The sequence below is a fragment of the Ambystoma mexicanum genome, chromosome 5p (genome assembly GCF_040938575.1).
Source record: "Ambystoma mexicanum isolate Mex_15411 chromosome 5p, UKY_AmexF1_1, whole genome shotgun sequence".
Classification (NCBI taxonomy): Eukaryota; Metazoa; Chordata; class Amphibia; order Caudata; family Ambystomatidae; genus Ambystoma; species Ambystoma mexicanum.
This window is the reverse complement of record NC_090930.1, coordinates 73,077,646-73,221,824: the sequence shown is the minus strand read 5'-3', so window position 1 is coordinate 73,221,824 and position 144,179 is coordinate 73,077,646.

Below are 144,179 nucleotides of genomic sequence, written 5' to 3'. Positions count from 1 at the left end.
CATTTCTCACAGTAACGGAGCATGGTATGTTTGGTGAGGGTTTGGATGCAAAATGTTGGAGCCACAATGCTGGGTTGTTAAGGTAGGGGTTGGTGTCGTGAGCGATGGAGGACATAGTTATGGTGTTGAGAGGGTTGGGGTGCCGGAAGGAGGCAGTGGTGTGGTTGAGAGCGGTCCCACTGGTGTGCTGTGTGAGGTAGAGTAACGTGGGCAGTATTCTTGCAAATAGAGTAGTGAGGGTGGAGGGCATGTTGGCTAATACAGTCTTGAGGACAAGTGCCTACCAGATCTATAGAAGGGTGGTTAAGGTAGAGGTACTGTCGTAGGCACTTACACCCAATGGCATGTACACAATGTTAACATCAATGACAATGACCACGGTAGATGCAGTGGCATGCACGGAAGGTAGGGCAACAATAACCACAGTAGTAGTGTATTAGGGTACAGAGACCTAGATACCTAGATTTGATTTTAGCAGAAGGAGCCAAAAAGGCACAAATTCAAATGTAATGGGGCACAAATTCAAATGCAAAAAGGCACACATTCAAATGCAAAGAGGCAAAATTCAAATGCAATGGGGCACTAATTCAAATGCAAAGAGGCACAAATTCAAATGCAAAAAGGCACAAATTCAAATGCAATGGGGCACAAATTCAAATGCAAAAAAGGCACAAATTCAAATGCAAAGGGGCACAAATTCAAATGGATATTTTAGGGATACCTAGATTCGATTTTAGTAGAATGAGCCAAAAGGGCACTAAATTCAAGTGTTATAACAAAGAACCTGCAGGCTTCCGATAGGCTCAGAAGGGTAGTCCACGGCCCAATCAACACCAGGCATCTCTCTGGTGGGGAGGCTGAGTATGGAGGGCCAGATGAATAACACGGGCGGCCATCTTTGAAATGAACACACCTCGTGTGTTGCAATGGAGACTTGGTGCTGTTTGTAAATTCGCTGGGGAAGCGCAGCTTATGTGCCTCAAGAGCACATAGCAATAAAAGCACATGATGTTGTGCAATATTTCAGGGCTACCGCGCTTAGTGCGCTAAGAATAGCCAAGGAACTAATAATGCTGTACTAAAACGAAGGTTAGCAGCATACCTTTGTGTGGGGCTGCCTTGCCTCCGGATGGTGCTGTGAGCCACAGCTCCTGCAGTAGTGCTGGGATACCGGCAAACTTATCATGAGGGTGAGTGTCTGAAAAGGGTGGTCTGGGTGAGAGGAGTATGAATTGAGAAGCTCAGAGTAGTAGAATTGCTTGGCATAAAGAAGAGCGGCATCAAAAGAGGAGTAAAGAGATGACAGAAGAGAAGAGTCGGATTCAGCGCGATGAAGGGGGCGTTGCAGAGAGCGGAGCTGTGGCATGAGCCATGATTGAGGTGGTTTGGGAGTAGGAGAGAAGGGTGAAGCAGGATAAAGCAAGTCAAGGGTAGAAGATACATTGAGGGAAAGAGAGGAGGAGGCTTCATCAGCATGGAGTGACGCAAAGACAGAAAGAGAGTGAAGAAGTTGGGTACAGTAAGAGATAAAGGAAGAAGTATCAAAGGAAATAGTATCTGGACGAAAGTGTGTACGATGAGCGACGGTAGGAGAATAAACAGGCAGAGGATAAGGAGAGGGAATGATCAAAAAATAGAGGAGAAGATGGTCTGAGGAATACATTGGAAAGGCAGAAACAGAAGAGGTAGATGAGGTCAAGATGAGGGGCAGGAATAGGGGAAACGAGATAGGATTCAAGCGTAGGGAGCAAAGGAACAGAGGCGAAAGTAGAAGAAAGATGAAGATTAAATTCACCCAGGAGGATTATGGGGAAAGAAGAAAGAAGGGCATCAAGGTGAACAAAAAAGGAGCTGATGGGATCAGTGGGACGATAGATCACGAGAAAGGCCACAGAATAGGGCCTCAGAAAGGTGGAACAGTGGTACTGGAATGATGGAAATAGAGGAATAGAAGGAGTAGCATGGGTGGTGGTAAAAGAAGAGTGAAAGAGAACACCAACCCCCTCAAAATCACTGCTCAAATCATAACTCTTGTTCCTTGTTTACACTTTCTCTCTGGAGTATCTTGCCTGGGAGGTACTTAGTGAGACAGCTCAGGAACTAGGCAGTACAGCAAGCCCCCAGATCGTTAATCTCTCCCATTTGCCACAACGGACACTCTTGGAACACTCACCATAAACAGCCAACAACTCACACACCAACATTCCACATCCAATTTGCAGGCCGATGATAGTGCGATGCTGCTCTCGCCCCCTAAAGACACCTATACATATATGCACGGTACTAATTCACTGCATGGTCTTCATCAAGTATTCATCGCATGCTCTTTGGTAGGCCTTTGGGGCCACTCCCTCTAAAGGTAACTTCAAGTGTTATCATCCTGGTATATTCCTCCCAAACAACACTTCATATGGACCCATCCCTGGCATTCTCAGCTGTTGTGATACAAATGATGAATTTGGCACCTGAGTATCTCCTTGAGCTTTTTAGAGGTTTCTTCATTCTCTTCTTTTTCAGCACCTAATCGTTCTCCCTTTTCTGTAGTCAATAGGGGATGCAGAACTTCTGATCAATACCTAACATTTGGCACTCTGTGGTGTTAATGTTGCTCAAGAGCTGTGATTCATAATCAGATGTCATCAATCTGGCAATACCGAATCAGGCAAATTGCCCCCGTAATAATATTTTGAATGCAGCGTGGGCAGGGTTATTTCTTCTGGGAAATGCTACAGGGAGTCTATTGTGCCTACTACCGCAAGCACATATTGGTGACGGCTTCTATTTCATGGCAAGGGGTCCACATAGTTCTTCAAAATCATATCTCATGGCCCCATGGTCCTTCCCCTGAACCTGAGCATCCACCAGCAACTCTTGTTTACAGCCAGGCGCCAACCCCAATCTTAACAGATGACCCTCTGCGAGTATCCATTTTGGCTTTTTCTATGGCCTCTGTGCCAGCATCATTGCCTCAAAGTTTGCAGGTTCACCATGGCAATGACTTTTAATCTCTCACTCTCCCTACCTGAAGGGCAATGCTTCTGCGTCAGGTGGTTCCTTCACGCTGAACCATAAAATGCCTTCTTATTTGAAACACTGTACTGCTCTGGTTGCTGTCTCAATTCTGCGGTGCTTAATTGCAGTAAAGTTGGCAATTGCTCATCCTCCTGTAACCGCAACTCCTGAACTTTATTGTTAAGGGCTTGTTCATATGTTTCCTACGAACAAAAGAACATATATTCTTTGCTTTATCCTTTGCAAGTACACATTCTGCACCTTCCCTCGCTCCTATCACAGTTAAATCGTATGCTGTAATGTTGCCCTTCACTAAAGGGGCAGTTGGATTAGGGAATGGGCCAGTATCGAGCAGTTCGAGGAATGGAGTCGGAGACATGAGCGGTTACAGTTGCTGGATGCGGCATCTTCGAGTCTTTTGCCATCCACTTAGCATGGCACATATTCTTCCCACAATCAAATTCAAGACCCTTGAATCCCTTATTTCTAATCTTTCAACTCATTGACTATCTCTTTCACTCTGAAACATTCATCATTCATCCTCGCAACTGTGTTACTTAACTGTCTCATATTAATCCCTATTTGTGTCACTTTCTCATTCCTTGCCCCTCCTGTAAATCTTGTATCATGAAGATGTCACGATTCGCTCCCTTTGCTGTCATTCCTATAGCTTGGGGATCTGATTTGGGGTTTACTCCCTATTGGACTTTCCTTCCGAGCCTTACGTGACAGTGCTGTGGTGAATTGGGAGCTCTAAATCCTGATTTTTCATTCATTTCACTTCCCTTCTGCATCCATTCCAGATTTCTGGCAGCCAGTTTACTCCTTTGATCAAAAGACTAGCCTTCCCAGAATGCTTGGCCCACTGCTTCATCTCCACCCTTGCAGGACAAGGTTTGGTGGAGGATGAGAAAAACCTGTGACTGGCAGGTGCTAGCAAACAGCACACCTGAGGTGTGTGAACGCTAGTCAGCTTTAAAAGCCTCAGTTTGCTTTAGTCCAGTGCTGGTCATGGTTGAAGTGTTCCTGTTTGTGACTGGTCCCTTGTTACTGGTTTTTATGCTTAATTTATAGCTTCTAGTTCTGTATTTCTTGTTCCTGGATCCCGAGATTTTGAATTTAATGTGCTTATTAGTATCTTCAGCTTCTACAGCCCCTTTATGTCTTCCTCCGTTTTGCAAACAGCACTTTCCAGTGCTTTCATTTCCCTGTGCAGCCTAGTTTGTTTGTGTTCTATATTTCTTTGACCTTGCCTTGTTCTGCAGTGTAACCATGATCCTGTAGACACCATGTCATTGAGAGAGTTCATATTCTTGTACCCTTTTCCTTTCAGTCACTGTGTAGGAGAGGATTTGGGCTTATAATTCTGTTTTCCCTGCTCCTGCTACTTGATTTTTTCTTAGCGTCTTTTCCTGGTTTTCCCTTGGAATTCTCTCTTTGTTCCCTATGGTGCAGTGTGCTGTTGTATCCAGCTCCTGAGTGAATGCCTCTATTTTCCTTACTATTCTGTAAGAACTATTTCCACTTTTCGCTTGTCAGGAGTCTTATGTATTAAGTTATCCTCCCTTTGCTGTTATAGCCTTTCTGGTCCCAGTTTGATCAGCAGGGTTTGCGGGCTTTGCCAACATTCCAGGATGCGTTTCTCCTCCTTGTGAGTATTGTCTTAAAGGTACCTTATATAATGCCATCAATGGTGTTAGCTCATAGACCCTGTCATTGCTGGTCCTGTATGTGGGTTTAGCATTGACAGTGAGTGTAAGAGCAGTTGTGGGTGAGGGGCTTGCAGACTTTGTTTGTAATTATAAGGAGCTTCTAAGTGCTTACCCCAGATCACTTTTTATATATTTGAAGAGCATTTTACATGCACATCCTGGGGCCATCATGCATGTTTCTTGGTTCCTGCGTGCTTGTTGTTTGATACGTATTATGACTGTGAGCTTGTGCACATTTCTTTGGTTATAGCCACTGTCCTATGTCTCCGCATGACAGAGGGTCACTTGATAACTTTTGGGGCTACTTTCTGTCTTGTGTATATACATTTCACACTACTACCTTTCCTTAGGTTCTGGGGAAAATATTAACTTCACACCACCGTACGCTGCCACTCTTCTTCCCACGTTAGTCCAAATATGTGCACCCTCCATTCATACTTCCCAGTGACAGACGTAGCAGTGGTGAAAGCCATCGTGCTAACAACATGTCAATCGCTCAACGTGCCCTCACTTCCTCAAGGTCTAATTCTGATACCCATGCCAAGCAGGACTCTTCACACACCTCTCACACTCCTTGCAACTATTTAAAGCCCCTCTCAGAGACCCAAATCACCTTGGGGATGATCAAAACCTCTTATCGAACAAGCTGCTCCTCAACACGAGGCCTGTATCCACTCCGGGACATACACAAGCAGTACAGTGTTCACTGTCAAACCAGCAGAAATTCACCAAGAGGCCTGTTTCCCCTCTGAAGTGTACATAGACAAACAGTAGTTGATGTTGAATATGTGGACCTTCACCATGAGTCCCCAGTCTCCTCCTGGTCAATCATAAGCAATACCATAATCACTGTCGAACACATTGACCATTACCAAGAAACCTGTGTCCTCTCTGGGTTGTGAACAAACAATACAATAATTACTGTCAAATAAGTGGACGTTCTGCACAATGTCCAAGTCGTCTTTGGGGTGTACAAAGGCAATACAATATTCACTGTCAAAATATTGAGGTCCCTGCAGGACTTTCTAAGCAACATTTGGACCTCATTACGAGTTTGGAGGTAGCCATGCTGCTAAAAACGGCATGGCTACCTCCAAACTCGGGTCCGGGTCCCGCAAAAGGGGACTTACCAGGCCATTCCGACCTTGGAGGGCCCAGTAATTCCCTTTCGCGGGACCCGGTACGTCCCCATTCCCATTTGAGCCCCCATAGGGCTCAATGGGAATGGGGAGGATGCTAACAACGGGCCCGTTAATGACGGGCCTGTTGTTAGCATCCTGTACTGCTAGCGGGTCCCGCTCTGCACGTCTGGTCTGGCAAGGCGTCCAGAGCGGGACCCTCTGCAGAACTCGTAATGTGGCAGCCCAGAATGAACGGTGCCGGTCCCTTACCGGCACCGTTCATTCCGTGGCCGCCATAGTTGTAATGAGGCCCATGTCTCTTAAGGAGCCACCCGTAGCTCTCCCATGAGGCCTGTGCCCCCTATGAACATATTATATGACAATTAATCTAACAGGACTCTTCCCCAGGAAATTTTCAATAATGAAAAGGTAAGCACTTAGGTTTCACTTTCAGGCACTGACCATCTCCTCCTGACTCTTGACATGATAGCAGACCTCGTCTGCAAGCACATCCCACCGCTGCCACCAGAAGAGACTGCAAGGTGCCCTGTGAACTAGTCACTTCCATTTAGAAGGGGTTGTTGGGATCTGCAGGATGCCCAGACCCAGGCTTGTTGGCCCTTGTTCCACCTTCCGCTGTGGAAAACTCTACCCTGCCCCTAATGCATTTTCATTATATCCGTAATGAAGATCACCAGGAGGTGCTTCTTCATGCCGCCCTCTGATGTGGCTCGTCCCAATCCAAAGATGAGATTAATTCTCTTGTAATCAGTCCCTTTACTCGCCACACAGTCATCATTTATCATTATCTGTGCCTCCTCTGCCCCTTTGGCTTAGTAGCATAAGGCCAGGTGACCTGTACTACTCTCCCACTTTTTTGCCGTTTTTCCTCTCTTTTTATTCCCCTCCCGCCTTGAAGCTTTGTGCTGTTCCTCTCCTTTCCCTCTATTCTCGCTATTCTTTCCTCTTTTTGCCCTTTCCTGTTCCAGTCGTCTGCTGTTCTTTCGCACTCTCTTCCTGCTTTTTTGGCTGTTTTTTCTCCACCCACCGCCACACACGCTTTCAGACTTCGTGCTGTTCCTCCCCACTCCTTTCCTGCTCTCAAAACCTGCTGATTAGCGAGTCTCTTGCCATACTCATCTGAAGCAAAAAGGGCTGATGTAGACAAGGGGTTCAACCAGTACAATACATGTTTGGCCCTGTGAGGTTCAAGAGTCATAACCTCGGCACAACACACCCCAAATAATAGTACCACCATGGGTTTCACTCCTTATACACCTATATCCATCCCCACCCTAACACACTTGAACACCAAGCACCACTGCAGATCTAATACTTGTAACCTTATCAACTTCCCACTTGCAACCACCCACCCAAACACACTTGCAACTTTATGCAGATCAAAGCGTGCTCTGATGTACTGGACGTGGCAGACCATGCTGTTACCATCACCATGCACAACCTTGACATACTCTTCCTAAAAGAAATAAGGCTTAACCCACCTCCTCTCACATTCTGGAATTCTTTGTTCGGGTCGTCTACAGCATCCAGCATGTCAGCCGAACAGAGAAATCCAGCAGGAGTCTCACAGTCATCCACACAATCTCGCTCCATAACTCCTCAACCCTGAAATCCATGGAGCCTCTAAAAATGTTAAGCTCTCCCACACTGCAACTACTACTTTCCTTAGGATCTACCACAAACAACAAAGTAACAAAGCCTTCCTGGATGAAATCACTAACATCTTCAATGTATTAACTGTAACCCTTCCATCAATCTCTTACTAGGAGACCTCAATCTGACGGAACTGTAAGCAACCAAGAAAATCATAGAAGCCCCGTTCAATCTCCTGAACACACTCACATCACACAATTCATCACTAATCTCAGCCACACAAAAGGCAGCACTTTCAACCTCATATTCACCGCATCCCCAAACATCAACTGCCTCCCATGTATACAACTCGAGTGGAATGACCACGTAGCCACACCTATCAAGTCCCATCACTGGGAACCCTTCTATCGAGGGCCACTGAAAGACAACTCTTGGCTCATTCATAAACATCCTCCTGGACACCTTAAAAGAAAACCTCACCAACCTGGCTTCCACAATCACTCCTTCATCTGACGTTAACATCCTTTCCAACTAGCTCAAGCACACACTAACTGCCACCGCAAACTAACTGACTCCTTCAACACCCATACAAGACTGAAACTAGCACGACCCAATAAAACCATTCCAGCTGCACCCTGATATGCACAAGACCTCAACGACAGTAAGTGTGCCATCAGCAAACAAGAAAAGATCTGGAGAAAACCACAACTACAAGAAGAGATTCCCACCTTGACAAGCTGCTGATCACCCTACAACTCAGCTGAAAAACATTATTGCACAGCCTCCAACAAGAGCAGAACCCTCTTCAAGGCCATCAAACACTGCATAAGTCCCTGATTAGCCCCCACAGTACCAGATTTCACATAGAAATGCAATGCAATCAACATGTTTACAGAGAGAATTGACAGGAGCCGAAGCTTCACCCTACCCACCATTTACAACCCTGCCATACCATCATGCCTCGTCCCAAGAAGGTCAGAATTTAAGTTCCTAACATTGAAAGAACTTGCAAATATCCTTGCATTACTCAAGGCTACTTCCTTCTAAGACGACGCCATGCCAGCCTCCATCCAAAAGAGCACCACATGAAGGTTCTCACTCCTCTCCTCCACACTATTACCGCCTCACACATGCAAGGCATCTACAATGAGGCACTGAAAACTGGACAAATCCTTCCCCTACTAAAAAGGCAAAGATTCAATTCGTATGACCTAGTAAGCTACTGCCCCATCATCCATCTATCCTTCATTGGTCAGATCCTTGAGAAGACCCCAAACGCTTCAGCTACACAAAAATATTGTCCAGTACAACCTACTTCAAGAACAGTACCTAGGCCTCTGACAACGATGCATCACTGAGACCGCAACCATCCAGGTCATGGATGATGAACTCCTCATTATGGACAAAGGCAAACCAGGCCTTCTGATTCTGACTATCTCTGTGCCACATTCAAAATAGTCGGCCTCAAAGTGCTACTTAACACCCTGTCCTCCTGCAAGGGATCTGATGCCGCAGTTCTTCAACGGATTAACTCCTACCTCACCAACATACACCCCTGCCTCGATATACGCTCCTGCAGATACCTACAATGCCCAGTTACCTGTCGAGTCATACATTCCTCCATCCGCTCCCCTTTCATCTTCACATGGAGCCACTGCAGACAGTCATAGCCAAATTCAACATCAACATCCACCAGTATGATGATAACAAACAGACATAGCTGAAGGTCATCTGCCTCAAAGACATTCACCAACTAAATGCTTGTCCATAATTCAAGCCTTTCTGTCAAGGGCCTACCTGTCACTCATTCACACCAAAACAGAGACCATTTTCTTGGAGTTGCCACCAAATGCACTCAAGTTCCAAACTGGCTGACACAAAAGGATCTTGATAGTTCCTCCCTCACCTTCTCCCCTCTCTTCTGGGTGTTTCCACTGGCCCATCTCCTGCTGTAAGCAGATGCCCCGCTGCCCTTGTGGCTTCTAGTTCTTTAGGTATTCTGTACGACCTTCTGCCCGAGCTTGGCCTTTAAGAGTACCACACTTTCCCACACTCCTGTTAGCAGCATCACCAAGTCGCCATCCTTTCTGATTAGCTAAGACAGCCCTCACTAGTTACAAAAAGACCATCTTCTCTGCAAAATCCATCTGTCCTCATAATCATATTCACAACGTTATAAATAAACCCAGAGAACACTTTGACATCATAAATAAATTCTGCTGCCCCCATTGTGCATCTGCAAGCATGTTGCCATCTTTAAAGCTGGCACATAAGTTTAATACTTATTTTCTGAATAAAATGACTATGCTCCAAGGAAACATCACTAATTTATCTGTGACCCACACACCTTCCATACTTAATGCCGCTCCTAAGGTAATATATTAGTTTTGAGTTCTCAACAGTTCTCCCAGAAGAAATACATCCACTTTTACTGGTGCTGAGGTCTACCAATTACAACTATGGAGCTCATTACAAGTTTGCCGGTATCCTGCCAGTAATTCCGGCAGGATACCTGCAAAAGGCCCCTACCGTTAACTGCACCTGATACTCCGGTATTACCAGGTGGGAAATCCCCATGGAGGGGATTGCCGCAATTGCCAGCAATACTGGTGCCGGTAATTATGGCATTGTTTCGCCGGTTGGGGCCTTATTTACCGGTAGGTGAGGTCTCCCCAGTATGGTAAAAATGCTGGTGCCAGAAGACCCGGCAATTTTACTGTCCTTTTTACCATACAGATCACAGCCCAGCACCGCAAGGCACACCGCCTCTTGGGCCACCTGACAAAAAGTGCTAGGACAGGCTACCATGCCAAGAGGCATCAAAAGTGACTTTCACTGTGCACATTTTGTTTACAGTGACAAGGGAGGTGGGTTGGGATGGTGTGTTGGGGATGGTGGTTTGGAAGGAGGACGAGGGTGGGGAGGGTGTTTTCAAGATTAAATCCTCGTTCACTTGAAGCAATGCTAGGACATTTCTTATTTTGTGCATGTGTTTAACCCATGATCTGACTATATAGAGATGTGCGTAGCATGTGGATATCAATGTGCTCAAAAATAATTGTCCATAAACTCTTGCCGAACCAGGCGTCCATCCCTACCCTCTTGTACCCACTACGTGGCAGCACAGCACCCTTGGGTAGTGAGTCCTCCTCTTCTGGGTGTGGCATGTCCTCATCAGGGGCCAGGGGGGCATTCTGTCTGAGGCACATGTTGTGCTGCATGCCACAGGCAACTACCATTTGTCCTACCTTCCCTGGCCTGCACAGTAAGGCCCCTACGTTCCAGTGTAGGCACCGGAAAACGAGCCTTCAACAGGCCAATGGTCTACTCGATGCATAGCCTGGTCTGGACATGTGCCTTGTTTTAGGCCACCTCCTAGCCTTTGTGGAATCTACACAGGTGTCATCAGCCATGGTAGCCGGGGGTATCCAGAGTCACCTGCAAGGGCAAGGGTCATAGGTGTCAATCACAGAGCATTGTAGATGTTTGCGTTTTACAACGGCATGTTGATAGACACTGCGCATGCATTTTACAGGTTTAGTCTTGCAACATGATTTACCATCACTGTATTGCATGTGGAGTCTTTCACTATTGGGGAGCATTTGTATTGTTGTGTAATACCGTGCACACAGCTCATGGCCAGCACTAGTCGTTTTCAGGATCTGTGATTGGCATGGCAGAATGCCATAGTGCCTTTGTTGGGCCTGTGCGTTGCTCTCATGCATGTGCCCTGATGGATGATTAGTTGGACTTATGTCTGTGTGTATTCCATAATGGCTTCACATACATGCCCATCTCCCAGCTTACTCTTCACTCTGAATCTGTTGGTTGTCTCCATGACCATCAGTCTGGTTTCTGAGCTGCCAGAATCACGGAAACTGCTCTCCAGAACATCTGTGAAGAACTCCTCTCCAACCTCGATTCCAACCCCCCCTGTGTCCTCATCTTACTTGATCTCTCTTCTGCCTTTGACACGGTCAACCATGCCATCCTGCTCAACCGTCTCTGTGATAACATGGGTATCACCGATCAGGCCCTGGCTTGGCTGACTTCTTTCCTCTTCGATTGACCCTCCCAGGTCCAACTTGGGTCCTTCTTCTCCTCTATCTCTATCTCTACCTGTGGTGTTCCCCAGGGGTATAACCTCTCTCCCTGGCTGTTCAACCAATACCTGGAACTTCTTGCCCGCCGCATTGCTGCTCTCTGCCCCAACTTTCAGTGCTATGCAGATGACACTCAGCTCATTTTCAGGCTCCCGTCAGCCACCTCTTCTCCTTCTCTCATCTCTGACTATCTGTCCGCCATCCAAGAGTGGTGTGCCACCACTGATCTCTGCCTTAATGCCAGTAAGACCGAGATTCTCCTCAGCACACCTGCTCCCTCCTTTCCTGTCACTCTGTGACTGGCCTCTCTTGGCCCTCTTCCTGCTCCCACCTGTGAGGCTAGAAACCTTTGTGTCATCTTCGACTCCACACTTTCCTACTCTCCTCACATCTCTGACGTTTCTAAGAAGTCACATACCAGCTGCATCTACTCAGAGGTATTCTTCCTTTCCTCTCCTTCCCCCAGAAGCTCACTGTCTCCAGAGCTCTGGTTCTCTCTAGGCTGGACTACTGCAACAGCCTTTTTCTAAATCTGCCTGCCTCTACTCGCCGCCCTCTGCAACTCATCCAAAACAGGACTGCGAGACTTGTCCTTGGCCTCAAGGCCAGGGATCGTATCTCTCCAGGACTGAAATCTCTGCACTGGCTCCCAGTGGCGGCGAGGACTAAGTTCAAAATCCTCTGCATTGTCCACAAGACCTTCTGGGGCCTGGTACCTCAATACTTTTAACTCTCCTTCCTAAATATCTTCCTTCTCGAGCTCTTCGCTCATCTGCCTCCAACTCTCTCAGGGTTAGTCGCTTCTCCAAGCAGCGAGTTGGTGGTAGATCTCTTTCTTCTGCTGGGGCCTCTCTCTGGAACAGCCTCCCTGCAACTTGAGAACCATCTCCGATTCCGGAAGCACCTCAAAACCTTCCTCTTTGCTTCTGCTTTCTCTCCTTCTCTCCCCTGATGAACTCCTGGCTGAAACTGAAACTGTACTGGTCACCTGGCTACCCTCTGATCTCGGGCCCAGGTCCCCTCCCCTGTCAGTTTGCATGCCTGCACTGCCTCCCCGGGAACCCCCGCACTTGGGGGCTGCTTTCTGTATCCCTACAGCCCCCCACCAGCACTTGAAACCTGATGTCTGCACTTACCCTTGCACTTGCCACCAGCTGGCTGCACCATTTACCTGTTGCTTTTATTTATTCTATTTATTTTTTCTGTTATCCAATGTACTGCACTCCCTCCTCCCCCTTTCCCCTGCACTTTTCCCCTTCCCCTGCACTTTGCGCAATCTCAATGTCACCTGGCCTAGTAAGATTGTTGTCGCTGTCTTCCCTCTGATCCCCCTCCCTTGCCTCGTCGCACCTTGAAACAGTTGTGTATAGGCGCGTTATAAATGCCCTATCATATCATATCTGCGGTGTTCATTGCGTCAAGGATGCATGAGTTGCCCTTATCCATGATTTCAAGAGCATCATCCACTACCTGGATGGTGGCTGTGTTGATCCTACACTTAGGGCGGAACCCTGACTGAAAGTAATTTAGGAGGTGGAGTTGTTCGATTCTGGTAAGTAGTTAGCAACTACTTTTTCCAATATTTTGCCAATAAATGGGAGTTTCATAATGGGCTGTAGTTGGCCAGGTCATCTGGATCTAGGGTTATTTTTTTCAAAAGAGGTCGATTGAGACCAGTCTTGAGGGTGTCCGGGAATTACCCTTCTGTGAGGGAGACATTGATGATGCCAAGGAGTGCATTGAGCGCCGGGCCCGTCAATTGTTTAATGATGGAGGCCATAATTATATTGTCGGAGTAAAAAGTAGGTTGGAGGGAGGCAATCATTTTTAGGAGATTGGGAGGGAAGAGAGGAAAGAATTCGGCCCAGAGGGGCAGTGTGCCTGCCGGCGTACAAGGGACGCTAATGTTGTGAGAGGTTGATTCGATGGTCACTTGGATTTTGTCTATTTTTGCTGGTACCTCGGGTCCAGATGAGGGTTTGGTACAATGCTTTATTACTTTAAAGAGAGATTTTCTCCTGTTAGAGACTGTCACAATGGTGATGGAGTAGTAAGCAGCTTTGGCCTCAGAAATCAAAATCCTACGGTTTGCGTGCAGAGATTTGAGGTTGGTGAGGTCTCCTGAGTTATGGTTTTTGTGCCACTGTTTCTCTAGGGCTCTAATTGAGCGTTTGTTGGACGCTAGCTTGGCGCTGTATTATGGCGTGGTCTTAACCCAGCTAGATTTTATGTGGCATGAGTGTCCACCAGTTTCATAGCCGAGTTGCTGAATAATTTCAGAAGGCCCGAGGCATTCACTGTGGTGGGGAAGTCAGCAAAGTTTGCTTCCAGCTCATTGACAGGGAAGGATCTGAATGAGCAGCATTGAGTAAGGGGGGCATTTAGCCTGACGTTTGTGAGCTGTAGTCGAGTGGGTGACTGATAATGGGATGGTGGCGTGGTCAGCCCAGTCAACTGGGAAAGGGTCTGCACAGGTGATGCAGGGGGATGATGGGAAGAGTAAGGGCCTCATCACGAGTTGGGCGGTATTCCGGCAGTAAATTTGAGGGAAAACCACCCAGTGCAATTACTGTTACCGCCATTTGGTCCAGCAGTATTACATAAGACTCAATGGGGCATTTTCTGTGCAATTACTGCTGCGGTAATTGCACTGCAGTAATTGTGCCAAAAATGGGCGGAAAATCGGCAGATTTACCTCCAGCTCATATCTGGAGGTGAATCTTCTGACTTTCCCCGAAACACGTAGATCGGCGGTGTGGTAATGCAGCGGTAATGCTATTACACTGCATTTTTACTGCACCGCCCAACTTGTGATGAGCCCTTTAGTCTTAGTCTAGAGTGTCGCCTTTGTTGTACGTGGGGAAGAGCACAATTTGCTTAAGGCCCATGGAAACGGTCAGTGCGAAAAGCGTGCTTCGAGTGTAGTTGTCAGCCTGTGACACAGGGATGTTAAAATCACAGAGAAAGACAATATTTGAATGTGCTGATTTGGCAGAGGAGAGTACGTTGGAGATGTCTGCAATGAAAGAGTCACTCCTGTGAGGTGGTCTGTAAGTGAGGTGGAAGGTGATGGATTCTTTGTGTGATAGAGAACAGTCAGGCAAGGGATTAAAATGAGCTTGTTCTGGGAGAGGGGTAGATGGAGCATGGCAATCGCTCCTGTGGGTGATTGCCACTCCGCCTTCTGGCCGGTAGACATATTGGATTCAGCATTGGGGTTGGAGGATGTTGAAAACATGTAAATGTGTAAATACGTCCATATCATGTGACTGTCTCTGATGATTATGCATGTATCTCAAATTATGCGCCCGGATGCCCTTGGGCCAGGTGCGCATTATAAATAAAAGAAATACAAATGTGGGGAGAGGGGTAAGCCATTTTTCAGGGATGAACAGGGCATCAAGGTTGTTGTACGAGATGAGGTCAGCAATCTCTTCAGCGTGAGCGACTACTGAGCGAGCATTGATCAGCATGAGAGGGTGTGTGCATAGGGTCTGTGGGTGTTGGATGGGGGAAAGGGAAATATTGATGAGGTTTGCTAGGGTAGCTTGCCGGGGCTGTCCAGGGCACTTGGCTCTTCAAACCCTAATGAGAGTGGGGATGGGCTGTGGAGGGAGGAGACACATGGTGATGTTGTTTGGTGAGTAGCAGTAGTGGCGATTAGTTTGTAGGTGAAATGATGTTCAGCCGGTATGTGGTAATTAACTGGTGGTCAGTGAAGGTCCAGGGTGAGGGCTTGACCCGGGGGAAGGCCGCTCGCCTTGCATGGCGTCTCCTCCTCCTCCTCTCTGCGCCCCGTGCTGCTCTTCCAGCCTCTGCAGTTCAATGCGGAGCAGGAGCAGCTGCATGTCCAAATTCGCAACAGCTAGTGGCAGCATGGTCTTGGAAAGTGTGTTTGAGGAAGGTGTGTGCCTTATGTACCCTTCATGAATGGATTGGATGCACCTGTGTCTTAATTTCCATCACCTGTATGCATTTACTAGGTGGAGGTAACTGCACTGTGTTTTTTGGTGAATTACTGCCCATTTTCTGCAATATTTCATTGGTATTTCAACTTAAAATACAGCAGAAATACGGTTTTGTATCTCAGCGGTAATTATGCCGGTGGAATTAGCGTCAGGACTAATTCCGTCCTATGTTGGTGGTAATTCCACTGGCAGTAATTCCCCTGGGGCTTATGATTCAGCACTATGGTAAAAGTGGCGGTAATTCTGTTACCGCCACTTTGACCATATACGGCCAGACTCATGATGAGTTCCTATATCAGGTAGTTCTTAATTGCACCCCTCACTCCCTCTCAAGATTTAAGCTGAGGTGGGAATGAAATGTGTTTGCCTCATTGCCGCTGAAGACTGGCAAGAGCTATTTCGTCCCAGTTACGCTCTCGGCTCAGTTTGTGATTGCTCAAGCTGAAGGTCCTTCGTAGGGTTTACTACACCTATGAACTATTATTCAAATGCGACCGTGCCACCCACTCTGACTGCTTGCATTGCCATTGTTACCGTTGTTAATGAGGGCCTTTGGGCCTCATTACGGGGTTGGCGGTAAAACCTACCGGTATGCGGTGGGCTTCCGCCAACCCCTGTATCACCGTTTCAGCCGCCTGACATCCCAGTGGCACGGGAAATCATAGGCGGCGGAACGGTTATTTCCCATTCCCATGGAGTCCCAGTGGACTCCATGGCAATGGGAAACCTGAAGCACCAGCACCATTAGTAACAGTGGTAGTGCTTCAGTGAAATGCCTGCCGGTAGGGGCCTGAACTCTTGGCAGGTCAGGCCTGCCGGGAGTTCCGTGCACCTACCGGCAGACTCTTAGTTTAGTGGTCCCAAAAGAATGCATGTGCGCTGCTACCGGCACCCTTATTTCTGGACCACCAAACTTGTAATGAAGCCGAAACTCACTTCCCACAGATTGGAGTATGATTGATTCCTACCTGCTGTTTCGGAAAAATATTAACACCCATCTTTTTCAATATTTATGGTCTTTTCCCGTTTTTCTCTCTTTCTTTTCTCAGCACACCCTTGTACTGGACAATAGTAACATCAGCGCCCAGATGCAGTTTAGTCTGCTTTGTTCCTCTGTTCTAGCGGTCTGCATCCAACAAATCAATCAAATCAAATGTACGTATGTAAAATCAGCATGTCAGATGGCACAAAACCATCTCAAAGTCCTCCTGAATTCAGCACCTCATCAGGCCAGAGGCAAATCCGGGATGGGGGAGTACAGCACTGAAAAAACTGGGACAACAACTGGAAACACCTCTTCATATTTACTCTACTGGACACCTGCAGCATATCTGGGTGAGGCCGACTATAAAATGAACAAAAAGTCCACATTGACTGCAACACAGCTTCCTGCGGGGGAAGATCAACCGCCTGATTGCCCGGATAGCAGCTGCCATGTTGGGATGAGCAGCAGGCAGCTAGCAGCCACCCCAGCAGCCATCCCATGAGCCTGGGCAGCAACCACCTCAACAGCCTTGCCAGCAGGCAACACAGCAGCATTGGCAGAGGTTGAGCGGGCAGAGGTGAGGGTAGCAGTCAGTGCCAATGTTTACCTTGCACTGCAGCAGGGCCCCCAGCTTGCATTTTTTCTAGGCATGGGACTAAACTCTCTGTTGGATGCATTGGAGATGTAGGGCCTCATTACAAGTTTGTTGGTAATTTGCCAGTAAATCTGTCAAATTACCGCCAAACTTATTCATCGTTACCAACACTTGGTCCTGTGGGTTTACCAAGGTAATAAAGTGGTGGTAGGGTGGTGCTAATTCCCATTTTCAGAGTCCATATGATGCCATGAGGATTTTGACATGATGCTCGAGGAAAATCCTCTGCTTTGAAGATCAAACTTGTAGTTTTGTGGTGCGGTAAAAACTGTGGTAATTCCATTACTGCCAACAAAAGAATTAGCATCAGTTTATCTGCACTGCCAAATCTGTAATGAGGCCCTTTGTGTTACTGTTTCCTCCTCTACGCTTTCCCACCTTTCACGCTGAACCACAGGGCCATTCAGAGATTCTGATTTACTCTTGCTTACAGAATGACCCTTGTCATCTCTTGGTGACTGGCCAGGTTCTGGTTTTTGGACCAGAAGAATTTTGCTTTACCCTCCTCCAACCCGCATTCCTCCAAAGCTGCATATCCTGTTGCAGATGGATGAAGGTAGGGAAGGATTCTGCACACCTCCCTCCATCTCTGAACTAATCTGCTTGGTTCCACTTGGTTTCTGAGGGCCTCACTCCGAGGATAACTTGGAGGACATTGTAACCCTTAGTTATGCAAACAGGATCCAATACGAGAGCAAATGGACCAGATTTCTCCATTGGTGTCCTCAGCACGAGCGGAATCCCTCTGCTTTGGTCTGCATGAAATCTTGTCCTTCATCTCTGGGTTGGCAATTTCAGGACTCACTACATTTGCATGTAGGACATACCTGTCTGCATTGGGAGCCCATAGGAGCTCTGACAGTGTCATGTTCTTGCTTTCAGACGCTTTAACGTTCTGCAGGATCCCTTCCACAGTCAGAGCCCCTCATCCTTCTTGGGAACTTAATTGGGCTCTTTCTGCCCTGGCTTGAACCTTGTTTGCCCATGGCCACGGTGGACATTAATCTATTTGCCTCTAAAACTGCATTCCTGGTTGTGATCACCTCGAACTGCTTTGTTAGCGAGCTGCAGGCATTGAAACCTATTGCGATAAAAATTTCAAGTTGCAAGTTATTAGCTATGCATAAAAAGTCACTTGCTCTTTCAATTCTCAATCCTCCACATGCACACAGAACATCTCTTACTTGCCAAGAGTGCGAAGCGCCCTTATTTTAGTAGGACAGGACCACAGACTGCATCTGGCATTTGTTTTTTGACTCTGAGGGTTGGGGGGAGCCAGGCATCCAAAGAGACTAAGGCCTGTTGTATAGTGTCTCGCATTTCAGAGAATAACATCAGTTAGAATCTTTCTCCAGCATGGGGTCTGGCATGGATTCACATGCTCATGAATATTCCCTGTCGTCAGGCCGGGAATCCTCATTAAAAAAAGAAAGCAGTATTGCTTTAAAATTTTGAATACTGCCTTTCTCCCATTATCCAATCACTGAAAACCGTGTCATACTGCACCCATCCAATGACGGTCATCTCCTTGAGTCCCGCTCCCAGCAGCCATCTTCAGATTTTTACTGCACGTTTCAGTGCAGGGAGTCCTCAAATTTTGCTCTCAGAGCATTTTTTATGACAATTCAGTTGTTTTTGCTAAATCTCAACAACTGCTGACGTCTCGTCAGCTCCGGTAACTGGGCTCCATTGCCGGCTAACCTAAGATCTACACAACGTGTGCAAGTGGAAAGGCCTACCGAGGCCTACTTCGCCCAGCACCATATTGGAAGAAGGAAGGAGAAGTCTCTTCAGGGTCTGCTCCGGGTGTGGTTTGCGAAACATCTATGTGGAGGACAAGCACACTAGATTTCTCTACTGTGTGCATCCTGACCATGAGGAGGAACGATGTGACATCTGTCAATGTTTTCAGCCAAACCGAAGAGGCACAGTTACTGACGGATGGTGGCATGGTTGAAAGAGGACAGGTGCCCTGGCGTGGCCTCTGAGCACGCTCAGGCAAAGCCCAGATCGAGCCACTTTCCAGAGCGCTCTCTGCCTGGTAAGAGATCAAGATCGGCCAAGGACGGTGCCGCGCAGGGTTCCAGTAAATCCAAATGCCAGACTGTTGGTCCGGCTAGAGACGCTGCTGCTGCAGGTCCTAGTTCAGGGCACAAGCGCTCCCCATCTCCTTACCCATCTGCGGTAAGCTTGCTGGTGGATGGCACAAAGTCCTCTAAGCACAGTGGTTCATCACGGGAGAAGAAGCACTCCCGAAATGAACACTCTTCAAAGGAGCCCTCAAAGGCCTTGGCGACGGATGCTACTACGAGCAACTACAATCCCGTCTATGGCCCAGCTACGTTGACCAGACTTTCATCAATGGTTGCTTCATCATCAGCGACAGGGGGGCTCGAACGTCAACGGCAACCTCGTCGGCGGCTGCTTCATCAACGGTCACTTCATCTGCGACTGCTCCAGTGACGGCCACCTCGTTGGCGGCTGATTTGTCATAATCGGCTGCTTCATTGACGGCTGCTTTGTCGACGAGTAAGGGGAAGCATCTGACAAAACCTGCAGTGAGGTTTTCGCTACCACCAAGACCCACGACTACTGATTTGTTGACCGCCACTACCCAGTCAATAACAGCACCGGACATCTCAATACCCCTAAGGGAAGTGGCTATACCAGGAGAACAGTACATAGAGAACGCAGTCGGCCCTGTGCCCATTTACTCTAGCTCCGGTTGACGATGGGGCACGGTACAAGAGCTTGGAGGCAGGGGACTACAGCCCTGTAGGTGTGGACTTGCCAAGGCATACAAGCCTGTTGAGACACGACAGCGTTCCAGCAAGAGCCCGTCCGCAGGCTCCGAGAGATGTGTCCCTAGACACCTTCATATTGATTAGTTCTCTGGTCTCAGAGATAGAGTAATGGCAACCACCCGTAGTGTGCCCTTCAGGGAGCGACCCTAGGTACAGCCCTCCAATGCCTCCCCACAAGCACTCGGCTACCCCGAGGTGACCACCATCACTACCGCCTGTTCCAACGCCATCAGGCGAGACACTGCACACTGATACAGCAACTAACAGAGACACAGATGAATTTGATGACTTTATCGCAGTGGATGGAGTGGCAGCAGGTGCGGATGATACCCCCAGAGCTTCACATCCAGATGAAGTCGGATCATTCCATTCCATGATGGCGAGGACTTCTGCCCTGTTTTATCTGGTACCAGAGGAGAAGAGGAAGGAAGGTTTCCTCTACCAGAGATGTACCTCACTCAGGAAGACAATGTTGTCTGTCCCGCTTCTGGACGAAGTGGGGGAAGAGGGCCTGGCCTTAATGAAGTCCCCGAGCTCCGCGCTGGAAAAGTGGGACCGGCTAGAGAAAAAATATAGAGTGCTAGACTCAGCCCCTAAATGTCTCAGCTCACAGCCATCCCCGGATTGAGTGGTTTTGGCCGCAGCGAGCAAACGGTCAGCTAACCCATCCTCAAAGTCTATGGTTCCCCCAGACCACTAGGGGAAGAAGCTGGATGCGTTAGGGAAGCGCCTTATATATACTGCAGCATCGACCATCACGGCTGCTAGCGCTCTGGCCATTCTGGCCCGCTATGGCAGGGAGCTGTGATTCAAACTAGGCCCACTCCTGGAATTCTTACTGGATGACAAGAGAACAGAGGCATTGGCACTGTTTCAAAAAGGAGAGGTGGCCTCCAATTATGCCATCACTGTGGCTATGGAGGTCACAGATTCTGGCTTCTGCCAAAATGGGTAATGGCGTGGCACTTAGGGGTCGAGGTTGGCTGAAGGCTACCAATTTTAGGCCAGAGGTGCAGGTCAAAGTGGTAGATATGCCCTTTGACAGCAATAATCTCTTCAGGAAGGCAGTGGATGAAACGCTGCAAGCCATCAAGTCTGACACAGAGACAGCTAGGTCGCTGGGAATCCTGCAACAGCGCTGATCTTTTTCCTTTTGGTCCTCCATGATTAAGTTTGGAAGATACCTAAAGGGGTACACCTCTTCTTCCTACCGTCAGCCTTCCAGCTCCACAACGCAGGAATCATAGGCGAATAGGTGAGATCCAGGCTCTTTCCTGCAAAACCCCTTGCTTATCTTTACAGCCCACTAGGGTGGTGCGCCACACTCACCCCTCCTTCATGTCTAAAGTCCTGTCTGATTTCTACCTCAACAAAGTTTTGGTGCTTCCAGTTTTCTTCACTCTTCCGGTTTCGGCGGCTGAACGGTCACTGCATACACTGGACGTTGCTTGTGCCTTAAAGTTCTATGTGGCCCGTTCGAAAGATTTCCGGAAGACTTCTCAGCTCTTTGTGAACTTTGGTCCTGTGAATCAGCGGAAAGCCCTATCTAAGACTTCCCTATCCAGGTGGCTATCCGGCTGCATCATGCACTGTCATTGTCTGGCCGACAGACCCCTCCCAGGCCGGCCGTGAGCCCATTCCATCAGAGCCATCGCTGCTACAACGGCGTTTCTCTCTGGGGTTCCCCTGTTGGATATTTGCAGGGCTGCTATGTGGATATCGACGCACACCTTCACTGGATTCTACTGTGTCGACAGGGATTCCAGGGAGGAGTCCAGAGTCGGCCAAGCAGTGCAACGCAACCTGTTTGCTTAAGGTGAGTCGTTCCAGGGGTAAGTCTTGTACTTCTGTTGAGCCTTGCCTCCTCCTGTGGTTGTGTATTGTTACTGCTGTATAATCATATTCATGACCATGTGTATCCATGCCAGACCCCATGCTGGAGAAGGAACAAGTTACATACCTGTAACTGTTGTTCTCTTGCATGAGCCTGGCATGTATTAACATGCGAACTGACCCTCCGTCCCCGCTTTGGCTCTTCTGGGTTCAGACTGGCACCTCACCTACTTTAATCTGAGGATGGCCGCCAGGGGCGGGACTCAGGAAGACGACCATCATTGGATGGGTGCAATATGACCCAGTCTTCAGTGATCGGATAATGGGCAGTATTCAATTTTTTAAAACAATATTGCTTTCTTTTTTTTTTACTGAGGATTGCAATTCTGACGACGGGAATATTCACGAGCATGTGAATCCATGCCAGACCCATGCTGGAGAACAATAGTTACAGGTAAGTAACTTGTTCCTTCCCCCTCCAAGTGCGTTCAGGCTCACTTTGAGGGAGCCAAGGGGCCCTTCCAGAAGGGATGGCCCATGGGATCACATAGCCAGAGCCACCATGTGGGTCTCTCTTGCTTTTTACAAGCCCTACCGCATGGATTTCTGATTTGGCCAAGCAGTGTTGCCGGATGTGTTTGTCTAGATCAGGAGGGGTCCACCTCTCTGTAGGGTCATCTTGCCTGTGAGGCTGAGTGAGTGCCTTCTAATATGTTTAGTCCAGCAGGTACCTCATTACTGAGTGGTGCGCAGTTCATTCTGAAACATGAGCCCTTTCTGGGGGGCCTCTAAACTGAGTGAAACATTGGGCCATTTACGAGTTTGGTGGTATTGTCTCTAGTAATACCTCCAAACTCATTCACCATTCGCGCGCAGGTAATTACCAGCTGGTGCGGTAAGTCTAATTACAAGACATGAAGACTTTTCTGCTATTTCCCATTTAGGAGTCCTATAGGACTCCAGGTGGTACGGTAATTACTGCATGCGGTAATTACTGCACCACGTAATTACTGCATGCGGTAATTACCGCATCATGCAATTACTTCATGCGGTAATGTTTTTGTGTGGAGGCACTTACCTCAACACTAAATCAGGCAGAAAAAAAGAGTTTTGGTAATGAAACTCGGATTTAGACGAGTGGCAACACACCCAGCAATGATAGTTGCTGGTGTTTTACCGCTACCACCACACTCGTAATCAGGCAGTACTTTGTGACAGGTATCCTTAATAGGTATCTGAACTTGGTGATGCAAAGTGCATTATGGGGTATGTAGTCCTCTGGAGGCATCTGTACAGGGTGAGGGAGAGGGCATGTCAAAACATGTAGTCACACAAGCGGTTCCATACAGGGTGGAGCAATGTGCATTTATTGACATGTGGGGGTGGGTGTGGGTGTGTGTGTGTGTGGAGGACAGTCAGGCAGCATCTGAACTGAGTGAAGCAGGCAGAGTGCATGTAGTTCTGTTGAAGCATCTGTCTTGAGGGAGGCTGCCTGGTTTATTGGGCACATAGCCTCATAGAGGCAGTTTTACTAACTGAGCCGCATTGTATTTTGTAATAAGTAGTCCAATGTGGTTAACTATTGGAGACAGAGTGAATTCTGGGACCTGTAGTATCATGGGTGCAGCTGTACTGCGGCAGAGTGCGTTTTGAAACAGATAATCTATTATGTGGCCTTTTATATTGAGTGAGAGAATGCATTCTGGGATATGTAGCCCATTGGTGAAATGTACACAGTGTAAGGCAAATGAGATATGTGGCATATAGTCCTGTGAGGGAGCTTATATTAAATAATGCACAGTGAATGGCTGTTGTGACATCAGCAATGAGTGTAGCACGATGCATTCTAGGACATGTAGTCCTCTGGAGCCTGTGCACCGGCTTAGTCAGGGCATGTTTTCTGTTTTCCTGTTGAGCATTTCTACATATTGAGGCAGAGTGTCTTTTTAGGAATTTCTCAATTCATGTTTGAATTTCTGTGCAGAATAATCAGAGTGCCTTCTGACAGGTGTAGTCCTGTGATGCCTGTGTACATTGAGAAGGCTCAATCATTCTTGGATGTGGGGGGGGGGTACCTAGACAGTCAACCCTTGACGTGTATTGGGAGTATCTGATCATGCAAGGCTGTGCCCATAATGCAAGGGTGTAGCTGGCATATGAGCTGCACCCGGGTGTTTGATGGCATACCTGGCTCCCAAGGCTGGACTTGGGCTTTTGCTGACTGGAGAGGCATGTGTTTGGCTACATCTGGGCAACTGAGGTGGCACCCACCATATGTTATGTTGATGTATACCTTGTTTTTCTGCCATTTGCATGGGCTCCAGGCCCTCACGTGGCCCTGTAAGAAAAGTGGGTTTGGTTGGTTGTTATTGAGGGAGGGAGGGAGGGAGGGATAGGATAGGGTTTGTGCTCATCTATTGATGCGGCAGAACCAGTAGAAACTGGTGTCTGTGTGCACTGAACTTATTGTGTCCATAAGGGTGGAGTCCAGTGTCTGAGTTGTTTGTTGTTTGCAGGTATTGGGTTTGTAGTATGATTAGAGAGGTGTGTGTGGTTTGCAGGTTTTTGGTGGGTTGTTTCACTAGTCCTTTGGCTATGTGTGGTGCGTGAGACGAGAGAGGGTGTGGAAAAAGGAAGGGGGTGGTTAGTTGGTTACGGGTGATCTCTGGGTGTTGAGTAGTTTTCGCCTGTGTTGTCCCGTGATTTCTTTGGTCCTGGTATATGGATTGTGGAGGTGCGCATCCAAACTAAATCTAAACTAAATCAGTACGATTCTAGTGTGACTAAATACAAAATCAGTATTAACTCAGTACGATTCTAGTGTGGCTAAATACAAACCAGCGTTAACTAACTCAGTACAATTGTAGTGTACTAAGCACAAAATCAGCGTTAACTAAATCAGTACAATTCCAGTGTGGCTATGTTCAAAAACATCTGGAAACAAGTTAGTACAGTTCTAGTGTGGCTAAATTCAAAAGTGGCGGCAAACCTATTTATTACAATTCTAATGTGGATATATTCTAAATCAGCGTTACCTAAATAAGTACAATGGTAGTGTTTAAATTCAAAGCAGCGGACAACAAATCAGTACAGTTCTAGTCTGGCTAAATTGAAAAGCAACTTAAATAAAAACATTGCAATTCTAGTGTGGCTAAATTCAAAAGCCTCAAATTACAATTCCATTGTAGCTAAATGTAAGTTAACTCAGTGCGATTCTAGTGTTGCTATGGTATGATTCTAGTGTGGCTAAATTCAAACAGGGTAAGTTAACTCAGTGTGATTCTAGTGTCGCTATGGTATGATTCTAGTGTGGCTAAATTCAAACAGGGTAAGTTAAATCAGTGTGATTCTAGTGTGGCTAAATTCAGAAGGAACATAACTCAGTACGATTCTAGTGTCAATTGTAGTGTGGCTAAATTCAGAAGGAGCATTAACTCAGTACGATTCTAGTGTCAATTGTAGTGTGGCTAAATTCAGAAGGAGCATTAACTCAGTACGATTCTAGTGTGGCTAAATTCAGAAGGAGCATTAACTCAGTACGATTCTAGTGTCAATTGTAGTGTGGCTAAATTCAGAAGGAGCATTAACTCAGTACGATTCTAGTGTGGCTAAATTCAGAAGGAACATTAACTCAGTACGATTCTAGTGTCAATTGTAGTGTGGCTAAATTCAGAAGGAGCATTAACTCAGTACGATTCTAGTGTGGCTAAATTCAGAAGGAGCATTAACTCAGTACGATTCTAGTGTCAATTGTAGTGTGGCTAAATTCAGAAGGAGCATTAACTCAGTACGATTGTAGTGTGGCTAAATTCAGAAGGAACATTAACTCAGTACGATTCTAGTGTCAATTGTAGTGTGGCTAAATTCAGAAGGAGCATTAACTCAGTACGATTCTAGTGTCAATTGTAGTGTGGCTAAATTCAGAAGGAGCATTAACTCAGTACGATTCTAGTGTGGCTAAATTCAGAAGGAACATTAACTCAGTACGATTCTAGTGTCAATTGTAGTGTGGCTAAATTCAGAAGGAGCATTAACTCAGTACGATTCTAGTGTCAATTGTAGTGTGGCTAAATTCAGAAGGAGCATTAACTCAGTACGATTCTAGTGTGGCTAAATTCAGAAGGAACATTAACTCAGTACGATTCTAGTGTCAATTGTAGTGTGGCTAAATTCAGAAGGAGCATTAACTCAGTACGATTCTAGTGTGGCTAAATTCAGAAGGAGCATTAACTCAGTACGATTCTAGTGTCAATTGTAGTGTGGCTAAATTCAGAAGGAGCATTAACTCAGTACGATTCTAGTGTGGCTAAATTCAGAAGGAGCATTAACTCAGTACGATTCTAGTGTCAATTGTAGTGTGGCTAAATTCAGAAGGAGCATTAACTCAGTACGATTCTAGTGTGGCTAAATTCAGAAGGCACATTAGCTCAGTACGATTCTAGTGTCAATTGTAGTGTGGCTAAATTTAGAAGGAGCATTAACTCAGTACGATTCTAGTGTCAATTGTAGTGTGGCTAAATTCAGAAGGAGCATTAACTCAGTACGATTCTAGTGTGGCTAAATTCAAAAGGAGCATTAACTCAGTGCAATTCTAGTGTCAATTGTAGTGTGGCTAAATTCAGAAGGAGCATTAACTCAGTACGATTCTAGTGTGGCTAAATTCAGAAGGAACATTAACTCAGTAGGATTCTAGTGTCAATTGTAGTGTGGCTAAATTCAGAAGGAGCATTAACTCAGTACGATTCTAGTGTGGCTAAATTCAGAAGGAGCATTAACTCAGTACGATTCTAGTGTCAATTGTAGTGTGGCTAAATTCAGAAGGAGCATTAACTCAGTACGATTCTAGTGTGGCTAAATTCAGAAGGAACATTAACTCAGTACGATTCTAGTGTCAATTGTAGTGTGGCTAAATTCAGAAGGAGCATTAACTCAGTACGATTCTAGTGTGGCTAAATTCAGAAGGAACATTAACTCAGTACGATTCTAGTGTCAATTGTAGTGTGGCTAAATTCAGAAGGAGCATTAACTCAGTACGATTCTAGTGTCAATTGTAGTGTGGCTAAATTCAGAAGGAGCATTAACTCAGTACAATTCTAGTGTGGCTAAATTCAGAAGGAACATTAACTCAGTACGATTCTAGTGTCAATTGTAGTGTGGCTAAATTCAGAAGGAGCATTAACTCAGTACGATTCTAGTGTGGCTAAATTCAGAAGGAGCATTAACTCAGTACGATTCTAGTGTGGCTAAATTCAGAAGGAGCATTAACTCAGTGTGATTCTAGTGTGGCTAAATTCAGAAGGAACATTAACTCATTATGATTCTAGTGTCAATTGTAGTGTGGCTAAATTCAGAAGGACCATTAACTCAGTACGATTCTAGTGTGGCTAAATTCAGAAGGAGCATTAACTCAGTACGATTCTAGTGTCAATTGTAGTGTGGCTAAATTCAGAAGGAGCATTAACTCAGTACGATTCTAGTGTGGCTAAATTCAGAAGGAACATTAACTCAGTACGATTCTAGTGTCAATTGTAGTGTGGCTAAATTCAGAAGGAGCATTAACTCAGTACGATTCTAGTGTGGCTAAATTCAGAAGGGGCATTAACTCAGTATGATTCTAGTGTCAATTGTAGTGTGGCTAAATTCAGAAGGAGCATTAACTCAGTACGATTCTAGTGTGGCTAAATTCAGAAGGAACATTAACTCAGTACGATTCTAGTGTCAATTGTAGTGTGGCTAAATTCAGAAGGAGCATTAACTCAGTACGATTCTAGTGTGGCTAAATTCAGAAGGAACATTAACTCAGTACGATTCTAGTGTCAATTGTAGTGTGGCTAAATTCAGAAGGAGCATTAACTCAGTACGATTCTAGTGTGGCTAAATTCAGAAGGAGCATTAACTCAGTACGATTCTAGTGTGGCTAAATTCAGAAGGAGCATTAACTGAGTCGAAATCTAGTGTGGCTAAATTTGGAAGCAGCGGGTGCCAAATCAGTCCAGTTCTTATGTATATGATGACAGACAGTATCTCCCTATTCAATGCTGCACACTGGCACATGACTTGAACACGTGGGGCTGTAGCTGACGCATTTGGTATTTGGTGTGACTTTGGTCTGCTCTGTGAGCATTTCGTTAGAATTATAGTCATTTTTTCTAGTTTTCAGATCAGATGCCTTCTTTAAATCGCCCATTGTTACAGCTTTGTTCTGCTGGCCGTCCCTTCATGAGATGCGTTCTAGTCAGGACATTTGTCTGACCCCCCCCACCCTGCTTTAAGTTTTGCCCACTTTATCAGGAGTTCCCTTTTATGCAGATGTTGGAGTTGTTGGCTTGTCATGTTTATTGTTCCTTTTTCGTTCTTTCTTATTTTCTATTTAAAAACCCGAGTTCTGTCGTTTTTTAAGCTAAGGTCAAGGTTCAATGGTTCCTTCAGTTTAGTGCTGGACATGGTATGACTCCTTGGTATGGGGAGCCATCTTGTGGTGAATGGGTGTATGTGCAAAGGAGACATGTCCGATTAGGTAACCCAAGGTTTTGTAATTTAAGAACTGTGACCTTGACATATTTTTGATTTGTACCATTACATATTTTCTCTTATTATTTAGACGTGTTGTGCACTATTTTATTTATTTTGATGGTTTTGATTGTTTACCTTATTATGTTTCATATAGTTTTTTTTTTAATTTATCTTCCATTGTAGAGCTGTGCCTTGAATCTTCTATTGAAAATTGTAAAAATGCTGTGAAATTAGAACTATGATAGGTCTACTTCTGACATTGACTCACACATGTGAAGCGCATCCATCCATCCAACTCCTTTGAGGTCTCCATTGCGGTTTCTTATTTATTATTTTATTTAGGAAATTACACTTGGGCATCTGAGCCCTGCTTATTCCCCATGGTGTGTGGTGCTCATTTATGGACCTCGGAAGGATGAAAGAGAGAGTTTGGCACTTCCGGGATTCGAACCTGCATCATCAGGCTCTGCACAGATGTCAAAGCGAGCGCTCTACTCGCTGTGCTATCTGACCGGCTGAAGACATTTCATATTCGATTCTTGCAATTTTGACGTTGCTTTGGGCCTGCGCCGAAGGCAGCACCAGCAAACCCCAGTAGACACTCCCCAAAACGACCAAATGGCACTTTCTGGAGGAAACGCGAAAACGTTACATTTTAAAGGGGTGTGAAATTGATGATTTCTGGTGTTACCCACTCTGCCCGCCCAGCGAAGCCGGTAAGATAGCTCTGCGAGTTTGAGCATTCGCTGCTGCAACCCGTGCGTGATTCGAAAGGCGCAAGTCGAATCCTGGTAAGGCCAATTCAGCTTTTCATTCTTCTAAAGGTCGAAAAATGAGTACCAACTTCGGTTGATGATTGTATGTAAATGTTTTATGTACAGCGCTTTGGCAAAAGCACTATACACAAACCCTTATCATTATCATTAAAGTCAAAGATTGCCAATAGTGACAGAGGTGAAGTTGGTAAAGTATAATTTTTTGTAATACATTTTGGTGTTAAACTGAACGTGCTTGCGATTCCGCTTTTAAAAACCCTAATCTGGGCCCTCTTCTTTCTAATTTCGGTCCTATTTCACTCCTTTCTTTTCCTATGAAGTTGGTTGAATCTTTGGTTACCCCTCTTCTCTGCTCCTTTCTCGAGGGCTTTTACTGTTTAGATCCTTTCCAGTCGGGGTTCAGACCGGGCCGGGGCACTGAATCCATCCTGATCTCCGTTCTTGACGATCTGGTTCAGATTGTCGAACAGGGTGGGGTGGGGTTGGTGCCCTGTATCTCTCTGCGGCTTTTGACACTGTTGACCATTCCATCTTGGTCCAGCGACTAGCTGCAGTGCGGATCTCTGGCCAGGTTCTGAAATGGTTCTCTTCCTTCCTTGGTGATTGTTCCCAGTCTGTCTTCCTTTCCCCATTCATCTCTGCCCCTTGTCCTCTGATTTGTGGAGAGTCCCTCAGGGATTTGCTCTTTCTCCCCTTCTCTTTAATATTTATATTCTGCCTCTGATCTCCTTGATACACTCCTTTGGGTTTCAGTGTTATTCTTATGCTGATGACACCCATATTCTGCTGCGCCTTGATTTGGCACTGCCATCGACATCAGAGTGCTGCCAACATTGCCTTTTGGCTATCTCGGTCTGGATGGGTGCCAACTTGCTCCGGCTCAATGGCGACAAGACTGAGGTCTTGGTCGTTGGGTCCACCTGAGACTCCTCTCTGGTTGGCTGATTTCTGGCCGCCCAAGCTGGTCCCTGTACCACAGCCGGTTGCTGTAGTAAAACATCTGGGGGTGAATTTCTCAGCCTCCTTCTCCCTGCTGCCTCAAATAAGCTCTGTCTGTCAAGGGGTTTACTTTAAGCTTCACACTCTTCGTACAGTTCTGTTTCTCCATGTGGTACTTCGCCCACTAGTGGTCTCGTCTCTGGTTGCTGGCTCACTGGATTATTGCAAGTCTTTATACCTGGGCCAACCGGCCTATCTGCTGCGACGCTTGCAGATCCTCCAGAATTCTGCGGCATGGCTTGCCACGGGCGCCTTTTGGTCCATCTCAGTTTCAGGTGTACTCCAATCGCTGCATTGGCTCTCGGTGGCCAGCCAGATTAAATTCAAGGCCTTTTGCATCGCGCACTGTGCTTTTTATGGTATTAGCCCTGAGTTGCTTCAGGAAAAATTTCGCCGGTACCAGACGGCTTTCTCCTTGACGTCAGCAAATATAGCTTGTATTTTGGTTCAACGTGTTAGACACGACCGTGTGGGCGGCCGCTCCTTTTCTGTTGTGGCTGCACAGTTGTAGAACTCTCTGCCCATGCCTCTTCGTCTTACGGAGGATCATCTCAGCTTTAGGCGGGCTTTTTGCAGCCTAATTTCTGATTTTGGTCTTTGGCTTTCTTTGTCTGTCTCAGTATAGTGTTGCCTTAGCGCCATGATTCCCCTTGGGGTGAGAGTCTGGACTTTATTAATGGTTTAACATAACATAACAGGCACAGGGCCCAAGTGCAGATCTGACAGCAAAGGGGAGTTATTTCCTGCCATCTTCCAGATGGTGTACCCTGCACAGGACTGCATCCAGCTTGCAAGGGGCGGATGCATTCTGGATAGCCATTTTCTTCTTGAATCTGCTCAACTGAAGTTTTCCACAAAGAGGGTGTTTTTCATAGAAATTCTGCAATGATTTAAAGAGAAGAGAAGCCCTAGTAAGTTTGAGCAAGGAGGGGGACCTGTACCTTCAGGAGAGAAGAATAAACAATATTATTGAGATGATTTAGCATCAAAGGCCGAGTCTTATACAGGCTTAGCCGGGCAGGGCTCTAGCATGGAACCAGCACAGTGAATCTGCACGGCATAGGGATCTTTTGCCATGGGAGAATTTATCGAATTCAGTTTTATCACGTTTCTTTCAACGAATATTGCCCCGAATATATGTGGAGAGTGGGTTTAGGCTACTAACTAATGCTGAGCGGTTACTGGGGAGGGGGATGCTGCAGGGGTTCTCCTTCTGCATATATTTGCAGCAGAATCTACCCAAAAAATAATATTTCGATGAAATCATATTCGACAGATTCTTTTTGAGCAAATCACATAGAAGCAACAAATATGCGCAGCCGCTCGCTTTTGACACGTTACAGTGGTCAACGGGTGTACAGTCTGCAGCAGAAGATTGGTTAGCTGAGCACGGCGTAGAGTGTGCAGCTGATGATTGGTTAGCTGAGCACGGCGTACAGTGTGCAGCAGAAGATTGGTTAGCTGAGCATATCTGTACTGACGAGAGGAGGAAGAGGGCTCGGAAGCACAGCAGCAATAGTGTGGTGGGTGAAGGTCTCTTTACAATGGAAGCCAAACGAGAACTCTAGCCAACTCTCCCGCTTGACTCTCGCAGTTCATTATTCTCTACAAACCCCCCAGGAATCCAAAGGCAGATCCTGCAGCACTGGTGACAAATGCGTTCAAATTAAGCCTGATGACGTTGTCAAGAGTGTGCAAACACCCAGGTGTGTGTGACAAGGCGTTTATTCAGGTATATATCTTGTGTTGTTGTTTCAGGGCCTCATCACGAGTTGGGCTGTAGCCCTTAAGTGCGGTGGTAACGGTATTACTGCCGCATTTAAGGGCTGGCGCTATCACAAGTTGTGTGCTAAATGGGCTGTTTTACCTCCAGCCTTTCTCTGGAGGTGAAAATCCCCTGTTTTCGGCTGTATTACCGCCGGCTGTATTAGCCCGCATAATTAGCGCTGAAAATGCCCCATTGAATCCAATCGACCCATTGGGGAATGGGAACTTACCATTAACACCCAACCTGTGAACCGGCGGTAATACCGCCGGACCGGTCGGTGCTAAGGCTATTACAGTCGGGCGGTATTACAGCCGGGATACAGCCCAACTCGTGATGAGGCCCGTTTTATCAGCATCCTAGTGCATTTAGAAGCATGCCTTGCGCACTAACTCTCCCCATGGCAGCACATGAAGATCAAACCCAATGGAGACACTTGCAAGAAGTCTCAAACTTGCTGTCCATCTCACTGTGGCCTGAAATGTTCAACAATAGGCAAACACTCACCATACATAGACTGACTGAACATGGCAGGATCAGAAAGTGGCAGACGAGTGATATGGGAGATTGTAAACCTGGGGATGTCAATTCATTAAAAGGCAGGGGAACCCAGAGTACTTTTCCTACACAGGCCTTGGAGACACCTACTTTCCATCATTCTGCATTCAAACGGAAGAATCACGGTTAAAATAAAAGTGGCAAGCTCGTAGCATACTGCATGTTTGTGGGTTGGCTCTTGTCTGCGTATCTGTTTCCACAGAATTGGTAGTCTGGAGTGCAAGGCAACAATGAAGATTACCCCTGCATACTGCGCAGGGAGTCTTGATTCTATTAAAGACAAGGAGGAGAGCATTATGCCTCAACTTCTTGAATCTTACTCTTCAGCAGTTTCAACAAATAATCAAATAACTGAAAATGAACTTCAAACTTCTCATTTTCTCTAGACACTGTCTCTTCTGTCGTTGACTGTCCTTTCTGACCCTGTATGAGTCACTTCCTGCTCTCAACCACTCCTCTTCTTTAGAAGCTCTCTACTGCACGTCGAACTTGATAAACTGACTAAACGTCTATCTGATAACTGTCCAACCGGGCCATATTTACTCTTCCACTCTTGACCTCTGACTCCTGTCAAGTCATCCTGGTCGCTCGTCCCTCTTCTCAGGTGGCTCTTGGGTCTAACCCTCGCTCAGCGTTCAAAAGCTCTTCTGGTTTTCCCCTGTCAAGACAGAAGAGCTTCGTGGGGAAGTGAGGACACTGCCCTATGCAACAAATCAAGGAAGTTATGCGTGTAAATGTACAGTGTACGACATGGGTGGGAGAGTAATATTCGCCTCCTTGTTTTTAATAGAATCAAGACACCCTGTGCAGTATGCAGGGGTAATCTTCATTCTATGTCAAGACAGGAGGCAAGCATTATGCTTGTTCAAAGCTCCCTACTACTGCTTGCACCACCGAAGGCACTGGCTTGAAATAGAAGGCCTTAAATGCACTATCGCTAGCCAGTCTGCCGCCTTAACTATGTCGCTCAATGCTACGCCTGATGCATTTGCCTTAGATGCCATAGCTCCTCTCACTAAGTGGGCACCAAACCGTGCCAGGTCGATCCCTATTAGCTGCATAATTTCTCTGACCCATCTAGCTATAGTAGCTGAGGCTACTGCTTTATGTGGTTTCCTGTGCACTATTAACAACTGCGACACCCCCGCAGGTTGGATCTCGGCCGTCTTGAGCTCGTATTCGCTGATACATTTTGCCACGCACAAGCAGGGATGCCCCGGAAGGTAAGGATATGATATGGATGCTGAATTCGTTTTCATTCTCCTTGTCAGGGTGAATGTAACGCCTTCAGCTCCGTAACATTTCCTATCTACATCTAGCGCCTTCACGTCCGACACCCTCTTGCCAGAGACCTGATATAATAACATAGCCAACTTGCCCGAGATCTGAGCTAGCGACAGGTATTGTTCGCTGGCCAGCTCGCTAGAAATCTCAGCACTATGTTCACGTCCCACAAGGATGAGTATTTGGGTTCCGGGGGAAATCCGGGCCTCTCTCATAAGCCTAATGACCGCAGAGTGTTCACCTGCTGCCATCCCGTCTACCTGCTTGTGTCCCGCGGAGATGGGAGACCAGTATACTCCCATTATCCTGTAGGCTCTGCCATCTACGAGCAGTTCCACCAGAAAGGTTAGGACCTTTACTATAGGGGGCGAATTGGGAGAAAAACTTCTCATCCTGCACCAGGCTGCCCATTTGCCCCAAGCCGCGTCGTAGCTCCGTCTGGTGGACGGTTCTGCAATGAGTTCTGCAGCTTGTTTCGAAATGCCTGCCAGGGACCACTTGTGCCCGACACTCTGCATGCCATCAGGAGAAGAGTCCCCATCACTCTCAGAGGGTGAGACGACCCAGCTGGGTCCATGAGAAGTCTCTGCTCTGACCGGAGTACCCTCGGGAAGTCCGAAGCGAGCTCCATCAGAGCTGGAACCCACACTTGTGATTTCCAGATTGGTGTTATTATAACTGTTCTTGCTCCTTCTCTGTCCACTTTCGCTAGTACTGATTATCGTGTAAGAGGGGAACACGTAATGTAGTGGTCCCCTCCAGTCCTGAAGGAACGCATCCATCCCTAGAGCATTCGGGTCCAGTCTCCAGCTGTAGTAATTCCCTTTCTTGGCATTGAGCCTCCAGGCGAACAGGTCTGTGTGGAACGGGTCCTACAGCTGCTCCACTCACTCGAATATGTTCGTGTCTGGCCACCAGTCGCTGGAGTCCATCAGATAATGGGAATTCCAGTCAGCGATCACATTGAGCGCACCTGGGAGATATTCTGCTGCGACTGAGATCCCCGACTCCATGCAGTAATTTCAGAAGTCCTTTGCTAGTTCCACCAGTTTACATGAAGTTGTAGTTCTTGTGAACTCCATTTTCGCCCGTTTCTAAGGGACTGCATCTTGCTCCCCAGCCAGCTCTGCTGGCGTCTGACTCTACCACCAGGTCTGGCGTCTCTCCGAATATGGCTCTGCCGTTCCAGGCTTCCATATTCTGCAGCCATCACTCCAACTCCGTCTTCGACTCCTGATCGAGTGGAATCGATTGATGATATCTCTGCCCTGCTGCAGGTGTCTGATCTTCAACCTCTGCAGAGCTCTGTAATGCAGGGGCGCTGGGAAGATGGCCTGTATGGATGATGGTAATAAGTCCACTATTCTCGCCAGCTCCCTGAGTGAAACTGCCTGCCTGGTGAGACATAATCTGATCTCTTTCTTTATGTCTCCCATCTTTCTCCCTGGCAACTCGAGAGTAGCCTTCTTGGTGTCTACTATGAACCCTAGGAAGTCTAGCTTTCTTGTTGGAGTCACCTCTGATTTCTCTTGATTGATGAGAAAACCTAATGACTGCAGAAGGTGTATTACCCAGCTTGTCTGATACTTTAGCCTCTCCCTGTCCTCAGCTGGCAAAAGGATGTCGTCCCAATATATTATCATCCAGACCCCTTTCTCTCTGATGGCCGCTGCTACCGGTCTCATCAGTTTGATGAACACCCAGGGAGCTGACGCCAGACCAAAAGGCATGGTCTTTGTTAGGGAGAATTCTCATTCTATGGCTAATTTCCCTTACCTAGTGAGTCCCTCAGCAGCTTTGCTGCATTTTTGGGGTTTATTTATTCCACTTGGTAAAAGTGTGAACCTTTTTGTGTGTGTTACACAGCACATTCAGTGCAGTGACACAGGACTGTCGTTTAGACTTCCCAATGATTCAATTTTTCTGGGGCTGACTACTCTCCCCCAGAAACATTTAAAGTTGCCATTAACTTTATATAGTCATAATTACCACAGACCCAGTACACCCCGTCTTACATGGAGTATTGGAAAGGGTTAATTCCTATCACTTTTTATCTGTGCCTCCTGGAGCCTTGTTTCACTCCCTTAACATTAAGACTTGGCTGGTGGCAGTGGTATCTAGCCTAACTTTTCTACTGCGGTTATATTACATAACGTGGTAATGTTTTAGGCTAATATAGTAGCCTCGAACATGAAACCCACTTGACCATATTGGTTTTAATTTGGCTCCGGTTGGGTTTCGTTGCCATTTCTTCTTGTTAAAATCTTTCTTGTGTTTTACTTTGCGTGGCAAACCAGGTTTGCCTTCTTTGTTCACTGTCATTTGGCGGGCTTCTCTAGAGAAGCCCTTCTTCTGGCGCCTGGGTGTCTAGGTGGGCTGAATGTGAGGGAAGGGTGTAGTCACCCCCTGCACAGGGTCTCCTTGGAGACCCAAGTCGAACTTTGTGTTCATTGGCTGAGATGGTTGTCCGGGCTGGACAACCCCCCTGCTGAGTGATTGACAGCCAGGCTGTGTGAATGGGGGATTTTGGCATAAAAGGCAGGACTCTTGGGCTAGAAGGGAGAGTCGCCACTGGAACTGCAAGGAACCGAAGGGAAGCGGAGAAGAAGACGGCTGTGGCACTCCCGAGTCCCGGTGAGGCCCTGCTGCAGTCCTGAGCTCTCTACCCTTCAACGACAAGAGAAGATCCAGTCCGGAGTCTTCTTACCTTGAGCCTGGTGGGATCAACTAGCTCACCTTCCACAGCCAGAGGATCCTCTTCTTGGTCGAAATCGCTGCACACAGCTGTCGTGGTCCGGATAGCCATCTGAAGAGCCTCTCCTGTTTTAAAGGAGTGCACCTTTTATTCACAGTTGCTTCGCTGCTGCTGGCCTCATCCCTTGGTAGTGCAGATCGCTCCAGACATCCTCCTTCTTGTCCCCACGACTGAAGTTCCAGGAACCGTGAGTCTGCAGGAACTACCAGGAACAACTGCTTAGCACCAGCTTTTCTTCAAACGAATAAGGTACTGTGTCCAACCTCGAGGAACTGGAGTGAACCTTCTTCCTCACCAAGGCTTGTCCTTGTCTTCCTTCCCTCTTATAACTTTTGCTTCCCTTTCGACAATATCTAAGTACTCCTGGCAATCCCGAATCGTGAACTGTTCTAAGCTTGTGATCCTCGACAACAGGACCCCTGTTCCATTTGACACTGGTGCAGGCCTATTGACTTTTATCTACATTTTAGAAAGTAGCCTTTGATTCCATTTGTCTTGACAAAAGTATTGCCTATGATTTTTATCCCCAATTCTCTTGTGTTAACTCATGTGCTAAGTGTGTTTGACTTTGGCAACATTTCTTCTCGCGGGTACGCCTTTCTTTCATAAGACCGAACTGTCATTACTGTCAAAAAGTGATTGCGTATTAACCCACAGTAACGTCTTTTGTTTCACAACGCCGGTCAATGTACTTACCTTGAATTGATCTGCACAAGGGGAATTGGTTTTGTGTAGTGTATTTGAAGTGTGGTTTTAATTTAATAGAAGTGAAGTATATTGTGAACCGATGGTCTAAAAATAAATGTACTTTTACTTTTTAACCAGAAACCTTGAGTCAGTGTCTGCTTGAGTCACAGTAATTGTAGTCATTTGTGTAATATCTACTACTGCTCATTTGCTCTTGAGATAAGTCTGGCTGCTCAGCCACTGCTACCACTTTTTCTGTGTAGTACAGGCTTGTACCAAAGGTGAAATTGTACTACCACTTGTGGTCTTAATTGTGTGTGGTGGTCCCTAAGGGCACTGCACAGGATTCTGCCTAACAGTCTTGAATTGCCATAACTGATCTTCCCAGCAGAATGCTAGATAATGGCGGAAAGCCTCTACGGGTATGGTGAGGAAAGCGTCCTTCACGTCCAATCTCACCAGCCAGTCACCTTCCCTGAGTATATCTCTCAACTGGTGGATGCCCTCCATTTTGAAGTGCATGTACACCACCCTGCTGTTCAGCTCTTTTAGGTTTATGACCGGCCTCATCTTGTCTGTCCTCTTCACTAGAAACATGTTGCGGATAAAGCAAGGAGCTAGCTGACATGGTTCTATCGCCTCTTTGCTCTCTAACTGCACTAGTTCTTGGTGGAGAATGTGACGCTCTGCGCTGGCCATGTGCATCGGTTGGGGGGCCCTGTCCTGCTGCGGCTGCTCGATAAATTCTAGCTGCGGTCCCTGCGCCGTCTGGAGTACACAGGCATTGCTCGAGAGCGCTTGCCAGCTGAGCCCGAATAGGCCTGTCCTGCCCCCCATTGGAGAATAGGTAGTCGCTCTCACCTGAGCTTGAGATGTGCGACCTGCTGGCTCCTCTTCCTCTGTGGCCTCTGGGGAACATTCCCCTCGCTGGGAAGAAGGTCTCCTACTGCCTTGCCTCCCAGTATTGGGCTCTACCACCATGATGTCTTCTTGAAGAATGAAAACGACCGGTCGGGCGAGCCCTATGCCAGACCATGTCAGCAAAATTTCTGTTTGGAAAACATTTCCTAATGGAGGACTGTGCTTTTTCCAATGACGTGTAGGTGCCGACAAACCTCCCCATTTCCTTTCCGAAGGCCTCTCCGAAGAGAAGGCTCTGACCTGCACCGCCTGCCTCGTAGTTTGCAAGGTCGCCCAACTTGTCGTCTATCTTCAGAAGCAACCCTCTCCTTCTCTCCGAGGAGATGGCGTTACCTAGTAGGCAAACCGCCCTCTGGGCCCAGTTGGCCAGAATGTCAGGGTCAATCTCCTCCCGTGTCTCTGGCCCGTTCCACCAGGTTCATTATCTTGGCCAATGGTCCTGTCAGGTCGAGAAACTTCTCTTGACAGGTTTTCCATGACCTCTTCCTCAGGTCCTTGGAGGCTTTGTCATGAATGCCAGCATTTTGGGGTCCAATTCCGGTGCTTCGGCCACTCTGCCCACTAGCTCTGGCCTAAGGCACTCCGCCCTCATGCGCTGCCTAGTACCCTTATCTAAGGGCTTCCGTACCCTTTGTTCCATATATTTGGCTACCCTTGGCGAGTGCTGCCAGTTGGAAAGACCTGGGGTTCCCTATGAGGTCTGGGTCGAACATGTCGGACAACTCAGTGTCCTCTGGCTCCAAGTTCTTCTCTTTCCTCTGCCTCTTCCCACTGGGCTTCGCCCAGTCTTCCTCTGCCTTATTATCCTCCTCCTGCAAGGAATTTCCGGCCTCTGGTGACTCTTCCTCTGAATCAGGCTCGAGCTCACACATATTCTCTTCCCCTGGGGTGGGGGTCCTGAGACATGGCACTGCAGATCTCAGGAGGAATGCTTTCCTTAGCTTGCTGAAAGCATCGGCTGCCTCTGGGGCCTCACTGCCGGCCCCGTACTGGGGGGACAGGCAGTAGAAGAGTCTTTCCTCTTCCGGGCCTCGTTATCCGCCTGGGATCCTGCTTTGTCGCTGGCTTTCGTGGACGTGCCGACCTTCTCTGGTATGGTGCCCCATTTCTGGCCTAGCAATGTCTCCAGCGTGGTCAGTCTCTACTGTAAGGGTTCGACCCCTTGTGTCAGGGCATCGGCTAAAAAACTCCCCAGCACCTCCTTAAAACTGGATGCCAGGTCCTGAGCCGGCTCCTCTTCCTCCCAGTCGTAGTTAGACAGGTTGAAGTGTAGGCTATAATGCCAAGTGCCTGGCTTGCAGACTTATGTGCACGTCCACTGTTCCTTAGGATTCCTGGTGTGATGTGGCTGGCACCGGGTGTCTCAGCAGCTGTGTCTGCTTCCTGCTCCTAGCTCCTGAGAGCTATCTTTATAGGCAGCCATTGCGTTCTTTTGCGATATAATAACTTCAATCACTCGTGGATTTCGGGTGGTGCTTATGAACGTGCTGCTCAAAGGAAAGTCTTGTTGCTTGTGTGACGCTGGATACGGAGGAAGAACCCCGCTTACCCAAGGGTGAGAGCTTGCTCCTATGAGTCTCTTGTGCCTTGCTGTCGGGCAGAGGCCACAACCCCCCCCCCCCGTGGAGGGGGCCTGGCGGGAGCCCACGCTCTTTCATGCTGTCTGTCATAGAAGGACTCTGCCCCCACGAGGGTGGGGTCCATTGAGAGGCCTGATCTCACACAACCTACACATTTCTAGGCCATAATGCTCTAGTGCACTTACCTTGCTGAAGAGCAGGAAAAGAAGAGAAGGATTTGATAGCAGGAAGGACAGTGAACTACAGAAGAGTCAGTGTCTAGAGGGACTTGTAGTTTAATAAAAAATAAACGAAATAAAGAAAATTAGAAGTTTGAAGTTCATTTTCGGTTATTTGATTATTTGTTGAAACTGCTGAAGAGTAAGATTAAAGAAGTTGAAGCATAATGCTCGCCTCCTGTCTTGCAATAGAATTCCTTACAAAGTAGCTATGTCCATACAAGTCAGTCTACAAATTGATAGCAGGATTGCAGGGGCCCCTCGGTATCATGGCATTTATTTATTTATTTTTAATTCATTTTGGAAATTTCTGTAACACCCAGACCCAAAGGTATCACTGTGTTTTTTACATAAGCAGATGTTACTCATATTTGTCAAAAAAACAGGGCTTGACTCGTTTTTTGAAGCTGGTGAGGGAATGTCTGTTTCCGATGTTATCGGGTAGAGAGTTCCAGAGCACAGGAGCCATGAGGCAGAAATTGACACCGCCTGCTCTTTTGCTCTTCAAGCGGGCAGTGGCCACCAGGGTGCTAGCGCTTGATCTGAGCAATCGCACAGGTACAGTTGTGATGCAGCTGTTAAGGTAGATGGGGGGCCTCCTGGTGGATGCTGCAGTGAGCGATAGACAGAGTTTTGAAATCCACATGCGCTTTGACGTGGAGCCAGTGGGATTCACGTCTTATAGCTGTGATGTGATCAGAGCGTTTTAGGCCAAGGGTGACAGAGAGGGCTTCTTTCTGGAGCCGTCGGAGTTTGGACATGTTAGTGGTTGAGGTGCCCATGGGAAGGACATTGCACTAATCAAGCTTTGCGAGAATCAGAGCACTTGCCAATGTGAGGCAATTGTTCGGTGAGAGAAATTGTCTGCTTAGAGAGATAAGTCTTGCTGCGTAGACCATCGATGATGCCAGGGAATTAATATACCAGGCCATGGCTAGTTCTGCTTCGAAGTAGACCCCAGGGTTTTTATTTGTTTGAGGATGGGAATGGTGTAGCCATCAATACAGACAGAGGAAATGGAAGCATCCAGGTGTTTGAGCCGGTGCAGTGAACCAATGATGAGGGGCTCTGTTTTGACATCATTTAGGTATAAATTATGAGTGGCCATCCAGTTTTGGATTGTACTGTATACTCTGTTGATTGTGGCCGTGTCACTGGCATGGTCACCTTCGTCCACGAGGTTGGTGTAAATGATTTCCCTTGAGGTGATTAGATCAAAAGGGGGTTTTGTATAAGTGTTATAAAGTGTCCGAGAGAGACACAATCCTTGCGAGACGCCCAGAGGTGTGGGATGGGGTCGCTGGGGATTCCCCGATTAATACTCATGTGGTGCTGCTGCTCAGAAAGTATTTGATCTAAGCGGAGGCTTAGCAAGAGAAGTGGAAGTGCTGGATGAGGTGGTGACATAGTATGTTGTGATCGACTAGTTCAAATGCAGCAGAGAGATGACTAATTTGACAGAGTCACGGATGGAGTCCATTTGGATTTGTAGGTCCAGCAGAGCAGTTTCTGTGCTGTGCTTCGGGCGAAAGCCAGATTGCCTTTTGCCGAGAAGGTGGTTTTGCTCTAGATATTGTTGGACTTGGGGGTATAGGCTAGGCGGTCCAGAATTTTAAGAAAGAAGGGGTCTGTTGTAACGAGGCGATAGTTAGTGGAGATTGAAGGACCTAGGGATTTATTTTTAGCAGAGGTGTTGCCCAGGCAGATTTGATGTTAGAGGACACCAAGCTAGTCATGAATGATACATTAGCAAACTCAGTGAAGATGGGAACTAGCGTGGAGGCGCAGAGTTTTACTAGGTGAGCCTGGAAAGGGTCTCCTTTGCAGTTGGAGGGTTTAAGTGCTCGATGGTGTCATTTACTTGCTCTTGTGTGATTTGATTGAATGAGACTGGGTGGTGTTAGGGGCAAGGATCTCGCTAGTGTTGGCAGCAGATTCAGGTAAAGGCCGATTTGCTGACAAGCATGGCTTTTTTGGCATTGATCTTGGTAAGTAGTGTCTATTTTGTGAGAGAGGGCGTCTTTTAGCGTGGTACACCAGGTTTTGTTGGTGCGCATGGCAGCGATGGGAGGATCGGGGTCTCAAGCTCTCTGAGGATAACAAATCATTATCTACTGTTGGAGCTTGCATTGGTGATGCTGCCATTGAATCTGTTACCATTGCAGGTGATAACTGCTTTTTTATAAGTGCAGGCCATTGTGGCGAGTGCTGTGCAATCAATTGGAGAAAGAATCTTTTGCATACGTGTTCTAGAGATCTTTTCTCCCTACGGTTATCTTTGAGCCAGGTGTTATTATGTTTCTGTGGTTTAGGCGTTTTGGTTTTGATCGGTGCATGCAGATCAAGGGTCTGGTGCAGGCAGGCGTGGAATTGGTTGGCAAGGTTTTGTGCTTTGTGGCTCTGTAATGGCGGAGAGGAGCTGAGCGAGGCTGAGTGAGAGCAAAAGATCCTCATTTTCAAATTACGGGTAGTACAGACCTGTATAAGTGACGCTGCCGGGGTTTTGAGGGGTTTAGTCAGTGAGAGATTAAAGTGGGTGAAGAAGTGGTCAGACCAGGGAACTGGGTGATGGTAGGGATTTTGATGGAAGCATTGGCCATAAGAATCCAATCTAGGATACAGCCATTTGAATGTGTGTGGGCGTTTATTAATTGGGAGAAGCTCATATCTCCAAGAGCAGTAGAAAGCGCAGCAGCCTTACGGTCAGTGGCCTCATTATATCCCAAATTAAGGTCTCGCAAGTGACTCATTTGGTAGAGGGTTTCATGATGGGTGTATTAAGGAGAGGGATGACAAGGTAAGGACAGCTAGGTTCATTAGATTGCCTGTAGATCAGGAACAGGTTAAACGTTGTTTGTGGGTTGGTGGTGAGTTTGAGGAGCAACATTTCGTAACCTGGGGTGGTGGGTAAAGGGCATGACCTAATTTCTAGGGAGGATTTCGCTATGATGGTTACTCCGTCTCCTATCGCTTTAATGCAGTCAGATCAGAGGATGGTATAATTTGGTGGGATAGCCAGGAAGAGGAGGGGGCGGAGGCATCATGTAGCCAAGATTCTGTGGTGGCAAGATGAAATTCAAGGATGAAATTCCAGGCTAGGTAAGGTGTTGTCTAGGATTAGGGTGCAAGGGAATGTCAGGCTCTGGGCGTGTGTGTCTTGTGTGTTGCACCGATTGGGGGAGACTGTGCCCAGTGAGGAGATCGTGAAGAAGCTCATTCTCGCAGCAGCCCATAAATGTGTAAAGGAGGGATCGGGCAACAGGGTTGGTGTTCCACAATGTGCCACAGTGGCAAAGCTGTGTAATACAGGTAGTAATAGTGTTGGGGTGGGTGGGGATGATCAGGGGAGAAGCAGTGACTAGCCAACATTGAAGATGGTACTACATTGTGCAATACAGTGCTATTCCAGTGCAGTGAGGGTAGAAATGGTGTCTGGGTCGCGAGGGTGAAATCAGGAGCGGGCTGGGACAAGCCAAATGAGGCGGCTGGTGCCTCACTATGCATCGTAGGTCCCCAGTAATACAGTGCTTGCAACAATGGTGTAGGGAATGGGAGGGTGCCATCTGAGGAATCCCGGCACAAAACAGAGGTATCATGTGGAGCAGCGTGGTGGTACATCGTGGTGCCGTTACAGCCCAATACAGGCCACAAGGGTGGTGGTGGCGACTGGGACACATCAGGTAGGGTATGCAACAAATTAAAGGTCATGGGTGGTGCAGCACAGAGTGCCGGGGCAACATTACAATTACATGCAGGCAGAAAAATTGGTGGCACATCAGAGGGGGCAAGTAGCATACCATTACTCTCGTATGATGCAGCACAGAGCGCCAAAGGAACATTAGATTTAAATGCGGGCATCAAAGTTTGTGGCACACTAAGAGGGGCAAGTAGCATTTCAGTACTCAGTGATGGTGCACCACAGAGCACCGTAGCGTGGTTACAAATAGATGCAGGCAACAAAGTTAATGGTGGTGGCCGGGGCACATCAAGTGGGGCAGGCAGCATGTCATTACTCACAGATTGTGCAGCACAGAGCGCCATAGCGTGGTTACAAACCATTGCAGTCAGGAATGGAGTAGAGGGCAGGGGAGTGTGTTCCGGGGTGGCCCGGGCCAAGCCTATAGTCATGTTTAGTGCAATCTGGTGCACCGTAACACTATTACGAGGTACCGCTGGCATCAATGGTGGCGGTAGCGGCTGGGGGCCGTAGGAGGAGTCTCGAGGCATGGACAAACTGTACTGGAGGCCCGATGTGGTGGGGTGAGGGCGGATAATGAGGCAAATGTAAGTGCAAGCGGTCAGAGGATAGCGAGGTAGTGTTGGAGGACATGCTACATAGTACAAGCGAGGTGCAGAGGTGCCTCTTAGCTATGCATGTTTGATGGTGCTCTGCTAATGTGAGCAGTAAAATTACAGCAGTAACTGCAGGTCCGAGGGTCACAATGTTTGCAGTGTTTCTTTCGGACATCATGGCCGCCACGGCCATACAGGGCACGACAGGCTTGACTAGCCTTATGAGTGCCATAGCTTCACAGATAGTAGCGGGCATGCAGAATGGCTTCAGAAAGGTTGGGGATGAGCTGGTATGAGTCCTAGTGGGTATGAGGGATACAGCATGCTTCGGCTGAGCCAGTGAGCTGGCTGTGGCAGGACATGGCCAGACAGGAGTAGGCTTTAGTGTCGGGCCTTTGTAGGGGGCCTGCATCTCTTGGCGGCTCCCATTGGGTGCAGATATGTTGCTTTCGGGCAGCCAATAACATTGAGGCACGGATGGGATGGCAGGGCTCCAGGACTTGGAGGCACTCGGCACCGCAATGGTGGCAGCTATTTTTAAAGGGATTGCGGAAAGAAGACAGGGGGTTTGAGACCCATCCTGGACCTGCGGCGTCTGAACAAGTACCTTAAGTTCAAAAAGTCAGGATGGTCACGTTTCAGCAAAGGGGATTTCTTGACGTTGTTGTACCTAGAGGATGTGTACTTCCATGTCCCCATCCACAAAATACATTGAAAGTTCCTACGGTTTGTGGTGCAAGGCCAGCACTTCCAGTTCAAGTCCCTAGCGTCTGGCTTGAAATAAGCCCCAAGTATGTTTACAAAATGCATGGCTCCCAATGGCAGGCCATTTGCATCTGCAGGGCATACACGTATACCCATACTTGGACGATTGGCTGATATGCTCCTGCTCTCGAGATATGGCCGACGAGCACACGGAGGAGACCTCCTGGCTTCTGAGGGAGCTGGGATTCTCAGTAAACTATCCTAAGTCATGCTTGATGTCATCGCAGAACGTGCTGTTCCTCGGTGCTAGACTCGACACAGTGACCTGCCTAGCGTCGCCCTCGGAGGAGAAGCTAGCAGCCATTCAAGGGAAGGTGCAACGACTGTTGTCAGTGACAACGGCCACGGTGTGGGCCATCAAATCGCTGCTGAGAATGATGTCGCCCTGCATCTACCTCATCCGTCTCTGCAGATTGCAGATGCAACCCATACAGGAATTCCTGGTTGCACGTTGGATACAAGTGTCCGGGAGTTTTGCACAGGGCCAGTCTTACACCAGATTGCACCCCAGGCGGGAAGCACTGTTGGTGCCCCCTGCTGTGCCCCCTTCATATGTTCCACAATTCCCCTCTAAAAACACACACACTCTCTCATACAAACACTCTCTCTGTATTACACACACCCCCACACACTGTCTCCTGTATTACACGCATGCACACACACACTCACACACTGTCTCAGAAACACGCTCGCATCCCCCACAGATGCGCACTCTCTCACACTGTCACACTCATGCTCTGTGTATTATTACACACACACACACACTGTCTCACATGCACTCTCTCTCACATCGACAAACGCACTCTCACACATGCGTTTTCTCTCACACACACCCACTAACAAACACTCTCACACACACTCTTTCTCCCTCTCATTCTCTCTGTCTCACACACACACACTCACACACTCTTTAAACCAGGCCTATTGATTTTGACAATGCTTGTTTGACTGGTGATCTGTATTACAGTAAACCAGTGGTATTCCAACTTTTTTATATTGCGCGCCCCCTTGAATAAACGTATTGTTTCCTGGCCGCCATACCAACTATAACTGCTTAAGTTTTCTTTTAAAAGCAGTCACTCAACGTTATCCCTTTTTAAAGAGCCTCGGACCCTCCTAGGGGTAGGGGAGAAGGCAACACCATAGTTTGAAGACCACTATGGGTAAACTCTTGCTTTCTTGCCTTATTGTTTTACTGCATAGATGGGGAGTTTTTTCTTTCAAAGATTATGCTGTGCCCCTTGTTACAGAATTCCGTGTGATGTCTTTCACAGTTTATTAAGTCTCTTCATATCGTTTACATAGTTGCTGAAATAAAGGTTCCCCATATCTCAGCGCTACTTTGCAACTTCCTAATAACTCATGGCAGGATCGCACCTGGCCCTGCTTGCACCTTTTGCCAGCTACATATTGCTACCAACACCCTCATCTCTGCCATAAAATGACATCTGTATGACTTTTAACATCTTAGGGCCCAATTCATGGATTTTTTTTCCACGTTTCAAAGGGACTTTTCACTGCCGACACAAACCCTATACATGAAACTGTGCAAAGTGTATTTTTGCAGTGCAAAGTCAGTACAACGTCATTTTTGTAGTACAAAATGACTTTGCAATGCAATGTACATTTTGCAGAGTTCCATGAATCAGGGTTTGTGTCAGCAGTGCAAAGTCACTTTTCAGTAGTGCAAGGTCACTTTTAACCATGCAAAAACATAATTGAATCAGGCCCTTAATCTGGATGCCCATCTGAAGCACTTGATTCCATGAGGAAATACAAGCAAATCCCAAACGACCACACCAGGAACCAGGAATTCTGTCATACAAGAAATCAAAACGCAAGTAATGGAATAATTGAACACATTTTAAATAATATCCAATAATTTCACGAAGGATTCTAACATGTCCACACGTTACCATTCCAATCAATAAATTCACGGGTAACACTGGGTTAGCAAAATCTAAGGGTTAAGAGAAAACTGCATTTGGCCAAATTTTTATTAATATTGTATGTATGTAATAACATTACCGCGATATATGTTTCTTAAACAAACTCCCACATTTCTTTCTGTAGCCTTTTACCATTGATAACAAGCTTGTTTGCCCAAGGTGACATTTATATACTCTATTTGTCGTTGTACTTGTACGGGTGAAGGGTTGTACATGAGATTCTAAAACAGACTAAGAAGCATTACTGTAGATTCACAAAGCAAAGCCTGTGAGGCTACAGCAATGCCCTCGGCTTTACAAGCATAAAGGCAGGCACACACTGCAAGGTTCTGCTGCTTCTGCATGATCATATTTTATTAGAAGGGGGTATAGGAGACATCTAAGCCCAAATGGCAATGACACAGGCCTTATTGTTGGAATGCAAAAATATCTGCCTTTAATTTTGCACTTAGCCCACAAAACCCCCACTTCCGGGCTTTTCCTGTGCGCTCACTGTCTTAAAGGAAGGGCCCACAGGCGGCTTATGATCGACTCAGGAAGACTTTACAATAAATATTTACCACCTTGTTATATTTCACCATCACCAGCAGTAGCCCATATTCCGGCGCCCCGAGGAACAATAGCTGTTTTAAAAGGTTTTTGATGGCCCATTATCAGATAATGCAGTTTTTCACCTCTTCAATCGCGCTGCTTTGAGAAGCGCTCTCTCCCGCCTGTTTTCATTAAGCAGTGTCTACATGCAACATGTCGTTTCTGATGAATAGTTTTCAAACATTCGCATTGATCGCCTTTAGTTGGAGGTAATTAATCAAGGACATTGTTTGCACTACAAAGAAATAATTCTTGACCCTCCTCTCCCGAGCAGGAACCTGCATGAAAGGCATAATAATTGCAGACTGGAAATATAATTAAAGTACCCCTGTATTCATGCCGGTCCTTGCGGCATGAGAAAAAGCTAGAAAGATGGTCGAGCCTCACACCAATGCCCAGGACGCTGCAAAGGGCAACGTTATGTTATGTTTTGTTAAAGGTACTTATATAGCGCACTGTCACCAAAGGAATTGGTCCCTAGGCGCTCTGGAGGATCTGTAAAGGAGAAGATGGGATGGGTTAGTAAGGTGAAGAGGGAGTAGGATAGTGAGAGGAGTGGTGTACTGTTGGCAGCTTCAACTCGGTAGACACCGGGTGCTGAGTTTTGGTGCGAGTATTGGATCGGTGTCAGTCCGCGTCTGCTATTGGTGCGGCTTATGTGTTGTTGCAGTGTGGTGAAGTGCGTGCAGCTTGTTGTGCGAGAGATGGTTGTGTGAGTTTTTTTGAGTGAGATAAGTATGCAGAGAGTTTGAGCATATATTGGTTAGTGGGTTATATGACATTTAACATGCTAACATTCACAGTTCTGTCCAAGTGTAGCACTTGCTGACCTACATAATTCAGTCTAAGTGTGCCACTCGCTAACCTTCACAATATTATCTAGATACGGCGCAGGCTAATGTTCACAATTCTAAGTGTGGCATATGCTAACATTCAAGTTCCATCTAGTTGTGGCACATGCTAACATTTACAGTTTGATCTAGGTATGGCGCATGCTAGCATTCACAATCCTATCTAGATGCGGCGCGGGCTAATGTTCTCAATTCTATGTGTGGCACATGCTAACATTCAAGTTCCATCTCGGTGTGATATATGCCAACATTTACAATCCTATCTAGATGCAACACAGGACAAAGTTAGGAATTTCCGTCTAAGTATGGCACATGCTAACATTCACAGTTTCATCTAAGTATGGCGCATGCTAACATTCACACTTTCATCTAAGTATGGCGCATGCTAACATTCACACTTTCATCTAAGTATGGCGCATGCTAACATTCACACTTTCATCTAAGTATGGCGCATGCTAACATTCACACTTTCATCTAAGTATGGCGCATGCTAACATTCACACTTTCATCTAAGTATGGCTCATGCTTACATTCACAGTTTCATCTAAGTATGGCGCATGCTAACATTCACAGTTTCATCTAAGTATGGCGCATGCTAACATTCACAGTTTCATCTAAGTATGGCGCATGCTAACATTCACAGTTTCATCTAAGTATGGCGCATGCTAACATTCACAGTTTCATCTAAGTATGGCGCATGCTAACATTCACAGTTTCATCTAAGTATGGCGCATGCTAACATTCACAGTTTCATCTAGGTATGGCGCATGCTAACATTCACAGTTTCATCTAGGTATGGCGCATGCTAACATTCACAGTTTCATCTAGGTATGGCGCATGCTAACATTCACAGTTTCATCTAGGTATGGCGCATGCTAACATTCACAGTTTCATCTAGGTATGGCGCATGCTAACATTCACAGTTTCATCTAAGTATGGCGCATGCTAACATTCACAGTTTCATCTAAGTATGGCGCATGCTCACATTCACAGTTTCATCTAAGTATGGCGCATGCTCACATTCACAGTTTCATCTAAGTATGGCGCATGCTCACATTCACAGTTTCATCTAAGTATGGCGCATGCTCACATTCACAGTTTCATCTAAGTATGGCGCATGCTCACATTCACAGTTTCATCTAAGTATGGCGCATGCTAACATTCACAGTTTCATCTAAGTATGGCGCATGCTCACATTCACAGTTTCATCTAAGTATGGCGCATGCTCACATTCACAGTTTCATCTAAGTATGGCGCATGCTCACATTCACAGTTTCATCTAAGTATGGCGCATGCTCACATTCAAAGTTTCATCCAAGTATGGCGCATGCTCACATTCACAGTTTCATCTAAGTATGGCGCATGCTCACATTCACAGTTTCATCCAAGTATGGCGCATGCTCACATTCACAGTTTCATCTAAGTATGGCGCATGCTCACATTCACAGTTTCATCTAAGTATGGCGCATGCTCACATTCACAGTTTCATCTAAGTATGGCGCATGCTAACATTCACAGTTTCATCTAAGTATGGCGCATGCTAACATTCACAGTTTCATCTAGGTATGGCGCATGCTAACATTCACAGTTTCATCTAGGTATGGCGCATGCTAACATTCACAGTTTCATCTAAGTATGGCGCATGCTAACATTCACAGTTTCATCTAAGTATGGCGCATGCTAACATTCACAGTTTCATCTAAGTATGGCGCATGCTAACATTCACAGTTTCATCTAAGTATGGCGCATGCTAACATTCACAGTTTCATCTAAGTATGGCGCATGCTAACATTCACAGTTTCATCTAAGTATGGCGCATGCTAACATTCACAGTTTCATCTAAGTATGGTGCATGCTAACATTCACAATCTGTGGGCCAAAATAAAGGGCTGTGCAGTGAATCAATTAATCTTAAAAATGCAGGGATTGTCTGTAGCAGCCCCGGTCCTATTATAATGGCCCTAGTCTGCCCTCACAGCATGTCAATTTTTCGGGGAGTGGTGAAAGCCTCCTGCTTAGCACCTACTACTATTACCTAGGATGAAAGCAGAGGCGTTGCTGGGGGGGGCTAGGGGAGTATAGCCCCTGGTCTTTTGGTTGTAGCCCTGGATAAAATCTCAGGAGCTACAACCAAAAGGCTACCTAGCCCCAGTCCCGACAGTTCCGACATTAGTGTAGCCCCAGATCTTTTCCAGACCTAGCAACACCTCTGGATGAAAGGAAACCTGACTCATCTCTGCCAGGCTTGGAATCTCTGGCTGATCTCAGCGGCGAGTAGTGAACTCGCTGAGCTATCGTGTGGATAAATCCCTCTGGGGTGGGCGGAGGGGAGGGGGGATTGTGTGTGGTTAAAGATGTGTGGCATCTTGCAAACAATCGCTGATTTGTATGCGTAATGCGGCCTGTCCTGGGTCATCGCTCCTTGGCGTGGAAACGTGTCCTTTTACACACACCTACAGAGGCTTGGTCCCACGCTACCACTAGAAAACCTAACAGGGGTGAAAGGGAGGGTATGTTACCCTTATTAGAGGAACGATAGTCTGCTTGGAACATTTTGTTTAAACCCATTTCATTACCAATAATAATAATGTCAGGTATTTATATAGCGCTTCGTGCTGGTTTCCACCGGCCTCTATGCGCTGTCATTGGTTTTATCTCTGGCCATTGTTAAAGTGGTCAAATTAGCGACCTGTGAAGGATGGAGGATCGAGTCAGCTCAACTAGCGATTTGAAATAGCGATGTGCAGGTTCGCTCCATGTCTGGGGTGGCCAGTCATCACTCGAATTGTCCACCCATCCTGATGTTGTTGTGCACTGTGAAGTGCGAAAATATGCATTGGGTAGGAGGCATGCATTCACTTTCAGATCCAGAATCTGAAACTAAATGGGCTTACGGTATCAATGTAAGACTGTTTGCCCACATGCCTAGCTTATAAATTCACTGCACAATCAAAGGAAGGAACTAGGTAGCCAACACCTAAAAGATGCGCTGTTTATACGTCCTCGACAAATGCGCCCTATATTGCTCGTTCGTTTAAAGAAACATTGTGCATTGGGATTGAATAATAATAATAATGTTTGTTGGTTATTTCAGCATAATAAGAAACAGGCACGATTGACATCTCAGCATCTTTACACCCTCATAGTCACTGTAGTGTAAGGTGGTCTTTCAAAATCCATTAAGGGACATGTTGGTTAAAATGAAAACATACGGTGGGACATTAAACTGCCCTCCCACAAATTAAAAAAATAAAACTCGAGACAGGCCCACAATGTGCAGAGAGTTGGATTTGACCTATAATTCAAATGGTTGTGCTGTGGTTTTCATGACCGTTGCGCGTGACAGCTCCTGTTGCATAGGGGCGGTCGGGACTCCTGTGCGCAGCGCCTGCCAGCTAACCAACTATGCAAACCATGCCCGCCACAGCAATGGAAGCATAAAAGGAATATGCAGGTCAAAAGAGGAGGCCGGCGCCAACATGCTAAGTACATGAAAAGTGTGGCTCTCCACCAGACACAGGAACCTTACAGCAATGCCACAAACGAATAAAAGACACGATTTGTGCGCCCCTTTACTTATTGTAAAAGTAGCGTCCCTACTAGCTAAAAAAAGGTCGATACTGCCAGAACATTGGAAGTATCCACCTGTGTTCAACCTGTTTCTCCTTAAACCCACCGACTTTGCACATCGCATAGTATCGCAGCATTATCCCCTATGAAACCTGTAAAATCTTACTTTCCAATAAACACTGTTATGCCAACTATAAATCTTGGCAGGCAGACGGGCGGCTTCTGGCCTCCTCCCAGCCACTCCCAGCCTAATCAATCAACCCCTTGTCACTTCAGCAGCGCTGAAGGAGGGAAAGTGCTGCCAGGCCCCGGCCCTAGCTTCCTGGAGAAGTGAAAGCAACAAATGTTGCTTTTTGCTTCCTAAGGCTGCAGACTAGAATCGTAAAAATCAACGGGGTGTCTGGCTTTGCTGGACAGCAGCAGGAGCCCAGTCAGACTGAGTCCCAGTGACATGAATTAATGAAAACACACTTCAGTGACTACATAACAGTATTAATTTATTTAACTAACGTTATTTATTATAAGATTAAAGCAGCATCATCCTGAACTCTCGGACTGCTGGTGCGGCGCCCCCTAGAGGCTTGCACGTCAGGCAGCCGCCTGCACTGCCTGACACAAAGACCGGCCCTGGTTTTGCAGACAAGATCCCTCTGAAAGAGGAGCTCTGGCAGGCGATAGAGTGGTGGGGGGTGCACTCCCAAATTGCCAAGGAGACAGGATTTCAATCCCTGCCATACCAGGAGACGGTCACCACGGATGCCTCGCTGGAAGGTTGGGGTACTCACACCGGAGGCATACACACCAGAGAACTGTGGCTTCCAGAGGAGAAGGATCTACACATCATCCAGGAGCTATGGGCAGTGTTCTGGGCCCTCAAGTGTTTCCAACTGTCTCTGAAGGGCAAGGGTGTGAGGATCTCCATGGACAACACCACCACCATGTTCTATATCTGGAAGCAAGGGGGCACTCGAGCCCCAGCGCTCTCCAAGGAAGCTCAGGACTTGTGGCACTGGGCCATCAGACAGGGGATGTTCCTCATCCCTCTCGACCTGGCAGGCGTCAAGAACACCATCGCCAACTCCCTCAACAGGGAGCTGCGATCCTGCCACGAGTAGGAATTTCATCAAGATCAGGTGGACTGCCTGTTCGTCAAATGGGGCAGACCCCCGATTGACCTCTTTGCAACGGCGGCGAACTCCAAATGCCAACAATTGCAGATTACACCAACCGAGGAGCGCGGGGGATGCAGTCTCCTTTCTCTGGGAAGGTCTGTTTCTGTACGCTTTCCCAGTGTCGATGCAAGATGATACTCATCGCCCAGGAGTGGCCAAGGCAGATTTGGTATCCGGACCTGCTCAGTCTGTCAGCGTCGCCTCGAGTCAAGTTGCCAGTACTTCCGGATCTGCTCACCAGAGAGGGAGGCGCAATCCTGCATCACGACCTAGGATCACTTAGCCCGAGGGCATGGCTCCTGCAGCCTTAGAGTTTGGAGGTTGTGAGTTGCCAGTGGACTGCAGGGAATTCCTCGCCAAAGCCAGGGCGTCGTCGACTCTAAAGTGCTACGCCCATAAGTGGAAGCATTTTGCTACTTGGTGCCTGTCTCTGAAGTTTAGTCCTCTGAGGGTCACAGCACCACAGATCCTTCCATATTTGCTGTCCTTGGCAAAAGCTGGACTGGCTCATGCTTCCATCAAGGTACACCTGGTGGCCATCTCATGCTACACCAGATCCCCCGGGAAGATCCTCACTATGGTCCCACAGGCTCATCAAGGAGTTCCTCAATGGGCTTTTCCAATCTTTCCTGCTCAATGTGGTTCTGACGAGGCTCATGGGGGCTCCTTTAGAGCCTATGCATCAAGCCACACTCAAACTTCTCGCGGGGTTAACGTCTTTCCTTGTGGCCATCACTCCTGCCAGCTGTGTGAGGGTGATCCAGGCCCTATCCTGCAAGCAACCATATTTGACTTTCCACAAATCCAGGGTGGTACTGCGTACACACCCCTCCTTCATGCCAAAAGTTGTTTCGGAATTCCACCTCAACAAATCTTTGGTATTGCCTATTTTCTTCTCGAAGCCTTCGTTGGCCGGCGGAGAGGGCCTTGCATTCACTGGACATTGCTCTTGCCTTGAAGTTCTACGTAACATGCACAAAGAGTTTTCGGAAGACTTCCCAATTGTTTGTGAACTTTGGTCCTATGAACCATGGGAAGGCCTTTCCAAGGCTTCCATTTCAAGGTGGCTCATCCGGCTTCATCATACACTGTTATCTGCTGTCGAACCGGCCTCTGCCGAGCCGTCCAAGAGCCCATTCTAACACAGCGATCGCTGCAACGACAGTATTCCTTTCTGGTGTGCCCCTGCTTGACATCTGCAGGGCTGCGACATGGAGGTCCATGCATACCTTCACATAATTCTACTGCATCTACAGGGATTCCAGGGAGGAGTCCAGAGTCGGCTAGGCAGTGCTACGCAACGTGTTTGCTTGAGGTGAGTGTGTTCCAGGAGTAAGTGTTAATTGCTCCATTGAGCCTTGCAACCTCCCGTGGTTGTGTAATGTGGTACTGCTGTGTATTCATTATTCATGAGCATGTGAATGCATGCCAGACCCCATGCTGGAGAAGGTTTAATTTACTTACTGGTAACTATTGTTCTCCAGCAAGGGTCTGGCAGGATTCACATGCTAATCCTCCCTCTGTGGCTCCTCTTGGTTATACATCCACTTTACTTGCTTACCAAATCTGAAGATGGCTGCCAGAGGTGGGGCTTAGGGCGAGGATTGTCATTGGATGAGGGCAGCATGACCAGAGGACAGTTATTGGTTTAGAGGAGAAATACAATTTAAGAGTGAAAGTGAAACTGTTTTTTCTGTTACCGAGGATTCCCGGCCTGACCACAGGGAATATTCATGAGCATGTGAATCCATGCCAGACCCATGCTGGAGAACAACAGTTACAGGTAAGTAACTTAAACCATACTTTACAAAACAGCTTCTAGGTGCTGCCGTGGGATAACCGGTAAAGGATGTTACAAGAACTCATGACCCTTGGCCTTTGTCTGCCGAAAAGATGCACTTACATGTGAATGCATGCCAGAGTGTATCTTAACATTAGTGATATTGCAACTTCCCTCTGTTCTGCCCCTCAATGCTGTATGTGAAGGCATCACCTGGTAATATCACAGGAGAGTTGCAGCAGTATCCCCTAAGGAGTATATCATCTGATCACTGGAGGGGACATGGCAAAGGGCCTATATATGTATCAATGTGAGAACATGATTAATACAGTGAGGGTCATTACGAGTTTCCCGGTGTCCTGCCGGTCATTCCGGCGGGATACCGGGGAAACTGACCCCACCGTTACCTCTGTTGTCTCAGTGGGGATGTGTGTTGGAGTCTGATTTGTGTGCACTGGGGATTTACATGGTGTGCTTCTGTCATATTTGTGGCACCCAGTGGCTATAGAAAAAGAATGTGTGCTCCTGTCCTTAGCTCTGTCTAACCTTTGCTCAGGACGCACATGCAGCAGGATGCCGTAAGGAGGTAACTCATCTGCCCATGTTGACCCAGCAGTTGTTCTCACTTAAAAATGGGAACTAACAAGCCAGTCCCCTTTTCAGTATTTCAGTAGTAGGATCACAGGGATTACCCAGCCAGGGTGGTGTAGGAGACATGCTGACTGTAAAAGGGCAGCCTTTGGAGGGGGTGGGCTGGAAAATAACCTGATGTGCAAGAGGGGCAAGGAGAACTCCCAGTCTGAAGCAGTGAGTTCAGAAGCAGATTTAAAGGGACAGTCCACATATACGTATCAGAGACATCCAGGCTGTGAGATCAAGGGGATAAGACAATAATCCGACCTGCAAGAGGGGAAAGAAGAAATCATTTTACACAGCTTTGTGTAGGGCATCAAGCAAAGGAACTTAAATGTGTGTAATGCGTAGCTCAGACAGCGTTGCAAGTCAGATGTATCGACTTTATATGACTATCCCCTTCTCTATATGTTTTTCTTTGTGGGTGCTTTATATTTTCTTTATGTGTTCTTTGTGTGCTAATGGAAGGTTTTTTGCATGTTCCTCACTTGTTCCTTTTGTGTTCTTTAAGCGTTCCTATTTTTTTAACTGGTGTGAATTTTTTGTCTCTTAACACTTAGGCACAGGATCTCTACCTCTCCTGTTGGGCACTCAATATTCAGTTTCCTCCTCTTTTCTTTGCTCCCCAGATGCTTCGTGCTGCTGTGGTGCATACTCCTCGTGGCCACTTCCTCAGCCCTTAACCACTGTCTCCAGGCATCTGACTGTGGGAGGAACCATAACCTCTTGCTGCCAGCCAGAGCGACGCCATGACCAATGCGCACAAGGAATACTTACGTGCGCTGCTCACAACGAAACAGAAGTGCAATTCAGCCTGGGCAGAAAACGCAGAGTGGGTGGGACACCTGAGTCATCACCTGAGACATCAGCCTCAGCAGCTGGAGATGTTTGCAGAAGTTGTTCTAGATTGTGATCAGCGTGCCCGCCTCCTGGAGAACATTGACGTCCTGAGAATGTGTGTGCAGGTCTATGTCCAGAGAAGGGAGTACAGTGAAGCCCGCAGACTTGTGCAGGTGAGGAGGGTCTCCCTATTTATTGGCTTGAGGCCAAGCAGAGTCGAGGGTTTGGGTTTTCTCCTTTTTCCATGTGTTTTCATCTATCTGGAAGTGGTCATTCCCAGAACAGCTGCAGAATAGACACTTGCAGTAGCACATGAGGGTTCTGATAGCTGTGGCATGTGCTACTAAACAGGAATCATTACTGTAGGCAGAAGCTACTGGAAGAAGGTGCAGCCATTTAGAGAAGGGCCTTGCCCTATTCCAAGAGGGACAAGCCAAAGACCAGCACCATGCCAAATCAAAAGACAATTTATAACATCCAAAAAAACGCCACTATGAATATGTCACTGCTTAACACCCATTCCCTAGCTAAGCATACCATCTGCCTTCACAACTACACAGTGGACAATGAACTGGACATTATGTGTGTCACCGAAACATGGCTAACTGACTCAGGTGGCCCTAAAATCAGTATTGCCAGGTTGCGCCACTAAAATCTAAAACAATAAACAATCCTGGTACAAACATGGCCTGTCCCAGATTAAAGTAAGGAAAAGACAGCTTGAAAGACTCTGGGTAAAAGACCCCACTAGCGAAAACACAACGGTTTGGAATCAAATGCAGTACACCTACAAAAAGCAAACTTTATGAGACCAAAAGAAATTTCTATAACACAGAAATTGAGTCGGCAGGACACGACTCTTTTTAAATCTACAGGAGCCTAGAGAAGCACAAAGTACAACCCGCACAGTTTACGCCCACAAATGAAGACTGTGATAGGTTACAGCAATCATTTGCAAACAAAATAGTATTGGCAGGAGCAAAGATATTAAACTGTTTAAAACAACTCCTTACCCAGTAGCAACCCTTGCCGGATGATAACTCCCAGCTGCCCACGAGCTTCTCCTTCAAAGCATTATCCAAAGAAATGATACTCGATTCATTAATATCTATGCGCTCCACAACATGCTTTGGGGCGATCTGACCAACCATAATCCCTTCGCAGAAAGCAAGCCTCTTCGCCCACTTTTTTGTGCGCTTTGTGAACACCTCCTTCAGTCACGGAAGTGTCCCTGACAATCTGAAGGAGGTGGTAGTCACCCCCCTACCCAAAAAACTTGGATTAGATCAAAACAACCCAAGCAATATGCGCCCAATTACTAAAACCCTCTTTCTGTTTAAAGTGATGGAAAACATCGCCACAAAGCAGATAAAACAACATCTAGAAAGTGCTGGCAGTCTTCATCAAACGCAATCTGGTTTTGTGCTTTGCACGGCACAGAGACAGCTTTGGTGGATCTGCAATGGCATATCCTAAAGTAGGGTGGACAGTGGAAAATCTGCCTTACTTATATTTTTAGACCTGTCTGCAGCGTTTGATTTACTTGAACACACCTGCCTTTTGGATAGCCTGTGTACTTTTGGACAATGTTCCAAGGAGGCAACCAAATGAATCAGCTCTTTCCTCGGTAATAGGAAATCCAGGGAAGGCCTGCGGAGAAGCAGTTCCACCTCCCGAATCGGTACAGGACAGAGTCCCACAAGGAGCGTGCCTGTCCCCCTCACTGTTTAACGTTTACATCAAGCCTCTTTGCGATCTCTTAACCATCCTGAAGTTACAGTTTTCGAACTATGCGGACGACACGCAGCTTCTCATGGAATTGAGCAGTAACTATGAGTAGGATACTGCACAGTTCTATCCCATATAGAATTTGATTAACATCTGGATGACACAGAACTCAATGTGACTGAATCTCTCTAAAATGGAACTAATGATATTTGGCTCGACATCAGCTAGATCTAACCTCAGCCCTGAATACTCCCGATATGTATATCGGGACAAATCGGATCAAAATCCAAGACAAAGTTAAAACCCTGGGAGTATACATGAACACCACAGAGAAGCACATGTGGATGGAGTGATAAACAGTGCCCAAAACCATCTGAAGGTACTGAGGAAGGCAAAACCTCTCCTCTCTCAAATGAACAGGATAATCTTGACCAGGGCATCCATCATGCCCGCCTAGACTATTGTAAAGCCCTTTTGATTGGGGCAAACACTTGCAGCATTAACAAACTCCAGACAATAGAAAATGATGCCATGCGCATCATTTATGACATTCCTAGGAGAGAGCACATAACCAGCGCCAGAAGGACTTTGCACTGGCTAGCGGTATAAGCTAGAGTTCGTTTCAAAGCACTCACCCTGGTGCACAGATGTATCCATGGAAACGCCCCAACATACCTCAAGGCTGAAGTCAGGACTTATATACCATCTATACAACTACTCTCCAGCAACTCGGGTACGCTGAATGTGCCCAGAAGCAACACATGTAGAGGCATGGGAAGATCCTTTGATCTACTCTCAGCACAAACATGGAACTCTTTGCCAACAATGCTGAAATTAGAAACCAAACAGCAACCTTTTAGGAAGCAGTTTAAGACCCTTCTGTTTGACTAATCCATCCTTATGCACCATCCCCCTCATGGTCGCCTGCGGAATTATATGTCGTCCCTTTTTTAGTCTGATGTGTATGTGTAGCGCGTTGATGCCTGCTGGCCTTTGGCGCATAATAAACAAATACATAAATAAAAAATAAGAAACAAAGCCACCACTCCAATGGTTCCCCTGGAGAAGGAGGCTCAGGTACCTTTTCTTAACCTATCATCCTCCCCATAGGAATGGGAGGCTTTTCGCCAAAAGATGGTTGCCATCTTCGCCAAAGAAGTAATTGTCCCGGCACCTTTGGCGACAAAGCCAACGGGTTTGGCCCAGTGCCAATAGGCTCCACTGCGTATTCTGCAGCTGGCAGTGTGCCCATTGGGGACCACACTTCATCCTCGACTTCGACAGTGATGTGACCATGAGGTTCCTCGTGCATACGCTCCTCTTCCCTTGTAGCCATTCTTGTCCAGGATGTTTGCAATCTACGACAAGGGGGGTTACCACGTGCCCTTAGAGTTTGAACAACTAGTTTCCAGGGAAAGAGATTACCCAGAGGAGTTTTACAAGGAAGGCAGGGATGTGCTAGGGTTGGCAAGAGCCTGCAGGCCGGCCACTGACCTTGATACCTCCCCTAAGCTATACATCCTTCCAGCACTTACCCCTGGTAAATCTCAAGCCGCTTTTCACCGCATGATGGTTAAGGTCACTTATACGTTGGGGCTTTCTGCCCTGTCCAGATCAAAAGAGCTTGGTGCTTCAGGCAGCAATGGCCAATTTGAAGACCTCCACCTTCCTTTCTCTCCCACCTGACAGTAGGGGTGTCACGGTATTCGTTTTATGACGGTACGATAACCTTCTTGCCAAATGACGGTATATCATGATTATCGCGGTATAGCAGGTGGAGTTAACTGATCTTAACAAATATTTTCTAAAAGGTCATAAATTGACAGATGTATCATCACAAACAAAACCAGGCACCCAGGGCCAGAATTGGGCTTTTCAACATACTTTCCACTGAAATGCCTTGCTTCCACCAAACACAAACACACGTGTGGAGAGGAGGGGGTGGGTTGGAGGCCTGCTGCAACTGGCAAAGCAAACTGAATAGCTTTTCTTAAGTGGTCATTTAGGCTTTTTGCTTCCCCAGTGGCTACTGGTGAAGATGAACATGTTGCCATCTTGATAACCTGCATGCCACAGATCAATGGAGGCTGATGGTAGTATACGCTTGTGCACATACACACACACACATACACACACACACACACTCTCTCTCTTTACGTTACAGCCTTTAGTTTACTTGCGGGCCAAAAGGTTTTCAGTAATCACTGACATGTTACCCTTTGGTATGGCAGCAGGGAATACCTACAGAGATGAGTGAATTTCGCAGTGTGACTTATTATATGTAAATTCAATGATAGAACCAGGGAAATCCCCCATTGTCATATGTTTAGAGAACATCATCCATTATAAATATATAAACCCCAAAGCCGCCACCCCAAAGTAAACCCTTTTCCTTCTTGGCACTGTATCTATTCTTCCTATTGCTAACATATTGATTTTGTGTAAGGCACGTGTAGTTTATGGAATGGCATTAAAAACTGCTCCAACTGAAACTACTTGGCAGACGGCACATCCAACAGTGCAAACCAAGACTGTGCAGCAATTGCTTACTGCAGCCTTTCCAAATCAGATTGAAAAGCACACTTAACGGTATGAACGGTATAACGGTATAAACAATGTGACGGTTATTATTGTTCAATTAAGTGGTTCACGGTATCTTTAACGGTATACCGTTATACCGTTACATCCCTACCTGACAGGGAGAGTAAGGGACTTGATGCTGTAAATGCTTTTTGCGCCTTAGTACTCTTACAGCTTTTGATCCCAATGCGGCCGAACACATCCTTGAAGGGGAAATGAGGGAAGGCTACCTGGCTTTGGTCACGGATGGCCAAGAGGCTTCCAGACAGGTCTTGCAGTCTGGACTGGATGCTGCGGATTGTGTTTGAAGGTCCATGGCCATGAGCACTGTGGTCAGGTGTCGCTCATGGATAAGAACGTATGGATTTGCGGCTGGTGTCCAGGCTAAACTGCTGGACATGCCCATTGATGGGCTGAATCTTTTTGGAGCTAAGGCTGATGCAGCCCTTGTGAGAAACCTGAAGGTACTCTCACATCTACTCCGCAGCTATCCTCTGTTCAGGTGGCCAGGGACGGGCCATCACTCTTGGATCTGGACCTGGGGGATGAACAAGTGAGGGAAGATCACCCGAGTGGAGGGTGCTTGGGGATTGGAGAGAGGGTACCTGATGGTGAGACATGGTATCCCCTCTTTCCTGACATTGACCTATCCTCCCCTCCCTTAGCCTTTATTGGGCTATTGCCAGTCTCTTTCCATCATTCCCCGTAAATTCCCCTTGAGTACTGGGAAGAGGAAGAGGCAACCAGGAGCAATACAGATTTCCCATTGTGCCCAAACATCTACTCACAACCAACAAAGAACAAGAGGACCGCTCAGGGGCAACGTGCTCATCTTGGAAGCAAGACGACGCAGAGCAACACAGGTTTGAATCCCGGGTCTGCGCTTAGAAATCTCTTCGGTATTAAGCGTGTTATAAAAATCAATTATAATTATAACAGAAAGTGCTTTGGGGGATTTCCTCGATAGGGAGCTTTGGGGGGCACATTGACGATCCCTGCCTTTCCGTTGGTTCTTAGGTGATTGCGCTTGCCCGGGACCATGTTGATCCTGTTAGTTCCAGATTAGGGTCGGAGAAAGTGGTACCCAGAGTTGCTGAACATGTCCATCTGCTCTCCCTGGTGTCTCCCGAGGGGAGTGGATTGGCTCGATCAGTCGGAAGGGCGGGTACTTCATCCAAACCTCAGCAGCCTGAACCATCATGCTTGGTTACACAGAGGCTGATTTACATGGAATGGGACTCGTCGAACGACGTCATGGGTGTTCTCATGTCAGCCCGGATACCTGCTATGATGTCCATTTATGCCTGCAGGTAGCGTAAATTCCTGAATTGGTGCTGGGAGAGGGACCTGGATCCTTTATCCCCTGTGTTGGATTTTCTGCTGTCCTTGGCCCAAGCGGGTGTAAGGAAGGCATGGTATCAACAGTAAGACAGACACAAGTGACCACAGTTCAAGGTTGTTTATTGAACTTTCTCAAGGGTTTTATAAATGCCTAATTAAACCTAAATCTACAGATGGGAGCAAGCTACTGCCATCAAATAATAATAATGCAGTATTGGGGGAGTCGTCAAAATAAAAGGGCCTGAACTAAAAAACCTATTGCCTATCCTTACCACTAATTTACAAATAATGTGGGGGTGATGTTCACAAAAAGAAAGAAGTGTTCACAAAATGATAAATCAGGATGTTCGGGCCGTCGTCCCCATGTTTTCAGCACTGGGCAAGGTGGGTCACTCGAGCAAAGCACACACTCAGGCCTCTGCAGCACGAGGATACAGTTCCGTTTTCTTTAGATTACTAAATTGTAGCATTCACTCTCCAATTTTTCTTTTTAGACTTTCTGTTTATATAGGAACGGGCAGAAGGCATGGGCTCCATCAGTTCTCGTTCATACCTAAAGCGAGCCAAGCACGATGCTAGCGCTGTGCATCTTGATGCCTGGTTTACTGTGGGGGTCATTACGACCCTGGCATTAAGGTGTTAATGGCATTGTAAAAGGTGTCGGCGCCGTTAAACCCTTAACGCCTGATTACGAGGTCCCTTTGCGGCTCCCGACCTTAATGGCTGGTTTGGACCAGCCTTTAAAGTAGGGACCCGCAAAGGGACTTTTGAGGTATTTATGGTACCACAATTTGCGGTACCGTAATTACCGCCTTCCCCAGTCCCATTGAGCCCTATGGGGCAATAAGGGAATGGGGAAGGGCCAATGGTAAATCGGGAATTACCGCCCCGCCAACCTTGGAATGGGGCGGTATTTCCCCATTTACCATTGGCGGACTCGTTACAATACCGGCAGCAACCATGGTGCTAATAACGCCATTGGTTACCGCCGGTGTTGTAATGAGAGCCTGTGTCTTCAGCACGACTAAACACAAACATCCAGATAATTCAAAATATTTGAACCCCCTTTGTCTGAGATGACAGCTCTAAATGGTCACACAAACCATTGACACTATGAAGATATATATAATGTAGTTTAATGTAACCCATTATCTCCAAATTGCATATATGTTCAATAGGCAAGCTGCAAAAAAAATGTGATTATAGCATAACAAGCCCTCAATCCTGACAGTAAGCAGATTATATACATTACAGTTATGTTGGGTGAACACAACAAAAGAAAATATTCTAGTTTAAAATGCATAAAAAAGCACAAATTTCTGCTCCGCTCCACGGCCAGTTTGATCCCAGCTCGAGCAAGCGCCCTTGCACTCATCTCGAAAGAAAAATCGCTGGAAGATGAATGGTTGCCTCTCTATAAGCTCCGGTCTACTGCGTCTTATGTACTTCTTCCCATCCCTCCAGAGCTCAATGCAGCTTGTGCCATCCACATGCGTCTGTTGGCCTCGTCTTTGTGTGTCCCTGGCTCTTGGCCCAGCCTATATATTTAATTGCTAATAAAAATGGCAGCAGAACCTAGGAATATTTCAACATCAGCTCTTATAAGTGAATAGGTCACTTTTGCACCTCTGTATCAGATTTAGGATTTTTGTAAATTGAACTTTTCAACTGTTAGCTTGTGCAGTTTTGAAAAAGGTTTGTTACACAATGGGCCTCATTCTGAGGGCGGCGGTAAGGGGTTAACGGCACCGGTAAGGATGCCGGTGCCGTTAACTCCCTACCGCCGCATTCCGTGGTCCCTTAGCGGGTCCCACTAGGGTTCAGCTGGTTTTACTAGCCGCCCTTAGCGGGAGCCGCTAGGGGACCAGGGAATGGTTTTCTGAATGGGGACTTACCGGCTCCTCCAAGGTTGGAATGACCCACTAAGTCCCCATTCCGACTACCCGGACACGGGTTTGGAGGCAGCCATGGCGCTAATAGCACCATGGCTACCTCCAAACTCGTAATGAAGCCCAATGTATCTTTCTGCTCACATCTACGGAGACTTCCTCTACATTGGGGGTCATTACGACCCTGGCGCTAAGGGGTTAACGGCGCCGTAAAAGGCTGCGGCGCCGTTAACCCCTTAGCGCCTTACTACAAGGTCCCTTTGCGGGACCCGACCTGAACGGCTGGTCATGGAACAGCCGTTAAAGTAGGGACCCGCAAAGGGACCTTGATGGCAATTACGGTACCGCAATTTGCGGTACCGTAATTGCCGCCTTCCCCATTCCCATTGAGCCCTATGGGGCAAAAATGGGAATGGGGAAGGGCCATGGAGAAAGGGTTAATTACCACCCCGCCAACCTTGGAATGGAGTGGTAATTCCCTCTTTCTCCATGGCGGACTCCGGCATGGACCATGGTGCTAATAGCACCATGGTTTAGCGCCGGAGTCCTAATGAAGGCCATGTGTATTCCTGTGCCTTCACCTTTTGATCTCTGTAGCTAAAAGCGGTAGTTGGGAATTATTTCATTTATACTTCCGAACTGCAATGTATGCGGTCGAGAAAAATCTGTTAAACAGAAAGGTTTAGCCTTCTGCTTGGCTCAGGGGAAGCAGTTTATTTGGTCACTTTCTCAGTTTGTACTAGCAAGCGAACAGAAAACATGGTACTAATATATCATTCATAATACCACAAAGTCAGATGTTAATCATAGGCGTAGCGCGCAGCAGAAACATAGCCCTTTACTTGCATTTTACTGTATATTATATTAAGAACTGGACTAGACAGGTTTACCTTCATGTTTATTGTTAGGACGGATTTTCTATACTCTGGCCTTGTGGAAACATTTATAGAAGGCCAGTCTATATTGTGACAGTAACAACTCTGGGAAGCTGTAGCCAAACCAGTTTAGGTAGAAGGCACAGGCGGTCTAGGCCAAGTTCTTCAGAGGGAGTGAGCTTGTAAAAGGTCCACAATGAGGCCACACAATGGGAATCACAGAGTACGCTTAGACGGTATGTATAGTTATTTATTTATGACCAAAAAAAGCCCAAAAGTAGCCCCAACAGTCAGATGTCTTGTGCAAGCAAGCAATGGCAAAGCCAATATTGTTATAAATAAGGTTTACCAGCGCTTTGGCGTAAAGCGCTATATAAATCTAATAAATACAATGCAATGCAATATTATAAGCCCATTGACTTATAATGGGAGTATAAGGGTTGGTTAGAAACACTGTGGGCCGGCGGTAATGGTTAACGGCCACCGTTAATGGTAACGGTGACCGTTAACCATTACCGCCTTACTACGAGGTCCCTTAGCGGGTTGGTGCTTTAACGCCTGCTTTTTGCAGGCGTTAAAAACCAACCCGCTAAGGGACCTCGGAGCTAATTACGGCACCGCAAAATTGCGGTGCCGTAATTAGCGCCTTCCCCATTCCCATAGAGCCCTATGGGGCAGAAATGGGAATGGGGAAGGGCAATGGCGGAAGGGGGATTTACCGCCCCTCCAACCTTGGAATGGGGCGGTAAATCCCCTTTCCGCCAAGGCGGTGCCGGTATTTTACCGGCATGAGCCATGGCGCTAATAGCGCCATGGCTCACCGCCTTCCGTGTAATGAGGCCCTGTAACTTACACCCCGTACTCCAATTCTTCCATATACTTGGCAGAACAAAGGAAGATCGTCCGACATTGCTTTTCGCACTGAAAGTCACAGTCCTCGATTCCCTGGGGTTGCAGGTTCAAGCTGATCTCCGGTTGATGTCTTTTACTTTTGCAAGGACTCTCGGTCAAAGAATGCAGAAAAACTGGACTGGACTCGGGTCAGGTAAGTTATTTCGGATGGTGGTCACCGCAGCAGGGCAACGCAAAAGGACTCGGCAGCCGCAGTCAGAATTTCCCTCCTATCTCGGGTCCCCTTGATGCCAGGATGCCTCCATTCCGCAGGAGGTAGTCTCGTAGGGCCAGCTGAGGATACCCCAAATTTCAGGCCGAAACTCGGTACGGTGACGTCGGCAGCACATTAGCCCAGAAACGAAGCTGGACAGCCACTGGACAGTTCCGGGGCACTTCCGAAGCCTTCCTTTGGCAGGGCACCGAGCAGACGTCGGGAATGGATGGTCCCTCCACTCCAAGGGTTGTAGCTGCTTTGCAGGACTACTAAAGATCACGAGCAAGACAGGGCTCCTCTATTACAGCAGCTGAAGTTGGTTGCCAGGCCTCCTTCAATCAGGTCTCAGGTTTCGTCGTGGGTCTCACAGCTGGACAGGATACTTGGCTTCTTCAGATTTCTCCACGACCTCTGAAGAATGGGTGCAGGGGTCCCCTTCTTATCCTAAAAGCCAGGTAAGAGTTCTGCCTTCAATAGCCAATAGCAGGACTAGCCTACACACGCAATCAGGACCACTGGCAGGAACATTCATGCATACCACTCAGATACACAAGAAACCAGTTTGTGGATTGGGGTCAGACAGACCCAGGCCACATCCTGCCAGCAAACACACGAAGCCCTCCAGTAGCCTGCCAGAAGCTCCTGTTTTCCCGGGCACTGGAAGTCCTTATACAGATTTTCCTGGCATCTCAAGGCAGGAAGAAGGCTAAAGAATAAGATGGCAAAAGGACAGGCGAAAAATCCTGTGGCATGGCCATGTTTGATCAGTAGCCACAGTTAGTAGGGAAACGCGGTAAACACAGTAAAGCTAAAACGAAAATCCCCAAAAAGTGGGGAAAAGTCACTGCTGCCACCAGCCTATTCGTTTAGCACACTTGGAGTAACCAAAAATACTCTGAGTGTTAGTCTAGGGCAAAACAAAAATGTACCAGATTGTACTGCATTGTAAGCTGTATTGTACAATGATAGCAAGTTACCACAATTGATACAAAAGTAACCAAAAGTAGTAACACAGTAACACGACTAAAGGAAACAAGGTTTCCCAGTACTGACAGCCTGAAGGACATCTCAGTTTCCCCATAACATATGAGCAAAGGACGGTGTAGTGAAGCTTAAGGTTTTACTGCACTGTGAAAAGTACAGGTCAGATTAAAAAATAAAAGCAAAAGTTTGGGGGTGCCATAAAGATAGAAGGAAAGGTGCAGTAAAGAGAAATCTTTCCTAACATGTACATCATTACACGTGGGGTTCCTTAAAATTCACTGAAAAGCATAGTATGTCAATAAGTGTGTGATGGGAAGTGGCATTGTTTAAATCTCATGATGCAGTTAGAGGTGCTGCTCACTGCACACACACACCCCACTAGCTTCTTGTTCACTGGAACCTGCTCCTTCTCACTTGGTGTGGTCCTATAACTAGAACTCCTTCTTTATCCCGATCTCTGCTAAAGGAGATGGACCAATGGTGCGGGTGCCTTAGGTGAACCTTTTTAGAGATCTGCAGTGGATGGAAGAGTTGTCTAGTATCTCCTTGTAATGAAGACCTCCTCTTTTTCCTCAGAGCTGCACTGGGAAGACACAGTCCAAGGATGAATTGCTGAGCCTCTGGCATGACATTAACTATCGCCGCCTCATGGACCAACGCCAAGTAACCTTCCTGACTTCGGTTCAGAAATTCCGTTGCAGAAAAAGGTACTTCTGTAGTGCAGAGAAGGTAGAACATGGTTTGTGTTTGTGTGGCGTACATTGGCACTCGGTTTTCTTGCAATTTAGTGGATGCTTTTGACAAAACCCTGACCAATATCTTTCTACACGCACACACCACCACCACCACCACACTGATACAGACTCTCTTGTGTAGAGGCAATGTGTTTGCTCATTTAAGGGTTACTTATTATATGCAATCAATCTCTTTACAGTGACCAAAGAGACTGTGGGCCTCATTACACGGAAGGCGGTAAGGGTTAACGGTCACCGCTAATGGTACCGGTGACCGTTAAACCCTTACCAGTTTACTACGAGGTCCCTTTGCGGGTAGGTACTTTAACGCCTGCTGTTTAGCAGGCGTTAAAAACCAACCCGCAAAGGGACCAGGGTGCTAATTACGGTACCGCAATTTGCGGCACCGTAATTAGCGCCTTCCCCATTCCCATAGAGCCCTATGGGGCAAAAATGGGAATGGGGAAGGGCAATGGGGGAAGGAGGAATTACCGCCCCGCCAACCTTGGAATAGGGCGGTAATTCCCCTTTCCACCAAGGCGGTGCTGGTATTTTACGTGCTATTAGCACCTTGGTCCTCTGCCTACCGTGTAATGAGGCCCTATATCATGATAAGGTACTTTAATGCACAGGCTTTGAGGTTACATAGGCTTCTTCTGATGGTTGTGTCACAGTAAAGCCACACTATTAGGTCCCTTTTTTAGGGTTAAATGGGAGGAGGTGTAGCCTCTTCTGTCATACTCTCTTGCTCCGATCAATTTGTATTCATAGGGGAAGGGCAGGGTTATCACCAGTAGGGCTGGCAGGAAGATCCCCCTTTTCCCCATCACTTCCTGCGGCCTCTAAACTGTGCGGTAGAATCTGCCACCAGATTAAGAAAGGGAAGCAAATAGCACAAGTGTGGCGGTAACTCAATTATTGCACCTGACACCTTGGGCTGGCACAAACCCTATTTCTCACTACCTGGGAAACTCCAGGGCATTTCCCAGAGATGGGAGTGAAAGTGGACATGCGCCACTGCTGGGGAACCACTTTGGGCCCTTGACATACCTTTGGCTTGAAGGAAAAAGCTTTGGCTGACTGTGACAGGAGTGGGGCGCTGCAGCTATGCTGCATTCTGCGGGCACACCATTGGTCCAACTATGTCCTTGGTAAGGGGCTATAGTCTTGGAGGGTGTGGGGCTCCAGATGGTGGTTGCTCTTCGCATCACAGTGCTGCTGATCAAGTAGGTTGGCAAAGGAGCACATGAAGACCAGATTGAAGTAACCTCGTCACCAGTTATGATGTAACCTTGCTCAGGTAACTAGGACTTTTAGTGGTCCGGCCCAGCAGTCTCCGAAAAAGGGCTCCCGAGCTGGGGCCCTGCCGGAGCCCACCCCTGACTAGCCCCAGCCACGCTGACACCTGAGGCAGCCTGTGTAGCTGAAGTGCTGCCGTTACACTGACTGCCTGCATGTGTCAGCACTTCGGATTAGAGAAAAGAAAAGCCATCGTCTTTTCATTTTTCTAAACCGAAGTGTTAACACCTGCAAGCATCCTGTGTAACCCTGCAGCACTTCGGATACACGGGCTGCTTGATGTCTCTGTACTCAGAAACAGGGGGAGGTCTGGACTGCCCAGCTCTCCTTTGAGCTCTGTTTCTGAGTAAATAGTCATCACGCAGCATGAAGCACATTGTCTTCATACTGCGTGATGACCTTACTCGACAACAAAAGGAGAGCTGGTCAGTCCAACCCTCCTCCTGTTTGAGTACAGAGCCATCAGCAGCAGGCATCCCTTTCACTCGAGGAGCCTGTGGTTACAAGTGTTACACCACGCGGCACCTTGAATGAAAGGGCTGTGTGCGAGCTGGGGCTCACTGGTGTCACACCTTTGGTGCGCACAGACCCTTCTTTTGTTTAAAAGGAGGGTCTGAGCGCATCAAAGGTAATAATGCTAGTGCGCCCAATCTCTACTCCTTTAACCCGCCACCTCCACCCCATCAGGTGAGTGGGGCTCTTAGGGGCTGTGGCCTGAGTATAGGTGTACTTAGATCACCTTCTCTAGGGAGATTCCCCCTCGATTTCCAATCCCACTTAAAGCACTGGGTAAGTCAATATGAAGAACTATGTCCGAGACATGGGTTCAGGTAAGTCCTGTTTACTCAGGTAAATTGACTGGTACAGAGACAGTAGAGGAAGACCCAGTGGTGTCACCACCTGGGAAACCTCCACTTTGACCCCTCCTCCGTCCACCCCCCGGAACACAGGGGACGCAATATTCCACACTTTCAGTCGCTTGCATCACGCACTCATGTTATTGCAGGCAAAGCACAAGTACCAGGAGCAGCCTTCGGCTACAACATAGCATGTTATAGTTTCATCAAAATGCAGAAAGTGATATGGTAAAGCAAAACTGTAGTTTCAAACATTGAACATAAACGAAAACGCAAAATCGCTTCTCCAGCTTTGGATCTTTCGTGGATTCACATGCTGTGAATGTTCTCTGTCGTCAGGATGGGAAACCCGGGTTACTTTGACTTTGGAAAAACCTGACACCTTGAGGGTCCCATTGACGTTGTTGTTGGTAATTTGGTACCCACCAATGGGACGTCTAGTGTATAGCAGCGCCCCAGCAGCTTCCCCTCAGATTTCAACTGTCTTCCGTGCTGTTGGTATTCCTCGTGTTTCGCTCATGAGAGAAAATTAAATTTCTTCGGGAATTAACTTTCTTCAAATTTCATCTTACGGTACAACCAATGTCAAAATACATTTGTTGCCGGTCCCAACCATGGAAACTTCAGGACCTAAAAAGTCCTTATTTAGGTTGTGCGACACCTGCAGCCTTAAAAACATCTATCAGGGGGACAAGCACACAGAAAGTCTTTACTGCCTATACCCGAACCATTCCGCTGACGGCTGTGACATCTGCCAGGATTTCTCACAAAAGATCCTTAAGGACAGGAACCAACACCTAATCTGCTGGCTGGCTCAATGAAGGAGCCTATCCCGCGTCTGAGGTTGGCTGGTCACGAAGTGGGAGAGCAACCACTCCCTCTGACAAGAGGTCACTGGCATGACAGAGGTCCAGATCTGAGAAGCCGGTGGCAAAGAAACAAAAGACAGATGAGGAAAAATCATCCTCTGGGCATGATAAAGCAAAACGCTCTTTACCTGTAAAGAAACCACCACCTAGTGGTGAAAGGTCCAATTCCAGGTCCAAACACTCTTCCAAGGGTCCGTCGTCAAAGTCACCATCGGACAACCGAGGGAGAAGGGCTCACACCCATCGTCAAAATCCACAGACCCATCCAGGAAATCTCCTCTTTCGATGGACAAACACAGAGCCAATCGGCTACGACATCCTCCTCGACCTCGTAGTTGAAAATGTCTGCCTCGACAAGTGGCAAAAAACACTACTCGTCGCCGGAATCTCGAAGATACTCCTCCGTCCATGAGTCGCCATCGAGACACCCGTCAACGGCCAAATCATTGTCGAAGTCTACACCGATAACAGCACCATTGACGACAGAATCGAACACGTTGATGATGGCATCTTCGTTAGGGTTTACGACTCGTCTCTCGTCGACGACCACTTCGATGACCACCATCTCATCGACAACCAAAAAGGAGTCGCCTGCTGAAAAGCCGATGCGCCCGTCGACCACCACATCGGAGATTTAGAATTACCTACAGATGGCAATATATTGTCCCCTAAGAGTATTTTAAAAACCCCAACTGGGACCATGATGCAGCATGACCAGGCTCCCCTGAGAATGTCTCCTATGGAGTACCCAGTTATCATGCCAGAAGACATTTTGTAGCATGAGATTACATCTGATTTTGAGCCTTAACCATACGATTGTCAAGGTGTCTTTGAATCCGATCCTCAAGAAGGATCTTCTGATCCTCCTATCCAGGGACCATCTAGAGAGAAAAACAATCCTCTCAGCAGGAATAGGCGGAATGCAGACACAATACCCTCTTATAAATCCACAATCCCTGCTTCCCCTGCAGGTCCTTACAACACTGCAGTCTCTGTTAGGTCAGCTTGACGCCAGGCTTCAGCTTCCTCACGCTCAAGCAATTCAACCTTATGTAGAACCTCAAGTTACCCCTCAACGAAGGGATCCAACCTATCCCTGTAGAGACCAGGGCATACTCCCTAGGATTTAAACACCTCCTAGACCTCCACCTCCACGTACATTTAGTCCACATAGGAGAGACCAAGAAGAAGGGGAATTGATCGACACAGACCAGGACACTGGTCTGAAGGATAGAAGTTCCACTGCCTCCTTGTCTCCAGGGAGAGGCGACATGTGGGACACAGATCCTGAACAAGATGCACCGGGTAGGCCAGCTCAACCTTCGTCTCCGGACGATATTGGGGCATTTCACTCCATGATGTCTAAGGCATGCCAGGAATTTGGTCTAATTCCAGATGAGGAGAAGAAAGATTGTTTTCTCTTTGACCATATGGGTAAACGCAGGAAGGCAGTCTTTTTCATACCCATTCTGATTCATGTGTGGCAGAGGGCCTCCGTACTATGAAACATCCTTTTACGGAGCCAGCGGATAAAGGAAGGTTGTAGAAGAGGTTTAAGGCTCCAGATTCTACACCGAAATGCCTCACTTTGTAACCTTCTCCAGAGTCTATTGTCTCAGCGGCAGCAAGCCGCAAGGCTCGACCACAGCATAAGTATGCTACTCTGCCAGACAACGAAAACCAGAAAATGGATAACTTTGTAAAGAAGGTTGTCTCCATTGATATGTTATGGTATTTATAACGCACCTATACACAAGTGTTTCAAAGTGAGACGAGGCAAGGGAGGGGGAACAAAGGGAGGACAGACAACGATCCTACTAGGCCAGGTGTCATTCAGATTGCGCAAGTGCATCGGATGGGGGAAGGGACAGTGCAGTACATGGGAATATATAATAACAATAAGTAAAAGTAACGGCCAGCAGGTGGCAAGTGCAAGGGTAAGTGCAGACATCAGGTGTCAAGTGCTGGTAGTTGGACTGTAGGGATACAGAAGAAGTCCCCATGTGCGGGGGTTGCCAGGCAGGCAGTGCAGGTGTGCGTGACCTGCGGGGGAGGGACGAGGGACCTGGGCCTGAGATCAGAGGGTATCCAGGTAACCAGTGCAGTTACAGTTACAGCCAGGAGGTCGGCAGGGGAGAGGAGGAGTAAAAGCAGAGGTAAAGAGAAAGGTTTTTAGGTGCTTCTGGAACCAGAGATGCTTCTTCTCAAGTTTAAGGGAGACAGGGAGGCAGTTCCAGAGGGAGGCCCCGGCTGAAGAAAGAGATCTACCCCCAACTCGTTGCTTGGAAAAGCAACTGACCCTGAGTGAATTGGAGGTGGATGAGCGAAGAGCTTGAGAAGGAAGATATTTACGAAGAGAGAGTTGAAGATTTTGAGGCCCCGTGCCCAAGCAGGCCTTGTGGACAATGCATAGGGTTTTGAGCTTAATCCTGGCAGCCACTTCGAGCCAGTGCAGAGATTTCAGTCCTGGGGTGATACGATCCCTGGGCTTGAGGCCAAGGTCAAGTCTCGCAGTCCTGTTCTGGATGATTTGCAAAGGGCGGAGAGTAGAGGCAGGCAGATTTAGAAAGAGGCTGTTGCAGTAGTCCAGCCTAGAGAGAACCAGAGCTCTGGAGGGAGACGCTGAGCTTCTGGGGGAAGGAGAGGAAAGGAAGAATCCCTCTGAGGAGGTGCAGCTGGTAGTGTGACTTCTTAGGGGCAACAACTGTTAAAGCAGCCAATGCCCTGGCAATAGTACCTCATATGATCGAGAGATGTGGCACCGTCTGGCTCCTTTATTGGCACACTTGCTGGAGCAGCAGAGAGAAGAGGGCATGATGCTGGTGCACGAAGGAGAGAAAGCCTCAAATCACAGCATCAACATTGCTGTAGACCTTGCTAAAACACGATTCAAGCAGATTGGCAATGGCATATTCCTTAGACGCCAAGCATGGCTACGTTGCACTGATTTTCGCCAAGAAGTACAACACAAGGTCATTGATATGCCATGTGAAGGGGAAAATCTGTTTGGGGACAGAATTGATGAGGCCCTTAAAGCCATGAAGGCTGTCTCGGACATGGGTAGGTCTCTCAAAGCCCTTCGGAGCAGGAAGTTCTTTACCTCCTTTCAAGGACCCTCAGGCAATGCAAGATTCTCAGCTTCCAGAGACAACAAGAACTATGGTAGGCCTGGATATTACTCTCAGGGCTACAAGCGGAATTATCAATCCTCCCAGCGCACCAGAGAATACCATGGGCAACGAAAGCACAGAGCTGCCACCTCGCTGAAAAAGTAGACAAATTAAGGCACAGCAATGACAGCGGCAGCGGCTGTCAGGTGGGGGGAAATGTGGCAGTCTACCTCGACGAGTGGCAAACAATAACGAATGACAGGTGGGTGCTAGATGCAATCCAGTACGGCCACTTGTTGGAGTCCAAGCGCCCACAAATCCTAGTACCCCCTAAAATGGTATCTCACCCGCATCATCAGGTTTTAGAGCATGAGATATGTCAAATGCTAAGAAAACAAGCCATTGAAAAAGTTCCACCCTCATAAGAGGAAAGGGAGTATACTCCAGGTATTTCGTCGTCAAAAAACCAGATGGGAAATGGCACCCTATTCTGGCTCTACGAAGACCAAACAAGAACATCAAAAAACAAGAATTCAAAATGGTAATGCTCCAGGAGGTCATAAACGCTGTTCAGCCTCAGGAATTCCTCGCAGCCTTAGATCACAAGGATGCATACTTCCATATGCCAATACATCCAAAGCTTCGAAACTACCTCAGATTCGTAGTCGGCAAAAGCCATTGGGCCTCATTCCGAGTATGGCGTTAAGGGATAGCGGCCACCGGTAACGAGACCGGTGACGGTGATCCCTTACCGCCATACTCCGAGTTCCCTTTGCGCCCTCGCCCTTAACGCCTGCTTTGAGCAGGTGTTAAAGTCGAGGGCGCAAAGGGGCCTCCAAGCCAATAACGGTCACCGTAATGAACGGTCACCGTTATTTGCATCTTCCCCATTCCCATTGAGCCCTATGGGGGCTCATTTGGGAATGGGGAAGAGCCTTGGTGAATGGGGAGTTACCGCCCCGCCAACCTTGGAATGGGGCGGTAATTCCGCCATCCACCAAGGCGCTGCCGGTCCGGGTACGGCGTCAACCAAGGCGTTAATAGCGCCATTGGTTAGCGCCGTACTCGGAATGAGGCCCATTATCAATTTCAGGTACTGCCTTTCGGCCTAAAATCGGCACCCAGAACATTCACGAAGTGCCTGACACCGGTAGCAGCCTTCCTCTGGAAACAGGGCCACCATGTCTACCCGCACTTTGACGATTGGCTAGTTCGAGGTTCAACGTATCAACAAGCATTATCTTCTCTCAACCAAACAAAGACGCTGCTCCAACAATTGGGCTTTACAATCAATTATACAAAATCCTGTACAGTTCCCTCTGGTTTTCCCGGGCGCTCAAGTCCATACAGGCCACAGTCTGGTCAAAAGATTGATAACTCTAGCGAACTCATTCACGCCAAACAAGCTAGTCACGGTTCGCGCATACATGGCTCTTCTTGGGACCATGTCCTCTTGCATTCCACTTATTCATCACTGCCGGCTGGACATGCGGCCAGTGTAAATGTTTCTGGCTACCAGATGGTTCCAAACCTGGGGTTCCTGGTCAGACAAAGTAACCATCTCGCGGACTCTGTCAAACACAGTGAAATGGTGGACATACCCCTGCAACATCTCGAATGGAATGCCATGGATAGAGCCAAATTACCATTTTACCATTGTTACTGATGCCTTCCAGGCAGGATGGGGCACTCATTTGACAAGCACCAAATCTAAGGCCTTTGGCTCCCTGAGTAAGCTGTCCTACACATCAATGTACTGGAATTAAGGCCAGTGCACTGGGCTCTAAAATCCTTTCTTCCTCTAATCGAGAATTCAGTGGTGCATGCCCACACCGACAACATGACCACAGAACCAATCGTCTCTTGCTGTCTCATCAGCCCCATCTTCCATTTTTGTATGCAGGGTCGTTAACATTGTTATTGCCCCGAACCTTGGCAGTAACGCCTCCTTCTATTGTTGTTAACAGATCCAGAACATAGCTCTTCTGGAGAGTCATTAGTCTGATGGCTCTCAATTCTTCTTTTATTGCATTGAATTATTTTATTGTTGCATTGATCGTCTGCAGCAATTCCCACCTAGTGATCTGCAAACACTTGGCGTTTATTGCAGCTTGAAGTCCTGGTATGAATATAGATGTCATTATCATGGCGGCCTTGCTGAATAGCTTGTGTTCATCAGGAATGTCTGCATATGCCTTTATTGATTTCAATGAGAAATAATTCTCTCTTTTCAGTTGGCGAAGATGAAATGATCTCTTCCTTCTGATTTGTGTCTTTCAACATAGACCTTGCCGTCACTCTTGGAGAAAGGTTTTGCATTCTTTAATTTGTAATATATGCACTGGTCCTGCTTTGTTGTCAACACAGGTTAGTAGCTTTGCATGCTGGGCCCATGATCCCAAGCATTCATTGTTAACCTTTTGCACTCTTGTGTCTTTCTTCAGTAGATGTGCTGGGCATGATATGAGTCCATCTTCCTATCCATATATCATATTTGAGCAATTAATTCTCTTCATATCAACAGTTTGGATCTTCTCGCCAAATTGGAATGGATACATATGTTTTTTGTTTGTCCACCCCAATCCACAATTTTCTTTCTTCACGTATGTATCTTCGTTTGGATAAATCAATCTTGATTGCCATCTTAAAGTTGCCCACTGCCATTCAAATTGTCCTCTCGTAGTGCATGCTGCTAGATGACAGAGACATTTTGCATTGTGTGGAGACATTTCTCTTGCAATACATGTTCTTTCCACATTCATGGCATATGGTATTAATGAACACACAAAACAACTCTCTTCCGATGTTCTCTCTCCCACTTCTTTCATGTGCTGGTGCCATATGTTATTTGCTAAATGAGACAATTTATCTATACTTTCATTATCTTCATAAGCATCTCTCTTTACTCAGGAAAAGGTCTTTTAATATCAGAACTTAATGTGGTTGTTGGACTCTTAATAGGGACAATAGGAATAATGGGAATAGTGGGGGATGTCTTATTTCCCTGCACCTCGCTGCTTATGACATGTGAATGCTGACGTAATAAGGAGAACAGTCAAAATCTGAATACCACTCAAAACTGAAATAATTATTCTATGTTTGGTACATCTTTTCCGTGGAGCTACAGTTCTTACCTCTTGAAACATTTTCATTTCTATAATTATGTCTGACATTCACCAAATATATCAATACATTGCTTATTTATAACTTTATAGCAAGAACTGTGAAATAAACACCAATATAATTCTCAGAATTATCATATTATTTTTAGGGTTTCCAAGAAACGCTGCTATATCAGTATGCCTTCGTATTAATGCTGGGTAAGACTGTAATATGTACAAAAAGGCTACAATTAAGAACATGTGTACAATGGGTAGCATAAGAAATATAAAGTATTCTTCTTTTCTTCTGACTTCTAGTGCTTCTGTACCATTGTTTCTTGTACCTAGTCTAGGGAAAGTGTTCCAGGATCACTATAAGGCCATTAGTTCTTAAGAAACCCTAATCTAAAAATGCTGTTTCCTCTTACTTTTTCTTGTCTTGGCTTTTGGTCAGGGACCTGGTTTATATTTGATGAGGTTCTTCACTTGCTTCTGTGGGGGTAGCCGCAGGAGAGGTCAAGGTTTCTCCTTTGTAAGGTTTGACATCATGGAGGTGTATCCACGCTTGCCTGCCTTGCAATTTTACAGAGGTAGGGCTCAGTTCCTCCACTTCACGAGGGCCATCAAAACGAGTGGCGCTCCAGGTATGCACAAACTTAAGCACTTGCACCTGGTCCCTTGGGTACAAGCTGAGTGGTTTGAGCATCTCTTCCAAATCAATGGGTCGATTGCCTTTCTGGTTTTCCCTTGAACCCTCCTGCCGATTCTGGAACTGTTGGGACATAAAAGAAGAACTTTCAGTGATTGGTTTTAGATAATAATGCATTTTGTCGCCTAAAAGCCCTTGCTATACTATGGGCATCTGTATTTGCCCTTGTTCGGGGAGTGAGAGGAGTTCTCATGCGGCATCCAGTCACCAACTCATGTGGCTGTCAGATGATGATCTGAACCTGGCTGGTTCTGCAGTGCATATAGCGCTAGAGGTAGGTAATGAAGCCATCCCTTCTTTAAAGTGGTTTTTATTTTTGCTATCCTCTCTTCTAAAAGGCCATTGAGTTTCTCACAACACCTGTTTGCTTGTAGATGATAAGCAGAAGCATACTTATGCCTAATAGCATAACTATATTTTCAAATAGCTCATTCAAGAAGTGCGGTCCATTGTCAGATCGCAAAACTTCGCACACACCCTATCATGAAAACACTTCATGCACAAGGAACTTGGCAGCACATGTGGCATCAGGATGCGTGCATGGACACGCCTCGTCCCTCTCAAAAAGGGGCATAGTACAACTATCATATACCTACCTCCATTGCAAGTCTGCAACATATCTACATAATCTATGTGCAGATGCTGGAATGGTCCTCTTGGTGTGGGATTGACTGCTCTCACTGTTCGCTGTAAATTTCTGGCGCACAATACAGTTTATAATGAACTGTGCCACATGTTCATATCGGTACGGTACGAACCATTCTTCTACAATAGTAGCAACTAGACTCTCTCGAGTTACATGCTCTGGGTAGTGAAGCTGCTCCAATGCTACTCTCAATAATGCTAGATACATAACTGGCCTTCCAGTGATAACATGTCTTCAAAATTGTAACTCTTTCTCTTCTGGTGTTGCTCGTCCTTAACCAGCATGCAATGCCCTGATGGCTGTCTTATATTTTTTATCTCACTCTGAGATATAGTTAGATTATAGGCTGCTTTTTTGGCCTCTCAATCTGCAGCTTGGTTTCCGCAGGAGATTAAATCTGTTCTCTTTGAATGGGCTGCACATTTTACAATCGCTATGGTCTCGGAAACTCAACGCTTCAATTAGTTTTTTAATAATCCTGCATGTTGCACTGGAGTGCCGTCTGCGCTGAGGAAACCCCTACTTTTCCATTGGGAAAAGCCTGCATGTACCGTTGACGTCACATAGGTGGAGTCAGAGTACACTGTCACTTCCTCAACCTGAAAGCTTCGCAGCGTGTTGTCAATAAGCGATGCTAATTCTGCAGCCTGTGCTGAGTAGTTTGGGGACAATCTTCTACTGATCATTACCTCAAATGTACCCTCTCTGTTCAGTGTTACCATTGGCGATCCAGTATGTCTCACGCCACTCATTTGGTCAATTCTCAATAACCTGTCAATGAAAACCACTTCCCCTCTCCTTAGAGCATTCTCTCTAACTCAGGGAATATCATCATAACACTCGGTATGTGTAGTACAATCATGCATATCATCATCTTCTGCCACTGGTTGAGCTATAAACATTGCTGGATTCACTACACTACACCTAACAATTTTAATTGCAGGGTTTGAGATAATTACGTCATACCCTGATGCTCTTTGTGCAGTCAGTGTACTTTTAGGTTTTTCCAAAATTGCAAAGAATGCATGCTCTACGAACAATGTTACTGAACAACGCAGGGTCACATTTTAAGCCTTTTCAATTGCAAAGGCAGCTGCTGCCAAACATTGCTCACAAGGATAATGTCCTTTCGTGACTGGATCTAAGATCCCAAAGTAATAAGCCAATGCTTGTTTTCTGCGTGAACACTGCTGTCATTAACTTTCCATTTGACTGACAGAATAAGTAGAATTCTTCACTATAATTTGGAATCCCTAACACAGGGGCTGTATCAACTTTTTCTTCAGTCATCTCTTCTGTCCATGTCTTCTGTCCATATTAATTTATTCATGGCCATCTGTGCTTCCTTGTGTCCTTTTAAAAGCGGTCGAATATATGTAGTCAAAAACCCAGGCCCTGCAGTAGTAGCATCAGCCTAAGAATTGTTGCATTTGTCTCACTGTTCTTGGCTGTGCAGTTCTCATAATGGCCTCTGCCCTTTCAGGTGTCACTCTTCTCCCTTCCAACTGTCCTGTATACAGTACTTTGTCTTTATTGTAATTTCTCCTTACCCAATTTGTACCCTTTCTCTGCCAATATAGTCATAAGCTTGACAGAGTCTTCTCTCCACTTCTCTCCACTTTTCTTCTGTCTCACTGCACACTAAAATGTCATCAACGTATTGAATTATGGTACTTTCAAGTTGAACATTATCAAAGTCCATCTGAACTACTCTTTGAGGGGACTCACAGTACCCCTGAGGCAAACTAGTGAAAGTGAGCGTCCCCAAAAAAGGCATTTAAAACTCCACAATGAGAGTCAATAATGGACACACCCCAGCAGAGAATGAGACCAAGACCAAGTGCGAGTGAAGTTATTAAAAGTTTTATCTAAATCAATATAGGGCAAGCAGAGAACTCTGCAAACTCCGAGAGCGCTCTGAAAGACAATAGAAAGACATTCAAATGTATTACAAAATAACGTCATCAGTGAGGTAAACTAAAGGGGGCACATAGTTGTGGGGATTGGCTGGTGAAGACTAGCTACTATGTATGGTATAAGGGTGGTGCTCCATGATTGGCGGAGATCCACGTGGTGCCAGCGCGGGTTGCTCGGGTCAGCTGGGCTCATCGGGGTGGAGTATCAGGTCAAGAGCTGTTCGAGTTGATACATCTCTATTGCACTAACATTTTGCCTTTGTGGCCACACATACACATTCATTAATAACTTCTACTTCAATCTGTCATACAAGTCCTACAAGTTGTTAATCTAACATCACAAAAGAAATAGCATATAACTCCGGGTCTTCTCAATACATCATCATAAAATCATTGTTAACAAAAGGGGCACTTTCATGAGTCCAGATGTCTTATCAGTTGGCATGGGTCGGGGTACCTTTATCATTCTTCTTTGTTAGATGTAGTAAGAGACATTTTTATAGTATGTTAGTACAAGAGTGAATAACTGCCACCATGGTTATTTGAGGTTGGGGTGAACTAAAATACCGTTGGGTCAGGGGGGCACATAGCTGGTACATCAAAAGGTGACGGATGTGGGGCCTTGCTGCCCATAATTCTTTTAACCAGAGCATAGAGATACACAGTGGTTTTATGGTGGCATCATGTGTCAGGGGGCATGAGTGGGGGAAAATATCTTGTGCGGGTTCAGCAGGAAAGGAAGGAGGTATACCTGTGTTATTCTAACACCAATAAACCAACGACCTTCAGTCACCAGCCCGGCCTTGGAGGGAGGGAAGTGGGGGCTGAGTATGCGGCTCTCCAGGGGAAGGGAGGGACAGCCTTCTAACTCCTCGTGCATCTACGTTACAGGGTTGCATGCACATCATTATAAATGAAAAACTGACTTATGCCAGTATAATTGCATATATATATATATATTTCTGATGTTTGTTAATCTGCTTAGAATCACATGCTGTGCATAGGTCCGACATCCAGTGGTCACTGCGGAGTATTGCATTTTGTTTTTCGTAGTCGAAAAAGGGGACGTCGACAAGGCGTGTCTGAAACACTATCCCTATAGTGACGTGCGTTGTACCCACAATCCCTCACGCGTCGAGGTCCCTCAGATTGTTTTTTTCCGCCCAGCTTCTGGTCGCCTTCACGCGGAGCTCCTCGAGAGACATTGCAACTCCTCGACCTTTGGTCGTTTTTTCTCATAATATTAATAATCCCTCCCTCGACGCAGTTGTAAGCTGTTCTCCGCCGAACAAGATCTTCGACGGAGGGTCGAGCGGAGGAAATCCTTCGGCGCTGCCGAACACGTGGCCTGGCCTCGCAGGCCATATACAGTAGGGAGAGTGGGGTCGTGGGACATCTCTGGGTCTTTTCTGAGAATGCCTTTCCCTTTCCCCTTCCTTTCCCTTGGGGTGCTTATCGCGATTTATTGCCTCGGCTATGGAGAGGACACCCTTTAGGTTTTGCCCGCTTTGCAAAGGCAAATTTACTTGGAAGGACAAGCATTCACGGTGTAACCGCTGCTTGCCCCTCGATCACAAGGAGGAAGGTTGCGCGGCTTGTCGGCTTCTTAAGCCTAAAACTCTAAAAGACAGTAGGGTTAAAAGGTGGGCGGCCTACGCGATGTCGAAGGCCGAAGGTTCACCCGCCGCTGCTACCACCGACAGTGACGAGGAACGCGATAACACGACCTCCGCTACGGAAGTCGAAACCCCCTCTAAGGAGCGCTTGCGCGCTTCGTCGTCTGTCCCCGGCCCCGACGGGCTCGGCTCACGCCCTGCTTATGGGGATGAACACCCCAGCGACACTGACGCACACAAAGACTCACATAAGCACACAACCCACGGCTCTTCTTCGTCTAAGACGAAAAGAGCTTCGGCGCCCAAGGAGACGCAGGTTCCACCGGCGGCCTCCTCAGACCGTTCGGGTTCGAAGCCCCTCTCGCAACCGCAGCCGCGACCAGCGACTGGGCTTTCGGCAAATAAGGGCGCCGCCCCCAAACCATCGGCCGGCTCGGATCAACAGAAGGCGCATACCGCCGTAGAGCGTTCGACACCCATAGCGTCGAAAACGCAAGCTTCCGCCGACAAACTAGTCGCCGACAAACGAGTCGCCGAAAGCTTGGCGAGGATCGCTGTAGCCGACGCCCAGAAGCGTACGCCGAAGAACACGTCGAGCGCTACGCATAAGTCAAAGGACACGCCGAAAAAGCCCGAAGAAAGGCAGGGACTACCCCCTTCAGTCGGGGGGTCACCCAGCACACCTGAAGGTTTTTCGGAGGGTGACGGGACACTTTCCTCGACGCTTTGGGAGAGGTCGAGCCGTTTCCAGCTAGATGACTCTATTTTTCCCCCGCCAGACCGCTCTGGGGTACCCCATGAAACCATGGAAAGACTCCACCTCTGTATGGAGAGGATGGAAAGGTTTATGAATACCCAGACCTCTCAAACTCCCAAGAGGACTAGAGAAGGGCCTCAGGAGGACCCCAGGGCCAAAAATTCGAGGCTAGTCGATCCCCAGGTGGACACCGCCTCAGACTTCCATAACATATACGACCTCACCGGGGAGGAACAATACTTGGAGGAGGAGGATGATTTCATGGACGATGAAGAAGGACAGAACCAGGAGGAATGTCTGGAAGACAGGCCAGACATTATAGAAGAAGGCTTCAGAGAAGACACTGAAGAAGGACCTTCGCACCCCTGGCAATCCCCATCAGTATATTCCGACACTGATGTCCTAAACCTAAATCCTCCTGACAATTCACCGGTTAGGAACACGTCTCCAATTGACGATCAGCCCACTTTCAATGCACTGTTGCGCAGAGCAGCAGCACATTTCGAACTGGACACTGGGGAGCTCTCTCCAGAATTAGACTTTGTGGAAAAAGTAATTAAAGAGAAACCCCCGGTCAGCCAGACCATTCCCCTCCTAGCTTCAGTGAAGAGAAGAATCATCCCTTCGCTGGCCACTCCCGCATTGATAAGAGGGGTCAATCAGAGAATTGAAAAACTTTTCACTCCTACTCCCTCAGACCCGCTCTACATTAGGGGACATTCCATTCCGGATTCCCTAGTAGTATCTAATACTAGAAAGAGGGCAGGGGTACCACTTTCCACCAGTGAGGCACCCCCTGACAAGGAGGGCAAAAGGCTATATGCCCTTGCAAAAAGAGTAACTTCCTCGGCTGCCTTCTCAGCAAGAATTGCGAACAACAGACGCGCAGTGGGCCAAACTGCGCAAGGACGCCGAGGAAGCACCGGAGCCTTTACGTACACGCCTACTTTCAACTATTGGCGAAGGAACCCAGGTGAACCAGAGCATTGTAAAAAACTCTCTGGACGCGGCAGAAACAGCGGGACGTTCCCTGGTACAGGGAATACTCCTAGAACGCCATGTATGGCTGCGCAACTCAGGGTTTAAACCGGAGACACAGGCGTCTTTAATAAATAAACCTGTGGAAGACTCTAACCTCTTCGGAAAAGCGGTGGATGAAGCTCTAGAGATGGCTAAAAAAGAGTTCGATACTGTCAAGACTCTTGACCAAATCTCTAAGCCCACTACCAGACGCGGCTATGGCAACAAACGCTTTTTTCGTGGCCAACGCCAACAACAACAACAAAGTCAGCATCAACTATACCCTGCCACCAATTACCAGACCAATAGTGGGCAGTACAGCCAAAGAGGCCAACGCCGGGGTAAAGGGAGAGGTCGGGGATCCACCCCCAGAGGCTCCCAAGCCCCCAACAACTCCAAGTGACGCGAAGATTCGTGTCCCCTCCCATGCAACACCGGTCGGGGGCCGGATAACATCCTTTCTTCCTGCATGGGAGGAGATAACGTCAGACCGTTGGGTACTTTCCACCGTAGCCCACGGATACTGTATCGAATTCAACAGTTCCCCATCCTACAGACCCCCGAGGGGACGTCGCATGACACCGGAACATCTTGCCATCCTTCTCCAAGAAGTACAACAACTGCTGGAAAAAGGAGCCATAGAGGTCGTGCCTCTATCTCAGGTAACGGAAGGTATTTATTCAGTGTACTTCCTTGTACCCAAAAAGGATCTAACCATGCGCCCTGTATTAGATCTGCGCCCAGCGAACAAGTTTATCAAACCCCAAAAGTTTTGTATGGTAACCTTACAGGAAGTGATCCCACTGCTTTCTCAGGGAGATTACATGACAACATTGGACATGAAAGATGCATACTTTCATATTTTAATGTTGCCAGCGCACAGAAAATACCTCAGGTTCATGATAGAGGGCAAACACTACCAGTTCAAAGTGCTACCCTTCGGCATAGCATCAGCACCAAGGGTATTCACGAAGGTGCTGGCACCGGCAGCGGCCCACCTGCACAGGTTGTCCATCCCAGTTTACCCTTACCTCGACGACTGGCTCATAACAGGGGATTCTTACGAAACATGCTTCTCCAATACCCAAAAGACGGTAGACCTTTTGTTCAAGTTGGGCTTCTCCATCAACGAAAAGAAGTCCAGTTTAGACCCCAGTCAAATCAAGCAATTCCTAGGGGCTCTAATTCAAACAAAGGACGGCCTCGTCTTCCCCTCCAAAGAGAGGGTCCAAAACATGCTGTTTCAAATCCCTCAATATGTGACCGGTCGAGAGGTGACGGTACGCAAAGCAATGCGTCTGCTAGGAATGATGGCGTCGTGTATTTATTTGGTACCTCACGCGCGCCTGCGCATGCGCCCAATGCAAGAGTGGCTCAACAGCCAGTGGTGTCAGGCCAGCGGACTATGGGAGGATCTAGTTGTGGTCTCGCAAGCCTTGGTTCTCTCGCTACGGTGGTGGACAAAGGAAAACATGGAAAAAGGGAAACCCTTTGCCACACCCGCGGCGGAAGCCACTCTAACCACAGACGCATCCCTCACAGGATGGGGGGCGCACCTATCCCATCAGACTGCTCACGGAGTGTGGACTCCGAACGTAGCATCCAAACACATAAATCTTCTGGAGCTACTAGCTGTGTTCAAGGCGCTAAGAGCCTTCCAGAAACACCTACAAGGCAAAACAGTAATGGTCCTTACAGACAGCACCACAGCCATGTACTACATCAACAAGCAAGGGGGCACCCACTCTCCAGGCCTGTCCAAGCTGGCCCAGAATATATGGAAGTGGGCTCTCAAACAGGGCATGTTCCTACTATCACTACATGTACCCGGGGAACTCAATCTGCTGGCAGACAGTCTCAGCAGAGATTTCCCCCTGCCCGAAGAGTACGAATGGTGCCTGCACGAAGACATCGTCTTCGACGTCTTCACACAATGGGGATTCCCAGAAATAGACCTGTTCGCAACCCTGGAAAACTCACAATGCCTAAGTTACGCCTCCAGGTACCCCCAGAACCAATCCAAGGGGAACGGTCTGTCGATGCAATGGTCAGGGAAATTTGTTTACGCTTTTCCCCCGACTCCCCTTCTCAACAGAGTGGTGCACAAGATGCACCAGGAACAAGTGACCATGATACTAGTGGCCCCAATGTGGGCACGACAACCATGGTTCGCTCACTTGATGGAGATGTCTCTATCCCCCCCAGTAAAACTCCCCTGCCCGTACAACATGCTGTCTCAGGACAAGGGCAGGACTCTACATCCATGCCCCCAGAACATGAACTTAGCAGCTTGGCTCCTGAGATCATAGAGTTCGGACATCTACAACTCCCGCAAAGATGCATGGACATCCTCAGGGAAGCCAGAAAACCGAACACTCGCCACTGCTATTCTAGCAAGTGGAAAAGATTTGTCATCTGGTGCAGGAGTAAAAGCATCAACCCTATTGACTGCTCTCCCACACATGTAGTCCTATACCTGACCCACCTTTTGGATTCAGGTCTAGTGTTTAACTCCATTAAAGTCCACCTAGCGGCACTTTCTGCATACACCACTTCCCAACTCAAAGTGTCGTGGTGGAGGATCCCTGTTATAAAGGCCTTCATGGAGGGAGTAAAGAGAATACACCCCCCGATAGCTGACCCAGCTCCCGGATGGGACCTTAATGTGGTACTTACCAGACTCATGGGCTCTCCATTCGAACCCATGCACAAAGCATCTCTTAAACACCTCACGCTTAAGACTGCTTTTTTAATAGCTATCACCTCCATCAGGAGAGTAAGTGAACTTCAGGCTCTTTCTATTCTAGACCCCTTCGTTACAGTTCACAAAGATAAAGTGGTTCTACGCACTCACCCTAGGTTTGCTCCGAAATTTATTTCTAAATTCCACGTAAACCAATCTATAGAACTACCAACGTTCTTTCAAAATCCTTCCAATTTGGGAGAAAGGACTCTGCACACACTAGATGTACGCAGAGCGGTCATGTTCTACATGGAAAGACCGGACCACTGAGGAAGACTAATCAGTTCTTCATCTCGGTGGCAGCAGGAAGAGAAGGAGATGCGGTTTCAAAATCCACTATTTCTAGATGGATTGTTCAATGCATCACTCTCTGCTATACTCTTGCTAAGAGAGAACTGCCCTTTAGGCCAAGAGCACACTCTACTCGAGGCACGGGGGCATCCATAGCATTCATTGCAAATGTTCCCCTTGAGTCCATCTGCAAAGCGGCTACCTGGAGTTCTGTGCACACCTTTACAAAACACTACTGTCTAGATACACACTCTAGATCTGACTCCCAGGTGGGACAGGCAGTATTACGACACCTTTTCTCTACTGTTCCTTCTCATAACCCACCGCCAACTCCGGGTACTGCTCGCTAGTCTATGCACAGCATGTGATTCTAAGCAGATTAACAAACATCAGAAGAGAATGCATTACTTACCGTAAAAGGATTTCTGATGGTTGTATCTGCTTAGATTCACATGCGCCCACCCTTCCTCCCCGCTCGGATGGAAGGAACATAGACTTCCTTTATATATCTCTCTCTTTTCTGTACTCACTCACGTCTAGAAGGCTCCCTCAGGGCAGAAAAATACAAACAGAGGGACCTCGACGCGTGAGGGATTGTGGGTACAACGCACGTCACTATAGGGATAGTGTTTCAGACACGCCTTGTCGACGTCCCCTTTTTCGACTACGAAAAACAAAATGCAATACTCCGCAGTGACCACTGGATGTCGGACCTATGCACAGCATGTGAATCTAAGCAGATACAACCATCAGAAATGCTTTTACGGTAAGTAATGCATTCTCATATATATATATATATAAATATATATATTTCTGAGGCTTGTGGAATCTGCTTAGATCACATGCTGTGCATAGGCCGACATCTAGTGGAAGTTGCGGAGTATTACGGTTTGTTTTTCGAAACTCGAAAATGGGCGTGCCAGTAATACTATCCCTAGTGTGACGTCCACTGTACCCATGATCCCTCACGCGTGTAGGACCCTCAGATTGTTTTTTTCCGCCATACTGGTCGCAAGCATTCAGCAGAGTTCCCTGGCATTAGCCATACTTTGAAAAATATTGTTATATTTCCCCCTTTTTTCTCCACCCTAACGTTGAGCCACCGAAATTCGACACTCGACGCTGAATAGGAGAAGAAGGCGACCGTCGAGAGCTTCACGACGGAGTGGGCCTTGGAAGGCCTCTGGCCTCGGCCCGGGCCTCGGAAGGCCTCTGGCATCGGCCCTACAAGTAGGGAGAGTGGGGGGTGGACATACTCTACACTCTTATATATTCTCTTATATATATTCCTACACTTACCAGCCCGCTGCCTGAAGGTGCGTATGGAGGGTACCCCTTTCCAATTTTGACCAAAGTGCAACCGCAAGTATCCTTGGGTTGACAGACACGCCACGTGCAATCTCTGCTTGCCAAGGTATCACCCCGAGGCAAATTGCAGAGCGTGTAGTAGGTTCAAACCTAAAACACTAAAAGACCGTTCCACCAAGCGTTGGCCCACCACGCCAGGCGTCACGAGGCCATGGCCGCGGAAGGTGCCTTCAGCGATGGCAGCGACACCGTACTTTCGGACGGCGAGGGCAACGAAAGACAGCCAGGCGCAGGTCCCCGACCTCGGAAGGTCGTCCGGCAGGGCGGCTATGGGGAAGACCCCCGGCGACGTAAGCGCAACCCACAGCACTTCCAAACACACGAAGTCCCACCGAGACTCGACGCGCACGTCGAGCTCTCGGAAAAAGGCACATAGGGAACGGTCCGAATCAGCGTCCTCTGGGCGTTCGCGATCTAGATCGCCGCATGATGCTAGGCATTCATCCACTATTGCCAAAAGTGCCTCGCTCCCCAAGGTAACCAAGGTCCGATCGTCGGAAGACGAAAGCAACCTCTATCCCCAGACCGCACTCCAGGAGTCCGCGTCAGTACAAGTAACGCCCATTCCCGAATCCCAACCTACACGATCGAAGGATAGTACCACCACTACCGAAGCTCGACGCCAGGCGTTGAAAAGCTCTGAAGGCCCAAAGAAGCAGGGCAAAACTCTTCCAGCCACGGGGAGGGGGAAAACAACAGAGGAAGCAGTCTCAGCCTACTTCCACACTGCAGAAACATTCCACTCCACTAAAACAGACAGGCAGGTCTCACACCTCTATTATAGATGAGTCAGGGAAACACCCCCCAGGCAAAATCATTCCCAGTTCAAGAGTGTGGTCCAGTGAGGACATAGATAGAGTCATGTCAAGAATGTCATCATTGGCAGATTTCTATTCTAAAAATCCCGAACATTTTCTCACTTATAACCCCGACGGGTCAGCACCCTCAGGCTCCAAGGATCCTATCCCCCCAAGTAAAAAGTCCCGGTTCGAAACAACATGGTCTTCAGATCCCTTCCACATTCACCCTCATGAGGAACAAGAGGAGGAAGAGGACGACCCAGAAATATACAGGGTAGATTCCCCGGTAGATAAAGAACCACCGGTTATCGACTCCCCTGTCGACCACCAGCCCCTCCTAAATGAAGTCCTATCTAGAGCAGCAAACCACTTCCACATTGACACCCAGGTTGCTCAAGAGGAAAGAGATTTTGCCGAAGAGTTGGTGGGAGAAAGGAGACCTGTTGCGCAGGCCATCCCTATCCTTAAGTCCATCTAAAGAAGAATAGACCCTTCACTGGTAAACCCCAATCTCACCAGGGCAGTCAATCCCAGGATTGAGAAGCTATTCAGGGCAGCCCAATCAGACCTACTCTATATAAGAGGGCATCTGAAACCAGACTCCCTAGTCGTTACAAACACCCGTATGAGGGCAGGAACACCCTTGTCATCATCAGAAACTCCTCCCGACAAGGAGAGCAAGAAAATCTATGGGTTCGGCAGAAAGGTTGCCTTAACTTCCGCCTACCAAGCATGAATCGCCAACTCCACCACCCTACTGCCACCAGAGGGAGGAAGTCGCGGCACTCATAGATTCCACCCCAGAGCCCCTAAAGAGCCAATTGGCACAAGTCTCAGCGGAAGGGAGAGCCGTATCCGGTTGCATTTTAAAAGCAACCTTTGATGCCGCAGATAATGCCGGTAGATTGATAGCAGAGGGTACTGTTATCAAGAGACACGCTTGGTTACGGCAGTTTGGATTCAAGGCCGAAACTCAAGCATCATTGTTAGACAAACCGGTGGAGCCAGATCTATTGTTCGGTAAGGCGGTCGAGGACCCGCTGAAAAATGCCAAGGACGAGTATGAAACACTCAAGTCCCTAGGTCAACTAACCACCAAACCCCCTAATCAAAGGGGTAATGGCAATTTTCCCCGCACACGCGGACAAAATTCCCAAAGAGGGTCAAACTATTCCCAGGGCCAGGGTATGCAGTAGAACAATAACCAAGAGTCTACCCAAGGTTATAGCAGAGGGAATAAGAGAGGACGGGGTAAAGGTAGAGGCAGCCCCAGTAGAGGCGGCGGCACGCCTCCACCAAAACAGTGACGCTCCGTTCAGGGTCCCTTCTCACGCATCCCCAGTAGGAGGACGCATTTCCAACTTCACCCAAGCTTGGGAAGGGATCACATCAGACAGATGGGTGCTGTCCACAGTGTCCGCCGGATACTGCATAGAACTCTTAGAGCATCCCCGAAACCACCCTCCACGACAAAGAATACATTCTCTAGACCACCAAAGACTCCTCCTCGAGGAGATCGTCAATCTGCTAGCAAAGGACGCGATCGAACTCGTCCCGGGACACCAGGTAAACAAGGGTATTTATTCAACTTGCTTCCTTGTACCAAAGAAATATTTAACAATGCACCCAGTATTAGACTGACGGCCTGCAAACAAATATGTCAAGCCCCAAAAGTTTCGTATGACTACTCTCCAAGAGGTAACCCCCCCCCTAAAAAAGGGGGACTACATGGCAACATTGGACATGAAAGATGCCTATTTTCATATTTCCATGTTCCCAGCGCACAGAAAGTACTTGCGCTTCAAGGTGAACAGTCGGCACTACCAGTTCAAGGTACTGCCCTTCGGAATAGCCTTGGCTCCAAGGGTATTCACCAAGGTACTAGCGGTGGCGGCAGCACACCTACGCAGGGAGGCAATCCCGGTGTACCCTTACCTGGACGACTGGCTCATCGCGGGGGAAACCCCAGCGATTTGCAGAACGAACATTCAAAGAACAATCAACCTCCTCTTCGAATTGGGTTTCTCAATAAATGAGAAGAAGTCAAGTTTGGTGCCAAGCACCTCCAAACAGTTCCTAGGAGCTATCCTAAACACACATGAGGGGTTGACCTTTCCATCAGAGGAGAGAATTCGGAATATACTACTGCAAATTCCTCAATATCAGGCCGATCGCCAGATAACGGTACGCAAAGCAGTGCGTTTGCTAGGCATGATGGCGTCATGTATTTACCTGGTCCCCCACACGCGCCTGATTGTGCGTCCCATGCAGGAATGGTTGGTGAAACAGTGGTCTCAGGAAAGTGGTCAGTGGGACGATCTGGTGGTCGTTTTGCCAACACTGGTACAAAGCCTTCACTGGTGGACACGAGAAAATCTGTCCAAGGGGAAACCCTTTTACGATCCCGAGATACAGGCGGTAGTCACAACCGATGCATGCCTGACAGGGTGGGGAGCTCACCTCCTCCACCACACAGCTCAGGGGCTCTGGTCTCACTCAGTGGCCAAGAATCACATCAACCTGCTAGAGCTTCTGGCAGTATTCAGAGCGCTTCAAGCGTTCAAACCCTACCTGCTGAATCTGTCAGTGCAGGTCCGGACGGACAGCACTACAGCCATGTTTTACATAAACAAGCAGGGAGGGACTTGTTCGCCAAATTTGTCCAAACTTGCCCAGAATATTTGGACATGGGCACTCAAACGGAACATCATCCTGTCATCGCAACATGTTCCAGGGGATCTCAATTCTCTAGCAGATGCACTAAGCAGAGATCCCCTCCCAGAGGAGCACGAATGGTGTCTACACAGAGAAATCATAGAAGATCTCTTCTCTCAGTGGGGTTCCCCCACCATAGACCTATTCGCCACAAGCGAAATCAGACAATGCCCAAGATTCGCGTCCAGATTCCCACAACCAGGAACCCGGGTGAACGCACTGTGGATGAACTGGCCAGGAATGTTTGCATACGCTTTTCCACCAACTCCTCTCATCAGGAAGGTGGTGAACAAGATGAACAGGGAATCGATGACGCCCGTCCTAGTTGCTCCCATGTGGGCGAGACAACCGTGGTTCCCACACTTACGCAGACTAGCGACGTGCGACCCCATCAAACTCCCGGGCTGGTACAACCTACTGTCCCAGCATCAAAGTCAAACAGTACATCTTCTACCCAGCTCAATGAACCTAGCAGCATGGCTCCTGAGGTCATAGAGTTTGGACATCTAAATTTACCTCAAAGATGTATGGACAGCCTAAAAGAATCTAGGAAGCCTAACACGAGGCACTGCTACTTTGACAAGTGGAAGAGATTAGTTATCTGGTGCCAGAATAGACAAATCAACCCAGTTGATTGCACTCCTTCAACTATTGTTGCATACATGCTCCACCTGCTGGATGCAGGACTGGTTTTTAACTCACTGAAGGTGCATCTGGCAGCTCTGTCAGCAAACACCACCTCCCGTAACAAGGTGTTGTGGTGGAAAGTTCCAGTGGTTAAAGCCTTCATGGAAGGAGTAAAGAGACTTCCCCTCCTATTTCAAACCCACCACCAAGGTGGGACCTTAATGTGGTGCTAGCTAAACTCATGGGCCCCCCATTCGAACCCATGCATAAAAGCAGTCTCAAACACCTGACTTACAGTTCACAAGGATAAACTGGTTTTGCGTACACACCCTAGGTTCTCACCTAAGTTTAATTCCAAATTCCACGTGAACCAGTCCATCGAGCTTCTGGCTTTCTTCCAAAACCCACAAAGCTCAGCTGAGGTGAAACTACACACCCTAGATGTGCGTAGGGCGGTCCTCTACTATGTAAGCAAGACCAGACCGCTAAGGAAAACAGACCAACTGTTTGTCTCCGTAGCTACAGGCAGAGAGGGGGATCGCGTCTCTAAAGTTGCCATCTCTAAGTGGATTATTAACTGTATCCAGCTGTGTTACTCCCTTTCTGAAAAAACTCTTCCTTTCACGTCAAGAGCCCACCCTACAAGAGGCATTGGGTCCACCCTGGCTTTCATTGCAAATGTACCCCTTGACAACATTTGCAAAGCAGCTACTTAGAGCTCTATTCACACTTTTACTCAGCACTACTGCATTGACACACATTCCAAGACAGATACACAAGTGGGACAAGAGGTTCTAAGACATTTATTTGCTCATGACCCTTCTCACATCCCACCTCCTTCTTCAGGTACTGCTCCCTGATCTATACACAGCATGTGATCTAAGCAGATTCCACAAGCCTCAGAAGGGATACATTACTCACCGTAATCGTATTTCTGATGCTTGTATCTGCTTAGATTCACATGCGACCCACCCTTCCTCCCCTCTGAGAGAAGGCGTATGGATGCTTGTAGTCTTACCTTTCTTTCTATCTGCTTGGATTATCTGTACTCACGCTACTCCTCATGCTACCTCATGTCAGAAAAAATACAATATGAGGGTCCTACACGCGTGAGGGATCATGGGTGCAGTGGACGTCACACTAGGGATAGTATTACTGGCACGCCCTGTGTCGACGCCCATTTTCGAGTTTCAAAAAACAAACTGTAATACTCCGCAACTCCCACTAGATGTCGGCCTATGCACAGCATGTGAATCTAAGCAGATACAAGCATCAGAAATACGATTACGGTGAGTAATGTATCCCATATATCAATGATCATATGAGCATACATGCCAACCCTCCCGATTTAGGTGGGAGGCTCCCTATTTTTGCGTGAAAAATAATGCTATTTTCTGATGCTTGTTAATCTGCTTAGAATCACATGCTGTGCATATGGTCCGACATCCAGTGGTAACCGCGGAGTATAGCATCTTGTCTTTCGGGGGACCGAAAGGGGACGTCGGCATAGGCGTGTCTGAAACACTATCCCTATCGTGACGTGTGTAGTACCCAAAATCCCTCACATGCCGAGGTCCCTCAGATTGTTTTTTTCCACCCAGATAACTGGTCGCCCTATAGCGGAGCTCTTCATGAGACATTGTTTATCTTACCGAATTGTCGGTTTAATCCCCGTTAAGTCACTTCATCTATCAAGAACATCTTCGACGAAGACTACGGGGGAACCGTCTACGGCTGTGGATTCCGGCAGCTAAGATCCGGCGTTCTTGAGCAAGAGAGCAGGGGTTCCCCTTGCCACAGGAGAGTCACCCCCGGACAAGGAGTCCAAAAGGTTGTATGCCTTAGGCAAACGGGTCACGTCGGCGGCTGCTTATACCATCCGGATTGCCAATAACACAACGTTACTGGCAAGCTACGTCGACGCCCAATTGAACCTACTCCAGGAAGGCCTCAGGAGGTTCCGGAACCAACCAGAGCCAAGCTTCTCGCCATTGTCTTGGAGGGTAAACTTGCCAATCAAAATGTTGTAAAGAATACCCTGGACTCCGCAAAGACAGCAGGCAGGTCTCTTGCACAGGGTACTCTCCTAAAGAGACACGCGTGGCTGCGCACATCGGGTTTCAGGCCTGAGACCCAGGCATCCATCATCAATAAACCCATAGAAGAGGCCAACCTCTTCGGGAAGGCGGTAGACGATGCGTTGGGGACAGCCAAGAAGGAGTGAGACTATTAAAGGCATGGTCTAGTAAAAAATTTTATTTAAAAAATAGATAGGCAACATAAAAAAAAATACTAGCATTCTCTTTTTTAAAACTTCCTATGTTAAATTTTGAGCTATTCAAGCTCAAAATTCACAAAAGCAAGCGCATGGGCACATCCATTTTGTGAAATGGATGCCCTCCTGTGCTGGCTTTTGCTTTTGCGGCACTAATGAAGGAAAAGCCAGCCAGCTGTAGTAAACAAAAGCTACCGCTGGGTGGCTTTCCCTTCATTAGTGCTAGGCTGGAGGAGCCCGGAAAACTTAGAAATAAAACCGCAGCTTTAAAAACGTTGTATTTATGTTTGCGGTCGCTTTTGAAGCGACCGCAAACATAAATACAATGTTATTGTGTTGGAAAACGCTGTGGTTTTTCTTTCCGAGTTTCTCAGGCTCCTCCGAGGAGCCTCGGAAAGAAAAACCGCAGCGTTTTCCAATACAACCGCGTTGTGTTTCTGCCTGAATCTGCTTTCCCACTTGGGGCTCTCGGGCTCCCCACGGGGAGCCCGAGAGCCCCAAATGGGAAAGCAGATTCAGGCAGAAACAACGCAGCATTGCGGAAAACAACCGCGTTGTTTCTGCCTGAATCTGCTTTCCCATTTGGGGCTCTCGGGCATGGGAAAGCAGATTCAGGCAGAAACAACGCAGCATTGCGGAAAACAACCGCGTTGTTTCTGCCTGAATTTGCTTTCCCATTTGGGGCTCTCGGGCATGGGAAAGCAGATTCAGGCAGAAACAACGCAGCATTGCGGAAAACAACCGCGTTGTTTCTGCCTGAATCTGCTTTCCCATTTGGGGCTCTCGGGCTCCCACGGGGAGCCCGAGAGCCCCAAATGGGAAAGCAGATTTAGGCAGAAACAACGCAGCATTTAGCATTTCCCATTTGGGGCTCTGTAGGCAGAAACACTACGCGGCATGTAAACACAACCGCGTTGTGTTTCTGCCTGCTGTGGCTTTCACAGTGATAGCCACAGCAGGCAGAAACACAACGCGGTTGTGTTGGAAAACGCTGCGGTTTTTCTTTCCGAGTTTGGAAAGAAAAACCGCAGCGTTTTCCAACACAATAACGTTGTATTTATGTTGTATTTATGCTTCAAAAGCGACCGCAAACATAAAAACGTTTTTAAAGATGCGGTTTTATTTCTAAGTTTTCCAGGCTCCTCCAGCCCGGAAAACTTAGGAAAAAAAACGCAGCTAGTGCTTATTTTTTAAAAAAAATAAATAGCACCTACCGAGATTCAGCTGCAGCTTTCCTGCTCTGGTCTCCGGTCCCCGTCCTCCGCGTACAGCACTAATGAAGGGAAAGCCACCCAGCGGTAGCTTTTGTTTACTACAGTTGGCTGGCTTTTCCTTCATTAGTGCCGCAAAAGCCAGCACAGGAGGGCATCCATTTCACAAAATGGATGCGCCCATGTGCTTGCTTTTGCGAATTTTGAGCTTGAATAGCTCAAAACTTTACATAGGAAGTTTTAAAAAAGAGAATGCTAGTATTTTCTTTTTATGTTGCCTATCTATTTTTTAAATACATTTTTTTACTAGACCATGCCTTTAAGTCGCTGCACCAGATTTCCCAAAAACCCTCTTCACAGAGGGGCAGCGATTCTCGGCGGTCCTTTCGAGGAGAAGCCTGCGCCGCTCAAAATAAATTCGGCACGGGCAACTTCAACGCAAGTCACCCGGCTGCAAGCCCCACTTACTACCCCCAGAGGGGTCGGAAGCGCGGAAAGAATAGAGGCAGAGGCTCCAATTCCAGAGGTGCCTCAACCTCGGATCAGAAATGACCACCAAGTTCAGGTCCCCTCCCATGTCTCCCCGGTCGGGGGGCGATTAACATCTTTCCTCAAGGCATGGGAGGGGATAACTTCAGACAAGTGGGTATTAAAGACGGTCGCCCACGGTTATTGCGTGGAATTTGCCCGACCCCCACAGTTCAGACCGCCGAAACATCGACGCCTTTCACCGGAACATCTGCAGATCCTGGTCCAAGAGGTGGAGGCGCTGCTGGGAAAGGACGCCATAGAAGCCGTCCCGATTCTTCAGGTAAACAAGGGTATTTATTCAATATACTTCCTTGTCCCCAAAAAGGATCTCACCATGCGTCCTGTTCTAGACCTGCGCCCAGCGAACAAGTTCATAAAGCCCCAGAAGTTTTGCATGGTAACACTTCAAGAGGTGATCCCATTGCTAAAACAAGGGGACTTCATGACAACATTGGATATGAAAGATGCATACTTTCATATTTCAATGCTGCCAGCGCACAGAAAATTCCTAAGGTTCGTGATTCAGGACAAACACTACCAGTTCAAGGTACACCCCTTCGGCATTGCCTCAGCGCCACGGGTGTTTACCAAGGTCCCGGCAGTGGCAGCAGCACACCTGCGCAGACTTTCAGTTCCAGTTTACCCTTACCTCGACGATTGGCTCATCACGGGGGACTCGTTCGATGTTTGTTTTTCGAACACCCAAAAGACAGTAGACCTACTGTTCAGCCTAGGATTTTCTATCAACGAAAAGAAATCCAGCTTAGTCCCCAGCCAAGTAAAACAGTTCCTGGGGGCTCTAATCCGCACGGAAGACGGTCTAGTCTTCCCTTCCAGGGAGAGGGTTCAGAACATGCTCTCTCAAGTTCCTCAGTATGTAGCCAGTCGGAAGGTGACGGTACGCAAAGCCATGCGTTTGCTAGGGATGATGGTGTCATGCATATACTTGGTCCCCCACGCGCGGCTGCGCATGCGTCCCATGCAGGAGTGGCTCAACAGCCAGTGGTGTCAGGCCAGCGGACAATGGGAAGATCTGTTAGTTGTCTCGCGAGCCCTCGTTCTCTCTCTGCAGTGGTGGTCGAGGGAGAACCTCTTGAAGGGGAAAACCTTCACCACCCCTGCAGTGGAAGCCACTCTCACGTCAGACGCATCTATCACAGGGTGGGGGGCTCACCTGCTTCAACAGACAGCGCACGGAGTGTGGTCCCCTCAGGTAGCGTCCAACCACATAAACCTACTGGAGCTACTAACAGTGTTCAAAGCATTGAAGGCCTTTCAGGAGCAACTGCAAGGGAAGACAGTGCTGGTCCTAACCGACAGCACAACAGCAATGTATTATCTGAACAAGCAGGGGGACACTCACTCTCCAGGGCTATCCAAGCTGTCCCAAAACATCTGGATATGGGCTCTCAAACACAAGATGTTCCTGATATCCCAACATGTTCCAGGGGAACTCAATCTTCTGGCAGACGTACTCAGCAGAGATTTTCCTCTGACAGAAGAATACGAATGGCGTCTGCACAAAGACATTGTATCCAACGTCTTCGCAGAATGGGGGTTTCCAGAGATCGACTTGTTCGCTACTCAGGAGAACGCCCAATGCCCAGATTACGCCTCCAGGTACCCCCAGAACCGATCCAAGGGGAACGGTCTCTGGATAACTTGGTCGGGGAAATTTGTTTACGCTTTTCCCCCCCGACTCCCCTTCTGAACAAGATAGTGCACAAGATGCACCAGGAACCAGTCACCATGATTCTGGTGGCTCCCATGTGGGCCCGCCAACCCTGGTTCGCGCACCTGATGGAAATGTCCCTCTCCCCTCCAGTCAAGCTGCCCTGCCCGTACAACATGTTGTCTCAGGAAAAGGGGGAGACTCTGCACCCATGCCCACAAACTCTGAACTTAGCAGCCTGGCTCCTGAAGTCGTAGAGTTTGGACATCTGCAACTCCCTCAAAGATGCATGGACATACTGAGGGAGGCAAGAAAGCCTAACACACGTTATTGCTATGCCAGCAAATGGAAACGTTTTGTCATTTGGTGCAGTTCCAAAGGCGTCAATCCCACCGATTGTTCGCCTTCACACATTGTGTTATATCTAACCCATCTGTTGGACTCTGGGTTAGTCTTCAATTCCTTAAAGGTTCACCTAGCGGTGTTGTCAGCCTACACCACGTCACAGCAGAAGGTGTCGTGGTGGAAAATGCCTGTGATTAAAGCCTTTATGGAAGGGGTTAAAAGAATGTATCCCCCCATCACTCACCCAGCCCCTGGGTGGGATCTAAATGTGGTTTTAACTAGGCTCATGGGACCCCCTTTTGACCCTATGCATAAAGCTAGTCTGAAAGACCTGACTTACAAGACAGCCTTTCTAGTAGCTATCACTTCTATCAGAAGAGTTAGCGAACTACAGGCCCTCTCGGTCTTGGAACCCTTTGTTACAGTCCACAAAGATAAAGTAGTTCTGCGCACTCATCCCAGATTTGTGCCGAAATTTATTTCAAAGTTCCATGTGAACCAGTCAATTGAACTACCCATGTTCTTCCAGAGACCTACTAACATGGCCGAAAGAAGCCTTCACACACTAGATGTGCGCAGGGCAGTCATGTTCTACATGGATAGAACTAAACCACTGAGGAAAACTAAACAATTTTTTGTTTCAGTTGCAGCTGGTAGAGAAGGGGACCCTGTCTCTAAATCAGCAATATCAAGGTGGATTGTCAAATGCATCACACTATGTTACACTCTTGCAAAGAGAGAACTGCCTTTCAAGCCTAGAGCACATTCTACTCGAGGCACTGGGGCATCCATAGCATTCATTGCAAATGTTCCCCTAGAGTCCATTTGCAAAGCGGCAACCTGGAGTTCTGTACACACCTTTACAAAACACTACTGTCTAGATACACACTCTAGATCTGACTCCCAGGTGGGACAAGCAGTACTAAGACATCTTTTTTCTACTGTTCCTTCTCACAACCCACCTCCAACTCCGGGTACTGCTCGCTAGTCTATGCATAGCATGTGATTCTAAGCAGATTAACAAGCATCAAAAGACATGCATTACTTACTGTAATAGCATTTCTGATGATTGTATCTGCTTAGATTCACATGCGCCCTCCCTGCCTCCCTGCTCGGGGTGGAAGGAACATAGACTTCTTATTACTTTCTCTCTTCATGTACTCACTCACTATAGCCTTGGGCTCCCTCATGGCAGAAAAAATACAATCGGAGGGACCTCTGCGCGTGAGGGATTTTGGGTACTACACACGTCACGATAGGGATTGTGTTTCAGACACGCCTATGCCGACGTCCCCTTTCGGTCCCCCGAAAGACAAGATGCAATACTCCGCGGTTACCACTGGATGTCGGACCATATGCACAGCATGTGAATCTAAGCAGATACAATCATCAGAAATGCTTTTATGGTAAGTAATGCATGTCTTTCACGTTCTCCCGCCTAAAATAAATCTTTGCCCAATGCATTCCTATGGGAAAATCCTTGGCTCCCGATTTTTGTGACGTAATCTCCCGCACAGGTGGGTTGAAATGTTGGCATGTATGTATGAGCTTTATGAACACTATTTGTATTACACCTTTTCAAGAGTCTGCAACATTCTATGTAGTTCATGGGTACCATATTTACAGAATCAATGAAAGTTTTATTAGCATCACATCATTCACTGGGCACTTCAAATGGGGAACAGGGTTGGGGGTTATTTACAACATATATTATAGTTGCAGGGGTCTGCGAGGAGACAGGACATGTTAACATTATAGAGGCAGTTTTGTTTTTCTCAGACCCCATCTTTTGGTCCGGTCATCATCAGGTCAATGATGTACTGCGGAAGGTGAAAGATACAGTGTTTGTAATGTAGCTTGTTCGCACTTAGTCTTCCGTGAGAACAGGCCTTCAACTGAGCCGCCATGGGGAGGACGGTGAGGGGAGTGCTGGCTTGCTCTGCGCGGTCGGGTGGGGAGAGCTGCAGCCCTGCAGGGCGCTAGTGCCACTGAGGCCTAGATTGTTGTGTTCAAAATGAAGTCTAGCTTTATCACAAAATGGAGTCTGTATCATGCTACAGGGTGAGCCGTGCGGTCCCATGCATCGTCCCGCAGCCATCCCGGGCTCAGGCGCATAGATGGCTGCCGGCGAGTCATAAGCCCCATGTTGGTGAGAAGTGCAGGGGGAGGGGGGCCCTAGAGACCTTTCCCCCCATACACTAGTATGCTTCAGATGAATTGTTCTATATTAAAAGGAAGTTAGATCTTGTGAGTATTCATGAGGTGGAATTGAGAAAAATGTGTTTTTTTATCTACCACAGTGAAATACCTTGCTTTTGGTGGGATATTACACAAAATTGTTGCAGGCTTCAGAACTAAAGGACATTCTGCTTCAACTATATTGAGGTCTCAAATCCTGTATGAATCTCCACAACCCCCCCGTTGATTTTATTACAGGTTACACAGTCATGTTACACACAGAATCCGATGTTACCAAAATGCCTTTCTTCATTAAAGCAGATATGGTTTCAAATAGACCTTCATCCGATTCTCTAGACATAGGATACTGTTTTGCACATGGCAAAATGGCTCCTAGTTTGAGCTTAATTTTCACTACTCCTAGTCCTTTCAGTAGACCCACGTCATATGGACTGGTAGTCCATAAAATATTTGCCACATTTCCCAAGTCTTCCTGAAAAAATTGTGATTTCCTTTTTACCAATGCCATTCTCTGCAGTATTTCTAAATTCTCTACCTTAATCCAATAACTAAGGTTTATGAAAAATACTGTTTCTTCACTTAAACTGTCATCCCTAAATAGTTCCCCATCAGTCAAATCTGTCAACCTGTATCCTTCATCGAGGGCTATCACCGTTCTCCGTCCCTATCCCTCATCATCTGTCCCATGAAGAATCACCCTTTCTTCTTTCACTATTGCTGTTTCTAGTTCTAAACAGATAATCTGCCCGTTCTCGTCATCCATAGGAATCTCTGGCCTGAACAAAAATGTATCAGGTATCCTCAACATCTTGCCGATCCATTTATGCAACCATGATAATAAGATAGTCTCCCCATACAAAAACACTTCCTCCTCTAGCGGTACTCCTCGTATAACTTTCTTGTAAATGCTAGTACGAGCTCCCACACATTTACATTCCTGGAGTGGAATACACTATTCCTTCATCAATGAAAGATATCGCCATGTTCAGTTTTATCATCAAGTCACGTACTAGTATGTTTACCAGCGTTTGTTTAGAATATAACAATGGCATACACATGTCGTGTTCACCTATAGAAATCGGTAATTCGTCTGTAAATGGAACTAAATTTGTTGCCCCAGAAAATCCCTGCACATTCATGACAACACCTGACATGGGGTATATCTTCCCTCACGGACACAGGAATGACTTCTTCTTCTTCTTCTTCTTCTTCTTCTTCTTCTGAAGCCGGCGATTTCCATCTATTAAGATGATGTTCGCCAAAAAGAGCACCAATCAGCCATCAACCTTCACTAGATCTCATCCCACTTCCCAGTCTCCCGTACAAACTGAAGCAGGAACCTACACTGTTCATTCAACACCCCTCTTTTCCAACTGAACAGATCAGATGACCCCTGTACAACCACCCCAATGCCACTCATCCGGACTCTTGAGTAATTCCCGCTGCACATCAAACTTCACCCAATCCAACATATAATGAGGCACAGTCTCTGGGCACCTGCAAGCCTCACACGCCGCTGATGTAACTCTACCCATCAAACACTTCCATCCCACCAACCCCGCATGACCCACCCTAAGGTGATTCAAAATAGTTTCCTCTCTTCGTTTTAACTCTACCCCCCCTCAAACACCCGAACCCGCACTTCCCTGCACACTGCATACAACTGCCGTCCCTTTGAACTCGTATCCCATTGATCCTGCCACATATCCTTAATTTTTCCTTGCACCATCCCCTGTATCTCAGCCACATTCAATGGAACTTTCACATTCATCTCCCCCCTCAACGTGGCCCCATATGCAGCCCGATCCACCAACTCATTACCCAAGACCTCACAATGACTGGCAACCCAAGCCAACTCCACCACGGTACCCCCTGCAACACACTCCTCTAATCACTGTCTAATGAGCACAACTATATCACTCCTATCACAATTCCCCTCCTTCATAGCCAACAACGCACTCATCGAATCCACAAACGCCATCACCCTAGCCAATTGTTTCCCTATAATCCGAAGCACCGCCATATTAATAGCCATTAATTCAGCCGTGCAGATGGATACATCATGCGACAACCTAGCCACCCAAAACTCCTCATCCGCCTGAAAATAGCAAGCCATACCAACCCTGTTCCTCTCCGGATCCCTGGAACCATCCGTATATACTTGAGCACCAACTTTACCCTCCACATACTGCACTGCCAATCTCTTAATCACCCCTCTATCACCACCCTTCTTGGTCACCACCTTGGCCATATCCAAACAAACAATTTGAACATGCTGCATCCAAATCGGTCCTACAACCCTATCCACATCTTCCACCATACACAACCCCTCCACCCCCAATCGTTTCACCAGCCTGTCCGCATGGAATCCAAAAGTTCTCCCTTTCCTCTCCCAATTCGCACTCTTACAAGCATGCATCCAATTAACCTCCAGACATTTCTTCACAGGATTCCACACACTGAGGGACTTACAACGCAGCCAATACCTAGCACTCGGCTCCTCCCTTCTCAAATCCATTGGCAACATCCCTGCCAACACTTGCACAGCCTCTGTGGGGGATGACCGAACAGTCCCAGTCACAATTCTCATTGCCCTTGCCTGGACACCATCCAACACAAATGGGCCTCATTACGACCCTGGCGGTAAGTGGAAAACGATGCCGGTAAAGGATTACCAGCATCGCTTACCACTAGGTCCGATTACGATCACACACTGAGGGACTTACAACGCAGCCAATACCTAGCACTCGGCTCCTCCCTTCTCAACTCCATTGGCAACATCCCTGCCAACACTTGCACAGCCTCTGTGGGGGATGACCGAACAGTCCCAGTCACAATTCTCATTGCCCTTGCCTGGACACCATCCAACACAAATGGGCCTCATTACGACCCTGGCGGTAAGTGGAAAACGATGCCGGTAAAGGATTACCAGCATCGCTTACCACTAGGTCCGATTACGATCCGAGTAAGTGCAATTAGCGGCACCGTAGTTAACAGTGCCGCTAACAGCACCAAGGGCGCGGGCACCGGAAATAGAGGCATGGCGCAAATTGGGGAACATCATGAGTCAAGCGGACATGCTCTTAACGCCCTTGCGAAGGCCGTAAAGTACCTTACCGCCATGGTGCAAATACCACAATCGCGGACCAACCGTAAATGGTCATGTGCAGTGTTCCCAGCTGCCACAGGTGCACACAATCAGCACAGGTGGAGGCAATACAGACTCAGCAAGTACAAAAAGAGCACACCCCACCCCTTCCCGCACCCAGTCACACTCCACAATGATTCCAATAGGACTAGCAATGTGGGGGCTGGAGGACCTGATTGCAATGCAAATGCTACAACAACAACAACAACAACAGGCAGCACAGAGGAGACACAGGAGGAGAAGGAGGGCAAGGCAGGGCCAGCAAGCCCCACCAGCACAGCCAATGCCACCACGCAGGCAGCCCCCAGTCCCACGCATCAGAGCCAGTCCATTCATCCTCACCGCTGAACAGATCCACACCTTGTATCGTTTGGACCAGGACACCATCACCACCATCGTGGACATGATACACAAAGACATCGTCAGCATGATTGAAACACCGACCGCCACCCCCCCCCCTACTGAAGGTAGTGTCCGTGCTCCACTTCCTGGCCACAGGCACCTACCAGCACACAGTGGGGCACTTGCATGGCATTTCACAACCATTATTCTCACATACACTGATCCAAGTGCTCGATGCCCTCCTGAAGCACACAGACCACCACATTTCCTTACCACGCGTGGTCTGCCCAGGAGATCGCAAACACCAAAGTGGGTTTCCATGCACTAGCCGGCATACCTGGTTGCATTGGTGCCATCGATTGCACCCATGTGGAATTGGTGGTCCCACATGCCATTGAGGTAGCGTACCGCTCAATCAACGTGCAAATGATATGTGACTCCAACAGGATCATCACACATTGTTGTGCCCGATTCCCCGGATCAACCCATGATTCAATGGTCCTGAGTAACTCCACAATACCACGCTACGTGGAGCGACATGCAGGGCCAAGATCCTGGCTACTCGGTAAGTCTCATGTCATGGCCATGGAAATGTGAAGTGGGTAGGTGATTGACGTATCAATGCATACTTTACCTGGCTGAAAGGGGGGGAGAGATGCATACTTTACCTGGCTGAAAGGGGAGGGGGAGAGATGCATACTTTACCTGGCTGAAAGGGGGGGGAGATGCATACTTTACCTGGCGGAAAGGGGGGGGAGATGCATACTTTACCTGGCTGAAAGGGGGGGGGGGAGAGTGATGCATACCTTACCTGGCTGCGAGTACTAGAGGCAATGGAGCCAGCTCATACCCTAAAGCAGCCCAAACGTCAACTTGCACCTGAACACATAATGCCCAATGTAAGCAGCCCTACCATGTGAATGAAGGTGTGTCCCAACCATGACACAACCATCTGCAAGTGCACTGTACCGAATCGGACCACATCGACCTCAACGAAATGCACCTACATGCAATGACTTCAGCCAATACACGGCACCAAACACCATCAACTGAAAGGCCAGTCCCCTATAACTGTGCACAAAGGAGGCACATGACGGACAAAAACATCAATACACCACTACACAGACACCGAGGCCCCACAAAATTGCCTAGCAACATTAGTAGTGCTCAGTGGGGTCATCATGAGGCTGACAGCAATGTTGCCATGATGAGAGCATTGATATCACTGGACACCTGCCAGGTCAACAAAACAAAAGCCAACAAACGCCATGGACTAACACAGTGGATGGGCACTCACAAGGCACTGGACCCCCCTGCATACACTGGTTGATGGCATGCAAAACAGTCCATGAGAGGAATACACATATACCGGTCACATAGTGTGACTCCATTTGTGCATGTAAATGTGGTACAAAGTAAGAGATGAATGCATGCCATGGAGGCACGTCATGATTTGAGATTTGATGTCATGACTGACACATACATTGTTGCCCACATACAGGTGATGCAGGCTATCCCCTGAAGAGGTGGCTCCTTACCCCAGTCCGGAACCCACAGACCCAGCATGAGGAGGACTTCAATCGTGCACATACACGAACCCGTGTGGTGATTGAGCAGACATTTGGCCTATTGAAGGCACGGTTTCGCTGCCTCAGCAGGTCTGGTGGGGCACTCCTGTACCGCCATGAGAAGGTGGCAAAGATCGTCATGGCCTGTGTTATGCTACACAATATGTGCATCAGACGGAATGTGCCCCTGCCCCCTGAAGCTGAACTGCAACCACCTGACGATGAGGATGAGGAGGGTGGGGATGGGGCACCACCTCAGGGAGGCAGCGATGCACAGGAGGGACGTGACATGCGTCGGACTCTGATCAACCAATGTTTCTAGCACACACGGATGGGGGTGTCACATGGAGATGGCAATTGGGGCACTGTGTGTGTCTGGGATATGCACACTGTGGACTGTTCACCAATAAAGCACACATACGCAATGAGCAATGTCCACACATGTGATTTGTGCTCAAGCAAAAATGGTATTGTAAATGTGAATTCAATTAACACACCCACTCCCCCCTCCCCCCTCAACTCCCCAACACACCCACTCCCCCCTCCCCTCTCAACTCCCCAACACACCCACTCCCCCCTCCACCCCTCAACTCCCCAACACACCCACTCCTCCCTCCCCCCTCAACCCCTCAACACACCCACTCCCCCCTCCCCCCTCAACACACCCATTCCCCCCTCCCCCTTCAACTCCCCGCAAAAGTGCGTGGATGCCTGTGGTGAAGTGCCTAATGTGGGATTGTACCACTGGGTGGCCTCTATTGGCAGCCCCCTCTGCCGGCCCCCGGGGCACCTCTGCCTGTACTCTGCAGTTTCCTGGCCGATCTGCGGACGGGGCTGCTTGGGGCAGAACTGGCAGCGGAGGAGGTACTCGGCTGCTCACTAGGACGCATGTCCCTCATTGTCTGTACAAGCTCCGAGAGCATGTGCCGCACCGCGGCAAGTTCGGCACAGATATCCTTGGTGGAGGATTGTATGGCTGCCTTCACAGTCTCGGCACATTTTAGCATTTCTGCACTTGCACCTCCACATTCGGCCACATGCTGAGTCAGGAGTGAGGACAGTTGGTGTTGGCGTGTTAAGATATGGTCCAGCGACTCTTGGTTTTTTTGGGCATTGGATAATGCCACTGGCATGTTCATTGGGCTGCTCCCCTCCTCCACACCTTCTACTGAGCATGGAGTGGCCGGCCAGGAGTCATCAGGGGATTTCCCCTGTGTGCCATCATCATGCAGGCTACATGGGGACAGGTAGGGGGAATGAGGGTGGGCAGTGGGGGGACATTCTACGACATCATCATCATTCCCCACATCACTATCCGAGCAAGCTGCAATGGCAGCAGTCTCCCCAATCGTGCTGCTTCCTGCAGACACAGTCACTTCAGTGGCCACCAGTTGTTGGATGTCTGTTGCTGGTGGTACCGTGCTGCTTGCCTTGATGCTTATCGGTGCCCTGGCCTGTGTTGTGGCCGTCGATTTTGGCTGTTGTGGGGGTTTGTTTGGTCCAGCAGAGGTGGAGGGTTGGTGTGGTGTCACTTCGGGCCTGGCCTTCTTGGCAGGTGTGGTGCCAGTGTCTTCCTCGCCAAGGTCCGAATGGGAGCCTGTGGTGGACCAAAGGAGGGAAAGTGTTATTGATGGGTCTTCGGACATTGGGCAGGCATTGTGATGACTGCCATCATTTCGATAACTAGATGGTGCACATTGGAGGCAGTGACATACAGGTTGTCTCCCTTTTGGGTGGGAGAAGCATGCAGGAATGTGGGTGCCTTCAGTGAGAGTGTGCATGCTGCATGTGTACAGGGTGTAGGTCAATAATGCCTGCAGGCAGTCTTCTGCTGATGTGTCGCGTTAACCCTATTAGGCAACATTGTGCTTCCCATGAAACTGGACTTCAGAGTGTTTTGCATGGCTTGATTTGAGGCACCTACCTGCGTCACCTGATGTGGGGGCTCCTCTCTCCATTTCTCTGACCCCCTCGATGCCAATGGTTGTGGCACATATCTCCTCCCACGGCTGCAATTTTATCGGTGAGTCTGCTCCTCCACCAGTTGCCATGCCCAGGTTTCTGTTGGCAGACAGTATACTCCTTACATGGAGCCGGAGGTCGTCCCACCTTTTCCGGCACTGTCTTGTGGTGCGGGGTGTTGTTCCAACTGCACTGACCCGCTGTGCGACTAGGTCCCATATGGCCTTCTTCCGTGCTATTGCCGGTCTGGTCATTTCTGTTGAGAATACAATGTCCGCGTTTTCCTGTAGGGTTTCCGCCAACATGGTGAGCTCTTCCCTAGTGAAGCGATCCTGCCGCAGCCGATCGCAACTTTTTTTAACAACTTTCGGCATTCTGACGATGTGGGGACGATGTGGATGTGGGTGAAGGTTTGTGGCGGGTCTCGGGGTCAGATGTGCAATGGTTGTGGAGGATGGCAATGGATTGTGTTTTTAAAGATGGCCGCCGTGCTCTTTCCCGTTCCGGTGTGATGGCGCAACTTCCGGATCCGCTTCTTTACGGTCACCGCTATTTGCGGTGATCGCTAATATCGGTGGGTAGGGTGGCGGTAGCGCACCTTGCATGGCATACAATGCCGGTAGGTGCCGTTTTTGGGACGTTACCGGCATGGCGCAGATTACATTACCGGCATGTTGCAATGCTCGTGCCCGAGAGGTCGTAATGTACCGCTTTTAACGGTTTCTGGCCAGCACGGACACGTTAGTTGCGCCATGCCGGTAATGTCCATTAATTACCGCCTGGGTCGTAATGAGGCCCATTAAGCTGAGTCCTACTATAACTGCACTGCAGCTGAACTCCTAACTTCAGCACACTCCTGACCAACTCCACATACAACATCCTTATACTCCTCTGCCCTCCACCTCACTCCTGACCCGACACCGCCTTCAACAAATTAAGACGCTGTTTACACTTTGCCACCGTCTTTTCCACTTGTAACTTCCATGACAGGCGCTGATCCAAGAGCACACCAAGATACCGAAATTCCGTCACCTGAACCACCTCATCCCCGCTGTACTTGAGATCCAAACTGACACCACCACGTTGTCTGTTGAACAACATACATACTGTTTTAGAGGAGGACACCTTAAATCCCCAAACCTGACACCACCACCTTTCCATTATCTTCAAAGACTCCTGCAACTTTCCTTGAATCACTCCTCCCACTTTACCCCTAACCCAAATCACTCCATCATCTCCATAGAATCCCACCTGACAACCACACTCCCGAACTCTCTCTATAAGGCCATCCAACGCTACGAGAAACAAAATAGAGCTGATAACACTACCCTGAGGTGTCCCATTTTCCATCAAAAACTCTCGGGACAACGCGTCCCCAACGCGCATTCGAAACGCCCTATTCATCAGAAAATCCTTAATCCAGGAAAACATCTTCCCCTCAACACCTTTCTTTCGCAACACAAATAGCAACCCATCCCTCCACACCATATCATACGCCTTTCCATATCAACAAAGATTGCCCCCACCATTTCCCGACAGGACAATACCTCCTCCACATCTGTTGCCAATGCCACAACTGCATCCATCACGGATCTAGATTTACGAAACCCGTGCTGAAACACACTCAAGTCGCTGCTCCGACTCCAGAAAGTGCCCCAGGTGGCCACTCACCATTTTTTCCATCACCTTGCACAACACGGATGTCAGAGCAATGGGTCGATAGGACCCCCACAAACAAGCTGGCCTCCCCAATTTCAGAATCGGAAGGATGACAGCCCTCTTCCACCCATTAGGCAATGTACCATGACCCCACACAACATTAAAGAGCCGCAACACCTCCAGCAAGCAAACATCCGGCAAATACTGCAAATAAATATACCGTACCCCATCCTCCCCCAGTCTTGAATCCTGTCGGCCCCTTAGCACAGCCCGCAACTCACTCAAACTGAAGGACATATCCATACAGGATGTCCATTTGTCTAAAACATTCAGCGCACCCTGATTAACAGCCATGAACTCTGCCATTTTCCGTCTGGACACCAGGGAATAATTTTCTGTGCTGTGCACACCCGCAAAATACTTTCCCAATGCCTCTGCTTTACCACCATCATCCACCATGTCACACCCCGCATCTGTAATCACTGAAGTCCGATTGCCGCCTCTCGCCTGCCCGGACATACGCCAAAACCTTGCCCACACCTTTGATAAACATGTATCACTAGAGAGAGTACTACAAAAATGTCTCCAATACATCCGCTTATAGTTGCTCCAGTATACACAAGAAATGAAAATGTCTTGCCTCCTATCGTCACCTTGACCCTTGGTTCCTTTCTGGGGTCCAGTATTACTGATAGTACTGAACACATCAGGTCTTTCTGTGGGCTGTCCTATTGTGGATATAAATGCATCCCTCTTCCTGAATGGATTTCCTGCCACCAGAGTCATACTCCCCGATTTGGGTGTAGCTGCTTGCGTGGCTCCCGTATCCATGGGCCATTGTGATGTGCCTGTCTGTTGCATTGTAATATATTGTACTGGTTGCATTGGTGCCTGTTGCGTCTGTATAGGCACTTGCTGTTGCTGCCCCTCTGGTGGCGGTAGCTGCTTTGGAACCTGTTGTATTTGCTGCACTTGCTCTGCATATGTCTTAGTTTGCATGTGATCTTGGGCATAATATCCTTGTGAATCTGTAATATACTGTGGAACATATCCTATCCCCCTCTTGGATATTGCCAAATCTGTTGCTGAATGCCCCCCCTACTTCTGCATACTCTAACTAAATGTCCTAATTTACTGCAGCCCCGACATTGCGGTGGCTATCCGCCATTAAATCCTCCCCTTCCTCCCCTGCCTCTCGGTCTATGATTATACCCATTCTAATCCATCACATATGCCGCATTATTCTGTTGTGGCAACTGCACTGTTTGTGCTGTCGCTCCATCATTATTTGTCAATACTGCTCCTTCTATGGTATATTTTGATCATTTTGTCTGCACCAGCTTTGCCTCTTCCTGTCTACTTTGCTCTGCTTTCTTTTTGTCTTTCTCCTTTAAGATTCTACAATAGTGTACAATTGCCAATTGTATCTTTGGCCATGGTTTTGCTTCCATTCCTACCTGTTTCTTTAGTTGGAGTTTCACCGGCTCTGGCAGCCCATGACACAAGATATGGTAAAATAATGCTACCGTCTTGTCCCATGATTCATGGGTTTCCAGATTCCATCTGTCCTGAATAAAGGCAATAGGGTCTTCAGTCTGCCCTAGTTTGCTGGTCATTATTGCCCCAATATCCGATGCAACAGGATATTGTACTCTTAAGTGATTGCCATAAATCTGCTCTACAATTATTAAATGACGCTCCATCGTGCCCCGTGTTTTGCGCAGTAACTTTCGGATAACCTACTCTTTTCCACACGTCATCAGCTCTCTCCCCTAGGATGGCTTTTAATAGGCCTTTAAAATCACCTATAGCTAAAGTCACTCCTGACATTCTTTTCTCTAGTTCAGAAATCCATTTTCCTGCGCCCAAAGTTAAACTTGGGAGCGTACACTTTAAATTCTTTTTATCCATCTGGGGCCACAGTATATATTGTGGTCCACCCCCTCTTTCTCTAATAGTGGGAATTGCGACAATCTTGGTTCGTGATCATACCCACCCACGCTCCTTGTTTCTCAAGCAGCGTTGTCCTCGCTGGTTTGTCTTTGCCCTGGCAATCCCCTTAATCTGTTTTTATAAGGTGGGGATAAATATCCTGTACTGCGCGATCATGCTTGCAGTGGTCCAACATATGGTGTTGTTCTGGTGTTTTTTTTATGGGGTCTTTTAAACCTGACCATTTTACCCCTTTATCTATGCTTGATTCCCTTGAAAACCTGCATGCACCCTCTTTCTGCGCCCTCTCATTCTCCTCTCTTTCTTCATCTGGCAGCTTGTTTGGCTGTTATCATCTTCTATATCATCAAGATCTAACCTACTTAGGGATATCGTTCTATGGCTGTCTGATGGAGCGCACTATGATTTGCCCTCAGTTCCCTTTAGTCGGGTACTTTCAATGTTCTCTTGCGACTCGTACCTTTCTCTGTCCTTCATTTGCCTATATCATTTCCCCAGGCGTTGCTCTATGTCTTCTGTGTCCTGTCCACCAGCCCATGCTGATCGCAGCATTCCTTGCAAATCGCTTCGGGGCTGTTGAGCCCCTCTTTCTTCTTCAAATTGTTTTTGTGCTTCTATGGGCACTATACTTCTGTGGCATAAATATTCTACTTCATGATCTCTTAATCACCTACTTTTGTCCATTTCTTCCTTTCTTCTTCTTAATGCCCTTTATTCGCCTTCGGTGCAACCTATGTACTTTCAAACTTTGGGCTTATGCCTCCTTTTGTTTCTCCTCTTCCAATCCCTCCTTCTCTTTTCTCATCTCACACCTTTTTCGTTCCTCCCTTTGCTTACATTGTTTTCCCTTTCTTCTTTGCATAATCTCTCTTCTTTCTCTTTTTCCTCGCTCCTCCCTTTCCTCTCTTTCCCATATTCCATCAATGCCCTTACCATGTAGTTTGAGCAATAATTGTATCCTTTGTTCCCTTCTGTTTTTATGCCTTTTCCTCTATCTCTATTTGTTTGTCTTGCCTTTCTATTCTCTCATCGGGGTGTTTATTTTCATCGCGTGTTAATATACTTTATTGCTTTCTGTTCCCGCTCTCTTCCGAGGCGTCTTCGATGTTATAAGCAGGGGGCTCACATATTGGATTAACGTTCCCCGCTGTTGCCTTTAATTCGTTTAAAGGATAAAATCCCTTTTCTTCAACTTTTTCATCTTACTTTTCAAGAGATAAAATAGATGCCGAAGGTATTACATCTTCTCCTTTATTCTGATTAAGCTCCCTCTCAGCTGGATTTTCTTTCTCACTCGGATACATGTTCCAGAGTTCTAAAACTGCCAACCTTTTCTCTAACTTTTTTCCTTTTTCCTTTTTGAGTGGCATGTATCGATTTCGATAATGAACCCTTGTGAGGCCATGACATAAGTGCTTCATCAGTTGTGCCCTTGATCCATTCAGAATTATAATTCCTAATTTTGGCTGTATGTCTCGGCAATGTTCTGCACAGGTCTAAAGGCGGTGTGTCTTCCATGGTGACAAGTCAATTCATACTGTCAGTACTTACCCAGTGTATTATTCTCCTTCCTAGGTTTACTAAATACGTTGTTTTAATCTTTTTGAGCAAGCACCATCAACCGCAGCTCATAATCCATGAGTCAAAATATTTTTAAAACTTTTTACACAACTACTCTTCTTGTACCTTTACACTTTCCATCAATTATTTTGATATCGTTCTTGTTTTTTTAGCAAATGTTATTTATATATTAATTTTATCTAATGTTGACCTTCTGATTGACATCAATCCTTTGTTTAACAAGTGTAACAAAAAAAATCACTTTTATGTATTTATTTTTTGTTTGTCCTTTTATATCGATCAGTTTAAAAACATGCAGAAAACTTCATAAAAACATATTAATCCCCATAGACATGTGCACTTAAGTTTCTTTCCCTACATATGTCTTCCTTTACTATTCTAAGTAAATATCTCATCTCTTATTGGATTTTAATATATGCCCTTCTTATTGGTTTTACGCCTCAGGAATCTCTTAACACTCCTATATTGAGTTATGGCATGTATTCTTTCCGTCCCTCATGGGCACGTGAAATTGAGCTATCCATCTCTTTTTTATAACTCCTAAAAATACAGTTACTCTTTATATATATATATAGATTTCTGATATATATTCACTTAACACATCACAACACAATCCCTCCCCCTTTTGCTTTTACCACATTCGATGGTCTACTCACATCCATTATTCAGCTTGAGTCCCTCAGCATCGACTCTCCAGCAATCGACAGGAATTTCAACAAAGGGGGACCTGCAAAACCGAATCTTGATCACATGATTTTCTTTTTTAGGCTCCGCTCTCTGCAGGAAACTCCACGATCGGCTGCCTATTGGTAGGATCCGACGATTGTCCGAGGTCTGGATCTGGGCCTAGATCTAGGTAGTTAGATCTGAACCATCCTTTTCTACCAAATGTGCTCTAGCACCTTGAAGCGTCTTTTGTGCTAGATGAGATTAGCAATAATTCTCCAGCATGGGGTCTGGCATGGATTCACATGCTCATGAATATTCCCCGTCGTCAGGCTGGGAATCCTCGGTAAAGAAAAATCAGTATCAGTTTCGTTTCTGATCTGTTCTTCCTAGTAGTAACCAATCACTGATCTCTGCGTCATACTGACCACAGCCAATGACTGCCCTCTACCTAAGCCCCGCCTCTGGCAGCCATCTTCAGATTTTTACCGCACGTTCAAGTGTTGGGAGTCCTCGTGCTTAACTCTCGAGCTTTTACTGCGTGTTTCGCTCTTTTTCAGGTGAATTTTCACATTTTTTCAGTTAATCGAGCCTCAAGCTCCACCGTTTCTACTCCCGTTAATGGCTACCCGTTTTGGGATTTTCCTACGCCCCTCAAGGGTGAAGATTTCGTCGAATCAACTTCTTGGAGGATTACAGAAGATTCGCGGCCTTCTTCGAGATGGCCCAGGATGCGAGTTCGTCGCCCGGACCCAAGCTGTTTCGCAACTGCCCTGGATGCGGGCTGCAGAATGTGTTTAAGGAAGACGAACATTCGCAATGCCTCTACTGTCTTCATGGGGACAAGACTTATGTAGAGAAGGACTGCCAGTTTTGCAAGAACTTGTCGGAGCGGACCATGAGGGACCATCGATCCCGTCTCGCAAGATGGTTGGAGAACAGCTCGACGGGTGAGAAGAAGAAAGGGTCCGAGCGGGCTTCTAAGTCCTGTTGGGGCACCCCGGCACACCAGGCCAAGCACCGCGAGTCCGCTGGCTCCGGGAGCGCCGAAAGGTCGGGCTCTTCGGTCGCCATGCAGGGCGCACCTTGCCCGGCGCCGTCAACCATGAGCCAACGCTCCGGTTCGGGGAAGAGAAAGTCCGAAACCCCGGGTAAGCTTCGTGAGAAGCCCCGTCCGATCTCGGAAGAGGGGGAGCGAGGCGTCGCCCCTCCCCCGAAGGGGAAGGCCTGGGACGCACCTAAGGTGGTGAAGGCCCCTAGCCAGCAGGCGAAGGCTTCTATCGAGGCTATCGCGGCGACTCTTGCCAAGCCGGCAGAGACACCGCCAGCGGTGACTGCCTCCGGGACTAGAGTTTCCCTGCCGCCAAGGAGGGAATCCTCTTTGCAACCCATCGTTGTGGCCGCCATGATGGAAGAAGCGAGGGGGGGCACGGTGCCCTCCTCGAGCTCGGAGTCAGCCTCGGAGGAGGAACTGACCGAGGCCGTGAGGAACCCCGAAGTCCAATGGGCGGCTTTCGAGAAGGTTCGATCCCGTCAAGTAGACGACAATGGTGAGGAAGAGCGACCTAGGCCTCAGGATGGCTCGGTGGCCATTTTGTCTGCCATCCAGTCCTTATGCTCTGAGATAAGGACGAGATTCCCGCGGCCCAGGCCGGAGGACCCACAACCTGGCCCGTCGGGAAGTCCTCAGAACAAACGATGGAGGACCCAACCCTCTCCTCCTCTCGCCCCCGTAAGGCCTACAGTTCCCTCCTCATCCTCCCACGAGTCGGGAGATGACGGTGCGTTGGGCTCGACGACGGGTTCCGACGGCGACGACGACGGAACGGGTCGCACGGCCTTGCCGCCCGACGAGATTGGCTCATTCCACGCCATGATCGTCAGGGCGTCCGAATTGTTCCAGCTCTGCCCGGAGCAGCAGAAAAAGGAAGGTTTCCTCTATCAGCGCCGGGAGGCCAAGAGGAAGACTGTCATTGCGGTGCCCCTAATCGATGACATCTGGGAGGAGGGCCTGTCGGTTCTCAAAAACCCCTCCACGGCACCAGCCAAACGGGACCGGTACGAGAAGAAGTACCGGGTCCCCGAAACCGCTCCCCTGTGCCTCAGGGCCCAGCCAACGCCAGACTCGGTCGTCTCGGCGGCGGCGAAGAAGAAAGCTGTGGGGCCAGGAGCGGACGGCGAGGGAAAGAAGTTGGACGCCATGGGGCGGCGGGTCATTTCGTCGGCGGCGACGACGATCAAAGCGGCCAACGCCCTGGCGATCGTGGCCCGTTACGACAGGGAGCTCTGGTTTAAGCTGGCCCCCATATTGGACTTTCTGCCGGACGACAAGAGGTCCGAGGCCCTGGAAATACTGCAAGAGGGCCAGGTGGCGTCGGACCACGCCATAACGGTGGCAACCGATATTGCCGATGCCGGGTTCCGCCAGCTGGGCAACGGTGTTTGCCTACGATGACGGGGTTGGCTCCGGGCGACCGACTTCCGTCAGGACGTCCAGACCAGGGTGTTGGACATGCTGTTCGACGGCAGCAACTTGTTCGGAAAGGCGGTGGACGAGTCCCTCCAAGCCATACAAACGGACACGGAGACGGCCCGCGCCCTAGGAGCCCTTCAGCAACGACGGCCCTTTCGGAGCTCCGGAGGCAGATAGGGTGCCTCCAAGGGATCCAGCGGTGGCTCGTCGTCCTACCGCCAGGCGGCACGCTCCTCGTCTCAGGAGGCCTACAGGGGTCGCGGCAAGCAGGGAGCACCTCGCCGCCGTCGGCAAGGTGGCCAGGGCGGCAAGGCCACCACCTCCAAGCAGGACTGAACCGGCCGTGGTCTCGGGCCCCCACCGAAGCACCCCGGTGGGAGGCCGGCTGACGGATTTCGTCGGCGTGTGGAAGTCCATCTCCACCGACCGTTGGGTGCTGGATACCCTGGCAAGAGGACACTCTATCGAATTCCTGAAGAAGTGCCCTCACGTTCCACCCGTGGCCAGGAAGGAAAATCACATCCCGCAACTGCTGTTGGAAGTACGGGCGATGCTCAGGAAAGGCGCCATCAAGCTTGTCCTGAAGAGGCTCCGGGGTGTACTCAAGATACTTCCTCGTGAGGAAGAAGACGGGCGGCTGGCGCCCCATCCTGGACCTTCGTCGTTTGAACAAATACATCAGATCACAAAAGTTCAGGATGGTCACCCTCCAGCATGTACTGGGACAGCTGGAGGTAGGCGACTTTCTATCGTCGTTGGACCTGGAGGATGCTTACTTCCACGTTCCCATCCTCAAAAGTCACCGAAAGTTCCTCAGGTTCGTCGTCCAGGGACGCCACTACCAATTCAGAGCACTGCCGTTCGGATTGAAGTCGGCCCCCAGGGTCTTTACCAAGTGCCTAGCACCAGTGGCGGCGCGGCTGCGCCTACAGGGGATTCACGTCTACCCCTACCTGGACGACTGGCTCATGCGCTCAAGGACGAGGGAACTCGCCGTCGAACACACTGCGAGAACCGTCCAGCTACTCACAAACCTGGGATTCACCATAAACTACCCGAAGTCCCACCTGGTGCTGTCGCAGGTGGCCCTGTTTCTGGGAGCGAAGCTCGATACAGTGAGGCGCCTGGCGGCCCCGTCGGAAGAACGGACGAAGACCATTCTAGGCAAAGTGCAGCGCCTGCTAGCCACGGACGTGGCCAGGGTGAGGTCCATCAAGTCCCTCCTGGGGATGATGTCCTCTTGCATCTACCTGGTGCGCCTCTGCAGACTACGGATGCGCCCCCTTCAAGAATTTCTCAAAGCCCGTTGGTTACAGGCGACGGGCACCTTCGAAGACAGGGTCTCCCTCAACGAGGTGTTCCGGCGGGTGATTCAGTGGTGGGGCGTTCGAGCGCACCTCACGGCGGGCAAGGACTTTCAGACGCCGGCGTACCAGGAGACGGTGACGACGGACGCCTCCCTGGAAGGTTGGGGCGCCCACACCGGAAATATCCACGCAAGAGGCCTCTGGCTCCCGGTTGAGAGGCCCCTGCACATCAACGTCCTGGAACTCCGAGCCGTGTTCTGGGCTCTCAAGTCGTTCCTCCCGTCGCTCAAGGGCAAGGTGGTGCGGATCTTCACGGACAACACCACAACAATGTTTTACATACGGAAGCAGGGAGGCACCAGATCCCCAGCCCTATCCAAGGAGGCACAAGATCTGTGGCACTGGGCGGTCGCCCAGGGGATGTTCCTGGTTCCCTTCCACCTGGCAGGAGAAAGCAACACCATCGCCGACTCGCTCAGCAGGGAGCTGCGTGCGTGTCACGAGTGGGAACTGCGCCAGGACCAGGTGGATCAACTCTTCCGACGATGGGGAAAACCCCAAATCGACCTGTTCGCAACAGAGACGAACTCGAAGTGCAAGAGGTTCTCCAGCAGGTTTCCCCAGCCGAGAAGCATGGGCGATGCGTTCTCGTTCCCCTGGGACGGCCTATACCTGTATGCGTTCCCTCCGTTGCCGTTGCTGCTTCGACTCATCAGCCAGCTCAAGAGGTCCCGGTGCAGGATGATCCTCGTCGCACCGGCGTGGCTGAGGCAGTTCTGGTTCCTGGACCTTCTGGACTTGTCAACGTCCCCTCCCATCAAGCTGTCGGCGGACGCGGACCTTCTCTCCAGAGAAGGAGGCGCCATCTTCCACCACGACCCGGCGTCGCTGAACCTGCAGGCTTGGCTCCTGCAGCACTAGAGTTTGGAGGCTACAATATACCGGCCGATTGCAGAGAGGTTCTTGCAAAGGCCAGGGCGTCCTCGACTCTCAAATGCTACGGTCATAAGTGGAAGAGGTTCTCTATCTGGTGCCGAGCACAGAAGATCAACCCCTACGGATTACGGCCCCTCAAGTTCTGCCGTACCTGCTATCGCTGGCAAAGGCTGGGCTAGCCCATGCCTCCATTAAGATTCATCTGGCGGCGATCTCCAGATATACCAGAACCACAGGACGGACGTCCCTGTGGTGCCATCGACTGGTAAAAGAGTTTATGAAAGGACTGTTCCGGTCGTTCCCGCCGGTGAAGGCCCCAGCCCCGGCGTGGGAACTTAACGTGGTGCTGACCAGGCTCATGGGGCCCCCATTCGAGCCGATGCACTCCGCACCTATGAAGTTTGTGTCGTGGAAGACTGCGTTCCTGGTGGCCATTACCTCCACACGACGAGTGGGAGAGATCCAGGCCCTATCCTGCAAAGCACCGTACTTGACTTTCCATGCCTCGAGGGTGGTGCTTAGGACGCACCCCTCCTTTATGCCCAAGGTGCCGTCGGACTTCCATCTTAACGAGCGCTTGGTGTTACCTGTTTTCTTCCCGCCTCCTTCGTCGCCGGCCGAGAGGACTTTGCACTCGCTGGATGTGGCTAGAGCGCTGAAGTTCTATGTGGACCGCACAAAGAGTTCCCGGAGGACATCACAGCTGTTCGTGAACTTTGGACCTGTGAATCAAGGAAAGGCTCTCTCGAAGTCTTCTATTTCCAGATGGCTTTCCGGCTGCATCATGCACTGTCACCGGTTGGCTAACCGACCGCTGCCAGGCCGTCCGAGAGCCCATTCGACCAGAGCGATCGCTGCATCTACGGCGTTCTTATCTGGTGTGCCCCTGCTGGACATCTGCAGGGCTGCTACGTGGAGGTCGACGAACGCCTTCACGAGATTCTACTGCGTCGATCGGGATTCCAGGGAGGAGTCCAGGGTCGGCCAAGCAGCGCTGCGCAACCTGTTCGCTTAAGGTGAGCCTGGTGAGGAGGTAAGAGATGCTTAATGTTGAGTTTTTTGTATTGCTTAATGTTGAGCCTTTTACCACCCCCCGTGGTTGTGCATGTGTGTACTGCTATGTAATCTTATATTCATGAGCCTGTGAATCCATGCCAGACCCCATGCTGGAGAAGGAACAAGTTACTTACCTGTAACTGTTGTTTTCCAGCATGGGTCTGGCATGGATTCACATGCGAACCCTCCCGCCTACCCCTCTGCGGCTCTTCACTTGGTCATACTGCCACTTCACGTGCTACCAAATCTGAAGATGGCTGCCAGAGGCGGGGCTTAGGTAAAGGGCAGTCATTGGCTGTGGTCAGTATGACGCAGAGATCAGTGATTGGTTACTACTAGGAAGAACAGATCAGAAACGAAACTGATACTGATTTTTCTTTACCGAGGATTCCCAGCCTGACGACGGGGAATATTCATGAGCATGTGAATCCATGCCAGACCCATGCTGGAGAACAACAGTTACAGGTAAGTAACTTGTTCCTTATCACAGATGAAATAATCAACAGACCAAAGGAAGATGTTAAAATACTGCTTTAATCTCAATGAAAGAAAGCAGGTAGAAATAACAGCCATCAAAGTAGATGCTTGATTTTTCACTCCAAAGTTTGCTTGCACAGAGTTTATATACTTTTATGTACGTCATTCGAGATGTCATCCTACGTGGCATTTCACAAAATCCTAACGATGGGAGGGATTGGATTAGGGGAACATATCTAAAGGGGGCACATAGTTGTGGGGATTGGCTGGTGAAGACTAGCTACTATGTATGGTATAAGGGTGGTGCTCCATGATTGGCGGAGATCCACGTGGTGCCAGCGCGGGTTGCTCGGGTCAGCTGGGCTCATCGGGGTGGAGTATCAGGTCAAGAGCTGTTCCAGTTGATACATCTCTGTTGCACTAACATTTTGCCTTTGTGGCCACACATACACATTCATTAATAACTTCTACTTCAATCTGTCATACAAGTCCTACAAGTTGTTAATCTAACATCACAAAAGAAATAGCATATAACTCCGGGTCTTCTCAATACATCATCATAAAATCATTGTTAACAAAAGGGGCACTTTCATGAGTCCAGATGTCTTATCAGTTGGCATGGGTCGGGGTACCTTTATCATTCTTCTTTGTTAGATGTAGTAAGAGACATTTTTATAGTATGTTAGTACAAGAGTGAATAACTGCCATCATGGTTATTTGAGGTTGGGGTGAACTAAAATACCGTTGGGTCAGGGGGGCACATAGCTGGTACATCAAAAGGTGACGGATGTGGGGCCTTGCTGCCCATAATTCTTTTAACCAGAGCATAGAGATACACAGTGGTTTTATGGTGGCATCATGTGTCAGGGGGCATGAGTGGGGGAAAATACCTTGTGCGGGTTCAGCAGGAAAGGAAGGAGGTATACCTGTGTTATTCTAACACCAATAAACCAATGACCTTCAGTCACCAGCCCAGCCTTGGAGGGAGGGAAGTGGGGGCTGAGTATGCGGCTCTCCAGGGGAAGGGAGGGACAGCCTTCTAACTCCTCGTGCATCTACGTTACAGGGTTGCATGCACATCATTATAAATGAAAAACTGACTTATGCCAGTATAATTGCATATATATATTAAAATATATATATTTCTGAGGCTTGTGGAATCTGCTTAGATCACATGCTGTGCATAGGCCGACATCTAGTGGAAGTTGCGGAGTATTACAGTTTGTTTTTCGAAACTCGAAAATGGGCGTGCCAGTAATACTATCCCTAGTGTGATGTCCACTGTACCCATGATCCCTCACGCGTCTAGGACCCTCAGATTGTTTTTTTCCGCCATACTGGTCGCAAGCATTCAGCAGAGTTCCCTGGCATTAGCCATACTTTGAAAAATATTGTTATATTTCCCCCTTTTTTCTCCACCCTAACGTTGAGCCATCAAAATTCGACGCTGAATAGGAGAAGAAGGCGACCGTCGAGAGCTTCACGACGGAGTGGGCCTTGGAAGGCCTCTGGCCTCGGCCCGGGCCTCGGAAGGCCTCTGGCCTCGGCCCTACAAGTAGGGAGAGTGGGGGGTGGACATACTCTACACTCTTATATATTCTCTTATATATATTCCTACACTTACCAGCCCGCTGCCTCAAGGTGCGTATGGAGGGTACCCCTTTCCAATTTTGACCAAAGTGCAACCGCAAGTATCCTTGGGTTGACAGACACGCCACGTGCAATCTGCTGCTCGGTTGGGCCCACCACGCCAGTCGTCACGAGGCCATGGCCGCGGAAGGTGCCTTCAGCGATGGCAGCGACACCGTACTTTGGGACGGCGAGGGCAACGAAAGACAGCCAGGCGCAGGTCCCCGACCTCGGAAGGTCGTCCGGCAGAGCGGCTATGGGGAAGACCCCCGGCGACGTAAGCGCAACCCACAGCACTTCCAAACACACGAAGTCCCACCGAGACTCGACGCGCACGTCGAGCTCTCGGAAAAAGGCACATAGGGAACGGTCCGAATCAGCGTCCTCTGGGCGTTCGCGATCTAGATCGTCGCATGATGCTAGGCATTCATCCACTATTGCCAAAAGTCCCATGTGAATGCTGACGTAATAAGGAGAACAGTCAAAATCTGAATACCACAGAAAACTCAAATAATTATTCTATGTTTGGTACATCTTTTCCGTGGAGCTGCAGTTCTTACCTCTTGAAACATTTTCATTTCTATAATTATGTCTGACATTCACCAAATATATCAATGCATTGCTTATTTATAACTTTATAGCAAGAACTGTGAAATAAACACCAATATAATTCTCAGAATGTTCATATTATTTTTAGGGTTTCCAAGAAACGCTGCTATATCTGTATGCCTTCGTATTAATGCTGGGTAAGACTGTAATATGTAGAAAAAGGCTACAATTAAGAACATGTGACCAATGGGTAGCATAAGAAATATAAAGTATTCCTCTTTTCTTCTGACTTCTAGTGCTTCTGTACCATTGTCTCTTGTACCTAGTCTAGGGAAAGTGTTCCAGGATCACTATAAGGTCATTAGTTCTTAAGAAACCCTAATCTAAAAATGCTGTTTCCTCTTACTTTTTCTTGTCTTGGCTTTTGGTCAGGGACCTTGTTTATATTTGATGAGGTTCTTCACTTGCTTCTGTGGGGGTAGCCGCAGGAGAGGTCAAGGTTTCTCCTTTGTAAGGTTTGACATCATGGAGGTGTATCCACGCTTGCCTGCCTTGCAATTTTACAGAGGTAGGGCTCAGTTCCTCCACTTCACGAGGGCCATCAAAACGAGAGGCGCTCCAGGTATGCACAAACTTAAGCACTTGCACCTGGTCCCCTGGGTACAAGCTGAGTGGTTTGAGCGTCTCTTCCAAATCAATGGGTCGATTGCCTTTCTGGTTTTCCCTTGAACCCTCCTGCCGATTCTGGAACTGTTGGGACATAAAAGAAGCACTTTCAGTGATTGGTTTTATATAATAATGCATTTTGTCGCCTAAAAGCCATTGCTATACTATGGGCATCTGTATTTGCCCTTGTTCGGGAGTGAGAGGAGTTCTCATGCGGCATCCAGTCACCAACTCATGTGGCTGTCAGATGATGATCTGAGCCTGGCTGGTTCCGCAGTGCATATAGCGCTAGAGGCAGGTAATGAAGCCATCCCTTCTTTAAAGTGGTTTTTATTTTTGCTATCCTCTCTTTTAAAAGGCCATTGAGTTTCTCACAGCAACTGTTTGCTTGTAGATGATAAGCAGAAGCATACTTATGCCTAATAGCATAACTATATTTTAAAATAGCTCATTCAAGAAGTGCGGTCCATTGTCAGATCGCAAAACTTCGCACACACCCTATCATGAAAACACTTCATGCACAAGGAACTTGGCAGCACATGTGGCATCAGGATGCGTGCATGGACACGCCTCGTCCCTCTCAAAAAGGGGCATAGTACAACTATCATATACCTACCTCCATTGCAAGTCTGCAACATATATATATAATCTATGTGCAGATGCTGGAATGGTCCTCTTGGTGTGGGATTGACTGCTCTCACTGTTCGCGGTAAATTTCTGGCGCACAATACAGTTTATAATGAACTGTGCCACATGTTCATATCGGTACGGTACGAACCATTCTTCTACAATAGTAGCAACTAGACTCTCTCGAGTTACATGCTCTGGGTAGTGAAGCTGCTCCAACGCTACCCTCAATAATGCTAGATACATAACTGGCCTTCCAGTGATAACATGTCTTCAAAATTGTAACTCTTTCTCTTCTGGTGTTGCTCGTCCTTAACCAGCATGCAATGCCCTGCTGGCTGTCTTATATTTTTTATCTCACTCTGAGAAATAGTTAGATTATAGGCTGCTTTTTTGGCCTCTCAATCTGCAGCTTGGTTTCCGCAGGAGATTAAATCTGTTCTCTTTGAATGGGCTTCACATTTTACAATCGCTATGGTCTCGGAAACTCAACGCTTCAATTAGTTTTTTTAATAATCCTGCATGTTGCACTGGAGTGCCGTCTGCGCTGAGGAAACCCCTACTTTTCCATCGGGAAAAGCCTGCATGTACTGTTGACGTCACATAGGTGGAGTCAGAGTACACTGTCACTTCCTCAACCTGAAAGCTTCGCAGCGTGTTGTCAATAAGCGATGCTAATTCTGCAGCCTGTGCTGAGTAGTTTGGGGACAATCTTCTACTGATCATTACCTCAAATGTACCCTCTCTGTTCAGTGTTACCATTGGCGATCCAGTATGTCTCACGCCACTCATTTGGTCAATTCTCAATAACCTGTCAATGAAAACCACTTCCCCTCTCCCTAGAGCATTCTCTCTAACTCAGGGAATATCATCATAACACTCGGTATGTGTAGTACAATCATGCATATCGTCATCTTCTGCCACTGGTTGAGCTATAAACATTGCTGGATTCACTACACTACACCTAACAATTTTAATTGCAGGGTTTGAGATAATTACGTCATACCCTGATGCTCTTTGTGCAGTCAGTGTACTTTTAGGTTTTTCCAAAATTGCAAAGAATGCATGCTCTACGAACAATGTTACTGAACAATACAGGGTCACATTTTAAGCCTTTTCAATTGCAAAGGCAGCTGCTGCCAAACATTGCTCACAAGGATAATGTCCTTTCGTGACTGGATCTAAGATCCCAAAGTAATAAGCCAATGCTTGTTTTCTGCGTGAACACTGCTGTCATTAACTCTCCATTTGACTGACAGAATAAGTAGAATTCTTCACTATAATTTGGAATCCCTAACACAGGGGCTGTATCAACTTTTTCTTCAGTCATCTCTTCTGTCCATGTCTTCTGTCCATATTAATTTATTCATGGCCATCTGTGCTTCCTTGTGTCCTTTTAAAAGCGGTCGAATATATGTAGTCAAAAACCCAGGCCCTGCAGTAGTAGCATCAGCCTAAGAATTGTTGCATTTGTCTCACTGTTCTTGGCTGTGCAGTTCTCATAGTGGCCTCTGCCCTTTCAGGTGTCACTCTTCTCCCTTCCAACTGTCCTGTATACAGTACTTTGTCTTTATTGTAATTTCTCCTTACCCAATTTGTACCCTTTCTCTGCCAATATAGTCATAAGCTTGAGAGAGTCTTCTCTCCACTTTTCTTCTGTCTCACTGCACACTAAAATGTCATCAACGTATTGAATTATGGTACTTTCAAGTTGAACATTATCAAAGTCCATCTGAACTACTCTTTGAGGGAACTCACAGTACCCTTGAGGCAAACTAGTGAAAGTGAGCGTCCCCAAAAAAGGCATTTAAAACTCCACAATGAGAGTCAATAATAGACACACCCCAGCAGAGAATGAGACCAAGACCAAGTGCGAGTGAAGTTATTAAAAGTTTTATCTAAATCAATATAGGGCAAGCAGAGAACTCTGCAAACTCCGAGAGTGCTCTGAAAGACAATAGAAAGACATTCAAATGTATTACAAAATAACGTCATCAGTGAGGTAAACTAACGGGGGCACATAGTTGTGGGGATTGGCTGGTGAAGACTAGCTAATATGTATGGTATAAGGGTGGTGCTCCATGATTGGCGGAGATCCACGTGGTGCCAGCGCGGGTTGCTCGGGTCAGCTGGGCTCATCGGGGTGGAGTATCAGGTCAAGAGCTGTTCCAGTTGATACATCTCTGTTGCACTAACATTTTGCCTTTGTGGCCACACGTACACATTCATTAATAACTTCTACTTCAATCTGTCATACAAGTCCTACAAGTTGTTAATCTAACATCACAAAAGAAATAGCATATAACTCCGGGTCTTCTCAATACATCATCATAAAATCATTGTTAACAAAAGGGGCACTTTCATGAGTCCAGATGTCTTATCAGTTGGCATGGGTCGGGGTACCTTTATCATTCTTCTTTGTTAGATGTAGTAAGAGACATTTTTATAGTATGTTAGTACAAGAGTGAATAACTGCCACCATGGTTATTTGAGGTTGGGGTGAACTAAAATACCGTTGGGTCAGGGGGGCACATAGCTGGTACATCAAAAGGTGACGGATGTGGGGCCTTGCTGCCCATAATTCTTTTAACCAGAGCATAGAAATACACAGTGGTTTTATGGTGGCATCATGTGTCAGGGGGCATGAGTGGGGAAAAATACCTTGTGCGGGTTCAGCAGGAAAGGAAGGAGGTATACCTGTGTTATTCTAACACCAATAAACCAACGACCTTCAGTCACCAGCCCGGCCTTGGAGGGAGGGAAGTGGGGGCTGAGTATGCAGCTCTCCAGGGGAAGGGAAGGACAGCCTTCTAACTCCTCGTGCATCTACGTTACAGGGTTGCATGCACATCATTATAAATGAAAAATTGACTTATGCCAGTATAATTGCATATATATATATATATATATTTCTGAGGCTTGTGAAATCTGCTTAGATCACATGCTGTGCATAGGCCGACATCTAGTGGAAGTTGCGGAGTATTACAGTTTGTTTTTCGAAACTGGAAAATGGGCGTGGCAGTTATACTATCCCTAGTGTGACGTCCACTGTACCCATGATCCCTCACGCGTGTAGGACCCTCAGATTGTTTTTTTCCACCATACTGGTCGCAAGCATTCAGCAGAGTTCCCTGGCATTAGCCATACTTTGAAAAATATTGTTATATTTCCCCCTTTTTTCTCCACCCTAACGTTGAGCCACCGAAATTCGACACTCGACGCTGAATAGGAGAAGAAGGCGACCGTCGAGAGCTTCACGACGGAGTGGGCCTTGGAAGGCCTCTGGCCTAAGCCCGGGCCTTGGAAGGCCTCTGGCCTCGGCCCTACAAGTAGGGAGAGTGGGGGGTGGACATACTCTACACTCTTATATATTCTCTTATATATATTCCTACACTTACCAGCCCGCTGCCTCAAGGTGCGTATGGAGGGTACCCCTTTCCAATTTTGACCAAAGTGCAACCGCAAGTATCCTTGGGTTGACAAACACGCCACGTGCAATCTCTGCTTGCCAAGGTATCACCCCGAGGCAAATTGCAGAGCGTGTAGTAGGTTCAAACCTAAAACACTAAAAGACCGTTCCACCAAGCGTTGGGCCCACCACGCCAGGCGTCACGAGGTCATGGCCGCGGAAGGTGCATTCAGCGATGGCAGCGACACCGTACTTTCGGACGGCGAGGGCAACGAAAGACAGCCAGGCGCAGGTCCCCGACCTCGGAAGGTCGTCCGGCAGTGCGGCTATGGGGAAGACGCCCGGCGACGTAAGCGCAACCCACAGCACTTCCAAACACACGAAGTCCCACCGAGACTCGACGCGCACGTCGAGCTCTCGGAAAAAGGCACATAGGGAACGGTCCGAATCAGCGTCCTCTGGGCGTTCGCGATCTAGATTGCCGCATGATGCTAGGCATTCATCCACTATTGCCAAAAGTGCCTCGCTCCCCAAGGTAACCGAGGTCCGATCGTCGGAAGACAAAAGCGACCTCTATCCCCAGACCGCACTCCAGGAGTCGGCGTCAGTACAAGTAACGCCCATTCCCGAATCCCAACCTACACGATGGAAGGATAGTACCACCACTACCGAAGCTCGACGCCAGGCGTCGAAAAGCTCTGAAGGCCCAAAGAAGCCGGGCAAACACTCTTCCAGCCACGGGGAGGGGGAAAACAACAGAGGAAGCAGTCTCAGCCTACTTCCACACCGCAGAAACATTCCACTCCACTAAAACAGACAGACAGGTCTCACACCTCTATTATAGATGAGTCAGGGAAACTCCCCCCAGGCAAAATCATTCCCAGTTCAAGAGTGTGGTCCAGTGAGGACATAGATAGAGTCATGTCAAGAATGTCATCATTGGCAGATTTCTATTCTAAAAATCCTGAACATTTTCTCACTTATAACCCCGACGGGTCAGCACCCTCAGGCTCCAAGGATCCTATCCCCCCAAGTAAAAAGTCCTGGTTCGAAACAACACGGTCTTCAGATCCCTTCCACATTCACCCTCATTCTCAGGAACAAGAAGATCCTTCCCTTTGTGAGGATACAGATTTGGGCATGTTGGAAGAACAGACTGGGACAGGCTACTATGGGGATGATGAGGAACAAGAGGAGGAAGAGGACGACCCAGAAATATACAGGGTAGATTCCCCGGTAGATAAAGAACCACCGGTTATCGACTCCCCTGTCGACAACCAGCCCCTCCTAAATGAAGTCCTATCTAGAGCAGCAAACCACTTCCACATTGACACCCAGGTTGCTCAAGAGGAAAGAGATTTTGCCGAAGAGTTGGTGGGAGAAAGGAGACCTGTTGCGCAGGCCATCCCTATCCTTAAGTCCATCCAAAGAAGAATAGACCCTTCACTGGTAAACCCCAATCTCACCAGGGCAGTCAATCCCAGGATTGAGAAGCTATTCAGGGCAGCCCAATCAGACCCACTCTATATAAGAGGGCATCTGAAACCGGACTCCCTAGTCGTTACAAACACCCGTATGAGGGCAGGAACACCCTTGTCATCATCAGAAACTCCTCCCGACAAGGAGAGCAAGAAAATCTATGGGTTCGGCAGAAAGGTTGCCTCCACTTCCGCCTACCAAGCATAAATCGCCAACTCCACCACCCTACTGCCACCAGTGGGAGGAAGTCGCGGCACTCATAGATTCCGCCCCAGAGCCCCTAAAGAGCCAATTGGCACAAGTCTCAGCGGAAGGGAGAGCCGTATCCGGTTGCATTTTAAAAGAAACCTTTGATGCCGCAGATAATGCCGGTAGATTGAGAGTAGAGGGTACTGTTATCAAGAGACACGCTTGGTTACGGCAGTTTGGATTCAAGGCCGAAACACAAGCATCATTGTTAGACAAACCGGTGGAGCCAGATCTATTGTTCGGTAAGGCGGTCGAGGACGCGCTGAAAAATGCCAAGGACGAGTATGAAACACTCAAGTCCCTAGGTCAACTAACCACCAAACCCCCTAATCAAAGGGGTAATGGCAATTTTCCCCGCACACGCGGACAAAATTCCCAAAGAGGGTCAAACTATTCCCAGGGCCAGGGTATGCAGTGGAACAATAACCAACAGTCTACCCAAGGTTATAGTAGAGGGAATAAGAGAGGACGGGGTAAAGGTAGAGGCAGCCCCAGTAGAGGCGGCGGCACGCCTCCACCAAAACAGTGACGCTCCGTTCAGGGTCCCTTCTCACGCATCCCCAGTAGGAGGACGCATTTCCAACTTCACCCAAGCTTGGGAAGGGATCACATCAGACAGATGGGTGCTGTCCACAGTGACCGCCGGATACTGCATAGAACTCTTAAAGCGTCCCCGAAACCACCCTCCATGACAAAGAACACATTCTCTAGACCACCAAAGACTCCTCCTCGAGGAGATCGTCAATCTGCTAGCAAAGGACGCGATCGAACTCGTCCCGGGACACCAGGTAAACAAGGGTATTTATTCACCTTGCTTCCTTGTACCAAAGAAAGATTTAACAATGCGCCCAGTATTAGACTGACAGCCTGCAAACAAATATGTGAAGCCCCAAAAGTTTCGTATGACTACTCTCCAAGAGGTAATCCCCCCCCTAAAAAAGGGGGACTACATGGCAACATTGGACATGAAAGATGCCTATTTTCATATTTCCATGTTCCCAGCGCACAGAAAGTACTTGCGCTTCAAGGTGGACAGTCGGCACTACCAGTTCAAGGTACTGCCCTTCGGAATAGCCTTGGCTCCAAGGGTATTCACCAAGGTACTGGCGGTGGCGGCAGCACACCTACGCAGGAAGGCAATCCCGGTGTACCCTTACCTGGACGACTGGCTCATCGCGGGGGAAACCCGAGCGTTTTGCAGAACGAACATTCAAAGAACAATCAACCTCCTCTTCGAATTGGGTTTCTCAATAAATGAGAAGAAGTCAAGTTTGGTGCCAAGCACCTCGAAACAGTTCCTAGGAGTTATCCTAGACACACATGAGGGGTTGACCTTTCCATCAGAGGAGAGAATTCGGAATATACTACTGCAAATTCCTCAATATCAGGCCGATCGCCAGATAACGGTACGCAAAGCAGTGCGTTTGCTAGGCATGATGGCGTCATGTATTTACCTGGTCCCCCACACGCGCCTGATTGTGCGTCCCATGCAGGAATGGTTGGTGAAACAGTGGTCTCAGTAAAGTGGTCAATGGGACGATCTGGTGGTCGTTTCGCCAACACTGGTACAAAGCCTTCACTGGTGGACACGAGAAAATCTGTCCAAGGGGAAACCCTTTTACGATCCCAAGATACAGGCGGTAGTCACAACCGATGCATGCCTGACAGGGTGGGGAGCTCACCTCCTCCACCACACAGCTCAGGGGCTCTGGTCTCACTCAGTGGCCAAGAATCACATCAACCTGCTAGAGCTTCTGGCAGTATTCAGAGCGCTTCAAGCGTTCAAACCCTACCTGCTGAATCTGTCAGTGCAGATCCGGACGGACAGCACTACAGCCATGTTTTACATAAACAAGCAGGGAGGGACTTGTTCGCCAAATCTGTCCAAACTTGCCCAGAAAATTTGGACATGGGCATTCAAACGGAACATCTTCCTGTCATCGCAACATGTTCCAGGGGATCTCAATTCTCTAGCAGATGCACTAAGCAGAGATCCCCTCCCAGAGGAGCACGAATGGTGTCTACACAGAGAAATCATAGAAGATCTCTTCTCTCAGTGGGGTTCCGCCACCATAGACCTATTCGCCACAAGCGAAAACAGACAATGCCCAAGATTCGCGTCCAGATTCCCACAACCAGGAACTCGGGTGAACGCCCTGTGGATGAACTGGCCAGGAATGTTTGCATACGCTTTTCCACCAACTCCTCTCATCAGGAAGGTGGTGAACAAGATGAACAGGGAATCGATGACGCCTGTCCTAGTTGCTCCCATGTGGGCGAGACAACCGTGGTTCCCACACTTACGCAGACTAGCGACGTGCGACCCCATCAAACTCCCGGGCTGGTACAACCTACTGTCCCAGCATCAAAGTCAAACAGTACATCCTCTACCCAGCTCAATGAACCTAGCAGCATGGCTCCTGAGGTCATAGAGTTTGGACATCTAAATTTACCTCAAAGATGTATGGACAGCCTAAAAGAATCTAGGAAGCCTAATACGGGGCACTGCTACTTTGACAAGTGGAAGAGATTAGTTATCTGGTGCCAGAATAGACAAATCAACCCAGTTGATTGCACTCCTTCAACTATTGTTGCATACATGCTCCACCTGCTGGATGCAGGACTGGTTTTTAACTCACTGAAGGTGCATCTGGCAGCTCTGTCAGCATACACCACCTCCCATAACAAGGTGTTGTGGTGGAAAGTTCCAGTGGTTAAAGCCTTTATGGAAGGAGTAAAGAGACTTCCCCTCCTATTTCAAACCCACCACCAAGGTGGGACCCTAATGTGGTGCTAGCTAAACTCATGGGCCCCCCATTCGAACCCATGCATAAAAGCAGTCTCAAACAGTAATAAGACAGCCTTCTTAGTAGCTATTACATCCATAAGAAGGGTTAGTGAAATTCAGGCTCTGTCAGTGCAAGATCCTTTCTTTACAGTTCACAAGGATAAACTGGTTTTGCGTACACACCCTAGGTTCTCACCTAAGTTTAATTCCAAATTCCACGTGAACCAGTCCATCGAGCTTCTGGCTTTCTTTCAAAACCCACAAAGTTTGGCTGAGGTGAAACTACACACCCTAAATGTGCGTAGGGCGGTCCTCTACTATGTAAACAAGACCAGACCGCTAAGGAAAACAGACCAACTGTTTGTCTCCGTAGCTACAGGCAGGGAGGGGGATCGCGTCTCTAAAGTTGCCATCTCTAAGTGGATTATTAACTGTATCCAGCTGTGTTACTCCCTTTCTGAAAAAACTCTGCCTTTCACACCAAGAGCCCACACTACAAGAGGCATTGGGTCCACCCAGGCTTTCATTGCAAATGTACCCCTTGACAACATTTGCAAAGCAGCTACTTGGAGCTCTATTCACACTTTTACTCAGCACTACTGCATTGACACACATTCCAAGACAGATACACAAGTGGGACAAGAGGTTCTAAGACATTTATTTGCTCATGACCCTTCTCACATCCCACCTCCTTCTTCTGGTACTGCTCCCTAATCTATACACAGCATGTTATCTAAGCAGATTCCACAAGCCTCAGAAGGGATACATTACTCACCGTAATCGTATTTCTGATGCTTGTATCTGCTTAGATTCACATGCGACCCACCCTTCCTCCCCTCTGAGAGAAGGCGTATGGATGCTTGTAGTCTTACCTTTCTTTCTATCTGCTTGGATTATCTGTACTCGCCCTACTCCTCATGCTACCTCATGTCAGAAAAAATACAATCTGAGGGACCTACCTGCGTGAGGGATCATGGGTACAGTGGACGTCACACTAGGGATAGTATTACTGGCACGCCCTGTGTCGACGCCCATTTTCGAGTTTCGAAAAACAAACTGTAATACTCCGCAACTCCCACTAGATGTCGGCCTATGCACAGCATGTGAATCTAAGCAGATACAAGCATCAGAAATACGATTACGGTGAGTAATGTATCCCATATATCAATGATCATATGAGCATACATGCCAACCCTCCCGATTTAGGTGGGAGCCTCCCTATTTTTGCGTGAAAAATAATGCTATTTTCTGATGCTTGTTAATCTGCTTAGAATCACATGCTGTGCATATGGTCCGACATCCAGTGGTAACCGCGGAGTATAGCATCTTGTCTTTCAGGGGACCGAAAGGGGACGTCGGCATAGGCGTGTCTGAAACACTATCCCTATCGTGACGTGTGTAGTACCCAAAATCCCTCACGTGCCGAGGTCCCTCAGATTGTTTTTTTCCGCCCAGATAACTGTTCGCCCTATAGCGGAGCTCTTCATGAGACATTGTTTATCTTACCGAATTGTCGGTTTAATCCCCGTTAAGTCACTTCATCTATCAAGAACATCTTCGACGAAGACTACGGGGAACCGTCTACGGCTGTGGATTCCGGCAGCTAAGATCCGGCGTTCTTGAGCAAGAGAGCAGGGGTTCCCCTTGCCACGGGAGAGTCACCCCCGGACAAGGAGTCCAAAAGGTTGTATGCCTTAGGCAAACGGGTCACGTCGGCGGCTGCTTATACCATCCGGATTGCCAATAACACAACGTTACTGGCAAGCTACGTCGACTCCCAATTGAACCTACTCCAGGAAGGCCTCAGGAGGTTCCGGAACCAACCAGAGCAAAGCTTCTCGCCATTGTCTTGGAGGGTAAACTTGCCAATCAAAATGAAGAATACCCTGGACTCCGCAGAGACAGCAGGCAGGTCTCTTGCACAGGGTACTCTCCTAAAGAGACACGGGTGGGTGCGCACATCGGGTTTCAGGCCTGAGACCCAGGCATCCATCATCAATAAACCCATAGAAGAGGCCAACCTCTTCGGGAAGGCGGTAGACGATGCGTTGGAGACAGCCAAGAAGGAGTGAGACTATGCTGCGTTGTTTCTGCCTGAATCTGCTTTCCCATTTGGGGCTCTCGGGCTCCCAAATGGGAAAGCAGATTCAGGCAGAAACACAATGCGGTTGTATTGGAAAACGCTGCGGTTTTTCTTTCCGAGGCTCCTCGGAGGATCCTGAGAAACTCGGAAAGAAAAACCGCAGCGTTTTCCAACACAATAACGTTGTATTTATGTTTGCGGTCGCTTCAAAAGCGACCGCAAACATATATACAACGTTTTTAAAGCTGCGGTTTTATTTCTAAGTTTTCCGGGCTCCTCCAGCCTAGCACTAATGAAGGGAAAGCCACCCAGCGGTAGCTTTTGTTTACTACAGCTGGCTGGCTTTTCCTGCATTAGTGCCGCAAAAGCAAAAGCCAGCACAGGAGGGCATCCATTTCACAAAATGGATGCGCCCATGCGCTTGCTTTTGTGAATTTTGAGCTTGAATAGCTCAAAATTTAACATAGGAAGTTTTAAAAAAGAGAATGCTAGTATTTTTTTTTATGTTGTCTATCTATTTTTTAAATAAAAATTTTTACTAGACCATGCCTTTAAGTCGCTGCACCAGATTTCCCAAAAACCCTCTTCACAGAGGGGCAGCAATTCTCGGCGGTCCTTTCGAGGACAAGCCTGCACCGCTCAAAATAATTTTGGCACGGGCAACTTCAACGCAAGTCAACCGGCTGCAAGCCCCACTTACTACCCCCAGAGGGGTCGGAAGCGCGGAAAGAATAGAGGCAGAGGCTCCAATTCCAGAGGTGCGTCAACCTTGGGTCAGAAATGACCACCAAGTTCAGGTCCCCTCCCATGTCTCCCCGGTCGGGGGGCGATTAACATCTTTCCTCAAGGCATGGGAGGGGATAACTTCAGACAAGTGGGTATTAAAGACGGTCGCCCACGGTTATTGCGTGGAATTTGCCCGACTCCCACAACGCCTTTCACCGGAACATCTGCAGATCCTGGTCCAAGAGGTGGAGGCGCTGCTGGGAAAGGACGCCATAGAAGCCGTCCCGATTCTTCAGGTAAACAAGGGTATTTATTCAATATACTTCCTTGTACCCAAAAAGGATCTCACCATGCGTCCTGTTCTAGACCTGCGCCCAGCGAACAAGTTCATAAAGCCCCAGAAGTTTTGCATGGTAACACTTCAAGAGGTGATCCCATTGCTAAAACAAGGGGACTTCATGACAACATTGGATATGAAAGATGCATACTTTCATATTTCAATGCTGCCAGCGCACAGAAAATTCCTAAGGTTCGTGATTCAGGACAAACACTACCAGTTCAAGGTACACCCCTTCAGCATTGCCTCGGCGCCACAGGTGTTTACCAAGGTCCCGGCAGTGGCAGCAGCACACCTGCGCAGACTTTCAGTTCCAGTTTACCCTTACCTCGACGATTGGCTCATCACGGGGGACTCGTTCGACGTTTGTTTTTCGAACACCCAAAAGACAGTAGACCTACTGTTCAGCCTAGGATTTTCTATCAACGAAAAGAAATCCAGCTTAGTCCCCAGCCAAGTAAAACAGTTCCTGGGGGCTCTAATTCGCACGGAAGACGGTCTAGTCTTCCCTTCCAGGGAGAGGGTTCAGAACATGCTCTCTCAAGTTCCTCAGTATGTAGCCAGTCGGAAGGTGACGGTACGCAAAGCCATGCGTTTGCTAGGGATGATGGCGTCATGCATATACTTGGCCCCCCACGTGCGGCTGCGCATGCGTCCCATGCAGGAGTGGCTCAACAGCCAGTGGTGTCAGGCCAGCGGACAATGGGAAGATCTGTTAGTTGTCTCGCGAGCCCTCGTTCTCTCTCTGCAGTGGTGGTCGAGGGAGAACCTCTTGAAGGGGAAAACCACCACCCCTGCAGTGGAAGCCACTCTCACGTCAGACGCATCTATCACAGGGTGGGGGGCTCACCTGCTTCAACAGACAGCGCACGGAGTGTGGTCCTCTCAGGTAGCGTCCAACCACATAAACCTACTGGAGCTACTAACAGTGTTCAAAGCATTGAAGGCCTTTCAGGAGCAACTGCAAGGGAAGACAGTGCTGGTCCTAACCGACAGCACAACAGCAATGTATTATCTGAACAAGCAGGGGGACACTCACTCTCCAGGGCTATCCAAGCTGTCCCAAAACATCTGGATATGGGCTCTCAAACACAAGATGTTCCTGATATCCCAACATGTTCCAGGGGAACTCAATCTTCTGGCAGACGTACTCAGCAGAGATTTTCCTCTGCCAGAAGAATACGAATGGCGTCTGCACGAAGACATTGTATCCAACGTCTTCGCAGAATGGGGGTTTCCAGAGATCGACTTGTTCGCTACTCAGGAGAACGCCCAATGCCCAGATTACGCCTCCAGGTACCCCCAGAACCGATCCAAGGGGAACGGTCTCTGGATAACTTGGTCGGGGAAATTTGTTTACGCTTTTCCCCCGACTCCCCTTCTGAACAAGATAGTGCACAAGATGCACCAGGAACCAGTCACCATGATTCTGGTGGCTCCCATGTGGGCCCGCCAACCCTGGTTAGCGCACCTGATGGAAATGTCCCTCTCCCCTCCAGTCAAGCTGCCCTGCCCGTACAACATGTTGTCTCAGGAAAAGGGGGAGACTCTGCACCCATGCCCACAAACTCTGACCTTAGCAGCCTGGCTCCTGAAGTCATAGAGTTTGGACATCTGCAACTCCCTCAAAGATGCATGGACATAATGAGGGAGGCAAGAAAGCCTAACACACGTTATTGCTATGCCAGCAAATGGAAACGTTTTGTCATTTGGTGCAGTTCCAAAGGCGTCAATCCCACCGATTGTTCGCCTTCACACATTGTGTTATATCTAACCCATCTGTTGGACTCTGGGTTAGTCTTCAATTCCTTAAAGGTTCACCTAGCGGTGTTGTCAGCCTACACCACGTCACAGCAGAAGGTGTCGTGGTGGAAAATACCTGTGATTAAAGCCTTTATAGAAGGGGTTAAAAGAATTTATCCCCCCATCACTCACCCAGCCCCTGGGTGGGATCTAAATGTGGTTTTAACTAGGCTCATGGTACCCCCTTTTGACCCTATGCATAAAGCTAGTCTGAAAGACCTGACTTACAAGACAGCCTTTCTAGTAGCTATCACTTCTATCAGAAGAGTTAGCGAACTACAGGCCCTCTTGGTCTTGGAACCCTTTGTTACAGTCCACAAAGATAAAGTAGTTCTGCGCACTCATCCCAGATTTGCGCCAAAATTTATTTCAAAGTTCCATGTGAACCAGTCAATCGAACTACCCACGTTCTTCCAGAGACCTACTAACATGGCCGAAAGAAGCCTTCACACACTAGATGTGCGCAGGGCAGTCATGTTCTACATGGATAGAACTAAACCACTGAGGAAAACTAAACAATTTTTTGTTTCAGTGGCAGCTGGTAGAGAAGGGGACCCTGTCTCTAAATCAGCAATATCAAGGTGGATTGTCAAATGCATCACACTATGTTACACTCTTGCAAAGAGAGAACTGCCTTTCAAGCCTAGAGCACATTCTACTCGAGGCACTGGGGCATCCATAGCATTCATTGCAAATGTTCCCCTCGAGTCCATTTGCAAAGCGGCAACCTGGAGTTCTGTACACACCTTTACAAAACACTATTGCCTAGACACTCATTCTAGGTCTGATTCTCAGGTGGGACAAGCAGTACTAAGCCATCTTTTTTCTACTGTTCCTTCTCACAACCCACCTCCAACTCTGGGTACTGCTCGCTAGTCTATGCACAGCATGTGATTCTAAGCAGATTAACAAGCATCAGAAGACATGCATTACTTGTCGTAAAAGCATTTCTGATGATTGTATCTGCTTAGATTCACATGCGCCCTCCCTGCCTCCCTGCTCGGGGTGGAAGGAACATAGACTTCTTATTACTTTCTCTCTTCATGTACTCACTCACTATAGCCTTGGGCTCCCTCATGGAAGAAAAAATACAATCGGAGGGACCTCGGCGCGTGAGGGATTTTGGGTACTACACACGTCACGATAGGGATTGTGTTTCAGACACGCCTATGCCGACGTCCCCTTTCGTCCCCCGAAAGACAAGATGCAATACTTCGCGGTTACCACTGGATGTCGGACCATATGCACAGCATGTGAATCTAAGCAGATACAATCATCAGAAATGCTTTTATGGTAAGTAATGCATGTCTTTCACGTTCTCCCGCCTAAAATAAATCTTTGCCCAATGCATTCCTATGGGAAAATCCTTGGCTCCCGATTTTTCTGACGTAATCTCCCGCACAGGTGGGTTGAAATGTTGGCATGTATGTATGAGCTTTATGAACACTATTTGTATTACACCTTTTCAAGAGTCTGCAACATTCTATGTAGTTCATGGGTACCATATTTACAGAATCAATGAAAGTTTTATTAGCATCACATCATTCACTGGGCTACGGTTTACATCTGGGTGCGAGGACACATAGAAAAGCTAGCTTTAAAACATGAGGTAGAACTAGGTTGGTGTATACATTAGCGTAGGCAAGCGTCTGCAACAAATGGCTTAGCAGCATAGGGAAAGAGCTGGGTGGCACACGGGCTTAACATACATGTCTGGCACTTCAAATGGGGAACAGGGTTGGGGGTTATTTACAACATATATTATAGTTGCAGGGGTCTGCGAGGAGACAGGACATGTTTTATAGAGGCAGTTTTGTTTTTCTCAGACCCCATGTTTTGGTCCGGTCATCATCAGGTCAATGATGTACTGCGGAAGGTGAAAGATACAGTGTTTGTAATGTAGCTTGTTCGCGCTTAGTCTTCCGTGAGAACAGGCCTTCAACTGAGCCGCCATGGGGAGGAGGGTGAGGGGAGTGCTGGCTTGCTCTGCGCGGTCGGGTGGGGAGAGCTGCAGCCCTTCAGGGCGCTAGTGCCACTGAGGCCTAGATTGTTGTGTTCAAAATGAAGTCTAGCTTTATCACAAAATGGAGTCTGTATCATGCTACAGGGTGAGCCGTGCGGTCCCATGCATCGTCCCGCAGCCATCCCGGGCCCAGGCGCATAGATGGCTGCCGGCAAGTCATAAGCCCCATGTTGGTGAGAAGTGCAGGGGGAGGGGGGCCCTAGAGACCTTTCCTCCCATACACTAGTATGCTTCAGATGAATTGTTCTATATTAAAAGGAAGTTAGATCTTGTGAGTATTCATGAGGTGGAATTGAGAAAAATGCGTTTTTTTATCTACCACAGTGAAATACCTTGCTTTTGGTGGGATATTACACAAAATTGTTGCAGGCTTCAGAACTAAAGGAAATTCTGCTTCAACTATATTGAGGTCTCAAATCCTGTATGAATCTCCACAACCCCCCCGTTGATTTTATTACAGTTTACACAGTCGTGTTACACACAGAATCCGATGTTACCAAAATGCCTTTCTTCATTAAAGCAGATATGGTTTCAAATAGACCTTCATCCGATTCTCTAGACATAGGATACTGTTTTGCAAATGGCAAAATGGCTCCTAGTTTGAGCTTAATTTTCACTACTCCTAGTCCTTTCAGTAGACCCACGTCATATGGACTTGTAGTCCATAAAATATTTGCCACATTTCCCAAGTCTTTCTGAAAAAATTGTGATTTCCTTTTTACCAATGCCATTCTCTGCAGTATTTCTGAATTCTCTACCTTAATCCAATAACTAAGGTTTATGAAAAATACTGTTTCTTCACTTAAACTGTCATCCCTAAATAGTTCCCCATCAGTCAAATCTGTCAACCCGTATCCTTCATCGAGGGCTATCACCGTTCTCCGTCCCTATCCCTCATCATCTGTCCCATGAAGAATCACCCTTTCTTCTCTCACTATTGCTGTTTCTAGTTCTAAACAGATAATCTGCCCGTTCTCGTCATCCATAGGAATCTCTGGCCTGAACAAAAATGTATCAGGTATCCTCAACATCTTGCCGATCCATTTATGCAACCATGATAATAAGATAGTCTCCCCATACAAAAACACTTCCTGCTCTAGCGGTACTCCTCGTATAACTTTCTTGTAAATGCTAGTACGAGCTCCCACACATTTACATTCCTGGAGTGGAATACACTATTCCTTCATCAATGAAAGATATCGCCATGTTCAGTTTCATCATCAAGTCACGTACTAGTATGTTTACAAGCGTTTGTTTAGAATATAACAGTGGCATACACATGTCGTGTTCACCTGTAGAAATCGGTAATTCGTCTGTAAATGGAACTAAATTTGTTGCCCCAGAAAATCCCTGCACATTCATGACAACACCTGACATGGGGTATATCTTCCCTCACGGACACAGGAATGACTTCTTCTTCTTCTTCTTCTTCTTCTTCTTCTGAAGCCGGCGATTTCCATCTATTAAGATGATGTTCGCCAAAAAGAGCACCAATCAGCCATCAACCTTCACTAGATCTCATCCCACTTCCCAGTCTCCCGTACAAACTGAAGCAGGAACCTACACTGTTCATTAACCACCCCTCTTTTCCAACTGAACAGATCAGATAACTCCTGTACAACTACCCCAATGCCACTCATCCGGACTCTGAGTAATTCCCGCTGCACATCAAACTTCACCCAATCCAACATATAATGAGGCACAGTCTCTGGGCACCTGCAAGCCTCACACGCCGCTGATGTAACTCTACCCATCAAACACTTCCATCCCACCAACCCCGCATGACCCACCCTAAGGTGATTCAAAATAGTTTCCTCTCTTCGTTTTAACTCTACCCCTCCTCAAACGCCCGAATCCGCACTTCCCTGCACACTGCATACAACTGCCGTCCCTTTGAACTCATATCCCATTGATCCTGCCGCATATCCTTAATTTTTCCTCGCACCATCCCCTGTATCTCAGCCACACTCAATGGAACTTTCACATCCACCTCCCCCCTCAACGTGGCCCCATATGCAGCCTGATCCACCAACTCATTACCCAAGACCTCACAATGACTGGGAACCCAAGCCAACTCCACCACGGTACCCCCTGCAACACACTCCTCTAATCGCTGTCTAATGAGCACAACTATATCTCTCCTATCACAATTCCCCTCCTTCATAGCCAACAACACACTCATCGAATCCACAAACGCCATCACCCTAGCCAATTGTTTCCCTATAATCCGAAGCACCGCCATATTAATAGCCATTAATTCAGCCGTGCAGATGGATACATCATGCGACAACCTAGCCACCCAAAACTCCTCATCCGCCTGAAAATAGCAAGCCATACCAACCCTGTTCCTCTCCGGATCCCTGGAACCATCCGTATATACTTTAGCACCAACTTTACCCTCCACATACTGCACCGCCAATCTCTTAATCACCCCTCTATCACCACCCTTCTTGGTCACCACCTTGGCCATATCCAAACAAACAATTCGATCATGCTGCATCCAAATCGGTCCTACAACCCTATCCACATCTTCCACCATACACAACCCCTCCACCCCCAATCGTTTCACCAGCCTTTCCGCATGGAATCCAAAAGTTCTCCCTTTCCTCTCCCAATTCGCACTCTTATAAGCATGCATCCAATTAACCTCCAGACATTTCTTCACAGGATTCCACACACTGAGGGACTTACAACGCAGCCAATACCTAGCACTCGGCTCCTCCCTTCTCAAATCCATTGGCAACATCCCTGCCAACACTTGCACAGCCTCTGTGGGGGATGACCGAACAGTCTCAATCACAATTCTCATTGCCCTTGCCTGGACACCATCCAACACAAATGGGCCTCATTACGACCCTGGCGGTAAGTGGAAAACGATGCCGGTAAAGGATTACCAGCATCGCTTACCACTAGGTCCGATTACGATCCGAGTAAGTGCAATTAGCGGCACCGTAGTTAACAGTGCCGCTAACAGCACCAAGGGCGCGGGCACGCGGCCCCCCATGCCGGAAATAGAGGCATGGCGCAAATTGGGGAACATCATGAGTCAAGCGGACATGCTCTTAACGCCCTTGCGAAGGCCGTAAAGTACCTTACCGCCATGGTGCAAATACCACCATCGCGGACCAACCGTAAATGGTCATGTGCAGTGTTCCCAGCTGCCACAGGTGCACACAATCAGCACAGGTGGAGGCAATACAGACTCAGCAAGTACAAAAAGAGCACACCCCACCCCTTCCCGCACCCAGTCACACTCCACAATGATTCCAATAGGACTAGCAATGTTGGGGCTGGAGGACCTGATTGCAATGCAAATGCTACAACAACAACAACAGGCAGCACAGAGGTGACGCAGGAGGAGAAGGAGGGCAAGGCAGGGCCAGCAAGCCCCACCAGCACAGCCAATGCCACCACGCAGGCAGCCCCCAGTCCCACGCATCAGAGCCAGTCCATTCATCCTCACTGCTGAGCAGATCCACACCTTGTATCGTTTGGACCAGGACACCATCACCACCATCGTGGACATGATACACAACGACATCGTCAGCATGATTGAAACACCGACCGCCACCCCCCCTACTGAAGGTAGTGTCGGTGCTCCACTTCCTGGCCACAGGCACCTACCAGCACACAGTGGGGCACTTGCATGGCATTTCACAACCATTATTCTCACATACACTGATCCAAGTGCTCGATGCCCTCCTGAAGCACACAGACGACCACATTTCCTTACCACGCGTGGTCTGCCCAGGAGATCGCAAACACCAAAGTGGGTTTCCATGCACTAGCCGGCATACCTGGTTGCATTGGTGCCATCGATTGCACCCATGTGGAATTGGTGGTCCCACATGCCATTGAGGTAGCGTACCGCTCAATCAACGTGCAAATGGTATGTGACTCCAACAGGATCATCACACATTGTTGTGCCCGATTCCCCGGATCAACCCATGATTCAATGGTCCTGAGTAACTCCACAATACCACGCTACATGGAGCGACATGCAGGGCCAAGATCCTGGCTACTCGGTAAGTCTCATGTCATGGCCATGGAAATGTGAAGTGGGTAGGTGATTGACGTATCAATGCATACTTTACCTGGCTGAAAGGGGGAGGGGGAGAGATGCATACTTTACCTGGCTGAAAGGGGGGGGAGAGATGCATACTTTACCTGGCTGAAAGGGGGAGGGGGAGAGATGCATACTTTACCTGGCTGAAAGGGGGGGGAGATGCATACTTTACCTGGCGGAAAGGGGGGGGGGATGCATACTTTACCTGGCTGAAAGGGGGGGGGGGGAGTGATGCATACCTTACCTGGCTGCAAGTACCAGAGGCAATGGAGCCAGCTCATACCCTAAAGCAGCCCAAACGTCAACTGACACCTGTACACATAATGCCCAATGTAAGCAGCCCTACCATGTGAATGAAGGTGTGTCCCAACCATTACACAACCATCTGCAAGTGCACTGTACCGAATCGGACCACATCGACCTCAACGAAATGCACCTACATGCAATGACTTCAGCCAATACACGGCACCAAACACCATCAACTGAAAGGCCAGTCCCCTATAACTGTGCACAAAGGAGGCACATGACGGACAAAAACATCAATACACCACTACACAGACACCGAGGCCCCACAAAATTGCCTAGCAACATTAGTAGTGCTCAGTGGGGTCATCATGAGGCTGACAGCAATGTTGCCATGATGAGAGCATTGATATCACTGGACACCTGCCAGGTCAACAAAACAAACGCCAACAAACGCCATGGACTAACACAGTGGATGGGCACTCACAAGGCACTGGACCCCCCTGCATACACTGGTTGATGGCATGCAAAACAGTCCATGAGAGGAATACACATATACCGGTCACATAGTGTGACTCCATTTGTGCATGTAAATGTGGTACAAAGTAAGAGATGAATGCATGCCATGGTGGCACGTCATGGTTTGAGATTTGATGTCATGACTGACACATACATTGTTGCCCACATACAGGTGATGCAGGCTATCCCCTGAAGACGTGGCTCCTTACCCCAGTCCGGAACCCACAGACCCAGCATGAGGAGGACTTCAGTCGTGCACATACACAAACCCGTGTGGTGATTGAGCAGACATTTGGCCTATTGAAGGCACGGTTTCGCTGCCTCAGCAGGTCTGGTGGGGCACTCCTGTACCGCCATGAGAAGGTGGCAAAGATCGTCATGGCCTGTGTTATGCTACACAATATGTGCATCAGACGGAATGTGCCCCTGCCCCCTGAAGCTGAACTGCAACCACCTGACGATGAGGAGGGTGGGGATGGGGCACCACCTCAGGGAGGCAGCGATGCACAGGAGGGACGTGACATGCGTCGGACTCTGATCAACCAATGTTTCTAGCACACACGGATGGGGGTGTCACATGGAGATGGCAATTGGGGCACTGTGTGTGTCTGGGATATGCACACTGTGGACTGTTCACCAATAAAGCACACATACGCAATGAGCAATGTCCACACATGTGATTTGTGCTCAAGCAAAAATGGTATTGTAAATGTGAATTCAATTAACACACCCACTCCCCCCTACCCCCTCAACTCCCCAACACACCCACTCCCCCCTCCCCTCTCAACTCCCCAACACACCCACTCCCCCCTCCACCCCTCAACTCCCCAACACACCCACTCCTCCCTCCCCCCTCAACCCCCAACACACCCACTCCCCCCTCAACTCCCCAACCCACCCACTCCCCCCTCCCCCCTCAACTCCCCGCAAAAGTGCGTGGATGCCTGTGGTGAAGTGTCTAATGTGGGATTGTACCACTGGGTGGCCTCTATTGGCAGCCCCCTCTGCCGGCCCCCGGGGCACCCCTGCCTGTACTCTGCAGTTTCCTGGCCGATCTGCGGACGGGGCTGCTTGGGGCAGAACTGGCAGCAGAGGAGGTACTTGGCTGCTCACTAGGACGCATATCCCTCATTGTCTGTACAAGCTCCGAGAGCACGTGCCGCACCGCGGCAAGTTCGGCACAGATATCCTTGGTGGAGGATTGTATGGCTGCCTTCACAGTCTCGGCACATTTTAGCATTTCCGCACTTGCACCTCCACATTCGGCCACATGCTGAGTCAGGAGTGAGGACAGTTGGTGTTGGCGTGTTAAGATATGGTCCAGCGACTCTTGGTTTTTTTGGGCATTGGATAATGCCACTGGCGTGTTCATTGGGCTGCTCCCCTCCTCCACACCTTCCACTGAGCATGGAGTGGCTGGCCAGGAGTCATCAGGGGATTTCCCCTGTGTGCCATCATCATGCAGGCTACATGGGGACAGGTAGGGGGAATGAGGGTGGGCAGTGGGGGGACATTCTACGACATCATCATCATTCCCCACATCACTATCCGAGCAAGCTGCAATGGCAGCAGTCTCCCCAATCGTGCTGCTTCCTGCAGACACAGTCACTTCAGTGGCCACCAGTTGTTGGA